Genomic DNA, 142,460 nt, shown 5'->3' with positions numbered 1-142,460 from the left:
GACATCAATAAAAGGAGATGTACATCTACACGATAACATCTAATAATTGACGAAAAAATATTTCGTGTCCCTTGAGAATTCAATAAAGGATTCCTTTGTTTTAAATGGCGAGGGAGATCGTTCAATTCCTTCGCGCCTGTAAAATAGGAAGATTTCTTGGTGACCTCTAGGTTGACTTTTGGAAGACGAATGTCATTACAGCGTCTAGTCGCAAGTCGCAAATGTGTGTACAGAAGTATTTAAATTAAAATAATTATTCAGATAAGGCGGTCCTGAGGCATTTTCTAGCTAATAAGACATTATGAGGTTCTCGTCTATTAATTAAGGGTACTAGAACTAAAATAGCATTCAGCTCTTTAGTCTTGAGACCAGAATTTGGAAAAATTAAATTTGCAGCTTTAGGCTGTAAGCTCTCGAGTACATCAGAATTAACTTTACCGCAGCCGTACCAGGCCACATCACAGTAATCAAAAACAGGTAAAATCATCATCTTGTAAAGGCGTTCAGCAGCAGCTATGGGAATAGAAATTCTCAAACGCCTAAAAACACCCAATTTCCCTGAGACCTTATTGACTACGTGCTCAATATGGTTGTTAAAACTCACGAGCTGATCAATTACAACGCAAAGATATTTGAAAGACTCGGATTTTGTCAAGGAAGAACCAGTGCAGGATAAGCTTATATTATCCTCCCTCTTAAGCCGTTGTTGTGAGCCATATATTACATATGCAGTCTTGCTCACATTCAAAAAAGCTTATTTTCTTGCATCCACGAAGAAATACGGTTGATATCATTGTTTAGACTTGCATCCAACTCAATCGCAGTTTTAGCGGTAAAAAAACAACACTGTATTGTCTGCATAAAGCAGAACTTGCGAGAAACAAATACAGGAGGGCATGTCGTTTAAGTACGATATAAAAAATAGGGGCCCCAAAATTAACCCTTGAGGGACGGTAGAAGCTATATCCAGGGGCGAGGAGAGAGCTTTGTCGACCTCTACGCACTGGGAACGCACTGTTACATATGCCATATCTCTGTAGCTTGTTTAGAAGGGTATGGTGGTCTAGCGTATCGAAGGCCTTCCTCAGTTCAATGAAGACCGCCCCAGTGAGAAGATCATTATCCATATTTCCGTGGATTTCATCCACAAAAAAGGTGACAGTGTTTCAGTGGAGAAATTCTTCTGGAAGCCAGATTGACAGGACGACAAGAGATTGTTAGCGTTTAAATAACTAAAACATTGATGATATACGACTTTCTCGGCGATTTTGGAAATTACTGGGAGGATAGAAATGGGACGATAGTTTTCCATCTCTTCTCTGTTACCGGACTCGAAGAACGGAACAACTCTTAAAGTCTTCCAGTCGTCCGGCACCACTCCAGATGAAAAGGAAAGGTCAATTATGTGAGTCAGACACTCCGAAATAATCGGCGCTCCGCCCTTAAGCAAACGTGCAGGAATGTTATCCAATCCAGCAGCTTTGTTCACTTTAAGCTTTCTCAACAAATTGTAAACAACGTTTGGTCTTACTAAACTTAGCTCGAAGATTTCGTTTGTGAAAGTAGTTTCAGTATTCTGCAAAGGTGACTGCTGTCGTTGGCAAAATATCTTGGACGATCTTTGAGATAGTTTGTCATTGATGGTTTTGACAATTGAGGTGAAGAAGTGATTAAAATTTTCAGCTATGGCACTTTTGTCTGTCTTGAGATCACCATCGACTTTGATTGGAGACATAGATTGTCTTAATTTCTTCTCATTTGGAAGCACTCTCTTCGCAGCTCTCCAGAAAGATTGCGAGTCATCAATGTTTTCGTGAATAAGGTTCCGTTTGTAATTGGCTTTAGTGGAGCGCACTTTGTTGTTTACTGCGCTTCTTGATCTTCTGAAGGCACTCCAATCTACCTCTTTATTTGTCCGTCGCGCCTTCTTAAGAGGACAGTCTCTTTGTTACATTAATGTCTTAAGTTCATGCGTAAACCAATGGTAGGTTGCAGGGTAGGTTAGGGTAGGTTGCAGTGTACGAGTCAGTGCTGGAATTCAGCAGCCCCCTGGACGACGAAGCAGCCCTCCTCAGGATAGCACTGCTTCCCCCGTGGCCTGGAGAAGGGTCTAGAAAAGGTCACCTAAACATTGTCTGCCTCACCTCTTCCCTGGCCAGCATGCCGCGGCTGGCATGGGTCCCACTCCAGCGGTAAGAAGGATCATAAGAAAAGCAAATCATTAAAGGTGATGCCCTACACCTTCGGTGCTTGGAACGTGCGCTCCCTAATAGACCGCACTGGGTCTGACCGTCCAGAGAGAAGGAACGCCCTTGTTACCCATGAACTAGTCCGTTACAACGTGCAGATTGCCGTCCTCAGTGAGACTCGTCTGGCGGAGGAAGGCCAACAGACAGAGCAGCCTGAAAGCTACAAGTTCTTTTGGATTGGAAGTGGACAAGACTATGAGTGGTAAAGTCAATTTATGTACAATACTCAGCCCATCCCCAGACTAATATTTGTATGGAACTCCGACGTCTAATTTGCGAAAAGTTTGAATACATAAATGTTTATCAAAGGTTCTGTACAAATTCAAGCTTTTCGGCCGTGATTTGAAAAGCAGTAATCGGTCCACAAAGTTCCCCCAATGTAATCTAAAGATTTTCATCTTGAACGTTCGCGATCGTTTACTCTTTTGGGCTTCTGAGAACGTCAGTGGTCAGTGTCACGTAACTGTGGCCGTGTCACCTCGCTCTCCGATTGGTAGATCAGGACAATGGATTAAAGCGAGGTGTCACTGTGGGGAGGGGGTAAGTATTGTACATAAATTGACCGTACCACTCTTGGTAGAGATAAAATTAACCTTACACCTAAGCCTCTTGCGCGGCCCTGTCCAGTCTGTGAATCAAAGGCTCTGGCAGAAAAGAACGACCATGGAAATGATGGTAGAAAACATTCTTTGTCAGCGTATTGCGCGGAGATTTTTGGAACTGAGACACTTTCCATGGTGCAATGATCTTGGATCGTAAGCTGTGGGTAAGAAAAGTGCCGAGTAGACTGATTTTCTGGGCGCAAACCGCCTCAGCGTGGACAACGGTCGAAATCGTAGTGTGCAGCCTTGACTTCGACTGATAACAGGAACAACAGTGATGGAAAAGCAAGCCCAAAACAGCAGAAATCACCAAAAATCAAAACAGACACGCCTGTGGTTACAGAGCGTCCCAACCTCACGTCTCGAGCAAAACCGAAGGATTATTTCACGAAAGCGTCATATGTTGTGTAACGCGGTGTTAAGTTACGCGATAATCTGTCGAGAATTTGAATGCGCTTGAAGGAATAGTATAGTGAATAAAATATGGTCCATTTAAAACACTAAATATTCCGAAATATGAAAATTTTACACGTTAGATTAATAAACCTTACACAATCCTTGTGTGTCCGTGTGTTTTTTGGCGATTTCCGTCGTTTAGGGCTTGCTTTGCCATCACTGTTTTTCCTGTTATCAGACAGCTAGGTACACATATTTTAACTTATTTGTGTGTCCTTTTAAGCTACAGAGTATGCCTACAATGATCAGAATACCAAATTGGATTCTTTAATTTTAATCTTCTCAACTCCGTATCCCGCTCGCGACCTGATTCAAGAAGAAGCGCCCTGCGATCGCCTTTGTTTACTTTGCCATGCAAGCGTAACGACTGATCATGTTTATGGAACGTTTTAGGACAACTCGCACTATATTTTCCAACCAATTGTTATGGTAACCTGAATACTCTGCGAAAAAGATAAACAAACGAAGTTTGAACGGTCAAAGACATACCTTATTCAGTTTTCAGAATTATGCAAATAAGCTTCGACACGTGCGTGATGAAGTACAAAGACATTGATTTGCATTGTTTTCAAGATGATAGTGGATGAAAGCCTGCGAGATACCTGCGGGTTTGAGACGATGGGTGACCTCATTATTGTATTAACTATCTTCCGATATGTTTTTCTTATCCGATTTACGCGTGCATTTTGCGAATTCTTTCTTTCAAATTGGTCAATGTTGATATGCATTAACCAATGATATGCAATGATATGCAAGGTCGAAGGGAAGAAAGTCTGCTGTGATGAGATCTAGATGATCTGATTACAGCAGTACCCAATAACGAAAGCAAACATTACAATTCGAGCACAACGCTTATTCTTTGAAAGAAATCAAGGCTATATTTTAGGGTTATAGGGCAACAAATATAAAATCGAATAATTCGATCCGTGAATTGTGCTTTGATTGATAATCGGAGCATCAGTCAGCGAATACGTCTCAGTGGATGAACCAACTCTGTACCGACGAGTCAACCGCCGTTCATCACGACGACATTCCTTCACAGAGCCTCAACTTGCGGTAATGCCCTTAATCATATATTGATTGCCTGTGTCGCGATTGCGTTTATATCACTCTTGAATGTGATTATGAAAAGCAATGGAAATTTTGCTCCTAAAGTTCATGTCTCACCAAAACTGTAGCGAAACAACAAGTCTTGCCGTCGTTTCCGTCTTTCGCTACACAACCAACCCTACTGCTATATTGAAATGCGTTCGAAGTTTCCTTACAAATGGCGGTTTTGTGCCTTACTGAACTTACTTGTTACAAGAGTTGGCACGCACGATATGAAGAATGGGAAGTAAAATCCAATACACCTCATTCTTTTGGCTCCTTGACTTCGTGTAATGGCGTAGATCATAAAAAACTGCTTACCAAAAATGGAGAATTTATCATTTCCACAAATACTTGTTTTTCCAAGTGATTTGTATGTTCAGTGGAGCGCGTAGAAAGAAATAGAATAAATTATCGTAATTACAAATTCGCCTCAACTACGCGCGGCGGGAAAAGTCGGGTCATGTGACTTGTAGTTTAAAGGAACAATTTATGCTGTAAGATTCATTCGAAGCTAGTGATCAACGGTCAACGCAAACATCAAGGGATCCGATTACTGAGAAACACAAATTGTAAGTTTATCATTTCGTTTATCATTTCGATTAAGAATATTGTAATAATAATGTATCCCTAAATTATTTAATTTCAGTTGACTACTACGTAACGATTACGATTACCATGGATGTAAAGAACCGTGTCGTCTTACATTAGTACAAATAAAATCTAACATCGTTGATCCCTGGGCTAATCTTCAAATAAGTAGCCCCTTCAATCATAGGAGCGAATCACCAAGAAACAAAGGAACAGAACAGGCGCAGGGTTCTAGGAATTCTACGCTTAATAAGGCTCGTCCAGCCGCTGTTCGGGAACTAGAGCCCGCGCTCAACTCGAGAGAGCGGCGATAATCTAGCCATCGCTCGATTGGTTAGAGGAAAGCGACTCATCTGCCGAGGAAAGCTTAGAAACACTTTTGTTTTCGTTTTTTGCTATTTTGATATTTATTAATATCAAAAAATATAACCTTCAAGAGCCACGTTCAACCGCCATTGTTATTGTTATTATCCGGGAACCCCATACTTTCTCCCACACACCGAACGGAAACGGCAGAAAAATGCCACGACAGCAGTAGCTTTTGATAATATTTTCATGGCAAAAATATTAATAGGGTATAATCACCAAGAGCACAACTAAATCGCTATGTAGGAAGGGGTATATCGACGACGTTTCCTGTCTGTTAAACAGAACCAAAGACAGAATAGGATAATTTTTAAGACGGGCAAACAACTCTGTGAAGAGGTTTTTTCTCTTGATTCTATACACGGCTGGAATATCAGACTCAGAAATTGGATTCTGGGACACAAAGGTGTTCGAAAACGATAGATTTAACAGGGATTCGACCCCTTCACCAAACGCATTACAAAGAGATGAAGACCTTCCAATACTTGAATTTTTCTTCGTGTCATTCACCAGGCGCAAAGAATAGATTTCTAAGGGAAGAGGAGCTACGCCTTCGATGATTTGTTCAATAAACAATAAAGCCATCAAGATGAAATTTTGGAGAAATATATCTTTGAATTGGTCTCAACGGGACGGAAAGGTCACCCGAAAACTTACATGGGATTAGGCTTGAGATCGATTATAAAGGTTTTCCTGTCCGACGGTCACTTAAAGAGCCAATTAAGAGGAGATTTCTTTTTTTAATTTTCTCCGTAAAGCTATGTAGAAAGGCTTCTGCAGACTCGCTGCTCGTTTTTCTTGCTAAATCTCAAAGCTGTCTTTCGCTCATTCCATGCCTTTAATTTGATCTAGTAAGTCACATAATACGGCGGCTTTTCATCGTGCAGGACGACCTTTTCTCGATGGCGCATTATCGCTACCGCGGAATAAAACGACACGTTGTCAATAGACGAAAGACACTCGAAGGAACCAGATGAGGGTTGAGCCGGTTCTCGGTCAAAACAGCGAAGATTTGGTCGAATAATGTCACAAACATGGTAGCCCTTTCTTTTCTCTAATACACAAAATTCTAAGAAAGGCCATTAATCTAACGATGCAGCCTTGATTGTTTTGATATGCTTATTTATTTTTGCTTGTCACGTAAGGATGAGCTCGTAACGTGACTAGCATAACGGACCAGTGATTAGAGTAACGAAGTTTGTCATAAGACTCGAAAAAAAAAACAACAAACAAACAAACAAACAAACAAACAAACAAGCAAACAGCCGGTACAAGAAGAGATTTTGTAAAAGGCTTCCTCGCAGTTACTTTGATCAGCGATATTTTGTAATCTAGAACCTCCCCAACTAGATCCATTTCATGTCCTTGCAATAAGGTCGAAGTTGAGAGGCGATCAATTTAAAAATATGTATTTAACTAATGAAATAAAGGAAATGAAAGATATTCCATTTTCCTTTTTCTCTTCCATGAGGTCGTTACATGGACTGAAGCGGCTGCCAGAGGCGCCTGATAATGCTGACGTCCGATCTCAATCTTAACAACACCGGTATACCTTAGCCGCCTATGCTGCTATTAAGGTATCGAATCATTCACTTCAATCGACTAACTATATAGTTAATAAGTAAGAGGACTACATGCTTGTTCAATTTTGGAAATAATTGGATGGGAAAAAATTGGAGGAGAGCCAAAACTGGACGAAGCCGTAGGCCGAGTCCAATTTGGCTGTCAGAATAATTTTTTGATAGCATGAAGGTCCTACTACATACAAGAATTCAACTCCATTCGGCCCTATTACCACTACATATCTGTTCTCGACTCGCGCGTTATTTGTACCCTTCTTAGTGAAAAGGGGCAATAAAACAATAAAGCTACTGATCAAATTACCAAAGATAGACAGAAAAATGTATGCATTTTTACACTTTCCTTAAAAATATTCAGAAAATGACAGCAAATAATTTGTAGCAATTAACAGCTCTACTTTATTCTGGATACGTATCTCCAGAAGAGACTCTTTAACTTCCCTAGAATTGCTCTTCAAATTTTCTTTCGAATGCAGATTATTATGACGACGAACAACAGAACAGCGATCACTATTCCAGCAATTTCAACGCCAGTGAAACTTGAGCCCTCTATTCACAAGAGAACAACAACAACAACGACAGAATTAATCGATGAATATGGTGATGTGGAAAATTGAAGTTTACATTCAAAGCATAGATTGGAGTTAAGTTAATAACTCATAACGGATTAAAGACTTCAAAAAAACACTTTTAATCTTTATTTAATCGTTTCTTCATTTGTTTAGCCCAAAGATTTTTCAGTCCCGGTCTTCTTTTAAATTAAGCTTCATTCTGAATAGAAATTAGGGTACATGGTGGTTCTTTTCCTGCCGCTAAGCGAGCTTTACTTGAAAAATAATCTGTAAGAGAAGGGCATGTTCTCAAATTCGCCAAAGGTTCGCACTAAGTCCTGCAATCGGCAGTACCAAATTTGTTTTTCTATTAGAAGGGGCTGTAGGTGTGTTTAGGGGATGGGGGAAGCAGGAATGGGGATTAGGAGGTGTATTAAAATGAAAGGAAATGAGGAAATAGTGGGACAGGAAAGGGAATGAGGGTGTAAACTGGTGGGAAACAGGTAACAAGCAAGTTACGGTTTACATTCGACCAGTGCATGTGAAATTCCACGAGACGTATTGGAATTGAGTTCGATGAGAACCAAATTGCCGGTTTTATCAAAAGGAAAAAAAAAGGATGAAAATTCAAAAAGTCTCCCAACGATTCAGGTCCGCGCAATGTTTCGTGTGGGACATTTCCGAAGGAATGCATTATTCAAAGTGATAAGGCATTGCAGGGAGACGCCATGTTTACGTTTCTCCAAGGGGCACAAATGTGGCGGCTGCAGGCTAACGAAACCATACTTCATCGCGCTAAGGTATAACAAGCCAATAGTCGTCTTCGTGAGGCTCATCGACATCCCTATGAGTGCTTATTCTCATACAAGGACTGTTTACAGCATTCTCGGCCGCTATTTTGATTTCTTGTAACGCAAAAGCTTAGAAATCTAACCTTGCTTTATCCAAGACGAAAAACCTTATCAAACTGAAAGTTTTAAAAAGATGGGTCTTCCGCTGCTCTAATAACAAACTAAACTAAAATCTCAAAAGGATTGATAATTCCTTACTCTTTAATTCTTATTACGTTGCGTGAAAACCAATGCAAGCAGTAGAGGTGTTGGTCGCGAAATAAGCGACTGATAAAAATCAATGCAATCCTATATGATTTTCGACACACATTTAAATTTGCTCCAAAACTGACTATGAGAAAATTAAACAAGTACACCTACTGCTTACTTGATGGTGATGAAGTTGATAGAGCCAGGATGTCTAAGGTCATAAGAAAATGACAAATTAAACACTTCTTATATTTTTTTCATATCTTATAGAGGTCTTAAGAGTCATGTTTATAGAAAGCTGTGATTGACTAAACATGAATTAATAATTAAATGAGAATTATTAAATGATTAATAATTAAACTTGAATTAAAAGTGAACTCTGGTTACATCCTTTCCTTTATAGCTTAATTTCTTTTTTTAAGTCACACCCTGTAAGATGATAATAAAATATTGTTTCGTGCGCTTCTGGAGGGAGTCCTATTTTTCCCCTTTCCTTCCCGATAAAAAAGAAGATGATTATAAACTGTTGTGAGTGTTATGTTTTAATAGCTGCTTCAAGTGGTCCGTTACTTCTTCAAATAGCCCTACTGGCATTAGGGTATCGCCGAGAGGACCACAAATGAGATCCCCAAAACACGTTTCTTCTACCTCCTACTCATTTAAATCTAACATGCCATGGGAACCAATGTTGATGGCATCAGCAACTCGTTCCATTGTTTGCGTTGCAGTCACGTTGAGACTAAATTTTTTTGATCCGCTTGGGTAAGATTTAAAACGGCACATTTTGGGGAAATCTTTCTTCGGCGGCCTTCCCCTTCCTCGCGCAAACTATCCGACTAGCTGTGATTATTAATATTTCATTTCGAAACGATTACATTTTAGATACGATACTATCTGAATTTTATCGTACTTACTTTAAAAAAAAAAAAACTATTGTCCCGATTTTAGGTGGACCGTTACGGCATTCCTGCACTGCCCACATATTCTCCCATCAGCATTCGCATCGACGCCGAAGCAAGGTAGAAAATCTTTCTTATAATCAGAAGCAGGCCGTCCGTTCTCTCTAGTCATAGTCTTGTCACACAGCGCGCACTTTTCTGCTACACGACTTATTTGTGTAGTGAAATTTACAATGAGAAATGACACCAAAATTAACATGAAAAGTATAATTTGAATTCCCGCGGCATTTTCATTACCGCGATCACACCCTCTTGTAACAGGGGTTACACGCATGCGCACGTAGAATGCCCTCCTGTACTGACCATCTATATCACGTTTATTACAAAGTGAGACAAGTGTTATTACAAAGAGCAACAGAACAAGCACCTCTCCAGAAAAAATTAATCATGAAGTAATAAATTGATCATCATATTAAAGGGAAACGACTAAAAGTTTATGGAAAAAATTTAAACCATAGAGAAATAAAAAGTGAGGCTTTTCCTCTTCATGCGGGGATGATACCTTGCCCATAAAATCGTGTATTTATTCATTACAATCACTCACTGATATTATTTCAAAACACCTTGATTCCTATTGATATCTCTCTCTACTCAGACCTTAAAAGATGGTACAGTTGTTACCGCAAAACTTCTTGTTATACCGTTTTTAGAGTGTATCGTTGTATCGTTGTATCGTATGTCTGTATTTTTCGAACTAGTTATGTGAAGTATATGAATTTGAAATATTCATTTCCTTGCGAAATTTTGCACAATTTATCATGAGCAATTTTTCATTCTTTATGTATACGTTTAGTCTGGTGGATAAATGGCTATATTCAGTTTCAGAGGCAGCTTCGTGTCAGAGCAGTTTATTTTTCTCCATTGCGAGTTTATTTCTTCTCTTTGCTTATTTTTTGTGAGTTTTCGTTCTCTTGTACAGGCGTGTCGAGAAAGGTTGACGGAAAACAGGCAAAAAACTGCACGCAACAATTCCCAAAAGATATGGTGGGCAGTTCTCAGGTCGCGGTTTCTCGACCTCAGGATTTCAAGGAAATCGGAGAAAAAGTAATTATATACGTAAAGCAATACGCCTATTTCCAATTGAGATTCCAATGTAATTCGGGATTGCATTGGTTTTGGGTCACTTCGCTCTGGGATTGGTCCATGAAACGAGGGTCACTTTCTCCTTACCAATAATATAGGGCGCTTTTCGACTAAGAAAGTGGTGCGAACTTTCTGGACCAATCACATTGCGAAGTAATGCAAAAAAAAAAAAACCAGTCCAAGATTGTATTTGACATGCTATTGAAAAAATTTCGTGCAGCTTGTCATCCGCGTTTTCCCGCGACGAAATCAGTTTGCTTCTTTCACTTTAAGTAGTCTTTGGATCTTCAAGGTATTTCCTGTCATTATTTTGGTTAGCTTTTACTACAATCATTCGAAAAGATTGTTCGTTTGTTTGTTTGCTTGTTTGTTTTTCTTCTATGAGTAAAAGCATCATATTTAACTCCAGACACGAATTCCCACCAAAAATCATCTAACATAGTCTTTCTAAAAGCAATAAAACATAATTGGAATAAAGCTCAATTTAATCACAAAGATGAAAAACTTCTGATATGTTAAAAAAAATACATTACAATGCATTCTTGTTCTCTAAGTCGACCCTTTATTGGGGTGTTGGAATTAAAACCTCTTTGAAATGCTTTGGTATCCTTTCGAGTACGTTACAATTTATTTGTCCATCAGTAATGTTAGTTCGAAATTAGGAGCATAAAAAACGAGATATGTCTAAAAAATTCATGCACTAACGAAGATGGCAAAATTTCGTCAAGATCGTCAAATCCGCCAAACTGATTTCGGCCTATCGAGTTTGACGATAATTCACTAAAAAGTCTAGTCCATGAACATTGACTCGGTTTAACGATTCTGAGGAAATTTCGCCATTTTCACATTTCTAGATATATATAATACAAGAAGTGAAAAACTGGCAGCCTCTTCAATTGGTTAGCTCAATTGGTTAGAGCGCTGGATTGTTGTGCGGGAGGTCGAGGTCGACGGTTCGAGTCCCGGCCGGAACAACACTCGAGGTCCTAAAATAACTAAGGAGAATGCGCTACCTTTCTATGATATCAAGAAATGGATAGACATTCTAGTCTTCTCGGATGAGGACGAATAAACCGTAGGTCCCGTCTCCTGCATCTATAAATTAGTTAATTTGGTTAGGCAGGGGACGTTAAAGAACCCACTCACGAGGTTACTGTGAGGTGGTCTAGCCGGTTTACTGGGAAATGTGGGGAGGGGGTATCTTCAAATACGTTTCCTTCGATTGTTTGTAAACTGCTGATGCAGTCCGGCCAAAGTCCCCCGAAAAGTGTTGTGATGCGCATTTGATCATATCCACATGTTAATTTGCGCAGTATAAATATTAAATTATTATTATTATTATTATTACTATTATTATCATTATTATTATTATTATCATTATTATCATTATTAAAAAGAAGGCAATACGTGACATTGCACCACAAAGGTACAATGAATAAATCTTATGATCTATTCATTGCACAATCATGTTTACAATGACGAAATAAATTACTGATATTTACATGTAAACCCTTGCGTACACAAAGGTGAAATTTTGAAAACGTCAGGACCTTTATTTTCTAGTGAATTCGCTACCCCACTTAAACGAATATGAAACATTTATCATTTTATAAGTAACTATAATTATAATATAAATGACAAAAGCTAGAATATGTAGCCTACCGCTAATGAAGCAATTGTGACAACATACCACGCAATACCACAAAGAAAGAGTTACGTAACCCATGATCAATACATGTTTTCATGTTTTCAATATTTGCAGCTATACAATTGATATTCAATTGGCTTTTGTCTTGAATCAATGCGCGCGAAGGAAAATTTAGTCCTCGCAACAAACAAAACTTACAAAACATTTCATATTTTCTCCACGCTATTCTTAAACTTTTCTCCCATCAGAGGGGCGAAGTAAGACGAAGAACTAACGCTCGAAATGTCAGCTTTCTCAACTCTGTACGCTTACAATTTTACAATTTCAACTTAGTTGATATAACCAAATTACTTTGTTACTCCCACAGACGCAGCACCACAGTTTCTTTAGAAACTTAGCCCATTTCTTTAATATCTATTTGGTTCGCGCCCCTATTATTGCACAGTACACGAATTAAGTACCCCCCTAAAAGTATCACGAGTACTAAAAGCAAGTAAGTTGTCCATTTGTAGGTGGTCTCACACTCTCGACCTCCTTGGTTATCTGTATAACACAAAATCGATTAGTGTAAAGTCGAGTCATCCCTACAGCAACAAAAAATAGAAACGGGGCAGGGGCTATACTTGGTTTAAAATATGCGAGAGGTTTATTGTTTCTCTTTAACATAAAGCTTTTCTACAATTTCCAGGGTGCTCATGCATTTCAAACCCTGGCACTATGGACTAAGGAGATATATTTGGTTAGTGGTTAGTGCATTTCTTCTAACACTTTGGAAGGAAGGAGGCAAAGAAGAAGGAAAACTAACTTTAAGAGCGCTTAAAGAATTATGACAATGAAAAAACAAACCTTCAAAACAAACACAAAAAACAGAAACTAAACGAAACAAACAGGATTATGCGAAACAGACACACCCACAATAAAAAACATATATACACTGACAAAAAGAATACAAACAATTTAAAAAAAAATAGCTGATAGCTAGAAACTCCTGTTGGATTTGTCATTGTTGAACCTGGAAGATCTATAAAGTAAACGCACACACACACACATAGATATAGACACACACACACATAAAAAGAGAGATCAAATTGCTGATCATAACTCAAATTGCATCGCACCATTCAATAATATGTGGTGGTTCTGAAAATATAAACATTTATATAAACATTTATTTTTCTTAATTGCAAACCGTAAAATGGCCAAGATTTTAACCGTTAGCCGTAAGAGCTATTAGGCCATTGAGACAAATGGTGGATAGATTTAAGACTTAAAGAGAATATGCTTACCCAGCATCAAATTTTAGTCGTTAAAATAAAACAAGTCAGTATAAGCCAATTCAAGGTCTGTCCTAAACTATCTTTATCTGCATGTCTTCTTTTTAAGTCAACAAACAAAGACTCTCCAGAACCCCTTATATTCCTTTTGTTTCCACTGCCCCCTCCCACTCAATAACACACCTACAGTGTATAAAAAACACTTCTTTAGGACCGCTGATAAAATATGTCTGATGGTGTTTTTCTTTTCTCTTAAGGATGTATAATTAGTATTGTTACAGTAGCAGTTTCTTCAATTCCTTCGTGGACTTTGTGTTAAATAGTCATTAAACTGTACTTTAAAAATGTCTAAACTGAAACACTCACCTTGCACATGAACTCTCATGATAAGACAGTGATTTCCATATGGATTTCCAGCACATATGATGTACAGACCACCGTTAGCTTTAGTAATGTTTGAATTAACCTTCAGCAGTATGTTAGAAGACGTAAAATTGGATCTGTTTTGTAGAACATGTTGATCATGGCTCAAAGAAACCCATGGATAGGGGTAGCCTTCTACTTGAGCTTCTAAATATAGGTCCATCCGTACATACACATAAATATCTTGTGGACTCACTAAAATCAGTTTTGGGGAACCTGAAATAAAGAGGAAATTAATTGATATTAGTAAAGAGGTTAGGGCTCCATTTTCCCTTACCTTGATAGAGAACTGAAGAAGACCAAAGGATGGTTGAAGACAGCTTTTACTTAGAACAAAGTGGTTACTGGTCACAAGACATGGCTCAAGGAAACCCATGGATAGGGGTAAGCTCTTACTTCAGCTTCTAAATAAAGTTCCATCCTTCCGTACACATAAATATTTTGCTAACTGACTAGTGTCAGTGTTGGGCACAATATTGGTGAAGAAGTTATGGCTCCATTTTCTCTTACATTGATACAGAATAAAAACAGAAGGATGCTTGGAGACAGAATTCACTGAGAGCAAAATAATTAAGATCTACACATTACCTTTGTTAATTGTAGGACGGTAAATGTAGGACTTGCTTGTTATATTTTGGAGACGTACTAGCAAGATGAAGTTTCTTTCATCATAGATGGGACGGAAGTTCTTGATGACCAAAGTTCCACTGGGATAGGCTTCAAAGTTTGGATCATCAACAGACGCCTTTTTCATAAACACTATATCAGCCAAAAAATACTCATTCCAATGCGGATGGCAGCTCTTAGCTGGGCAGGAAAACCAACCAATCTCAGTCCCATTTTCCAGTTGAATCGATGGAATGTGTAGCGAGAGTCTTTGTTGAATTTGCACAGGAATTTTTTTTAAGACCTGTTTTATCAGAGAACAGTTTTGCCACTGTTTAGCATTAAAATATTTTAGTGAGATCAATGCATGTTAAAAACATCGTACTACTTCTAGTTAGACTTCCCTAGCGAACTGCTAGATAAGAGCTCGAATATGATTGTTACAATGAACTTTTCTGTTACTCCAAAATTTATTTCAAAGAAAAAATAAATTAGCAAAATGTTGGCCAGGTAGCAGAGTTTTGGCAAAAGCTCTTCAGGGTCTTTAGATTATGTTATAGGTAACTTAGAAAGAGTTACTTGGCCGAAGCTTACATAATAAAGCAGCAAAAATCTAAAGGAATTTATTATATCAGCCATATACTAGCTGAATAATCATGACACAGCTTAGAGTTACATGTCGCATGCCACTTCAATCGATAAAAAGCTATAGCCACTGCCCACAGCAAAACCTCCAAAAACCATCTAAAATATCACTACCATCACTAAGAAAAGTTATCAGTTCAAGTCATTGAGTTGTAGAAAATTAAGAGAGAAACACAAAAATATGTTCAGAAAGTCAGTTCCTGTTTTATCTGTTTTTAACATGGCATTGCTACAAATTATAGATTAAATTATACAATAAAAAGTTATCAAGTCATTGAGTTGCAGAAAATTAAGAGTGAAATACAAAATTATGATCAGAAGGAAAGTTCTGTTTCATCTGTTTTTAACATAGCATCGCTGCAAATTATAAACAACGAAGTATCAGATGTACTAAGGGACAAGATACTTTTTACAGTAATTATTTTTTTTATCTACTACTGCATGTGATATTGTAAAGAAAAGTATTTTACTGTTTGGAGATATGGAATTTTAACCTGAGACAAATAATAGCACTGTCATCCTCTAAAATCAGTCGTGTATATTTAACCTGGTCAAAGGTTTTTTTTTGTTCTTCGTTTAGCTGCCTTTTTCGGATCTCTCCTCAAGAAAGCAAAGTGCAGTCTTTTTACATTGAAAAATGTAAACTGTAACCTTAAAGTAGTTCGCGACGTAAACTAAAAAACTTAGGGAAGTTGCCGAACCGTAACTCGGTCACTATTTTTTACTACCTCGTAATAGAATCATAAAGTTACGTTGCGCAAAATGAGAAGTTCCATATAGACTTTTAGTCTTGATTAAAAGAATAACAACAATCTGCCTGGTTTATTAAGTGTGTTTTCGAGGAAGTATTTTTTCGGTGAATTCATGGATTATGCATGAACACAGAAGAAAACTTTGAATAAATTACTTCTCGTCGTCAATAACTTGTTTACATGCCACATTCATCAACCGAAAAGGACCGCAAACATTCAAATGTTCAATCATCTACCTAACCATGAGTAACGTTATTACGAGTAGAAACATTATCAAAACACATTTAATGTAAGAAGATCATCACCTTCGCAAATAACATGCTATGCATATTCATTGCATCATCCAACAGAAAACACGTGTATCTGTTTGTTTTTCTCACGCAAGCTGTTTGAGAGTTAAATATCTTAGCTTACTAGAAATACACCGGGCAACCCAGGACCCACAAGTGAAGCTTTTACTAAAATGCCTCTATAGCGAAGTTTAGAAGTGCTAAGAGCGGGATATTTTTATTTAATGACATGCAGCGTCAACGACTTCTTTGAATATATAGCACAACATTGTTTGTTCTTTTCTCACTGATCTCTGACTCATTCTAACGAGTCAATTACGGATCCGAGCAGTGATTTCACACGCAGGAATATATCAGAAAAAAATTGCAGTTCCTTTTTAAGGTAAAAGAAACGAACTCAGAACCGTCGAGGCGGCTTTTATCGTAACCGGATGTTCATTCAAAACCGGAGGAAAGAGTTGTATATTGTATCTTTTTTTTAGCAGCGATCGAGATAATCGATCGGTACTTATTTCAGATAGTTTGATGGAAATAAGCGTATAAAAAGTGGGATAATTTTGAGAGTTCACATTTTAAAACTCGTGTGGAAAATTAATATCGTTGAATTTCTACATCTTAGTATTCAAATGCTAGTATGATAAAAAAAATATGAACGAGTTTATAATGTTCACGTTTCAATAAACTATACATTAACCAGCTAGCTCAAACTGAAGATAAAACCCTGCTGTTGCGCTCTGTACTTTCTTTCAAAGGGAAAAATGTAAACCCCGGTGCCTTCGTTAAACGTTTAAGCATGAATAAAGAAAGATTGACATACAGACCTGTCGATTTGGGAGAAGTCGTCAGTTGCAGCGGCGAGATGCAAAGAAGAAATGATCGGAGACCCATATCTTCAATTTTATGAAGGTTATTGTCGCACTCCCCGAACGGTTTCCTTTGACGTTTTCACCGGCCGACTCGCTTTATATATGTCTTGAAACACGACGTCGCTTTGACTTTTAGCCAGCAACCTCGTCCGTCGTCATTTCTAAATTTATCACGCCATTTTAAAGCAGTCAACAAGCCACTTAATGTATTCCTTGTCACTTAACAGCTGCCCTCACAACTCGTTCACTCTTTGTGAGCGCACGTTAGTTGTGAAACTCATTTGTAAGACAAAACGGACACTGAAAAGAATTCAAGTAATCCGATCCTCTCCAATTACCTATTAACATCTTAAAAGGATCGGGCAATTGCGATACGCAACCGTCAACTGACGTACGGTAAACACCTCTAGACTTTTAAGATGTATTTTTTGTTTCGCACCACGGGTTCGGGTACAACTGATTAAGAAGATTCACTAGGAAAATAGAGTCCTCGGGGTCTACCAACTTTTTTAACTAGTTTATTCAGCGCTAGCTAGTCATCTAAAAGCGAAAAATACCCGTGAAGATCACCTTTATCGGATTTAACAAAAACAGAAGCGACAAAAAGTATAGTATAGTTGCATAGTAGCGACAACATATATGTAATTTGTTCATTTCGGTGCATATTTCACAGTTATGACTTTAGCGAAAAAAGTCGCGCACGAAAGGTGGGTTGATTTAAATGAGTTCACTTCATGAAACCTCTAGGGAATACTAATTTCGCTGGATTCATTCAGATATTCAATTAAGTGTTTGATAGGATAAACAAATATACCCGGTTTTGTGTTGTACATTAAACCGCTTTGAAAACCATTGTCGAGGACGACGAAAGGCAGAAAATAGTTACCAGAATTCTTGTTAACACAATCATCTTCTATTTCCCTATTCGATTCTGTTGAACGACTAAAAACTTTGATAGTGAGCAGGTGTTGTTGGGTCAAAATGAACTGAGGCCGGACAGCTTCCTGTCTTTTCGTCCGTCATGCACGTGTGCGTAAAAGATAATGCAATTTTCAAATTAAGGAAGGTTCCAGCTCTTTAAGAGGCCGTGACTGTAAATATCGAGAATTGTTGGCCAGGCTGAAAAAAATCGAAAATTCTGACAATTTGCCTGGAAAACCCCTTTAGGTAGATATATTAAAAAAAAAAAAAAAATTTCAAAGTTTGAAATATCAAATGTGTCCGAGGAAATGGGGATAAACGAAAATTCGGGTTTTTATCTAATTATTATGCAAAAACATACAGTAAAATTGAGCAACTTTAGCGTGCTAGTACTAAAGGAGGATGTTTGGTAAGAAATCGGGGGAGTTTTTACTTCAAAGTATAACTAATTTGACTTGTATTTGTGGCATTTTAAGGAGTTTTGGTTTATTTTTAAAATTCCCATGATTTTTTAACTAAGTGCTGTCAAATGCTTGTTGCAAAGAGCGAAAAATCGACCAACTTCAAACCTTCAAAACGTGTCTTGGTATGTGTGGTATCATGCCAAACTACCTGCTGGCACAAAGTTTGGTCCTTATACTAAAATGATATGTAATAAAAAATTTGGGTACTTCAGAAACGTGCCGGGAAAACATAAAGCTTTGCGACTGAGGCCAGAGGTCACGAATTTGCATGATGCAAACCAGTATTTAATAGCGTCTAATTCTTTTTTAAGCCAATGAGTTTTTTTGTTTCATTTCTCGATACTGTCTTAACGAAAAGCAAAATGTTTCAATCGCGTGACAATTGTCACGTTGGGTCAAAGGTGAAGTTGCCGAGTAAAGCGGACACGATCCTTTTTTTCGTCAAAACTACATTCTAAAGCATCCAGTCCCATACATCTCGATTTAAATTATTTGTATAAATTCTTTTATGAGTCTTCATCGAACAACATCCCGCCGGCCTGATCCTGTTTGACTCCAGGCTGACTGCCAAGTGCGGTTCGAAGGGGACTTTTTCATTTCCGGTTTGCGCCTTTAATACAGAGACCGCGGAGCTATGGAGTTCAGTGGGCTGTAGCCCCATCAAGATAAATTTATAATTATCCTAATTTTTTATTTTTAATCTTTGTAAATAAAAAAAATTGACAAACTTTTCCTAGGACTGAAGCGCATTTCCGGTGATTTCAGAAGCTCTAGATTTCAAAATTTGCGGGGGAGAACATATCCCAGGACACCCTATCTAGCAGTCTTTCTGTACCAAGAAAGGCGTACTAAGAAACAGACAAAAGGTGACTCTCCTCGGAGGGGAGGCCCCAGGACCCTATTAGATAAGTTGGTGTCAATGAGCTTATACTACGGGGGAACTACAATAGCTCCTCCGATCCAAAATATGCTCCATGGCCCCCGTTTTATATCAACGTTCATATAAAATTCAACTTTTTGATGCAGCCTTTTGCCATTTGCCTTTTGAACTGCATTGCAAGAGCAGCATCTAACAAAGTCCTCGAGCAGAGCGATTTAAGATGTCTTTTCTCTCTGATCAGCCCCAGGTTACATTTAACTGCTCAAAAATAGACTCCTTGGCATTTGAAAAATTAAATTCTTCCTGCATAGCAACCAGATGTTGCTCAGTTACTGCTTGTGCGCAGGAAGCTGTCTGCTGTTTCTCTTTTGCCGCCATTCTGGAAAAAATGAAGCTACTTGTTGAGTCGTCAAAAACTCAGAGACACTGAAAAAGCGCTCCCCTTTCGATCCCTTTGCTCTTCGCATTTCTGTTGCAACCATTTCCGCGTCGACCTTTTTGCCGCATTCTTGTTTGATGGTAAATCTAACAGCAGATATTCTCGTTGCTTTTCGTTAAACCGGTAAGCTTTCTTAACTTGTTTTAAAGCGAAGCCTTCAGACGGTTTCACATATCCAGTGCCTCGAGGACAGGTTTCAGGAGGTAGAGGAATAGTTGGCACGGAACTTCAACCTTCCTCGAGCCTTGCGGCATATTTAACCTTCGCTTTATCAAGAAGTGTCTCCCTTTCAACCGTCTTTGTGCATGTTCCGAACGCCAGACGCTTTTCCAGAGAAGAGTGCCTTTGGAAACTACGCGTGCAGCCCTCTTTTGGACATGGAACACTTGATCATCGCCTTTCGCTTCACGGCCATAGTCTTCTTCTTCAGCGGATCCGTTGTGTAAGTTTTAGTAGGTTCTTTAAGTTTTCTCCTTGGGGCGATCTATTTAAATTCGCCTAGGGAATATTTTGGTAATGGCGTTCTGTAGAAAATAATATGAAAGATGATGAACGACAAAATCAAACACACCTAAACATTGTCCAGAGCGAGATTTGGTGCGTTTCGCACAGCAAAAATAGCGTTGGGTGCAGCTTGTGCATTGCTGCTTAAATGAAGTAAAAGTTTCTTTTTGCAGTATAGCTTTCGAAATAAAAAAAAAAAAAAACTTGAAATAAATTTTTATAAGAAAAACTGGCGCCAGGTTTGATGTTTTCAAGTGATCTTGATTTCAAGCTTTCCTTCGCAGAGTTTTTCAGTCTGAAAACTAAAGAGAGATCATGCTACATTATAGCTAGAAACTGGATAGAGAATATAACGTAAGGTTTACCATTTGTTCCTTCCAAAGAGATGCATTTGCCGGGGCCTATGTCAAATGTCTGCCAAACCCTCATTCGACCGGGATTTAGTTGTTCAGCTGACTGATGCCATTAATCTTCTGTTGCGTGGGGGAACAGTTTCGCGTTCCCAAGACTGTCTAACATCAATACATGAATCCCAGAACTTGCACCACAAGCTCCCCCAAGAAGAGAAGCAAAGCTACAGAATGACATCGTTTTCTTTTTATGCTCTGTGAAAAACCTCGCACGTATTTAACTTTAAGAAAAAGACCGTGATTACATCATAGAGAATTTCCCACTTGGTGGGATTTGGCAACCTTATACTTTTCGATTAGCTCTGAGTCATCATAACTGTCCGACTTGTTTACCATCTATGCGTGTGAAATTTTCCTGTTGCTTTATTGGCCTTAGTAATGTTAACAGAAATTTACGTCAACTTAGGACAAATCTTTTGGCAGCAGTTAATCTCTGGTATATGAAAAACTCTTTGAGTGAATAACCGACTTAATTTTGTAACACTGTTTACTAAAAAAAAAAATATCTTGATTTCTTATTTCATTTGGCAAATTTGTTGTGATGCCGTGCAACACCAGACTAATTTGAATGCGTATATAGTGAAGAGTGAAAGAACCACTAGCTCAGATATTCTTCCTATAGAGTTTATTAAAATAGGTCAACAGCAAGCATTAAATTTAATTCAAGAAAGGAAGCACTCCTCATTTGTCTTGCATTTTAAGAAATGTTCCATTTCATTGCATGTTCTGTATGCATTGCATTTATTTCCATTTTAATATTTTAATGTACCTAAAAGTACATAATCATTGTCCCATTTATAGAGTAGGGGATACCTATTTTCCTCGTGAATTGAGCTCACACTTCTATACGGAGTTGGAATGCAATCTATTTATAACTATACAGTAGATTATTTCATGATACTTGAAGATGAAAAAGCATCATGCTCGTCCACTGTAGAGCTCAGTCTAAAATTGAAGGAGATACCCTTATCCGCTAGTGATATGTGTATCCCTTCTGTTACGAAAGATTTTGGCAATTTCCAGGGTATACAGTAGATCACAATCATGTCCATCATGTCCATAGAGGGAAATTATGAAAGAATTATGGTCTCTGAAAAATTTAATATACAAACTTAATTTTATAATTTGATTTAATTTAGTTTAGTCCATTTTCATTGCATTACGTTCTGCAGTGGGGAAGGACTCGAAAGGAACATAGGAACCATTCGTGCTAATCCACCCTCCCACCTATCCCATCCCATCCCACCCCAGGGGAGGACAACCATCACACAGTAATCTCGTGTGTGGGAAAGTAACGTCTCCTAACCCAACCTGCAGGAGACGGGACCTCCATTAATTCGTCCCCATCCGAGAAGACTAGAATATCTAACCATTTCTTGATGTTATAGAAAGGTAGCAAATTCTTCTCAATTATTTTAAGACCCTAAGTGTTGGCCCGGCCGGGTCCCGAACCCTCGACCTCCCGCACAATAGTCCAGCGCTCTATCCATTGAGCTAACCAGGAGGCGACAATAACGACCCGACAATCATAATACTTCAAAACTTTTTACTCCTGTTGATATCACACTGAGGCATGTTGGGCGTAGCCTTATATCTAAAGGAATAAAGAAATTTTCAATCGATAGTCGAAAGTAATGTGGGATTGGACCGGTGTTGCTTCGCTTCACTCTAAGATTGATCCAGAAAACTCTTGTCACTCTCTCAACCAATAAGATTCAAAGCTAGAAACGATCGTTACCTGGTCACACGCATTTCCCACGTTTTCCCGCGCTTTGGTCGCGTTGCCTTTTTTTAATCTTCAGTACTCTTTGTCTCTTCTAGATATTTCCTTCTTCTGATGACCAACGCGATTAATTCAGTTTTGATTTTCCAATACTCAACGAAAAATAATTTTTATGCGGTGACTGCTTTTGTTCTGAGTTATTGAATAACAACTTCTTTCAAACGCTGACACGAACTTTCAGCAAAAGGCGTCCATGAAAGTCTTATCAAAAGCCATCAAAATAGCCACGAATTAGTACTACAAAAATATTGTTTTAATCATAAAAATAAAAAAGCTCTAATAATTTAAAAAATATATTACATTATACTGCTGTTCTCTCAAGTCAAACCCTTCTTGGGGTATGGAATAAAAAATATTTTAAATACTATACATGGTATAAATACTATCGTGCTATTTCCAGTTGAGGTGATTTGTTTAACAGTAGTTTTTAACACAAATAGAAGGGTAAAACTAGCTGCTCCAAAGTGCAATAAATAATTCATCAATGATGGATTGAAAATGATATGAACTTCGATTTCGTTGTCCAGTTTCTTTTCATGTTTACAATGGCAGTAAAAATTTATACTACATGAATGAACCCTTTCTTTATATACAAGGTAATTTTTATAAACGTCAACCCTTATGTTCATTTTGTCAGTATTTACAGGAATAAATACAATCGCTTTTCATACGGCTTTTCTTTTGTTATTGACTGCGAATAAAGGCTTTTAAATCATGTCATCTTTTCTACGCGTTTTTCTTGCTTCAACGTTTTATACATCTTTGTTTTTGCTTTTGTTTTTGTTTTATTTTGTTTTAAATAATAAAAATTAAAAAAAGGGACTGCAGTAGTATTAAGCTTAATAAATTTATACTAACACCGAAGCATTTTCTCGGCTCGAACGCCTAGAGCCATTGCGGAACCCTAAATAGATTAAACACCCTGTAGCAAGAACCAGAAGGGGCAACAATGCGAAAGTGATCACTTTGTAAGAATCCTGTTCTTGATATTCTTGCCTCTCTAAAATAAATAAAGAAAAGCAACATATTCAAAATGAATGATCTTAATAGCGAAATAGACCTTTATTTATGTAATCACTTTCACCAGTGTGGTGAGGGTCGCCCAACAGAGCGAGGCTCCAAATTAAGTGCGCCCAATATCCCACCCAACCCACCTCAGGAAAGAAAATCCATCACACAGTAATCTCGTGTGTGGGAAATTAACGTCTCCTACCCCAGCCCTGCAGGAGACGGGACCTCCATTTATTCGTCCCTATCCGAGAAGACTAGAATATCTAACCATTTCTTGATGTTATAGAAAGTTAGCAAATTCTTCTCAATTACTTTAAGACCCTAAGTGTTGGTCCGGCCAGGGCTCGAACCCTCGACCTCCCGCACTTTGATTGAGTTTAACATTAACAAGAAGTCTATCGCTTTTCTTTATCCAAAAAATTCTCTACAATTTCCCAGAGTGCTCTCACATTTCAAAGTGTGGCACTAACTAAAGTGAATAGAATTAGTCTTGTTTTCTCTTCGTCGTAATTCGAAAAGTGCTCTTGAAGTTATAACTCTGGTATTCATTTTGTTTTGCCAAGGTGATAAAATATATATACAAAATAACTAAAAAACAGAAACCACAAGAAGGAAAACAAAGTGAATCAAAACCGTCATAAAGATAAAACAAATCAAGTTGAACGAAACAAATCAAAACTATGGGAAAAGAGACACGCCGATAATAAAAGCAAATACAACAACAACTAAAATCACTCTCGAAAAACATAAATAACAAAGAACTAAAAAAATTGATCACAAAATTCTCTAAATACCTTTTAGAGTTGACATCGTTGAAGAAGGAAAATCTATGTATTAAACGCACACACAAAAAGAGAGAGAGATCAAATTAATAAGGATAACTTGATTTGTAACGCAATGTTCAATGACTGCGTTCGACGTTTTGCGGTACTAAGATGCTCTAAAAGCACTGCACGTTAACCGTGCCATTAACAACTGATCAGTAACAATCTTGAATAAATTGCAACAAAAAACTCAGGAGAGCTGAGCACATGAGGTGTACATGTTCTACTCCTAAGTAACAATAACTAAAACTCACGATTTTACCACAAAAAAGAAAGAAATTATCAAGATTTCTGTTAGCGTTTTGAGCTAGTGTTTAATTTGTCTTTTTTGTTTTTGTCTTGTCAGTTCTTGAGGAGGTTTTTTTTGTGCTTTTTTTTAAATTTAACTAAAGTAAGTTAAAGAAGTATCAACTCGCCGTCTTGTATATTTGTTGTCTATTGCCATTTAAATTATGGTATCCTTCGTATGGAATTATAACTCACCGATGACATTCACTTGCACCTCATATCTATCACTTCCCAGTAAATTTGTAGCTGTACAATTGTATCCTCCTTCGTCATCTTTGGTGACATTTCTCCGCACCAAACTTGTGGCTTCGTCATTTGTTTGATTTAGAAGCACCTTCCTGTCACGAATTCGAAACCAGATCACCTGCGGTGGAGGAAAACCAGTTGCTTCGCAGTCTAAGTGTAGAGTCATTCCGTTGACTACCGAGAACAGTTGTGGACGTTTTACTCTAATTGTGGGCCTCTCTGAAAAAAGAAATGGTTTTGGAAACCTAAATTAATACTAATTTAATTTTCGTTTTTTGTTTTTACTTATCTGTTTTATTCATTTTTCTTCTATGTGTAATTGCGATTGAAGGGGGGAGAAAGGGAGTTAGAGGTCAAAGAATAATTTTCCACGATACTGAAACCTCATGTTTCATAACCAAAATCTTTCCCCCTCCCCACCCCCCCCTCCTTCCTTCACTCCTTTCCAAACGTTCCTGGATCCACCCATACCGTGATTGTTTTAAAACGGAGACAGTATCTATCTTAGCTTTGTTTTCATAACGATGGATGGTTTTATTAAGCAAACAAAATCGTACCTCGGGCTATTTGAATAACAGTGGTGTTTTCTCGCACTCCGTGGTGACGAACTTTTCCTATGCACCAGACCACCATTCCGTCATGCTTTGATGACATCTTTGTTACACTCAATGTTCCATTTAAGCTAAGTTTATACTGTTTAGGGTAATAATTGTAAACGCTTCTGCTTTCTATTCGAGAGATGAGATAACTGTCCCTATCATTTCTGCATTGTGCCATCATCGGGCACAGATACAGACCAAGGTCTGATAGGGGCAGACCATCTGTGTTTATCAAGCAATTGATCTGTACGTCCCTTGCATCGTTTTCAACAACGATCTGGTTCTCTACATCACTGTTATCAAATCCTGTCGAAGGAATGTAAAGATCATGGAAAGAAGGAAGTTAGCAATTGTAATTTTAACTAGCTCTCTTGCGATATCTATGGGGGAGGTAATTTTTTAATTTCACAAGGGATCTTGCTTGTGTCACAATAAAACTTACCTGATCCCCCATTGGTCAATTTTCTATGGCTAAGGCCCTCCACAGACTAGGGATTTAGTTGTCGACAACTATTTGTGATCGACAACTAAAAAACGTAGTCTGTGGCGCAAGTTGTCGACAACTAAGCAGCAAATTATTAGTTGTCGACAACTAAGCAGTTTCCCATTTCGAAAAGAAAAACATTGTCGACGGCCTCATTTTTTAGCGGTTTTTTAGTGTGTGAAAACTCTTGTTTTAGTTGTCGACTACTTTTAATCTCCGCGCTATTATGTCAGCGGCTTTTCCAGCCGGCTCGGTAAAGAAAACATTCTTTTTGATCTTTCTTCTCCACATCCTGTTCTTGGAGTGAAAAGGACACTAACGATGTCATTATTGCGGCACCTAGTGTCCATGAACAAGTTCTGGTGCAGGATATTTTATCCAAAACGATTGAACGGCAAATTTGGCGCAAAGTTCGTTCGGGGGAATTTTGGCCAACGTGCCGTAGAAACTGGAATGACAGCAATTTTATCACCAATTTGCGAGTAGACAGGGGTACGTTTCTTCTTATTATTGAGAGACTGACCCCTTATATTCACCGAGAAACGATAAGAATGAGACATTCCATTGATGTCGATGAAAGAGTTGCTATGGCGTTATGGCGATACGGAGAATACACAATAAGCTCTTAGTGCCCAACCTCCCCGCGTATCGGTTGCTAAATCAGTATTATAGCGCCAGTGTGTACAATCCCTTTATCGGACTTATTTATATCAGTTGTCGATAACTTTTAGTGGCCGATCACAAATGGTAATCGACAACTAAATCCCTAGTCTGTGGAGGACCTAAACCCTCTAAAATGTTAGAGAATCGACTATAGCTGAGAATCGCCTCTGGAATTTATTTGATTAGAAAGCAAGTGTTATATTTGCATTTTGAAGTAATCAGGAAAAAAAACTCTTTCATGAAGTATAAATTGAGAATACTAAAAGACTATTATTTTATGTCTTGGCAAATGTTATATTTGCTTTTAATAGTGAAAGCGAAACCCCGTTCATGAAGAATATTTGAGAGAGCCATAAGAAAATGACAGCAAATAATTCGTAACAATTAATAGCTCTACTCTATCGTAAATACGTATCTCCAGAAGAGACTCTTTAACTGCGCTATAATTGCTATACAAATTTTCTTTCCAATGCAGATTATTATGACGACGAACAAACAGAACAGCGATCACTATTCCAGCAATTTCAACGCCAGTGAAACTTGAGCCCTCTATTAACAAAGGAACAACAACAACAACGAGAGAATTAATCGATGAATATGGTGATGTGGAAAATTGAAGTTTACATTTAAAGCATAGATTGGAGGTAAGTTAATAACTCATAACGGATTAAAGACTTCAATAAATCACTTTTAATCTTTTATTTAATCGTTTCTTCATTCGTTCAGCCCAAAGATTTTTCAGTTCCGGTCTTCTTTTAAACTAAGCTTCATTCTGAATAGAAATTAGGGTACATGGTGGTTCTTTTCCTGCCGCTAAGCGAGCTTTACTTGAAAAATAATCTGTAAGAGAAGGGCATGTTCTCAAATTCACCAAAGGTTCGCACTAAGTCCTGCTATCGGCAGAACCAAATTTTTTTTTCTATTAGAGGGGGCTGTAGGTGTGTTTAGGGGATGGGGGAAGCGGGAATGGGGGTTACGAGGTGTATTAAAATGGAAGGAAATGAGGAAATAGTGGGACAGGAAAGGGAATGAGGGTGTAAACTGGTGGGAAACAGGTAACAAGCAAGTTACGGTTTACATTCGACCAGTGCATGTGAAATTCCACGAGACGTATTGGAATTGAGTTCGATGAGAACCAAATTGCCGGTTTTATAAAAAGGAAAAAAAAAGGATGAAAATTCAAAAAGTCTCCCAACGATTCAGGTCCGCGCAATGTTTCGTGTGGGACATTTCCGAAGGAATGCATTATTCAAAGTGATAAGGCATTGCAGGGAGACGCCATGTTTACGTTTCTCCAAGGGGCACAAATGTGGCGGCTGCAGGCTAACGAAACCATACTTCATCGCGCTAAGGTATAACAAGCCTATAGTCGTCTTCGTGAGGCTCATCGACATCCCTATGAGTGCTTATTCTCATACAAGGACTGTTTACAGCATTCTCGGCCGCTATTTTGATTTCTTGTAACGCAAAAGCTTAGAAATCTAACCTTGCTTTATCCAAGACGAAAAACCTTATCAAACTGAAAGTTTTAAAAAGATGGGTCTTCCGCTGCTCTAATAACAAACTAAACTAAAATCTCAAAAGGATTGATAATTCCTTACTCTTTAATTCTTATTACGTTGCGTGAAAACCAATGCAAGCAGTAGAGGTGTTGGTCGCGAAATAAGCGACTGATAAAAATCAATGCAATCCTATATGATTTTCGACACACATTTAAATTTGCTCCAAAACTGACTATGAGAAAATTAAACAAGTACACCTACTGCTTACTTGATGGTGATGAAGTTGATGGAGCCAGGATGTTTAAGGTCGTAAGAAAATGACAAATTAAACACTTCTTATATTTTTTTCATATCTTATAGAGGTCTCAAGAGTCATGTTTATTGAATGCTGTGATTGACTAAACATGAGTTCATAATTAAATGAGAATTATTAAATGATTAATAATTAAACTTGAATTAAAAGTGAACTCTGGTTACATCCTTTCCTTTATAGCTTAATTTCTTTTTTCAAGTCACACCCTGTAAGATGATAATAAAATATTGTTTCGTGCGCTTCTGGAGGCAGTGTTATTTTCTCCTTCCCTTCCTGATAAAATAGAAGATGATTATAGACTGTTGTGAGTCTCTTATTATAATAGCTGCTTCAAGTGGTCCGTTACTTCTTCAAATAGCCCTACTGGCATTAGGATATCGCGGAGGGGAACACAAATGAGATCCCCAAAACACGATTCTTCTACCTCTTACTCATTTAAATCTAACATGCCACGGGAACCAATGTTGATGGCATCAGCAACTCGTTCCATTGTTTGCGTTGCAGTCACGTTGAGACTGAATTTCTTTGATCCCCTTGGGTAAGATTTAAAACGGCATATTTTGGGGAAATCTTTCTTCGGCGGCCTTCCCCTTCCTCGCGCAAACTATCCGACTAGCTGTGATTATTAATGTTTCATTTCGAAACGATTACATTTTAAATACGATACTATCTGAATTTTATCGTACTTACTTAAAAAAAAACTATTGTCCCGATTTTAGGTGGACCGTTACGGCATTCCTGCACTGCCCACATATTCTCCCATCAGCATTCGCATCGACGCCGAAGCAAGGTAGAAAATCTTTCTTATAATCAGAAGCAGGCCGTCTGTCCTCTCTAGTCATAGTCTTGTCACACAGCGCGCACTTTTCTGCTACACGACTTACTTGTGTAGTGAAATTTACAATGAGAAATGACACCAAAATTAACATGAAAAGTATAATTTGAATTTCCCGCGGCATTTTCATTACCGCGATCACACCTTCTTGTAACAGGGGTTCCACGCATGCGCACGTAGAATGCCCTCCTGTACTGACCATCTATATCACGTTTATTACAAAGTGAGACAAGTGTTATTACAAAGAGCAACAGAACAAGCACCTCTCCAGAAAAAAGTTAATTATGAAGTAATAAATTGATTATCACATTAAAGGGAAACGATTAAAAGTTTGTGACAAAAATTTAAATAAAGGAATAAAAAGTGAGGCTTTTCATCTTCATGCGGGGATGATACCTTGCCTATAAATTCGTGTATTTATTCGTTACAATCACTCACTGATATTATTTTAAAACACCTTGATTCCTATTGATATCGCTCTCTACCAAGACCGTAAAAGATGGTACATTTGTTACCGCAAAACTTCTTGTTATACTGTTTTTAGAGTGTATCGTATGTCTGTATTTTTCGAACTGGTTATGTGAAGTATATGAATTTGAAATATTCATTTCCTTGCGAAATTTTGCGCTATTTTTTAATTTGTTATGTATATGTTTAGTCTGGTGGATAAATGGCTATGTTTAGTTTGAGAAGCAGCTTCGTGTCAGAGCAGTTTATTTTTCTCCATTGTGAGTTTATTTGTTCTCTTTGCTTATTTGTTGTGAGTTTTCCTTCTCTTGTACAGGAGTGTCTAGAAAGGTTGACGGAAAACAGGCAAAAACTTGCACGCAAAAATTCCCAAAAGATATGGTAGGCAGTTCTCAGGTCGCGGTTTCTCGACCTCAGGATTTCAGGGAAATCGGGGAAAAAGTAATTATATACGTAAAGCAATACGTCAATTTCCAACTGAGATTCCAATGTAATTCGGGATTGCATTGGTGTTGGGTCACTTCGCTCTGTGATTGGTCCATGAAACGAGGGTCACTCTCTCCTGACCAATAATATAGAGCTCTTTTCGACTGAGAAAGTGCTACAAACTTTCTGGACCAATCGCATTGCGCAGTAATGCAAAAAAAAAAAAAAGAAGTCCAAGTCTGTATTTGACATGTTATTGAAAAAATTTTTTTTGCAGCTTGTCATCCGCGTTTTCCCGCGACTAAATCAGTCTACTTCTTTCACTTTAAGTATTCTTTTGATCTTCTAGGTATTTCCTGTCGTTATTTTGGTTAGCTTTTACTACAATCATTCGAAAAGATTGTTCGTTTGCTTGTTTGTTTGTTTGTTTGTGTGTTTGTTTTTCTTCTATAAGTAGAAGCATCATATTTAACTCCAGACACGAATTCCCACCAAAAATCATCAAACATAGTCTTTCTAAAAGCAATAAAACATAATTGGAATAAAGTTCAATTTAATCATAAAGATTAAAAACTTCTGATATGTTAAAAAAATACATTACAATGCCTTCTTGTTCTCTAAGTCGATCCTTAATTGGGGTGTTGGAATTAAAACCTCTTTTAAATGCTTTGGTATACTTTCGAGTTCGTGACAATTTATTTGTCCATCAGTAATGTTAATTCGAAATTAGGAGCATAAAAAACGAGATATGTCTAAAAATTCATGCACTAACGAAGATGGCAAAATTTCGTCAAGATCGTCAAATCCGCGAAATTGAATTCGTCCTATCGAGTTTGACTAAAATTCACTAAAAAGTCTAACTAGTCTATGAAAATTGACTCGGTTTAACGATTCTGAGGAAATTTCGCCATTTCCACATTTCTAGACATATGTAATACAAGAAGTGAAATAGTTACAGCCTCTTTAATTGTAAATTGAAGGCAATACGTGACATTGCACAACAAAGGTAGAATGAATAATTAATATAGTCTGTTTGCAATGACGAAATAAATTCCTGATATTTACATGTAAACCCTTGCGTACACAAAGGTGACATTTTGAAAACGTCAGAACCTTTATTTTCTAGTGTATTCCCTACCCCACTCAAACGAATATAAAACATTTATCATTTAATAAGTAACTATAATTAGGCTAAGAATATAAATGACAAAAGCTATAATATATAGCCTACCGCTAATGAAGCAATTGTGACAACATACCATGCAACACCACAAAGAAATAGTTACGTAACCCATGATAAATACATGTTTTCATGTTTTCAATATTTGCAGGTATAGAATTGATATTCAATTGGCTTTTGTCTGTGCGCGAAGGAAAATTTAGTGCTCACAACAAACAAAACTTACAAAACATTTCATATTTTCTCCACGCTATTCTTAAACTATTCTCCCATCAGAGGGGCGAAGTAATACGAAGAGCTGACGTTCGAAATGTGAGCTTTCTCAACTCTGTACGTAACAACTTACAATTTCAACTAAGTTGATATAATCAAATTACTTTGTTACTCCCACAGACGCTGCACCACAGTTTCTTTAGAAACTTACCCCCTTTCTTAAATATCTATTTGGTTTGCGCCCCTATTATTGCACAGTACACGAACTAAGCCCCCCCCTAAAAGTATCACGAGTACTAGTACTAAAAGCGAGTAAGTTGTCCATTTGTAGGTGGTCTCGCACTCTCGACCTCCTTGATTATCTGTATAACACAAAATCGATTAGTGTAAAGTCGAGTCATCCCTACAGCAACGAAAACTAGAAACAGGGCAGGGGCTATACTTGGTTTAAAATATGCGAGAGTTTTATTGTTTCTCTTTAACATAAAGCTTTTCTACAATTTCCATGGTGCTCATGCATTTCAAACTCTGGCACTATGGACTAAGGAGATATACTTGGTTAGTGGTTAGTGCATTTCTCCTAACACGTTGGGAGGAAGGAGGCAAAGATGAAGGAAAACTAGCTTTAAGAGCGCTTAAAGAATTATGACGATGAAAAAACAAACCTTCAAAACAAACACAAAAAACAGAAACTAAACGAAACAAAACAGGATTATGCGAAACAGACACACCCACAATAAAAAAACATATATACACTAACAAAAAGAATACAAACAATTGAAAAAAAAATTGCTGATAGCTAGAAACTCCTGTTGGATTTGTCAGTGTTGAACCTGGAAGATGTATAAAGTAAACGCACACACACATACACTCATACATATAGACACACATAAAAAGAGAGATCAAATTGCTGATCATAACTCAAATTGCATCGCACCATTCAATAATATGTGGTGGTTCTGAAAATATAAACATTTTTTTTTCTTAATTGCAAACCGTAAAATGGCCAAAATTTTAACCGTTAGCCGTAAGAGCTATTAGGCCATTGAGACACTCCCAAAACTTCTTCACGATTTCCGGGAGCGTTTATGCACTTAATACAGTGGCAATATCAACTTGAGTTAATAGAGTTGGTTTGTATGATTCTTTAAGCACTTTGGGAGGAAGTAGGTAACTAGAATTACGACAAAAATTATGTTTTCAGAAGCACTTTACAAATTACGTTCAAGAAAAACAAAGAGCAAAAAAAAAACAAAAAACAAAAAAAGAAACAAATCAGAAGTATCAAAGCAAAGTGAATCAAAATGGAATGTAAGCTAAACAAGACTCCTACTCAGACAAATAAAAAAGAAATAGTTAAAATTTTGTGAGTACCTGTCGGAGGTGACGATGTTGAATATGAAAGATCTATAAAGAAAATGAACGCACACATAAAAGAGAGATTCAATCACTGATTATAACTTGATTTGTATTGCAGCGTTCTGTGGCCCTAACGTGTCACAAAAACACCTCATGCTAACTACGGTACTTTTTAACAGTCTCGTAGAATAGATTGCAATAAAGAGGAGGAAGAGGATAGAGGGAGCTGGGAGGAAAGACAAGAGAGAATGAGGAGTGTAAGGGATAGGAATGAGAGAGAGAAGAGGGGGGAGAAAGAAGAACAAGTAGAGGGAGAGTGGAGGGAAGAGAGGAATGGAATAGATGAGGACGAGTTGGAAAGAAGAGATGGAGAAAGGAGATGGTAGGAGGATTGTTTGATAGGATGGTGTGAGAGGATGGCGTGAGAGGAGGGAAGAAAGAAGGGAAGAGATAAAGAGAAGGGGAAGAAAGGAGGGGGAAGGAGGGGCGAGAGAAGGGAAAGGAAGAGGGGAGAGAGAAGAAGAGGAGAGATAGGTGGGGGTGAGAGGAGAGAGAGAGATTGAGAAAAGGAAGAGGAGGATACAGGAGGGGAGACAGAAGGAGGAAAGGGGGGAGTGGAGATAGGAGAGGGACTACGTAGGGAAATTATGCGGAGGAGAGAGGAAAGATAGCGACTAAGAGGAGAAAAGAGGGGAATAAAAAGAGAGGAAAAAGAAGAGGTGAGGAGAGTGGAAGGGTCAAGAGGATCCACCACTAACAGATGAGACATATACAGACTGCACATTCTCATTAATTCAGGCAGTTACACATTTGGTAACTCAAGCAAAAGCTTTTAAATGGCAAGGACTTAGAAAGCCGTTTGAAATTTTGCTATCAGAGGTAACGAATGATGGATGGATTTAAGACTTAAAGAGAGGATGCTTACCTAGCATCCAATTTTAGTAGTTAGTGTAAGCAAAGTAAAAGGTCTGTCCTCAACTTTCTTTATTTGTTTTCTTTTTTAGGTCAACAAATTGAATCTTTAAAACACCTTATGTTCCTTTAGTTTCCACTGCCCCCTCCACTGCCCCCTCCCGCTCAATAACACACTCACAGGATACATGATTAGTCATGAAGAAAGCTGAGTACCTTTATTCTCTGACTGACCACCAATATGATACACAGTGAACAATAAATTGGCCATATATGTGTAGGTTGATTTTTAAACTCACGCTTTTCATACTTGAAGGGAAAAGAGTAGGGAAGAGAGAGGTGTAAATGCGGTAGGAAAAGATACGACCTCTGTCAGAATTTCTTTGTTGAATCTAATTCATTTCTTAGCTTTCAGACGGGCAAAAGTTACACCATTCATTCCAGACTTTCTTGTGATTCTAAAAATGTGATTTACTTCGCTTCTTGCAAGAAATGTCTCCTGCGATACATGGGATCAACTAGCTATTACCGAATTTAGAATTAGGTTTCGAAATCAAAAATCTGATATGCTCCCAAACAAAACAGCTTGTGAAGTAGCAATACACTTTACCAGAACCCCACACACCCTAGGTGATTTTTCGTTCCATTGCATTGATCAGGTACAGTCCCCAGGCGGACGAGATGCGGTCTATCTTTCCCGCTCGGGATTGCCCGCATTGATCGTCCGCATAAAAAAAATAGAATAAGAACTACGTTCGTAAATTTTGAACAATTTCGGCGACGGAAAATAAAAAATCGTCAGAGAATAGTCATTACAGAAAAAACCGAAACGACTCTCGTGCGTTTGTTGTGCGACAAACACAGTTAGCTTTCTTTCCCAGCTCTCGAAGGAAACAAGTCATTCTTAATTCTTGATAAAGCGAAATCTTTCTGCAATATAATAAATCCTTTATTGACCAAGCTTGTTCGGTCGAGATGGCTGGATGTTAGCCTGGTTTTTTTTTTCGCATTTTTATGGACCTCGACTTCGTCTCAGTTCATAACAATGCAAAAAAAAAAATTCGGCCAATATCCATCCATCTTGACCTCGCGCTTGATTGATGACGCATATATATAGGCTGGATTTTCAACTTATTCCCTTAATGAACTGATCACCAGTCATACTGAGCTAAGGCTAAATCTTTAAGAACTCACCTAAAACAATTACTTCCACAGTATGGGAGTCAAGTCCGAACGGGTTTTTAGCACGGCAGGTGTATTTTCCACTATCTTCCAATGTGACGTTTTGTTGGATATAGGTTCCCACGGTACTGGTCTGGTTTAAGAGGAGTCCATCTCCACAAGTCCAGGTCATTTGAGGCGTGGGCCAACCATCTGCCACACATACCAAAGACAGGTTCGTTCCTTTGGGCACGTAGACTTTCTCCGGTGTTTTAATTTCCATTCGTGGCGCTTCTAGAAATTCAAAGGACAAAGGAAGTTGTCAATAATCATGAAAATAATAAAGAATAACGAAACGATAATGTCAATGATAGTGACAATGATAATGATATAGTGATAATAATATAATGGAAGCGAATTCCGGCTGATTCGTTAAGTTTTAGCCGAGATCTCTCAGTTATTCTCGTTTTCAATCAAACACGCGGCAGTTCCTGCAGCCCGGATATCACTAAGGAAATGTCCAAAAACATAGAGTACAGTGCACTAACATGTGGTACAACCTCTAACGTCTGTTTTCCTGAAAATGGAAATCTACATGCACAATACTGAGTCAGTGAATGCTCGTACCTCGTATTTTCAAATAAGTTTTTTGCAAACTCTTCCCAATACCGTGGAAGTGAGCCCAGCACAGAATAACCATACCATCGTATTCTGGTGACATCCTAACAATTGTTAGCGTTCCAGTTAGGTCGATTTTAAACAATTGTGGAAAGTCAACCCAGACGCTTGTTTTATTAATCCCAGCAAAGGGGTGTACTTTTCCTTCGCTTGACAAGCATAATTCTAGGTCTTCACAGACGAACCATGCCAAATCATGGAAACCAGGTAAACTTGGAGGGGGATGGTATGGTATCTTCAGATTTTCTTGCGACGGTTTCGCTACAATATCGATCTTAGACACAAATAAACCTATGGAATAGTAGGAAAGTGCGTTAATGGCTATGATAGTAATGGATACTACAAGAAAATACCCAATGGCATTTTGGAATCTTGGCAAAGGACACCAACACTTAAAAAGGGTCAGAAACTGTAGGCAAAGCAAAACTCCACTTCTGATGCCTACGTATAGGGTACCTGCAGTCTAATTCAAAACTTCACGGTCATGAGTTTGAAAACATCATCATTTTATGACCTTTATGCTATGCGTAACTACATGTAAGTTACATCTTATATTACATTCACAGCCATTTGAAAAGCTAAGAAAACTTTAATGACATTTTGGAATTTCACGGCAAGAGGTATAACTTTGCTAAACTTCGAAGACAGCATGTGGGACGTGATAATTAGTTGCTAACGGTTTCCAAAAAGGTGTGCATCTACAGTTGGGAATTACACTGAATTCGTGAATTTTATAGATAATGATAACATTGATAAATTAATGTAAAATAAAAAAAGAGAAAAAATAACAGAAAAAAAGAAAACAACAAATTATTGACTTGGATATACTAAATGCAACTTTCCGACATGTAATAGAATTATGATCCTCAAGAAGACTTAGAAGGAAATAAAGAGTAGTAGATTCATGTTACCTCTACTAACAGGGACTTAATTGTTTACAATTATGTAATAATTTTTCATAAATAATTTTATAATTTACCTCAGTGTCAGTACAGGTCACATGAATTATAAAGCATTTATGCCTCTTGCTCGCTTGCCAATAACCTATTGACATACGCTGTGCATTGCCAGGGGTGAGCTCGGTTTGCTGGGAGAATTAAACGGACAACCTTTATTTGCCGTAATCTCGCCACTCAGTTGAGTGGCCGTTTCAAATTACAGTAAAACCGGAAATAAAACTTAGTCCCAGCAAAGGTGAGGGCAAACACCCATCGAATGACAACTCAACGCACCTATGAGAATGCTCGAATAAAATGGGCGGGTTAATAGGGTGGGAAAAGTTTCCCCTGCGCCGAAACTTAACTAAAAGAAGCCCGAAATCACATGTTCGGATGTTTAAGTATCTGCCATTGTAATTCCCGGATGTAACCTATCCGGGGTAATGATAAAACGCGGCGCAGTTGCATAAATTAATTGATTCCCTTTGGTAATAAATCTCATAAAATTCTTGTACTGGGTGATGAAACCCGCGGAAGATGCCACAAAATATCATTTATCATAATTAAGTTAGGATTTAACACGCACTGTCATTGGTTGAAAGAGCGTGCTCCATCAGAATGAAGTGCACGGAGCTAAGCTAAAGCCGTCACGCCATCTGCCAATTTGTACAATGTCCGGCCATTTCTCTGGTCCCTCTCTGACTAGCTTTTCTTATTTAATTGAAAGTGAGCCGGCAAGTAGCAACAGAAGCCGGCCAAGCAAGGGTTTATCCATGAGCCAAGCGCCGTAATAGACGTCATTCTAACGAGAGTAGAGACGACAATACTCAAACAGAAAACGAAATGAACATGCAGTCGAGTTTTGAAGGTTTTCACGCTCAATTAGATTGTTAGCTTACCTACGGTAACAAAAATCAAACACAGGTGAAACTCGTATAGTATATTCAGTTCGTTGTTCAGTGACAAAACAAAATAAAACAGGTATGATAAGAAATATAACCAAGTGCTATAACTGCTTAAATTCATACAAATAATAACGATATCAGAGCGAGGTCCATCGCAGTTAGCTCATGAGGATGTCCGGTCATCGTAGCGCTTGCGCGTGCAGTGAAGCAAGCCTCATGAATTGCATAGTCCGCCCTTCGGGTGAACAAATGAGAGCTTGCTTTGATATCCTTTCCGATGCGTTGAGTGGAGGGCCCCATTAGTCACAGCAGCCGAGTTTTACGAAGCTGTCATCTCGAGCAATCTTCATGTTCCAGTGAATTTGGCTGTCATTCATAAAACACACGCCTTGAGCAGTTTGTTTTCTAATTGTTATGTGAAAAAAATTTGTGCGTTGTTATGAGCCATAATTCGAAAAAACGTCAGGTAAATACGTAAAATTCGACCTGCCGAGTTATTTCAGTTTGTTAACTTTGATAATTTGACATCTGTGACAGCTTCAGCCTTGTTCAACAAGACGAATAAACATTTAAACCACACATGCTGCGTTATTATTTGTTCATAAGATCTGTAGTTGCGCAACGTTCTCGTTGCCGTCTAATTTCTTTAAAGTCCCTATCATAATTACTATTATTATTACTATTATTATTATTGTTATCATTATTATTATTATTATTATTGTTATTATTATTATTATTATTTGCTGACATCAGAATACAACTGGTGATTTCGCAGTTTCAGGACGAAAAATGACGAAACCAATATCTTAGTCGTTGAGATGATAATAATAATAATAAAATTATTTCTTATAGTGTCATTTACAACAAAAAGGTCAGAGCGCGGTCACAGTGTCTAATGTAAATGAGATATATTCGTCGCTCGCTGTGCGAGTGTACATGTTACCAAACATTTAATAACTCTTTTAAATTCGACCACCTGAAAACATGTGGATAACGATATGATTTGTAAGTTTTTAAATTTTATCGCGAAAGTATACTTTTTTCGTCATGGCACGAGTGTGAAAAGGAAAACCTTTTTTTCGAAAAGAAAAATCTTGTCCGTGCATTTTGATATTTTTCTTTTCAGTAATTCGGTGGAGTTAGCCAATTGTTGGGGTAATTCAAAAACAAAATTTTTTGAATAATTTATAATGTTTATGAAATCTGCTCAAAGATTGACAAAATTTGTTCCTGCAGTGTAAATAACTGATTGCCTGCCGTGAGGAATTTGCGCCAAATAATTGTTCGAAGCAGTGAAAGGCAAACATCATACAAACCGAATTTTAAGAATTCGGAGACAAGAAATGATTAATAATGGTAATTGAACTGAGTGGAGTGCAATTTGGGCTGAAATCATACGCGTGATTTCAAAATCGAACGAGCGCGCAGCGCTCGTTCGATTTGAAATAACAAGTATGATTTCAGACCAAAATTGCACGACACGAGGTTCAATTACCACTTTATTACATCCATTTTGAAATCGCCCAAATACAGAACTTGGTCAATTCAAATATTCTATTGATGCAGTACTGAGCCGGTTTTTAAATAAAAAGCGGAACCGGAAACGCATTTACATCTTATTTTGAAAACAAAACAGAAAGAATTTGACGTCATGTGTCAAAAATTCAGTCAAGCGTATCAAAAGAAAGACAAGTTTCATTCAAGAAATTCAAGAAGTCCTCAATAACTCAGAAAAATAGTGAAGCGTTAAAGTTCAATCCTCGTCGTCTGACTCAATGATGTAAACCCTTCGTTTCTTCTGTGGTTGGGGTGGAGAATTCTGGCTGTCTCTGGAGAAGAAATTGGCCTTCCCCTCAGCTTTGTATATGTGTTAAGTTTGTTGAGAAAATGATTAACGTAAAGTAAAGTATTCTACACTTGACCGGTGACATCGCACGCGTTACAAAGAAAAGCGCCAAACAGCGTTAAAACGACCGTTGGCAACAAAGCGGCTACGGAAAAAAGGTAAGGAGACTTCACATGTTTTGTTCCTCGCTTTTATTATCCTTTGAAATCTTTCTGTATAATTTGTCCTTTTTTTAACGGCCCACACGTACGCTTGAAATGCGATCTTAATATGTTAGTTATTGCCGTTAATGAACTTGATACCGAAAGTCAAACACTTGGGCCGCCAAAGGCGTGCCAAGCTCACGTCTCGAGCAAAAGCGGAGGATTATTTCATGAAAGTGTCACGCGTTGTGTGACGCGGTGTTAAGTTACACGATAAACCGTCGAGAATTTGAATGCGTTACATTGGAACCCCGATACAACGATCCTCGATAAAACGATATTTCCAGTGCAACGATAAATACGCTATGTCCCAGCAAAAGCTACAGTAAAATCTATGGGACAGCATCCCGTCTCGATATAACGATAACTCGATACAGCGATCTAATTCCACTGCTCCCTTGGCATATCGTTAGATCGGGGTTCCACTGAATAAGGAATAGTACGGGGAACAAAGTATGGTCGATTTAAAACACTAAATATTCATAAATATGAATATTTTACACTTTAGATAAATAAACCTTACTCATTCCTCATGTGTGGCGTTGTGTTTTGTGGCGATATCCGTCGTTTTGGGCTTGCTTTGCCGTCACTGTTTTGTCCTGTTACAGCACAGGCGTCCCAGGCTCACGTCTCGAGGAAAAGCGAAGGATTATTTCATGAAAGCGTCACGCCTTGTGTGACGGAGTGTTAAGTTACGCGAGTAACCGTTGAGAATTTAAATGCGTTATAGGGAATAGTGTGCTGGTGGCAGTATTCGCCACAGGGTGTGTGGGATGCGTCTAATGCAGTAGTGTAGTTGTAGCTAGCATTGCACACCCCGCTTTCTACCGTCAGCTGCTGCCGCTGGCTAGTTCCGCCTAGGGGCAAAAAGGGAGCCAAGTGCGCAAGTCTCCCCTGCCAGTACTTAGCCTCTCCACCACCAAGACTTTTGCAGTGCCTCCTCGTAGAAACACACGGTAACTGGGCGTCTCGCGACTCCAGGCAGAATCTGTAGGGGATCTCGGAGCAGTGTGGGCCCTAGAGACATGGTGTCCAGACCCACCGGCGTGTAAACACGCCCTGGCGCCATGTCAGCCACTGCCCCAACTATGGGCAAATAGCAGTCGGATAGTAGACGACTACCGCATGCAAAGACCAGGTCCGGCAGACAGCACGAACGAAACCACTCAACTGGCTCAACGGGCAAGAAGGCACTCCTAGCACGGCGTTTGTGGAGCGCTAATAGGGCAGAGTGAAGACAGTAAGCACTACTTCTGGCCATCCACTGCATCCCTTCCACCACCGGCCATCTCGACTTTGTCGTGCTACAGGACCAAGATGGTCAGGGACGAGAGAGTGAGGCCGACGATCTGCGTAACTCCCCCTCACTTTAATCCATTTCACGCGCAAGTCATGACTTCATTTTCCAGCACTTCCCTTCTCCCCGTTCCCCCTTTTCATAATCCACTCCTCTCAAGTCCGGCGATGGACGAGTGGTGATGCGACAGGTGTGGACACACTTGCAGCCGTTACCACAACTCTACACTTAGGCGGTTCAGGCCTCAGTGGTCGCTTTCCAGTAATAATAATAATAATAATAATAATAATAATAATAATAATAATAATAATAATATATATGCCAAGAAGTAGAGGAGGGCGGGAATTGCGCTATGTTGAAATGGAGTACAAAGCCGCAAAAATCAAGGGTGCAGTCAGACTCCATGGCAATGAAAATCGTGCACTGGGAATGGTACGGGAGTTTGAAGAGCAAGCGGCGAGGATGGGGGCGTAGGTCAATTTTTAAAGAAGCGGCTAAGTGCGCGGAGGAGTTGGGGCTGGAGTTGGATTTGGAACATGCGCAAGGGATCAAGAAAGAGGTGCGGAGGTGCCAAATTGAGAAGTTAGAGGATGAGATCAGAAACCAACGGTGGCAAGAGTGTTTCTAGTGGTTCACAGAGTGGAAGAACTGCCCATCACACACAGTTGCTGGACTCGTCGAGCTATACGAGCAGTTATTGCCAACGCGAGTATACACGAGTCAGGAGACCCACACCAGCGGAGAAGGCGAGGTGAGGTGCAGATTATGCAGCAAGGCTCCAGAGAGTGTGGCACATATCTTGTCAGGATGCAGTGCACTGGCCCAGAGCAAGTATCTCTCTAGACACGACGCAGCACTGAAGGTACTGTTTTACCAACTGTTGTATGATGAGGGATTTATAGACGAGATACCACCCTGGTACTCACCCGACAAGCCGAAGCCCGTGTATGAGTCAGAGAATGTTAAAGCTTATTGGGATGTCCCTATATATGCTGATCAACAAGAGGTCAGATGCAATAGGGTGGATGCACGCATTGTAAATCATATGTGCAAGAGAGTTGTGACGCTGGAAATGAGCTGCCCGTGGGTAAACAATCGGATAAGAAGGGATGAAGAGAAGACACTGAAGTACGGACCCCTTCGCTGGGAACTAAGGCAGCAGTTCCCAGGCTACGAGGTGAAGCAATATAACATCATTATGGATGCCCTCGGGGGGTGGTCACAGGAGCTGGATGTCATGATGCGCGAGCTGGTGGGAGGCAGAAGCACAGACGTACTGCGAAAGATGCAGAGGGCAGTGCTCTCGGGCACGCTGAATATTGCCCGGACTTTCAAGGTGGCAGTTTAACTTTCTGTTAGAAGGAGGACCGTAGACACAACGGAAAAGCTTTTTAGGATTAGTTACTGTACATTTAATTTTTTACTCCATGGCTCACAGGTTACGGTTTTCGCCCTGTGCTGCCTGATTAGAATGTAGCATTCAGTTGATTTCACTGCGACATAATGATAATATGGTTCGAATGCTTTGTTGTATATACCAAGAAGTAGAGGAGGGCGGGGATTGCGCTCTGTTGAAATGGAGTGCAAAGCCACAAAAATCAAGGGTGCAGTCAGACTCCATGGTAATGAAGATCGTGCACTGGGAATGGTACGGGAGTTTGAAGAGCAAGCGGCGAGGATGGGGCGTAGGTCAACTTTTAAAGAAGCGGCTAAGTGCGTGAAGGAGTTGGGGCTGGAGTTAGATTTGGAACATGCGCAAGGAATCAAGAAAGAGGTGCAGAGGTTCCAAATTGAGAAGTTAGAGGATGAGATCAGAAACCAACGGTGACAAGGGCTTCTAGTGACCAATAGGCTGGAGGATGAGAGTTTGAGTGCCGATGGGTGTTTCTGGTGGTTCACAGAGTGGAAGAACTGCCAATCACACACAATTGCTGGACTCGTCGAGCTATACGAGCAGCTATTGCCAACGCAAGTATACACGAGTCAGAAGACCCACACAAGCGGAGAAGGCGAGATGAGGTGCAGATTATGCGGCAAGGCTCCAGAGAGTGTGGCACATATCTTGTCAGGATGCAGTGCACTGGCCCAGAGCAAGTATCTCTTTAGACACGACGCAGCACTGAAGGTACTGTTTTACCAACTGTTGTATGATGAGGGATTTATAGACGAGATACCACCCTGGTACTCACCCAACAAGCCGAAGCCCGTGTATGAGTCAGAGAATGTTAAAGCTTATTGGGATGTCCCTATATATGCTGATCAACAAGAGGTCAGATGCAATAGGGTGGATGCACGCATTGTAAATCATATGTGCAAGAGAGTTGTGACGCTGGAAATGAGCTGCCCGTGGGTAAACAATCGGATAAGAAGGGATGAAGTGAAGACACTGAAGTGCGGACCCCTTCGCTGGGAACTAAGGCAGCAGTTCCCAGGCTACGAGGTGAAGCAATATAACATCATTATGGATGCCCTCGGGGGGTGGTCACAGGAGCTGGATGTCATGATGCGCGAGCTGGTGGGAGGCAGAAGCACAGACGTACTGCGAAAGATGCTGAGGGCAGTGCTCTCGGGCACGCTGAATATTGCCCGGACTTTCAAGGTGGCAGTTTAACTTTCTGTTAGAAGGAGGACCGTAGACACAACGGAAAAGCTTTTTAGGATTAGTTACTGTACATTTAATTTTTTACTCCATGGCTCACAGGTTACGGTTTTCGCCCTGTGCTGCCTGATTAGAATGTAGCATTCAGTTGATTTCTCTGAGACATAATGATAATAATAATATTTATACAGGATAACTCCTTCAGTGTATTAAGCACTGGTATCAATGGGGGTCCTGTTATTAAAATACTTAGTTAAAAAAATACAAAAGGTCTCAAAGGTAAAATGCACTGAGAAGAACTGTCGCATGGCCGACATCAATAAAAGGAGATGTACATCTACACGATAACATCTAATAATTGACGAAAAAATATTTCGTGTCCCTTGAGAATTCAATAAAGGATTCCTTTGTTTTAAATGGCGAGGGAGATCGTTCAATTCCTTCGCGCCTGTAAAATAGGAAGATTTCTTGGTGACCTCTAGGTTGACTTTGGAAAGATGAATGTCATTACAGCGTCTAGTCGCAAATGTGTGTACAGAAGTATTTAAATTAAAATAATTATTCAGATAAGGCGGTCCTGAGGAATTTTCTAGCTAACAAGACAATATGAGGTTGTCGTCTATTAATTAAGGGTACTAGAACCAATGTAACATTCAGCTCTTTAGTCTTGAGACCAGAATTTGGAAAAATTAAATTTGCAGCTTTATGCTGTAAGCTCTCGAGTACATCAGAATTAACTTTACCACAGCCGTACCAGGCCACATCACAGTAATCAAAAACAGGTATAATCATCATCTTGGAAAGGCGTTCAGCAGCAGCCATGGGAATAGAAATTCTCAAACGCCTAAAAACACCCAATTTCCCTGAGACCTTATTGACTACGTGCTCAATATGGTTGTTAAAACTCACGAGCTGATCAATTACAACGCAAAGATATTTGAAAGACTCGGATTTTGTCAAGGAAGAACCAGTGCAGGGTAAGCTTATATTATCCTCCCGCTTAGGCCGTTGTTGTAAGCCATATATTACATATGCAGTCTTGCTCACATTCAAAAAAGCTTATTTTCTTGCATCGACGAAGAAATACGGTTGATATCATTGTTTAGACTTGCATCCAACTCAATAGCAGTTTTAGCGGTAAAAAAACAACACTGCATTGTCTGCATAAAGCAGAACCTGCGAGAAACAGATACAGGAGGGCATTTCGTTTAAGTACGATATAAGAAGCAGGGGCCCCAAAATTAAACCTTGAGGGACACCAGAAGCTATATCCAGGGGCGAGGAAAGAGCTTTGTCGACCTCTACGCACTGGGAACGCACTGTTACATATGCCATATCTCTGTAGCTTGTTTAGAAGGGTATGGTGGTCTAGCGTATCGAAGGCCTTCCTCAGGTCAATGAAGACCGCCCTGGTGAGAAGATCATTATCCATATTTCCACGGATTTCATCCACAAAAAAGGTGACAGCTGTTTCAGCGGAGAAATTCTTCCTGAAGCCAGATTGACAAGACGACAAGAGATTGTTAGCGTTTAAATAACTAAACAATTGATGATATACGGCTTTCTCGGCGATTTTGGAAATTACTGGGAGGATAGAAATGGGACGATAGTTATCCATTTCTTCTCTGTTACCGGACTCGAATAACGGAACAACTCTTGAAGTCTTCCAGTCGTCCGGCACCACTCCAGATGAAAAGGAAAGGTCAATTATGTGAGTCAGACACTCCGAAATAATCGGCGCTCCGTCCTTAAGCAAACGTGCAGGAATGTTATCCAATCCAGTAGCTTTGTTCACTTTAAGCTTTCTCAACAAATTGTAAACAACGTTTGGTCTTACTAAACTTAGCTCGAAGATTTCGTTTGTGAAAGTAGTTTCAGTATTCTGCAAAGGTGACTGCTGTCGTTGGCAAAATATCTTGGACGATCTTTGAGATAATTTGTCATTGATGGTTTTGACAATTGAGGTGAAGAAGTGATTAAAACTCTCAGCTATGGCACTTTTACCTGTCTTGAGATTACCATCGACTTTGATTGGAGACATAGATTGTCTTAATTTCTTCTCATTTAGAAGCACTCTCTTCGAAGCTCTCCAGAAAGATTTTGAGTCATCAATGTTTTCGTGAATTAGGTTCCGATTGTAATTGGCTTTAACGGAGTGCACTTGGTTGTTTACTGCGCTTCTTGATCTTCTGAAGGCACTCCAATCTACCTCTTTATTTTTCCGTCGCGCCTTCTCAAGAAGGCAATCTCTTTGTTACATTAATGTCTTAAGTTCATGCGTAAACCAATGGTAGGTTGCCGGGTAGGTTAGGGTAGGTTGCAGTGTACGAGTCAGTGCTGGAATTCGGCAGCCCTCTGGACGACGAAGCAGCCCCCCTCAGGATAGCACTGCTTCCCCCGTGGCCTGTGGAAGGGTCTAGAAAAGGTGATCTAAACATTGTCTGCCTCACCTCTTCCCTGGCCAGCATGCCGCGGCTGGCAGGGGTCCCACTCCAGCGGTAAGAAGAGTAATAAGAAAAGCAAATCATTAAAGGTGATGCCCTACACCTTCGGTGCTTGGAACGTGCGCACCCTAATAGACCGCACTGGGTCTGACCGTCCAGAGAGAAGGACCGCCCTTGTTACCCATGAGCTAGTCCGTTACAACGTGCAGATTGCCGCCCTCAGTGAGACTCGTCTGGCGCAGGAAGGCCAACAGACAGAGCAGCCTGAAAGCTACAAGTTCTTTTGGATTGGAAATGGACAAGACTATGAGTGGTAAAGTCAATTTAGGTACAATACTCAGCCATCCCCAGACTAATATTTGTATGGAACTCCGACGTCTAACTTGCGAAAAGTTTGAATACATAAATGTTTATCAAAGGTTCTGTACAAATTCAAGCTTTTCGGCCGTGATTTGAAAAGCAGTAATCGGTCCACAAAGTTCCCCCAATGTAATCTAAAGATTTTCATCTTGAACCTTCGCGATCGTTTACTCTTTTAGGCTTCTGAGAACGTCAGTTGTTAGTGTCACGTAACTGTGTCCGTGTCACCTTGCTCTCCGATTGGTAGATCAGGACAATGGATTAAAGCGAGGTGTCACTGTGGGGAGGGGGTAAGTATTGTACATAAATTGACCGTACCACTCTTGGTCGAGATAAAATTAACCTTACACCCTAGCCTCTTGCGCGGCCTTGTCCAGTCTGTGAGTCAAAGGCCCTGGTAGAAAAGAACGGCCATGGAAATGATGGTAGAAAACATTCTTTGTCAGTGTATTGCGCGGAGATTTTTCGAATTGAGACACTTTCCATGGTGCAATGATCTTGGATGGTAAGCTTTGGGTAAGAAAAATGCCGAATAGACTGATTTTCTGGGCGCAAACCGCCTCCGCGTGGACAACGGTCGAAATCGTAGTGTGCAGCCTTGACTTCGACTGATAGCAGGAACAACAGTGATGGAAAAGCAAGCCCAAAACAGCAGAAATCACCAAAAATCACAACAGACACGCCTGTGGTTACAGAGCGTCCCAACCTCACATCTCGAGCAAAACCCAAGGATTATTTCACGAAAGCGTCATATGTTGTGTGACTGTTAAGTTACGCGATAATCTGTCGAGAGTTTGAATGCGCTGAAGGAATAGTATGGGGAATAAAATATGGTCCATTTAAAACACTAAATATTCCGAAATATGAAAATTTTACACGTTAGATTGATAAACCTTACACATTCCTTGTGTGTCCGTGTGTTTTTTGGCGATTTCCGTCGTTTAGGGCTTGCTCTGCCATCACTGTTTTTCCTGTTATCAGACAGCTACGTACACATATTTTAACTTATTTGTGTGTCCTTTTAAGCTGCGGAGTATGCCTACAATGATCAGAGTACCAAATTGGATTCTTTAATTTTGATCTTCTCAACTCCGTATCCCGCTCGTGACCTGATTCAAGAAGAAGCGCCCTGCGATCGCCCTTGTTTACTTTGCCATGCAAGCGTAACGACTGGTTAGCTCAATTGGGAGAGCGCCGGACTGCTGTGCGGGAGGTCGAGAGTTCAATACCGGCCGGACCAACACTCAGGGTCTTAAAACTAACTGAGAAGAATATGCTTCCTTTCTTTAACATCAAGAAATGGTTAGATATTCTAGTCTTCTCGGATAGGGACGAATAAATGGAGGTCCCGTCTCCTGCAAGGTTAGGGGCAGGAGACGTTAATTTCCCACGCACGAGATTACTGTGTGATGGATGTCCTCCCCTGGGGTGGGTTGGGTGGGTAACAGGACCCCCGTTGATACCACTGAAGGGGCTATCCTGTATAAATATAGATGTCTGTATAAATATAGATGTCTGTCTGTCTGATCATGTTTATGGAACGTTTTAGGACAACTTGCACTATATTTTCCAACCAATTGTTATGGTAACCTGAATACTCTGCGAAAAAGATAAACAAACGAAGTTTGAACGGTCAAAGACTTACCTTAGTCAGTTTTCAGAATTATGCAAATAAGCTTTGACACGTGCGTGATGAAGTACAAAGACATTGATTTGCATTGTTTTGCAAGTACAAAGACATTAATTTGCATGATAGTGGATGAAAGCTAGCGAGATGCCTGCGGGTTTGAGACGATCGTTGACCTCATTATTGTATAAACTATCTTCCGATATGTTTTTCTTATCCGGTTTACGCGTGCATTTTGCTAATTCTTTCTTTCGAAGTGGTCAATGTTGATATGCATTAACCAATGATATGCAATGATATGCAAGGTCGAAGGGAAGAATGTCTGCTGTGATGAGATCTAGATGATCTGATTACAGCAGTACCCAATAACGAAAGCAAACATTACAATTCGAGCACAACACTTATTCTTTGAAAGAAATCAAGGCTATATTTTAGGGTTATAGGGCAACAAATATAAAATCGAATAATTTGATCCGTGAATTGTGCTTTGATTGATAATCGGAGCAACAGTCAGCGAATACGTCTCAGTGGATGAACCAACTCACGGTACCGACGAGTCAACCGCCGTTCATCACGACGACATTCCTTCACAGAGCCTCAACTTGCGGTAATGCCCTTAATCATATATTGATTGCCTGTGTCGCGATTGCGTTTATATCACTCTTGAATGTGATTATGAAAAGCAATGGAAATTTTGCTCCTAAAGTTCATGTCTCACCAAAACTGTAGCGAAATAACAAGTCTTGCCGTCGTTTCCGTCTTTCGCTACACAACCAACCCTACTGCTATATTGAAATGCGTTCGAAGTTTCCTTACAAATGGCGGTTTTGTGCCTTACTTACTTGTTTCAAGAGTTGGCACGCACGATATGAAGAATGGGAAGTAAAATCCAATACACCTCATTCTTTTGGCTCCTTGACTTCGTGTAATGGCGTAGATCATAAAAAACTGCTTACCAAAAATGGAGAATTTATCATTTCCACAAATACTTGTTTTTTTAAGTGATTTGTATGTTCAGTGGAGCGCGTAGAAAGAAATAGAATAAATTATCGTAATTACAAATTCGCTTCGACTACGCGCGGTGGGAAAAGTCGGGTCATGTGACTTGTAGTTTAAAGGAACAATTTATGCTGTAAGATTCATTCGAAGCTAGTGATCAACGGTCAACGCAAACATCAAGGGATCCGATTACTGAGAAACACAAATTGTAAGTTTATCATTTCGTTTATCATTTCGATTAAGAATATTGTAATAATAATGTATCCCTAAATTATTTAATTTCAGTTGACTACTACGTAACGATTACGATTACCATGGATGTAAAGAACCGTGTCTTACATTAGTACAAATAAAATCTAACATCGTTGATCCCTGGGCTAATCTTCAAATAAGTAGCCCCTTCAATCATAGGAGCGAATCACCAAGAAACAAAGGAACAGAACAGGCGCAGGGTTCTAGGAATTCTACGCTTAATAAGGCTCGTCCAGCCGCTGTTCGGGAACTAGAACCCGCGCTCAACTCGAGAGAGCAGCGATAATCTAGCCATCGCTCGATTGGTTAGAGGAAAGCGACTCATCTGCCGAGGAAAGCTTAGAAACACTTTTGTTTTCGTTTTTTGCTATTTTGATATTTATTAATATCAAAAAATATAACCTTCAAGAGCCACGTTCAACCGCCATTGTTATTGTTATTATCCGGGAACCCCATACTTTCTCCCACACACCGAACGGAAACGGCAGAAAAATGCCACGACAGCAGTAGCTTTTGATAATATTTTCATGGCAAAAATATTAATAGGGTATAATCACCAAGAGCACAACTAAATCGCTATGTAGGAAGGGGTATATCGACGACGTTTCCTGTCTGTTAAACAGAACCAAAGACAGAATAGGATAATTTTTAAGACGGGCAAGCAACTCTGTCAAGAGGTTTTTTCTCTTGATTCTCTACACGGCTGGAATATCAGACTCAGAAATTGGATTCTGGGACACAAAGGTGTTCGAAAACGATAGATTTAACAGGGATTCGACCCCTTCACCAAACGCATTACAAAGAGATGAAGACCTTCGAATACTTGAATTTTTCTTCGTGTCATTCACCAGGCGCAAAGAATAGATTTCTAAGGGAAGAGGAGCTACGCCTTCGATGATTTGTTCAATAAACAATAAAGCCATCAAGATGAAATTTTGGAGAAATATATCTTTGAATTGGTCTCAACGGGACGGAAAGGTCACCCGAAAACTTACATGGGATTAGGCTTGAGATCGATTATAAAGGTTTTCCTGTCCGACGGTCACTTAAGAGCCAATTAAGAGGAGATTTCTTTTTTTAATTTTCTCCGTAAAGCTATGTAGAAAGGCTTCTGCAGACTCGCTGCTCGTTTTTCTTGCTAAATCTCAAAGCTGTCTTTCGCTCATTCCATGCCTTTAATTTGATCTAGTAAGTCACATAATACGGCGGCTTTTCATCGTGCAGGACGACCTTTTCTCGATGGCGCATTATCGCTACCGCGGAATAAAACGACACGTTGTCAATAGACGAAAGACACTCGAAGGAACCAGATGAGGGTTGAGCCGGTTCTCGGTCAAAACAGCGAAGATTTGGTCGAATAATGTCACAAACATGGTAGCCCTTTCTTTTCTCTAATACACAAAATTCTAAGAAAGGCCATTAATCTAACGATGCAGCCTTGATTGTTTTGATATGCTTATTTATTTTTGCTTGTCACGTAAGGATGAGCTCGTAACGTGACTAGCATAACGGACCAGTGATTAGAGTAACGAAGTTTGTCATAAGACTCGAAAAAAACAACAACAAACAAACAAACAAACAAACAAGCAAACAGCCGGTACAAGAAGAGATTTTGTAAAAGGCTTCCTCGCAGTTACTTTGATCAGCGATATTTTGAAATCTAGAACCTCCCCAACTAGATCCATTTCATGTCCTTGCAATAAGGTCGAAGTTGAGAGGCGATCAATTTAAAAATATGTATTTAACTAATGAAATAAAGGAAATGAAAGATATTCCATTTTCCTTTTTCTCTTCCATGAGGTCGTTACATGGACTGAAGCGGCTGCCAGAGGCGCCTGATAATGCTGACGTCCGATCTCAATCTTAACAACACCGGTATACCTTAGCCGCCTATGCTGCTATTAAGGTATCGAATCATTCACTTCAATCGACTAACTATATAGTTAATAAGTAAGAGGACTACATGCTTGTTCAATTTTGGAAATAATTGGATGGGAAAAAATTGGAGGAGAGCCAAAACTGGACGAAGCCGTAGGCCGAGTCCAATTTGGCTGTCAGAATAATTTTTTGATAGCATGAAGGTCCTACTACATACAAGAATTCAACTCCATTCGGCCCTATTACCATTACATATCTGTTCTCGACTCGCGCGTTATTTGTACCCTTCTTAGTGAAAAGGGGCAATAAAACAATAAAGCTACTGATCAAATTACCAAAGATAGACAGAAAAATGTATGCATTTTTACACTTTCCTTAAAAATATTCAGAAAATGACAGCAAATAATTTGTAGCAATTAACAGCTCTACTTTATTCTGGATACGTATCTCCAGAAGAGACTCTTTAACTTCCCTAGAATTGCTCTACAAATTTTCTTTCGAATGCAGATTATTATGACGACGAACAACAGAACAGCGATCACTATTCCAGCAATTTCAACGCCAGTGAAACTTGAGCCCTCTGATTCACAAGAGAACAACAACAACAACGACAGAATTAATCGATGAATATGGTGATGTGGAAAATTGAAGTTTACATTCAAAGCATAGATTGGAGTTAAGTTAATAACTCATAACGGATTAAAGACTTCAAAAAAACACTTTTAATCTTTATTTAATCGTTTCTTCATTTGTTTAGCCCAAAGATTTTTCAGTCCCGGTCTTCTTTTAAATTAAGCTTCATTCTGAATAGAAATTAGGGTACATGGTGGTTCTTTTCCTGCCGCTAAGCGAGCTTTACTTGAAAAATAATCTGTAAGAGAAGGGCATGTTCTCAAATTCGCCAAAGGTTCGCACTAAGTCCTGCAATCGGCAGTACCAAATTTGTTTTTCTATTAGAAGGGGCTGTAGGTGTGTTTAGGGGATGGGGGAAGCAGGAATGGGGATTAGGAGGTGTATTAAAATGAAAGGAAATGAGGAAATAGTGGGACAGGAAAGGGAATGAGGATGAAAAAAGGATGAAAACTCAAAAAGTCTCGCAACGATTCAGGTCTGCGCAATGTTTCTTGAGGGACATTTCCGAAGGAATGCATTATTCAAACTGATAAGGCATTGCAGGGAGACGCCATGTTTACGTTTCTCCAAGGAGCACAAATATGGCGGCTGCAAGCTAACGAAACCATACGTCATCGCGGTAAGGTATAACAAGCCTATAGTCGTCTTCATAAGGCTCATAGACATCCATATGAGTGCTTGTTCTCATACAAGGACTGTTTACAGCATTCTCGGCCGCCATTTTGATATCTTGTAACGCAAAAGCTTAGAAATTCAACCTTGCTTTATCCAAGACGAAAAACCTTATCAAACTGAAAGTTTTAAAAAGATGGGTCTTCCGCTGTTCTAATAACAAACTAAACTAAAATCTCCAAAGGATTGATAGTTCCTTACTCTTTAATTCTTATTACGTTGCGTGAAAACCAATGCAAGCAGTAGAGGTCTTGGTCGCGAAATAAACGACTGATAAAAATCAATGGAATCCTATATGATTTTCGACACACATTTAAATTTGCTCCAAAACTGACTATGGGAAAATTAAACAAGTACACCTACTGCTTACTTGATGGTGATGAAGTTGATAGAGCCAGGATGTCTAAGGTCATAAGAAAATGACAAATTAAACACTTCTTATATTTTTTTCATATCTTATAGAGGTCTTAAGAGTCATGTTTATAGAATGCTGTGATTGACTAAACATGAATTAATAATTAAATGAGAATTATTAAATGATTAATAATTAAACTTGAGTTAAAAGTGAACTCTGGTTACATCCTTTCCTTTATAGCTTAATTTCTTTTTTTAAGTCACACCCTGTAAGATGATAATAAAATATTGTTTCGTGCGCTTCTGGAGGGAGTCCTATTTTTCCCCTTTCCTTCCCGATAAAAAAGAAGATGATTATAAACTGTTGTGAGTGTTATGTTTTAATAGCTGCTTCAAGTGGTCCGTTACTTCTTCAAATAGCCCTACTGGCATTAGGGTATCGCCGAGAGGACCACAAATGAGATCCCCAAAACACGTTTCTTCTACCTCCTACTCATTTAAATCTAACATGCCATGGGAACCAATGTTGATGGCATCAGCAACTCGTTCCATTGTTTGCGTTGCAGTCACGTTGAGACTAAATTTTTTTGATCCGCTTGGGTAAGATTTAAAACGGCACATTTTGGGGAAATCTTTCTTCGGCGGCCTTCCCCTTCCTCGCGCAAACTATCCGACTAGCTGTGATTATTAATATTTCATTTCGAAACGATTACATTTTAAATACGATACTATCTGAATTTTATCGTACTTACTTTAAAAAAAAAAAAAACTATTGTCCCGATTTTAGGTGGACCGTTACGGCATTCCTGCACTGCCCACATATTCTCCCATCAGCATTCGCATCGACGCCGAAGCAAGGTAGAAAATCTTTCTTATAATCAGAAGCAGGCCGTCCGTTCTCTCTAGTCATAGTCTTGTCACACAGCGCGCACTTTTCTGCTACACGACTTATTTGTGTAGTGAAATTTACAATGAGAAATGACACCAAAATTAACATGAAAAGTATAATTTGAATTTCCCGCGGCATTTTCATTACCGCGATCACACCCTCTTGTAACAGGGGCTACACGCATGCGCACGTAGAATGCCCTCCTGTACTGACCATCTATATCACGTTTATTACAAAGTGAGACAAGTGTTATTACAAAGAGCAACAGAACAAGCACCTCTCCAGAAAAAATTAATCATGAAGTAATAAATTGATCATCATATTAAAGGGAAACGACTAAAAGTTTATGGAAAAAATTTAAACCATAGAGAAATAAAAAGTGAGGCTTTTCCTCTTCATGCGGGGATGATACCTTGCCCATAAAATCGTGTATTTATTCATTACAATCACTCACTGATATCATTTCAAAACACCTTGATTCCTATTGATATCTCTCTCTACTCAGACCTTAAAAGATGGTACAGTTGTTACCGCAAAACTTCTTGTTATACCGTTTTTAGAGTGTATCGTTGTATCGTTGTATCGTATGTCTGTATTTTTCGAACTAGTTATGTGAAGTATATGAATTTGAAATATTCATTTCCTTGCGAAATTTTGCACAATTTATCATGAGCAATTTTTCATTCTTTATGTATACGTTTAGTCTGGTGGATAAATGGCTATATTCAGTTTCAGAGGCAGCTTCGTGTCAGAGCAGTTTATTTTTCTCCATTGCGAGTTTATTTCTTCTCTTTGCTTATTTTTTGTGAGTTTTCGTTCTCTTGTACAGGCGTGTCGAGAAAGGTTGACGGAAAACAGGCAAAAAACTGCACGCAACAATTCCCAAAAGATATGGTGGGCAGTTCTCAGGTCGCGGTTTCTCGACCTCAGGATTTCAAGGAAATCGGAGAAAAAGTAATTATATACGTAAAGCAATACGCCTATTTCCAATTGAGATTCCAATGTAATTCGGGATTGCATTGGTTCTGGGTCACTTCGCTCTGGGATTGGTCCATGAAACGAGGGTCACTTTCTCCTTACCAATAATATAGGGCGCTTTTCGACTAAGAAAGTGGTGCGAACTTTCTGGACCAATCACATTGCGAAGTAATGCAAAAAAAAAAAAACCAGTCCAAGATTGTATTTGACATGCTATTGAAAAAATTTCGTGCAGCTTGTCATCCGCGTTTTCCCGCGACGAAATCAGTTTGCTTCTTTCACTTTAAGTAGTCTTTGGATCTTCAAGGTATTTCCTGTCATTATTTTGGTTAGCTTTTACTACAATCATTCGAAAAGATTGTTCGTTTGTTTGTTTGCTTGTTTGTTTTTCTTCTATGAGTAAAAGCATCATATTTAACTCCAGACACGAATTCCCACCAAAAATCATCTAACATAGTCTTTCTAAAAGCAATAAAACATAATTGGAATAAAGCTCAATTTAATCACAAAGATGAAAAACTTCTGATATGTTAAAAAAATACATTACAATGCATTCTTGTTCTCTAAGTCGACCCTTTATTGGGGTGTTGGAATTAAAACCTCTTTGAAATGCTTTGGTATCCTTTCGAGTACGTTACAATTTATTTGTCCATCAGTAATGTTAGTTCGAAATTAGGAGCATAAAAAACGAGATATGTCTAAAAAATTCATGCACTAACGAAGATGGCAAAATTTCGTCAAGATCGTCAAATCCGCCAAACTGATTTCGGCCTATCGAGTTTGACGATAATTCACTAAAAAGTCTAGTCCATGAACATTGACTCGGTTTAACGATTCTGAGGAAATTTCGCCATTTTCACATTTCTAGATATATATAATACAAGAAGTGAAAAACTGGCAGCCTCTTCAATTGGTTAGCTCAATTGGTTAGAGCGCTGGATTGTTGTGCGGGAGGTCGAGGTCGACGGTTCGAGTCCCGGCCGGAACAACACTCGAGGTCCTAAAATAACTAAGGAGAATGCGCTACCTTTCTATGATATCAAGAAATGGATAGACATTCTAGTCTTCTCGGATGAGGACGAATAAACCGTAGGTCCCGTCTCCTGCATCTATAAATTAGTTAATTTGGTTAGGCAGGGGACGTTAAAGAACCCACTCACGAGGTTACTGTGAGGTGGTCTAGCCGGTTTACTGGGAAATGTGGGGAGGGGGTATCTTCAAATACGTTTCCTTCGATTGTTTGTAAACTGCTGATGCAGTCCGGCCAAAGTCCCCCGAAAAGTGTTGTGATGCGCATTTGATCATATCCACATGTTAATTTGCGCAGTATAAATATTAAATTATTATTATTATTATTATTATTATTACTATTATTATCATTATTATTATTATTATCATTATTAAAAAGAAGGCAATACGTGACATTGCACCACAAAGGTACAATGAATAAATCTTATGATCTATTCATTGCACAATCATGTTTACAATGACGAAATAAATTACTGATATTTACATGTAAACCCTTGCGTACACAAAGGTGAAATTTTGAAAACGTCAGGACCTTTATTTTCTAGTGAATTCGCTACCCCACTTAAACGAATATGAAACATTTATCATTTTATAAGTAACTATAATTATAATATAAATGACAAAAGCTAGAATATGTAGCCTACCGCTAATGAAGCAATTGTGACAACATACCACGCAATACCACAAAGAAAGAGTTACGTAACCCATGATCAATACATGTTTTCATGTTTTCAATATTTGCAGCTATACAATTGATATTCAATTGGCTTTTGTCTTGAATCAATGCGCGCGAAGGAAAATTTAGTCCTCGCAACAAACAAAACTTACAAAACATTTCATATTTTCTCCACGCTATTCTTAAACTTTTCTCCCATCAGAGGGGCGAAGTAAGACGAAGAACTAACGCTCGAAATGTCAGCTTTCTCAACTCTGTACGCTTACAATTTTACAATTTCAACTTAGTTGATATAACCAAATTACTTTGTTACTCCCACAGACGCAGCACCACAGTTTCTTTAGAAACTTAGCCCATTTCTTCAATATCTATTTGGTTCGCGCCCCTATTATTGCACAGTACACGAATTAAGTACCCCCCTAAAAGTATCACGAGTACTAAAAGCAAGTAAGTTGTCCATTTGTAGGTGGTCTCACACTCTCGACCTCCTTGGTTATCTGTATAACACAAAATCGATTAGTGTAAAGTCGAGTCATCCCTACAGCAACAAAAAATAGAAACGGGGCAGGGGCTATACTTGGTTTAAAATATGCGAGAGGTTTATTGTTTCTCTTTAACATAAAGCTTTTCTACAATTTCCAGGGTGCTCATGCATTTCAAACCCTGGCACTATGGACTAAGGAGATATATTTGGTTAGTGGTTAGTGCATTTCTTCTAACACTTTGGAAGGAAGGAGGCAAAGAAGAAGGAAAACTAACTTTAAGAGCGCTTAAAGAATTATGACAATGAAAAAACAAACCTTCAAAACAAACACAAAAAACAGAAACTAAACGAAACAAACAGGATTATGCGAAACAGACACACCCACAATAAAAAACATATATACACTGACAAAAAGAATACAAACAATTTAAAAAAAAATAGCTGATAGCTAGAAACTCCTGTTGGATTTGTCATTGTTGAACCTGGAAGATCTATAAAGTAAACGCACACACACACACATAGATATAGACACACACACACATAAAAAGAGAGATCAAATTGCTGATCATAACTCAAATTGCATCGCACCATTCAATAATATGTGGTGGTTCTGAAAATATAAACATTTATTTTTCTTAATTGCAAACCGTAAAATGGCCAAGATTTTAACCGTTAGCCGTAAGAGCTATTAGGCCATTGAGACAAATGGTGGATAGATTTAAGACTTAAAGAGAATATGCTTACCCAGCATCAAATTTTAGTCGTTAAAATAAAACAAGTCAGTATAAGCCAATTCAAGGTCTGTCCTAAACTATCTTTATCTGCATGTCTTCTTTTTAAGTCAACAAACAAAGACTCTCCAGAACCCCTTATATTCCTTTTGTTTCCACTGCCCCCTCCCACTCAATAACACACCTACAGTGTATAAAAAACACTTCTTTAGGACCGCTGATAAAATATGTCTGATGGTGTTTTTCTTTTCTCTTAAGGATGTATAATTAGTATTGTTACAGTAGCAGTTTCTTCAATTCCTTCGTGGACTTTGTGTTAAATAGTCATTAAACTGTACTTTAAAAATGTCTAAACTGAAACACTCACCTTGCACATGAACTCTCATGATAAGACAGTGATTTCTATATGGATTTCCAGCACATATGATGTACAGACCACCGTTAGCTTTAGTAATGTTTGAATTAACCTTCAGCAGTATGTTAGAAGACGTAAAATTGGATCTGTTTTGTAGAACATGTTGATCATGGCTCAAAGAAACCCATGGATAGGGGTAGCCTTCTACTTGAGCTTCTAAATATAGGTCCATCCGTACATACACATAAATATCTTGTGGACTCACTAAAATCAGTTTTGGGGAACCTGAAATAAAGAGGAAATTAATTGATATTAGTAAAGAGGTTAGGGCTCCATTTTCCCTTACCTTGATAGAGAACTGAAGAAGACCAAAGGATGGTTGAAGACAGCTTTTACTTAGAACAAAGTGGTTACTGGTCACAAGACATGGCTCAAGGAAACCCATGGATAGGGGTAAGCTCTTACTTCAGCTTCTAAATAAAGTTCCATCCTTCCGTACACATAAATATTTTGCTAACTGACTAGTGTCAGTGTTGGGCACAATATTGGTGAAGAAGTTATGGCTCCATTTTCTCTTACATTGATACAGAATAAAAACAGAAGGATGCTTGGAGACAGAATTCACTGAGAGCAAAATAATTAAGATCTACACATTACCTTTGTTAATTGTAGGACGGTAAATGTAGGACTTGCTTGTTATATTTTGGAGACGTACTAGCAAGATGAAGTTTCTTTCATCATAGATGGGACGGAAGTTCTTGATGACCAAAGTTCCACTGGGATAGGCTTCAAAGTTTGGATCATCAACAGACGCCTTTTTCATAAACACTATATCAGCCAAAAAATACTCATTCCAATGCGGATGGCAGCTCTTAGCTGGGCAGGAAAACCAACCAATCTCAGTCCCATTTTCCAGTTGAATCGATGGAATGTGTAGCGAGAGTCTGTTGAATTTGCACAGGAATTTTTTTTAAGACCTGTTTTATCAGAGAACAGTTTTGCCACTGTTTAGCATTAAAATATTTTAGTGAGATCAATGCATGTTAAAAACATCGTACTACTTCTAGTTAGACTTCCCTAGCGAATTGCTAGATAAGAGCTCGAATATGATTGTTACAATGAACTTTTCTGTTACTCCAAAATTTATTTCAAAGAAAAAATAAATTAGCAAAATGTTGGCCAGGTAGCAGAGTTTTGGCAAAAGCTCTTCAGGGTCTTTAGATTATGTTATAGGTAACTTAGAAAGAGTTACTTGGCCGAAGCTTACATAATAAAGCAGCAAAAATCTAAAGGAATTTATTATATCAGCCATATACTAGCTGAATAATCATGACACAGCTTAGAGTTACATGTCGCATGCCACTTCAATCGATAAAAAGCTATAGCCACTGCCCACAGCAAAACCTCCAAAAACCATCTAAAATATCACTACCATCACTAAGAAAAGTTATCAGTTCAAGTCATTGAGTTGTAGAAAATTAAGAGAGAAACACAAAAATATGTTCAGAAAGTCAGTTCCTGTTTTATCTGTTTTTAACATGGCATTGCTACAAATTATAAATTAAATTATACAATAAAAAGTTATCAAGTCATTGAGTTGCAGAAAATTAAGAGTGAAATACAAAATTATGATCAGAAGGAAAGTTCTGTTTCATCTGTTTTTAACATAGCATCGCTGCAAATTATAAACAACGAAGTATCAGATGTACTAAGGGACAAGATACTTTTTACAGTAATTATTTTTTTTATCTACTACTGCATGTGATATTGTAAAGAAAAGTATTTTACTGTTTGGAGATATGGAATTTTAACCTGAGACAAATAATAGCACTGTCATCCTCTAAAATCAGTCGTGTATATTTAACCTGGTCAAAGGTTTTTTTTTTGTTCTTCGTTTAGCTGCCTTTTTCGGATCTCTCCTCAAGAAAGCAAAGTGCAGTCTTTTTACATTGAAAAATGTAAACTGTAACCTTAAAGTAGTTCGCGACGTAAACTAAAAAACTTAGTGAAGTTGCCGAACCGTAACTCGGTCACTATTTTTTACTACCTCGTAATAGAATCATAAAGTTACGTTGCGCAAAATGCGAAGTTCCATATAGACTTTTAGTCTTGATTAAAAGAATAACAACAATCTGCCTGGTTTATTAAGTGTGTTTTCGAGGAAGTATTTTTTCGGTGAATTCATGGATTATGCATGAACACAGAAGAAAACTTTGAATAAATTACTTCTCGTCGTCAATAACTTGTTTACATGCCACATTCATCAACCGAAAAGGACCGCAAACATTCAAATGTTCAATCATCTGCCTAACCATGAGTAACGTTATTACGAGTAGAAACATTATCAAAACACATTTAATGTAAGAAGATCATCACCTTCGCAAATAACATGCTATGCATATTCATTGCATCATCCAACAGAAAACACGTGTATCTGTTTGTTTTTCTCACGCAAGCTGTTTGAGAGTTAAATATCTTAGCTTACTAGAAATACACCGGGCAACCCAGGACCCACAAGTGAAGCTTTTACTAAAATGCCTCTATAGCGAAGTTTAGAAGTGCTAAGAGCGGGATATTTTTATTTAATGACATGCAGCGTCAACGACTATATATATATAGCACAACATTGTTTGTTCTTTTCTCACTGATCTCTGACTCATTCTAACGAGTCAATTACGGATCCGAGCAGTGATTTCACACGCAGGAATATATCAGAAAAAAATTGCAGTTCCTTTTTAAGGTAAAAGAAACGAACTCAGAACCGTCGAGGCGGCTTTTATCGTAACCGGATGTTCATTCAAAACACAGGCAGCCCAAGCTCACTACGAGAAAAGCGGACGTGACTCTTACCGTGTTGCGTAACGTTTTATATTTAGAAAGGTTTGTATGGGATGTTATCGGTTTGCCTTAAAAGAGAGAAAAAAATGTCTTGTTTTGAAATATAATGGGCTCACTTTATTGCCTTGTTGTTTTCTTTGTTGATTCCGAACGTCTCAGGCCATTTTGAAGCGTTTTCGGCGAGTTAGCGCTATGTTGGTGTTCAACAGTTGAACACCAACATAGCGCTAACTCGCCGAAAACGCTTCAAAATGGCCTGAGACGTTCGGAATCAACAAAGAAAACAACAAGGCAATAAAGTGAGCCCATTATATTTCAAAACAAGACATTTTTTTCTCTCTTTTAAGGCAAACCGATAACATCCCATACAAACCTTTCTAAATATAAAACGTTACGCAACACGGTAAGAGTCACGTCCGCTTTTCTCGTAGTGAGCTTGGGCTGCCTGTGTTCAAAACCGGAGGAAAGAGTTGTATATTGTATCTTTTTTTTAGCAGCGATCGAGATAATCGATCGGTACTTATTTCAGATAGTTTGATGGAAATAAGCGTATAAAAAGTGGGATAATTTTGAGAGTTCACATTTTAAAACTCGTGTGGAAAATTAATATCGTTGAATTTCTACATCTTAGTATTCAAATGCTAGTATGATAAAAAAAATATGAACGAGTTTATAATGTTCACGTTTCAATAAACTATACATTAACCAGCTAGCTCAAACTGAAGATAAAACCCTGCTGTTGCGCTCTGTACTTTCTTTCAAAGGGAAAAATGTAAACCCCGGTGCCTTCGTTAAACGTTTAAGCATGAATAAAGAAAGATTGACATACAGACCTGTCGATTTGGGAGAAGTCGTCAGTTGCAGCGGCGAGATGCAAAGAAGAAATGATCGGAGACCCATATCTTCAATTTTATGAAGGTTATTGTCGCACTCCCCGAACGGTTTCCTTTGACGTTTTCACCGGCCGACTCGCTTTATATATGTCTTGAAACACGACGTCGCTTTGACTTTTAGCCGGCAACCTCGTCCGTCGTCATTTCTAAATTTATCGCGCCATTTTAAAGCAGTCAACAAGCCACTTAATGTATTCCTTGTCACATAACAGCTGCCCTCACAACTCGTTCACTCTTTGTGAGCGCACGTTAGTTGTGAAACTCATTTGTAAGACAAAACGGACACTGAAAAGAATTCAAGTAATCCAATCCTCTCCAATTACCTATTAACATTTAAAAGGATCGGGCAATTGCGATACGCAACCGTCAACTGACGTACGGTAAACACCTCTAGACTTTTAAGATTTATTTTTTGTTTCGCACCACGGGTTCGGGTACAACTGATTAAGAAGATTCACCAGGAAAATAGAGTCCACGGGGTCTACCAACTTTTTGAACTAGTTTATTCAGCGCTAGCTAGTCATCTAAAAGCGAAAAATACCCGTGAAGATCACCTTTATCGAATATATAACAAAAACAGAAGCGACAAAAAGTATAGTATAGTTGTATAGTAGCGACAACATATATGTAATTTGTTCATTTCGGTGCATATTTCACAGTTATGACTTTAGCGAAAAAAGTCGCGCACGAAAGGTGGGTTGATTTAAATGAGTTCACTTCATGAAACCTGTAGGGAATACTAATTTCGCTGGATTCATTCAGCTTAGATATTCAATTAAGTGTTTGATAGGATAAACAAATATACACGGTTTTGTGTTGTACATGAAACCGCTTTGAAAACCATTGTCGAGGACGACGAAAGGCAGAAAATAGTTACCAGAATTCTTGTTAACACAATCATCTTCTATTTCCCTATTCGATTCTGTTGAACGGCTAAAAACTTTGATAGTGAGCAGGTGTTGTTGGGTCAAAATGAACCGAGGGGACAGCTTCCTGTCTTTTCGTCCGTCATGCACGTGTGCGTAAAAGATAATGCAATTTTCAAATTAAGGAAGGTTCCAGCTCTTTAAGAGGCCGTGACTGTAAATATCGAGAATTGTTGGCCAGGCTGAAAAAAATCGAAAATTCTGACAATTTGCCTGGAAAACCCCTTTAGGTAGATATATTAAAAAAAAAAAAAAAAAAATTTCAAAGTTTGAAATATCAAATGTGTCCGAGGAAATGGGGATAAACGAAAATTCGGGTTTTTATCTAATTATTATGCAAAAACATACAGTAAAATTGAGCAACTTTAGCGTGCTAGTACTAAAGGAGGATGTTTGGTAAGAAATCGGGGGAGTTTTTACTTCAAAGCATAACTAATTTGACTTGTATTTGTGGCATTTTAAGGAGTTTTGGTTTATTTTTAAAATTCCCATGATTTTTTAACTAAGTGCTGTCAAATGCTTGTTGCAAAGAGCGAAAAATCGACCAACTTCAAACCTTCAAAACGTGTCTTGGTATGTGTGGTATCATGCCAAACTACCTGCTGGCACAAAGTTTGGTCCTTACACTAAAATGATATGTAATAAAAAATTTGGGTACTTCAGAAACGTGCCGGGAAAACATAAAGCTTTGCGATTGAGGCCAGAGGTCACGAATTTGCATGATGCAAACCAGTATTTAATCGCGTCTAATTCTTTTTTAAGCCAATGAGTTTTTTTGTTTCATTTCTCGATACTGTCTTAACGAAAAGCAAAATGTTTCAATCGCGTGACAATTGTCACGTTGGGTCAAAGGTGAAGTTGCCGAGTAAAGCGGACACGATCCTTTTTTTCGTCAAAACTACATTCTAAAGCATCCAGTCCCATACATCTCGATTTAAATTATTTGTATAAATTCTTTTATGAGTCTTCATCGAACAACATCCCGCCGGCCTGATCCTGTTTGACTCCAGGCTGACTGCCAAGTGCGGTTCGAAGGGGACTTTTTCATTTCCGGTTTGCGCCTTTAATACGGAGACCGCGGAGCTATGGAGTTCAGTAGGCTGTAGCCCCATCAAGATAAATTTATAATTATCCTAATTTTTTATTTTTAATCTTTGTAATTAAAAAAAAATTGACAAACTTTCCTAGGACTGAAGCGCATTTCCGGTGATTTCAGAAGCTCTAGATTTCAAAATTTGCGGGGGAGAACATATCCCAGGACACCCTATCTAGCAGTCTTTCTGTACCAAGAAAGGCGTACTAAGAAACAGACAAAAGGTGACTCTCCTCGGAGGGGAGGCCCCAGGACCCTCTTAGATAAGTTGGTGTCAATAAGCTTATACTACGGGGGAACTACAATAGCTCCTCCGATCCAAAATATGCTCCATAGCCCCCGTTTTATATCAACGTTCATATAAAATTCAACTTTTTGATGCAGCCTTTTGCCATTTGCCCTTTGAACTGCATTGCAAGAGCAGCATCTAACAAAGTCCTCGAGCAGAGCGATTTAAGATGTCTTTTTTCTCTGATCAGCCCCAGGTTACATTTAACTGCTCAAAACTAGACTCCTTGGCATTTGAAAAATTAAATTCTTCCTGCATAGCAACCAGATGTTGCTCAGTTACTGCTTGTGCGCAGGAAGCTGTCTGCTGTTTCACTTTTGCCGCCATTCTGGAAAAAATGAAGCTACTTGTCGAGTCGTCAAAAACTCAGAGACACTGAAAAAGCGCTCCCATTTCGATCCCTTTGCTCTTCTCATTTCTGTTGCAACCATTTCCGCGTCGACCTTTTTGCCGCATTCTTGTTTGATGGTAAATCTAACAGCAGATATTCTCGTTGCTTTTCGTTAAACCGGTAAGCTTTCTTAACTTGTTTTAAAGCGAAGCCTTCAGACGGTTTCACATATCCAGTGCCACGAGGACAGGTTTCAGGAGGTAGAGGAATAGTTGGCACGGAACTTCAACCTTCCTCGAGCCTTGCGGCATATTTAACCTTCGCTTTATCAAGAAGTGTCTCCCTTTCAACTGTCTTTGTGCATGTTCCGAACGCCAGACGCTTTTCCAGAGAAGAGTGCCTTTGGAAACTACGCGTGCAGCCCTCTTTTGGACATGGAACACTTGATCATCGCCTTTCGCTTCACGGCCATAGTCTTCTTCTTCAGCGGATCCGTTGTGTAAGTTTTAGTAGGTTCTTTAAGTTGTCTCCTTGGGGCGATCTATTTAAATTCGCCTAGGGAATATTTTGGTAATGGCGTTCTGTAGAAAATAATATGAAAGATGATGAACGACAAAATCAAACACACCTAAACATTGTCCAGAGCGAGATTTGGTGCGTTTCGCACAGCAAAAATAGCGTTGGGTGCAGCTTGTGCATTGCTGCTTAAATGAAGTATAAGTTTCTTTTTCCAGTATAGCGTTCGAAATAAAAAAAATAAAAAAAACTTGAAATAAATTTTTATAAGAAAAACTGGCGCCAGGTTTGATCTTTTCAAGTGATCTTGATTTCAAGCTTTCCTTCGCTGAGTTTTTCAGTCTGAAAACTAAAGAGAGATCATGCTACATTATAGCTAGAAACTGGATAGAGAATATAACGTAAGGTTTACCATTTGTTCCTTCCAAAGAGATGCATTTGCCGGGGCCTATGTCAAATGTCTGCCAAACCCTCATTCGACCGGGATTTAGTTGTTCAGCTGACTGATGCCATTAATCTTCTGTTGCGTGGGGGAACAGTTTCGCGTTCCCAAGACTGTCTAACATCACTACATGAATCCCAGAACTTGCACCACAAGCTCCCCCAAGAAGAGAAGCAAAGCTACAGAATGACATCGTTTTCTTTTTATGCTCTGTGAAAAACCTCGCACGTATTTAACTTTAAGAAAAAGACCGTGATTACATCATAGAGAATTTCCCACTTGGTGGGATTTGGCAACCTTATACTTTTCGATTAGCTCTGAGTCATCATAACTGTCCGACTTGTTTACCATCTGTGCGTGTGAAATTTTCCTGTTGCTTTATTGGCCGTAGTAATGTTAACAGAAATTTACGTCAACTTAGGACAAATCTTTTGGCAGTAGTTAATCTCTGGTATATGAAAAACTCTTTGAGTGAATAACCGACTTAATTTTGTAACACTGTTTACTAAAAAAAAAATATCTTGATTTCTTATTTCATTTGGCAAATTTGTTGTGATGCCGTGCAACACCAGACTAATTTGAATGCGTATATAGTGAAGAGTGAAAGAACCACTAGCTCAGATATTCTTCCTATAGAGTTTATTAAAATAGGTCAACAGCAAGCATTAAATTTAATTCAAGAAAGGAAGCACTCCTCATTTGTCTTGCATTTTAAGAAATGTTCCATTTCATTGCATGTTCTGTATGCATTGCATTTATTTCCATTTTAATATTTTAATGTACCTAAAAGTACATAATCATTGTCCCATTTATAGAGTAGGGGATACCTATTTTCCTCGTCAATTGAGCTCACACTTCTATACGGAGTTGGAATGCAATCTATTTATAACTATACAGTAGATTATTTCATGATACTTGAAGATGAAAAAGCATCATGCTCGTCCACTGTAGAGCTCAGTCTAAAATTGAAGGAGATACCCTTATCCGCTAGTGATATGTGTATCCCTTCTGTTACGAAAGATTTTGGCAATTCCCAGGGTATACAGTAGATCACAATCATGTCCATCATGTCCATAGAGGGAAATTATGAAAGAATTATGGTCTCTGAAAAATTTAATATACAAACTTAATTTTATAATTTGATTTAATTTAGTTTAGGCCATTTTCACTGCATTACGTTCTGCAGTGGGGAAGGACTCGAAAGGAACATAGGAACCATTCGTGCTAATCCACCCTCCCACCTATCCCATCCCATCCCACCCCAGGGGAGGACATCCATCACACAGTAATCTCGTGTGCGGGAAAGTAACGTCTCCTAACCCAACCTGCAGGAGACGGGACCTCCATTAATTCGTCCCCATCCGAGAAGACTAGAATATCTAACCATTTCTTGATGTTATAGAAAGGTAGCAAATTCTTCTCAATTATTTTAAGACCCTAAGTGTTGGCCCGGCCGGGTCTCGAACCCTCGACCTCCCGCACAACAGTCCAGCGCTCTATCCATTGAGCTAACCAGGAGGCGACAATAAGGACACGACAATCATAATACTTCAAAACTTTTTACTCCTGTTGATATCATACTGAGGCATGTTGGGCGTAGCCTTATATCTAAAGGAATAAAGAAATTTTCAATCGATAGTCGAAAGTAATGTGGGATTGGACCGGTGTTGCTTCGCTTCACTCTAAGATTGATCCAGAAAACTCTTGTCACTCTCTCAACCAATAAGATTCAAAGCTAGAAACGATCGTTACCTGGTCACACGCATTTCCCACGTTTTCCCGCGCTTTGGTCGCGTTGCCTTTTTTTAATCTTCAGTACTCTTTGTCTCTTCTAGATATTTCCTTCTTCTGATGACCAACGCGATTAATTCAGTTTTGATTTTCCAACACTCAACGAAAAATAATTTTTATGCGGTGACTGGTTTTGTTCTGAGTTATTGAATAACAACTTCTTTAAAACGCTGACACGAACTTTCAGCAAAAGGCGTCCATGAAAGTCTTATCAAAAGCCATCAAAATAGCCACGAATTAGTACTACAAAAATATTGTTTTAATCATAAAAATAAAAAAGCTCTAATATTTTAAAAAATATATTACATTATACTGCTGTTCTCTCAAGTCAAACCCTTCTTGGGGTATGGAATAAAAAATATTTTAAATACTATACATGGTATAAATACTATCGTGCTATTTCCAGTTGAGGTGATTTGTTTAACAGTAGTTTTTAACACAAACAGAAGGGTAAAACTAGCTGCTCCAAAGTGCAATAAATAATTCATCAATGATGGATTGAAAATGATATGAACTTCGATTTCGTTGTCCAGTTTCTTTTCATGTTTACAATGGCAGTAAAAATATATACTACATGAATGAACCCTTTCTTTATATACAAGGTAATTTTTATAAACGTCAACCCTTATGTTCATTTTGTCAGTATTTACAGGAATAAATACAATTGCTTTTCATACGGCTTTTCTTTTGTTATTGACTGCGAATAAAGGCTTTTAAATCATGTTATATTTTCTATGCGTTTTTCTTGCTTCAACGTTCTATACATCTTTGTTTTTGCTTTTGTTTTTGTTTTATTTTGTTTTAAATAATAAAAATTAAAAAAAGGGACTGCAGTAGTATTAAGCTTAATAAATTTATACTAACACCGAAGCATTTTCTCGGCTCGAACGCCTAGAGCCATTGCGGAACCCTAAATAGATTAAACACCCTGTAGCAAGAACCAGAAGGGGCAACAATGCGAAAGTGATCACTTTGTAAGAATCCTGTTCTTGATATTCTTGCCTCTCTAAAATAAATAAAGAAAAGCAACATATTCAAAATGAATGATCTTAATAGCGAAATAGACCTTTATTTATGTAATCACTTTCACCAGTGTGGTGAGGGTCGCCCAACAGAGCGAGGCTCCAAATTAAGTGCGCCCAATATCCCACCCAACCCACCTCAGGAAAGAAAACCCATCACACAGTAATCTCGTGTGTGGGAAATTAACGTCTCCTACCCCAGCCCTGCAGGAGACGGGACCTCCATTTATTCGTCCCTATCCGAGAAGACTAGAATATCTAACCATTTCTTGATGTTATAGAAAGTTAGCAAATTCTTCTCAATTACTTTAAGACCCTAAGTGTTGGTCCGGCCAGGGCTCGAACCCTCGACCTCCCGCACTTTGATTGAGTTTAACATTAACAAGAAGTCTATCGCTTTTCTTTATCCAAAAAATTCTCTACAATTTCCCAGAGTGCTCTCACATTTCAAAGTGTGGCACTAACTAAAGGGAATAGAATTAGTCTTGTTTTCTCTTCGTCGTAATTCGAAAAGTGCTCTTGAAGTTATAACTCTGGTATTCATTTTGTTTTGCCAAGGTGATAAAATATATATACAAAATAACTAAAAAACAGAAACCACAAGAAGGAAAACAAAGTGAATCAAAACCGTCATAAAGATAAAACAAATCAAGTTGAACGAAACAAATCAAAACTATGGGAAAAGAGACACGCCGATAATAAAAGCAAATACAACAACAACTAAAATCACTCTCGAAAAACATAAATAACAAAGAACTAAAAAAATTGATCACAAAATTCTCTAAATACCTTTTAGAGTTGACATCGTTGAAGAAGGAAAATCTATGTATTAAACGCACACACAAAAAGAGAGAGAGATCAAATTAATAAGGATAACTTGATTTGTAACGCAATATTCAATGACTGCGTTCGGCGTTTTGCGGTACTAAGATGCTCTAAAAGCACTGCACATTAACCGTGCCATTAACAACTGATCAGTAACAATCTTGAATAAATTGCAACAAAAAACTCATGAGAGCTGAGCACATGAGGTGTACATGTTCTACTCCTAAGTAACAATAACTAAAACTCACGATTTTACCACAAAAAAGAAAGAAATTATCAAGATTTCTGTTAGCGTTTTGAGCTAGTGTTTAATTTGTCTCTTTTGTTTTTGTCTTGTCAATTCTTGAGGAGGTTTTTTTGTGTTTTTTTTTTAATTTAACTAAAGTAAGTTAAAGAAGTATCAACTCGCCGTCTTGTATATTTGTTGTCTATTGCCATTTAAATTATGGTATCCTTCGTATGGAATTATAACTCACCGATGACATTTACTTGCACCTCATATCTATCACTTCCCAGTAAATTTGTAGCTGTACAATTGTATCCTCCTTCGTCATCTTTGGTGACATTTCTCCGCACCAAACTTGTGGCTTCGTCATTTGTTCGATTTAGAAGCACTTTCCTGTCACGAGTTCGAAACCAGATCACCTGCGGTGTAGGAAAACCATTTGCTTCGCAGTCTAAGTGTAGAGTCATTCCTTTGACTACCGAGAACAGTTGTGGACTTTTTATTCTAATTGTGGGCCTCTCTGAAAAAAGAAATGGTTTTGGAAACCTAAATGAATACTTATTTAATTTTTGTTTTTTTTTTTTACTTATCTGTGTTTTGATCATTTTTCTTCTATGTGTAATTGCGATTGAAGGGTGGAGAAAGGGAGTTAGAGGTCAAAGAATAATTTTCCACGATACTGAAACCTTATGTTTCGTAACCAAAATCTTTCCCCTTCCCCACCACCCACTCCTTCCTTCACTCCTTTCCAAACGTTCCTGGGTCCACCCATACCGTGGTTGTTTTAAAACGGAAACGGTATCCATCTTAACTTTGTTTTCATAATGATGGATTGTTTTATTAAGCAAACAGAATCGTACCTCGGGCTATTTGAATGACAGTGGTGTTTTCTCGCACTCCGTGGTGACGAACTTTTCCTATGCACCAGACCACCATTCCGTCATGCTTTGATGACATCTTTGTTACAGTCAATGTTCCATTTAAGCTAAGTTTATACTGTTTAGGGTAATAATTGTAAACGCTTCTGCTTTCTATCCGAGAGATGATGTAACTGTCCCTATCATTTCTGCATTGTGCCATCGTCGGGCACAGATACAGACCAAGGTCTGACAGGGGCAGACCATCTGTGTTTATCAAGCAATGGATCTGTACGTCCCTTGCATCGTTTTCAACAACGATCTGGTTCTCTGCATCATCGTTATCAATTCCTGTCGAAGGAATGCAGAGATCATAAAAACAACAACAACAACAACAATTTATCACGTATAGAGTGCTATTTACAATGACAGATCAACAGCGCTTTACAATCAATCCTAACCCGCGCATCCCACCCCAGGGGGGGACATCCATTACACAGTAATCTCGTGCGTGGGAAATTAACGTCTCCTACCCCTAACCCTGTAGGAGACGGGACCTCCATTTATTCGTCCCTATCCGAGAAGACTAGAATATCTAACCATTTCTTGATGTTATAGAAAGGTAGCATATTCTTCTCAATTATTTTAAGACCCTGAGTGTTGGTCCGGCCGGGGCTCGAACCCTCGACCTCCCGCACAACAGTCCAGCGCTCTATCCATTGAGCTAACCGGGAGGCGGTTAGAAGGAGGCGGTTAGAAAGAAGGAAGTTAGCAATCATGATTATAATTTTAACTAGCTCTCTTGTGATTGCTATGGGGGAGGTAATTTTTGAATTGCTCAAGGGATTTTGCTTGTGTCACAATAAAACTTACCTGACCCCCGCATAGGTCAATTTTCTATGGCTGAACCCTCTAAAATGTTAGAGAATCGACTATAGCTGAGAATCGCTTCTGGAAATTATTTGATTAGAAAGCAAATGTTATACTTGCATTTTTAAGTATTGAGGAAAAAACCCCTTTCATGAAGTATAATTTGAGAGTACTAAAAGACTATTATTTAAAGTCTTGGCAAATGTTATATTTGCTTTTGATAGTAAAAGGAAAACCCCGTTCATGAAAAATATTTGAGAGTGCCATAACTCTATTATTTTGAGTCTTGGCTCCTAGATGGAGTACAGTTTAACTGGCTAATCAAATAACAAAAGTTGACGCGGTGCTATCGTATTCGGTAAAAGAATATTTAATTAAATTTCGTTTTCGAACTGAATGCCATCCACTGGAATTAACAAAAAAAAATTGTTCGATAACCTTCGTTTTGGACTGAATTTGTTGATTTCTTTATAAAACTCTTCAAAGCATTTCTAGACTGAAATGTTAAAATGATGGGAGATGGTAAGAGTGGGTTTGCGTAACGAAATACGATTAATATGAAATGCAGATCTCGATAATTCCGCGGGCCATTTCAGTGATTTCCTAAGTCAATTAATGAACATAGTTATTCAGAAACTGATTTTCTTGAGTCCAAGCAGAACTATACGTTTCTTAATCATGTCCATTCTTTTGAAACAATTTTGACGAACGCAAATTTTGTTGTTAATTCAGTTTCCTTCCAGCGCGACGTGACTTTTTGGATCGCAAGGTCAGGTCAGGTTTGTTTACAAAAATACATACTAAGTTATATAGTTTTCACAAACAGTTACACCGCCAAAGTGTAACAAGTAAGCGAGAGATGACCCTATCTAAATTTCGTGTGTGTGTGTGTGTGTGTGTGTGTGTGTGTGTGTGTGTGTGTGTGTGTGTGTGTGTGCGTGTGCCAAGTTCTACAACTTGCAGTGAAATTTCATGGGCAACGGAAACCTCTATTTTCAGCCCCTATATCCGGCGTCAACCGCACGCTTATAATATAAATTATTCAAAAGTACAGAGGTGCAACTTATAGTCATTTGCCTTACTGACCTTCTGAGCCGTAATTTTCTCCTAGATGAGCGACAATCAGAAAGATGTACCCCCAAAACTTCTGAATATCCATGTCTACGTCTCTCAATGTCGTGTTGTCGAATGAAGATTATGCCTTGTTGTTGTCATAAAACTTTCTGTCTGAAACGTGACGACTAAACTTTCGCTACCAATATCACTTGTAACGAAGGGGTAAACCCCAAGTCGTACAGTTTCATTTTCAAAACACAGTCGAACCCACGGTGAACAGAAAAGAGGCATTACAAAACTTAAAACAAGAGCAAAAAAGTAAAAAGTACAGATAAAAAAATTAACAAAAAAAAAAAAAAAAAAAGACCCCAATTTTATGCCACTTAGTTAATTTTCTAAAACTTGCTAAAAAATTCTGCTGACATTTGATATCGGGACTCGGAGATTAACATAGATTGCATTTTACTCGAAAAGTCATTCTCACATTTAAATGAGTGGATCCGCTCTGAGTAACCGTTCCATACAGGAGAAGAAAAATTCAAACAGGCCGTTGGGACCCAGTCAAGGGTTGCCAAAACCGCTTGTTAGGGGTAAAAATTATAATATTTTAGGGGGAAATTTTCGGGATTCTTAAAACCGACCGCTAAATACAGGATGAAAGCTTGTTATTGCACCGCATATTACAGGTTTATATAGAAGGTTTATATACAACTTGGTTCCCTTAATACCACCATAGCTGCTGAAGATTTTTCAATAACGAAATTCATTAACAAGAGTGTACTCTGAATTACACGGACAGGTGTCACTTAGAGAAGGAACTAGAAATTGGGTGATGTCATTATTACATGGCTAGAAATAGCCAGAAACAGCTACAAACTGACGGAAATATTTGTTTAAAACCTTGGTCTTGACTTTGCACCTTTCATTCTATTTTGTGATCGCTTTTCATGTCACTGGGATTGTGAGATATCTCAATAAACGTAATAAGACTGAGATTTAATGTTGACAATTTTATGTGTCCTCTTGATACACGAGGAGCTAAATTATCTGCTTGCTGGAACAAACTGGCTAAATTTTAAGAAATTATTTTTAGAAATCACGAAATGCTGCAAATGCTCTTACTGATAAACTATCGCTTTGACAAAGGAAATTACGTTTACATGATTATTGGGTCATTCAATTTAAGCTTCCCGCAATATGATTCGCCACGTTAGGGGTTTTCATCAAAAAGTAGGTCATTTCGATATAATGATAAATCTACTACACACATAAAACATTTTAATTTCTGTACAGGCTAGGAAAGGTAATTGCGGCCAAAATCTATCATTATGCTTAGCTAACCCAATATCGCTTCTCCGTTTTCGTTTCGATTATAGTTTTGGCGATATCATCGTGATATCATTAGTCAGAGTCCTGCAGAAGCCGAACGCAGTGGCCAAAAGCTTAAACGGCTGAACATTTTCATTGCGTAACTTAGCCTTTTTTCACTGAGTAAATCATTACTAACAGATATACATTGGACGTTTTCTACAATCAGTACTTGCAAGGACCCAGTCACGATTATTTAAAGTAACATCTGACTAGTATCTTATTTGCTACGCTTCCGGATGCTAGTAAATGAAGAGAAATTTGCTGACTCGGCGAATTACAATATTTCAGGGGGAAAAACTCGGGATTCTGAAAAACCGACCGTAATGACAGGTTAAAAGCTCAATACGGCACCGTACAATACAGGTTTAGAGTAAACACTTTTTCTGCAACTTGGTTCTCTTAAGATCCCCATAAATCCTTAAGATTTTCAATAACGAATTTCATTTTATCGGGTGTCATATTAGGTTTGTTTGTTTGTTTTTTTATTTTTCGGGTGTCATATTACGCTTTGCAATCACAAACAGAGTCAAGTTCTTTAAGGCTGAAATGATGCCAAAACGCTTCTTACTTTCATACGGTTTGTGAGAGATCTCATCAAAGATGCTAAGAATTCAGAGTTTACAAATCTAATTGCCTTTTTGATAAAGAAAAAACTAAGCTATCCGCTCGCTACAACAAAATTCATGGCTAAATTCGAAGGGAAATATATTCTGAGAAATCACGAAAGACCGCGAATGAACAAGAAATGCTTTTAATGAATAATCGCCTTGACAAAGGAATTCCCATCATTAATTTGGGTCATTTTATTAAGCTTACCACGGCGTGCTCCTCCATTTCGATCTGATGATCAATCTGGGATACGCATGATATTATTTTTTCGCCTTGAGTTTTACGCTGTAATGGTTTATAAAATAAACTACTCACACCAATAGAAAAGAAGGATTTTGTAGTGTTAAAGTACTGTCGCTGTTTTCAAAATAAACTTCGTAGTAAAACAAAACATTTAAGAAACAAATTAAATGAATATATTTAACATGACCTGATAGGTAAGAGTTTCACTTGGAGCAAACAATCCTAACAGCGCGTGGCAGTACAAAAGAGAGTGGAAAAACATGTTTTCAATTCAAAGACGAAGGTCCCTTCTTACCCGCTCTCTCTCTATCTGTTGTGCGGACAGTGAGGCCAAGATAGTTCACCTCATATCTAAATTTATCACACTTTCCGCCCACAGCCAATCACTGCACAGTTTGTCAGCGAACGTCTCTTGTTTTCAAAACGAATGTCATGCGAAAGAATAACTCTACTCAACTAAAGTAATTCTTAAAACATTTTCTGCTCAGGCTAAGAAAGATAATTGCAGCTTCAATCTATCGATATGCTTAACGAACGCAATATCGCTTTAACTTCATTTTTGTTTGGATCATAGTTTTGGTGATATCATTCTGATATCATTGTGATATGATATGTCAGAATCATGCAAAAGCCGAAACAGTGGCCAAAAGCACAAACGGCTGAACATTTTTATTGCGTAACTTAGCGTTTTTTCACTGAATAAATCACCATTAATGGATGTTTATTGAAAATTTTCTATAATCAATACTTGCAATGACCCAGTCCTGATTATTCAAAGTAGCGTCTGGCTAACATCTTATATCCTATGCCTCCGATCTCTAATCAAAGAAGATAAATCTGCTGACTCGGCAAATTACAATATTTTACGGGGAAAATTTCGGGATTCTGAAAATCCGACCTCTTATTACAAAGTGAAAGCTCAATACGGCATCGCACACTACAAGTTTAGAGTACACTTCTCTTTTTTTTTTTTTTTCATACAAATTGGTTCTCTTAATAGCCCCATAAATCTTCAAGATTTTTTTACGAAATTCAGTAATAGGCGAGTACTCTGAGCTCAGTACACGCACAGGTGTCATTTAAGAGAACGATCTCGAAATTGGATGATGTCATCATATGCCAGGCTAAAAATAGCCAGAAACAGCTGCGAACTGATGGAAAATGTTTGCTAAAATATCCGGTTTTTACGAGCTCTAATAAACACAGTTCACACTTGTTTTATGCAATTGGTCATTCCTGTATTACTCCCGCTACATTTATATATTTAAGCTGCCACATCCAAAGAGCGTTCAGTTTTTTTTCTCTAGAATTGTCCACCTTTAATGTCAGACTTGATAAGTATCAAAGTTACTTTGCCAGTAAAGCCAGCACATTTTCGAAAACAACATTGATTTTACACGTTTTATTCTACCTGGTGTCATAGGTCAATCACCTTGCAATCACAAACAAACGCGTCTTATTTCCATACGGTTTGTGAGTATCTCATTAGAGGTGCCAAGAATTTAGAGTTTACAAATCTAAGTTTCCTCTCGTTGCAGAAAAAACCTCAGTCATACATGAGCTCGCTGAAACAGAATTCATGGTTAGATTCGAAGGGAAATATATTTTGAGAGGTCACGAAAGACCGCGAATGTTCTAGAAGTGCTTTGAATGAATAATCTCTTTGAAAAAGGAAATTATATCAGCATATGAAAACAGTTCATTTGTTATACTATAATTAAAAAAAACACATTTAAGTTTCGAGGTGATAAGATGACTTGTCATTAAGAAATTACGACCAGAATGAAAGCAGCAGTTTTATCTCTGGCAGTTGGCATCGTGCCATTCGCAACAGTTCCAAAGCGGAAAATCAGACGAATTAATTTCAAAAATGAGCCATCAAGAGGTTTTAACCTCATGGAGCCCAGTGGATTGCTTAACTGTCTTATGCGGCGCTGTAGAATTGTTTGATATCAAGAACAAGTACAATTTAATCTACGTAGTTGAAGTAAAACTAGTTGCATTGAAAGGACAGAAATAAAAATATATCCTCGCTGTAAAGACGACATTCAAGTTTATTATTTGCCGTAAGTTATACGACTCAGATATACTCTTCTCGATAAAAGAATTCAGATGATTCGGTTACGAGGCGTGAAATATACGTTTTTGTATAGCCGAGAGTTTAGGCTTTGGCGGTTTATACTGAAGCACTCACACATCTTAAAAAATCTTTTGTTGTTAGCCATAGCCTAAGGATGTAAATATATATGTTTAAGTATGTATATTTTCTTAACACAAGATTCTCCTAAGTGAAACGTTTTTATTGGATTTGTATATTTTTATTATTAAGATTTTCAAACTATTTTAACTATGAATTTTGTTTCTTGTATATTATACACGTAATTCAGTCTTCGGACTGCGAAGTGTTTCTTTTTAATAAACGATTTATCTATCTAACTATCTATCACCAATAAAAAGAGAAGTATGTTGTAGTGTTAAAGTACTCTCGCTGTTTTCAAAATAAAGTTCGTAATGACAAACATTTAAGAAACAAAATTAATATATTTAACACTGACCTGACAAGCTTAGAGTTTCACCTGGAGCAAACAGTTGCAACAGCGCGTGGCAATACAAGAGGGAACGGAAAAACATGACTTCAATTCAAAGACTCCGAAGTTTCCTTCCGATCCGCTCTTTTTATATCTTTTGTAGGGACAGTGACGTCAGGATAGCTCAACTCATGTCTAATTTTATCACCCTTTTCACTGTCACCCTAGCATTGTACAATTAGTCTGGAAACTTCTCTTGTGTTCAAAACGAATGTAATGCGAAATAATTCTCTATTTAACTTTGCAAATGCGCCGCACTACACGGTAATAGTAATTTCTTAGTTCATCTGGCAGAAGTATGACAATCCAAATGTTACGTGAGGAACAAACATCTGCTGCAAAAAAACATGATTGGAATGTGCACAGTATGCATATGTTGTAGTTGCTTCAAAAATTTGGGAAAGTCCCGGCATCGCACCTGTATTGTCTCGACTACGCAGGTGAATTATCACTCGACTATTTTCTCTCTTTGTGGCGGAATTTTACAATGATAGAAAGAAAAAAATTAAAGTAATTCAATAAAAAACGGAGAAGAATTATAGACTTTGATTCACAAAATACTTTAAAGTTGTACAGATCATTGCGTCATCAAAATACTTTAAAGTTGTACAGATCGTTGCGTCATCTGCTTTGGCAGATGACGCAACTCTGTGTCGCCCAAAACAGCTTTGTCTAGACTCTTATCGATTATCGAAATATCTGTTTTGCTGGATTCATTTCACTAGGAAAACACATATTAAGTGACTCACGCAGTGACCCCACAAGCGAAGGCTTCTATTGAAGTGTCTCAATATCGAGGGTATTTTTCACCTAAGAGCGGAATTTTCTAATTTAATGATAAGCACCGTCAAAGAGTGATTTAAACAGCAAAATTCAACTTTTATCTTTTCGCACTAATCCCTTATGATTCATCCTTTTTTCATTGATCTCATTTCAAGCTAGAGTACATCAGAAAAATTTGCACTACGTTTTCAGATGGTCATAGAAGAAGTCTCAGGACGGTCAAGGCGGTGTTTATCTTCATAACCGGATGCTTCTTTTTATTTGTTTTGGTTTTCGGTTTTTTTAATATCTCTTTAAGAGAAGAGTATCATTTGGCAGCGATCGACCTAAATGTGTTTTTTACCCATTCCGGTGCCTATTTCTCTGTTAGCGTGGCGGGAATACGCTTATTGGAAGTGGGATGATGTAAAGAACTGACTTGGTTCTGTCCTGGTGTACCGGTTCACAAGGGAATTACCATTGTTCTTTCTTTGTTTAGGAGTTATCGGTTAGCTATTGTGTATTGTTTGGTCTTTTGTATTGGCTCTTGTAACGGTGGCCAATTTACAATTTCAACTCACTTGATATACCAAATTACCTTCTTACTCCCACCGACGCAGCACCACAGTTTTTTTAGAAACTTACCCTCTTTAATGAGAATTCTTTTTAGGTTTGCCGACTTTGTTATGCGTGACGCGTGATCTAGGGAAAAATATGTAACGTATGTATTTGAGAGAGATTTGGGTTTTATCCAATGAGTACATGAGGCTATTTTGTCGGAGCGAAGTTCTTCTTCAAAGCTTAATTAGTCCTTTGTCCTTCGAAAGGGATTTTGGACTTTCGTTTTCGGTGTATGGCTTTGAAACTGAAATTTTTGATTAATGGGAATATTTAAGAAAATATGAAATGTGAAATTTTCGATTTCAATGCAATATACCAAAAACGACTTGTTATTGTTTTTTCAAAATTCCTTGCCAAAACGAAAAACGAAAGACAAAAATTCCAATCCACTTTTAAGAGCCTTAGAAAAAGAAAAACGGACAAACGACTCGTGGGGCGCTTTCCAAACCATACGAAAACGAAAACGAAAAACGCAAAAAGAAAATAATAATCCGTTTTTTTAAGAGCTACTGAGAAAGAAAAACGAAGAGCACAGAATGTATTCGAATGCCGTTTCCTTCCCGGCGGAGAAAAAATGAAAGACGAAAATAAAAGGCCAATTTCGTTTTTTTACGGCGCAAAGAAAAACGAGAATCGAAAAAAAAAAAAATTGATGTACGTTTTCTTACACAATTGATACTGGATACTCAAGGAGTTTACTGAATGTTTGTCTTTCACCGTCTGTAGAGTTATCAACCTCTCCTTGAAGGAGCAGTCTCTCCTAGAGATCTGGAAATATGCGAACGTTTCTCCTCTACCCAGGGTGAAACTAGTTGAAGACCTTAAGAAGCAGCTCAGACCTATCTCCCTTACTCCCTGTCTATCGAAACTGGCCGAGGAATGCTTAGTTCCCGATTACTTAAAGCCTGCAGTTCTGGAAGTGCTAGACCCTAATCAATATGGAGCCGTTCCCAAGTCCTCATCCACCCAGGCGCTGACACACATGCTGCATAACTGGTCCATGGAAACCGATGGTAACGGTGCCACTGTTAGAACTATTCTCTTCGATTATCAGAAAGCATTCGACCTCATTGATCATAGAATACTCTTAGAGAAATTTTGCAGGTTAAATTTGCTTATTAGAATTATTAATTGGATCATAGACTTCCTTTCTAATCGTTTCCAGAGAATCAAACTATCTGAGGGCTGTTATTCAGAGTGGGGTTCAGTGCCCTCTGGGGTCCCTCAGGGAACTAAGTTAGGCCCATGGCTGTTTCTCGTACTTATAAATGACTTAGTTGTTGACAATTTTGCTGATGTATGGAAATATGTTGACGATACGACGGCATCAGAAATCGTTACCAAGGTAAACGTTAGTTATGCCCAGGATATCGTTGATAAGGTCGTGGAGTGGTGTAGTCTGAATAGAGTCAAACTCAATCACGAAAAATGTAAGGAGCTCAGAATTTCTTTTGCAAAAAATCAACCCCAGTTTGTGCCTATCATTGTCGATGGTAAGAGCTAGAGGTAGTGAATAATACAAAACTGTTTGGCCTGACCATATCGAACAACCTCAAATGGAACGAACACATTAACTAAGTAATCAAGGAAGCGTCAAAGCGGCTGTATTTAATTTTTAGTGCAGTTAAAAAGGTCAAAAGTCCCTAGGCTCGATACGTTCATCTTTTATACTGCCTGTATCCACTCTGTTCTTACGTACGCGGCACCTGCCTTTTTTTATGCTTTGCCTAAATATTTAAAGGATGAGTTAGTGCGCGTCGAGAAACGGGCTATGTCTCATAATTTTCCCTGACCTGTCCTACCAGGATTCCACCGAACTGTTAAACATTGTCCCCATTTTAGATTTCATCACGAGGCTATGTAATGATACTTTCAACACTATTGTAAAAGACCCCCGACACCGTTTGAATAGATTAATTCATTTTAGTGAGCCATCAAGGTATGCCCTAAGGAGTTATAGGCGCCTCATTGTACCCAAATGTAAAACAGATCGCTTTAGGAATACTTTTATAATTAGATCATGTATCGAAAACATTAATATGTAGGGTTAGAATTTTAATTTATTAACTTGTAAATACGCAATTCAGCCTTTAGGCTGCGATGTATATTTGGCCATTAAAACTTTCTATCTAAACTATCGGTTGGCACTAAGGTACACGGATCGCTAACGCTCGAAACGTCAGCTTCGATAGTCTTTAAGGTGGCCAAATTCAGTTATCAACTCAGTGGATAAATCGTAACCCAAAGTACCTTGTTATCCCCACCGGCGCAGAATCACAGTTTCTTTACAAAACCTGCCCCCTAAATTTTACAGAAAGACGAGCATGATTCTTAAATTCATGAGGTTCATCTTTCTCCGGACCATGCATGACCCATGAATTTTTCTTTAATTTAATGAAAACCTTAAAACTCTTAATTCTGAAACTTTTTTCGCAAGTTAAGAGATTTGTTAGTATTATTTTTATACATGTATACTTGACGAGTGAAGTCTTCTAAAAATTGTGCGAGAAACCTGCGGGATCAGGATTCTCCCTTTGGTACCCTCGATCGAGTAACTCGACTTTCTTAATGACTGTGTAACACTTTCAACACCAAACATTTCAATTTCTGTTCATACCTCTTGCGGCTTCTGCTCAGGGTTTTGTCAAAGACTTTTCCTTCAGTCCAGACTCCTTGCTGGTGCTTATTCCTCGATAGAGGTTTTTTTTTTTTTCCCGGGCACTCCAACATGACTCAGGTTCTACCAGTTATTTACACCTAGGTTTCCATGTTCAAGAGACTGACAATTTTAGAGGGAGCTTGTGAAGAAGTGGTCACACAATGATTACTCCTGTATCGCAACCAAATTTCAGTAAAACTTAAACCTCGCCTTCTTTTTTATTTCATTTTATTGTCTGAATCACAGATTGAAAGGGAAGGCCGAAGCGTTACTGAGAAAATATAAACGACTCAGTCTCGTTCATTAATTGCCTCTGATATTAGTGTCCAGTATTCATTGGATAGTGTTTGATGTACAGGCGAAGAAAATAGTTTTTTGATTTTAGACTAAATTTTCAGATATAAATAGCGCTCTCTCAGTGTGAGGATCATGCATCAAACGAAAGTAATGTTTGTCATGATATTCATCATAATTCATCCGCGATATGCCGCGTGACCACCTTTCCTCACACATTACACGACGCCCGTCATTGGTTTTTCTTTGGGTTCAGTTTGTAATTCTTTGATTTGTAACCCTAATTTTGTTTCTACTTCCAGATGAAAGAGATTAAATCAAATCCGTGAATCCCATCGGGATATTTTGATGGAGGACCATGAAATTGTGTTTATCACGCTCATGACAGAAGTAAATAACATCTTTCTTTTATTCAACAACCAAGACCGAGCTTTGTACTAGTTTTTACCTCACACGACGCTTAGTGTATTCCTGATCATACCAGCAAGTTGGTCAGGAGAATTTTCAAATAGGGACCTAGCTAGTAATGACCCTGCTTACGATAAAGCTTCCGGAAGCCGGGTGGTAGAACATCAGGCACTTTCCAAAACTTCGAGGTCCGATTTCCGCGTCCCTCGGTACCGGTTTAATAATTACATGCGTGTTTGTATTTTTACAGATTTTACCTACAGAACCATTTGCCTCTTAAATATTCAATGTCCCATGAGGAAATTTTTATTTGTTACCCTAGCTCTATTGATTATGTCTGTAGCAGCGGGATCTCCCATTCCCCGAATGGACGTGGACGATGAGTTATCGCCAGACTTTGCCCTGTGAGAAAGGGAGATACTCCCCTGAATACTTCTCAGGAATAATTATTTTTTTCGACGATGGACTTGGCGGCCGCTGTTTCTTAACTCCGCGATAAGGCCTTGTAGCAAGCTGGGTTACCAGTTTGTTTGCAAAGCTAGTGTGGTATATTACATAGCGGATCTCACAATTTTTATGAAATTTAGTTTCATCACCTGAGTTTGTAAAGCAAATCGGCTATCGTAAAGGGTTCCAAAGCTGACGTGTCGAGCTTGAGCCCTTTCGTCAGAAGGAATGGATAAATTGTGAGTTGCGTGTGTGTTTAAACGCAGAAAGCGGAGCTACGCTATTGGTGGGAACATGATAACGAGAAAAACAAGAATAAATTAGTAGAATAAAAGCGTTCGCTGATATCTTTGGTTTTAAGAGTGCCGATTTGAGACATAAAATTTTGCTTAAGAGTTCTATGGCTTTCCGAAATCCTTAATTGTAAGGAAAGGCCGTAGACTACGTTTCGAATTTCTCTAGAAATGTACACCTTTTATCAATATAATGGCTTTTATAAATATACCTCTCCTTTTGAAGAACTAACGAAAGAATATAACGGAGATTTAATTTTTCCATTAGAAACTATCGATGATGGAATGGATCTCTTGATGAGGAGAATGATAATGAGATATTCATTGACACAGAGTGTGACCAGCATTGTTCAAGTTTTTGCTATGACAACTGCGCTGGATATTGTCGAGACACATTTTTTGTAAGTTGAAATTATCGTTATTGTTATCGTCATCGTTATCCTCCGTGTGATTTTCATTCTTGTTATCATAGAACTACTGCTATTATTTTCGCTGTGCAAAGAAGGTCCTCATTATGAAACTCTGAAAACTGTGAGCATTTTGATTTGATTCTGACTGTTCAACTATGTATTGACCAGTCACAATAAAGATCACGACAAGCCGCAGTTGCTTTTGGTGGTCTGGTTCTCTGATGCCTTAAACTTTAGGTTCTTTGGTTGAAATACGATTTCATTTCATAGGAACTTCTGGTGTTCATGGTTTTCTGAGATTTTACTGGAAATTTGCATCCTGTTTGAGTGCGTGATTTACAGTTAAGGTACTTCTTAATTTTTTTAATCGACGATAGGCAACTGAAGAAGCACTAGGTCTAAAGAGTTGCTTGCTTGTTTCGTCAGTACACGCGTTGCCAAGATTGACTGGAGATGCTTTTAAAAAAACTATTTCACTCTGTCACTTAGAAAAATGAAAGAGTTATTCAACTGGGCACCCTTTTTATTTCTATTCAACTGATATAGATCTCACTAGTCATTAAAGTGCTTTTTGATCCACTCAACAGATTATATCTAATTTCCTTTCGCATGATATTGTTCAGATTTCTTCGCTGCATGGTCTATTGCACAACTTTGGTTTACTCTGAAACTGGCTCAAACTTAAACCATCCGTACTCAAAGTTTGCAACAAAGTCACCGATACACCAGGGCACATTTGGTGGACTGGGACAAACGCAGGCGAATGGTCGTGGACTCCAATCCTGAAATGCCGGTCCGGTGTAACTCCCAATCGGTCTGTAGGCCAGGCAGAGATTCTGCCCTTGCCAATCATCATAGGTGAACCCGTCATTCTTGACCTTCAGCTTAAAGAACGTGTGTAACATGAGCTCACTCGGCATCTGTTGTGTCAGGTATTCGAAGTTGAACTTCTTGTTGGGATAGTTAGAGTTGCAAGGTAACACTTTAAAGCCGGTGGAAAGATCACTATTTCCAGGCTCAATCAGGAAGAGACATTTGCTGCTGTCATCTTTGGGACGGAGGGTGTTGTCACTATTAAGTTTCCAAAGCTGATTATGATTATCGGTACAAGCGCGGGCATATGGTGTGGTTTCTGATCCTAAGTTGGTCAAACACCTGCATTTCAACAAGAATTGAAAGGTCGATTTTTTTAATAGGTGTTTAGGCACTATTTTTATTAAAAAGGAGATATGTTTGCGAAGAAGAATACATCAAGATTCGTTTGTTTCAAATCGCTGATTGAGAAATGTTTAATCGAAGGAATGCTAGGTAGAGTTATCAATTCGCTTAACGTGGTATCAATCCTGACAAAACCATATCGTCTCGCTGTACATGATTTTAAATGGTTCATCAAATGAATTAAAAGGGTAAATTAAGCCTGGTGGAACTTTGAAAAGATTCTATTGATTTTCAATAAAGCTTCTTTCTGGAAAGCGAATTACTACACCCCGTTTGTTTCCGATGAAACCTGTCTAGGATAAACCGGGTATTTTACCGCTAGCTCATCTAGTTAACAAAATAGCAAATAATTGATCCACAAAGCATGATCCAAACAAAAGTACTCTTTTCTCACATACCTTTCGTATTTATCCTCCTCCCTCTCGCCCAAGTTATTGTAGGTGACATTACTGTAAGTGTGTGACCACCGTATTCTTCCATACGCTGGGGTACCTAAGAGCGCCGAATTTATCGATCAAAAGCAATTTACGTTGGGAAATATGTAGACAGGTTGATGTCCAACTGTCCCTTGTTAGGAAAAGCTGACCTCGATCGATCTGTCACGATATTTCATTGGAAACAAATGAGATTGAGCCGGATGCTCTTGACTTAGGGGGGGGGGGGGAGGAAACTTTTGAAATTGTGGTCAACTTGAATCAGGTCGTTCAGCAATTAGACAACCGTGTGCAGACAAATTGTGTGCAGTTTTTCCTGACTAGCTAATAGGGGATCATTAAGGTGAGCTATACACCTGGGCCTCTCTTAAAGGAATCTTTGGGGATACCCCAACTAAAATATAGAGGTTTAAACCATTCAAAAATTATGAAGAGAATAGATATATATACTTCTGAAGCCAGTGCAAAAATAAATAATATCATGCTAAGGTATAGAAAAGGGTTACAAATATTATCAATTCTGATAACTTTTTGAAGACTTCAGGTTTTGATGCTTTTAAAAATCTCTTGAGACTAAATCAGAGAAAGTTTATCTAAATTCAGGCAGATATCAAACAAAAGGCTACCCCGTTTACCTGCCGTCTCGTCATAACGACAATATATCAAAATAAGTAGATATAATGACAGAGGTGGTATGTGAGGGGCTAAAGTTTGCTTAGGAATGGTATAACAAGGTGGGTAGGGGCTACCTAGCTTGGGAAAATCTCAAGTAGATATCCTTTCTCCATCAAACTTACTCACCTTGATGGTCGATCATTCTCGTAAAAGCTCGAGCTATGGCAGGATCTTCGCATTGAGCCACATTTCTCATCTTGTTATCGACACTATTTAACTCTACAGTTTGCCTGTACTCGTTGTCTTCATACTTTTTATAGATGTGGCTCTTCCAAACGGCATAACCGTTCGCCTCAAGCAATCGAATCCTTGCGATAAAATTCATGAGATCGGTCAAAGTGCCAGTTCCTTGTTCTCCGCTCTTCCAGGCGTAACCCTCGAACAGGTCATACGTGTTCAGAATGGGGTCACAGATGTTTTCAAGGAGAAGAATTAGAGCTCCCTTTAATGCAACGAAGTGGTCTTCAACCTATATGCGAAAGGAATATTCAAATCAAGTACTTTTCTATAAAATGTTGCAACTTCAGCCTTGGCAAGATCAGGACGATTTATCAAAAACACTGATAGTGGTCTGGCGGTTTGAAACTATCGGATTGTATTGCATTTTCTCGTAGACGCACCCTATTTACTCTTTTTTTGAGAGAAAGTAATGCGGGATTCTGAGACAAGTGTTGAATCGAAATGGCTGGCATAAACTTGCGATTCGCATAGGAAGCAGTGCAAAATAGCTCAGCGGGGTAAAATGCGTTTTCCTTAACATATTTTTAAAGGATAAGTGAGAACATAGGATAGCCTTAAAAGCATACTAGTAGTTTGATAGTCTGGCAGATACTGAAATACAAAAAATACACCGAATATCCTAAAGAACCTTTAACCAGGAGGTAAGAATTTGTGACAACATGACTCAAGTTCTTTTAAGGTTAATGATAAGGCCAATGCAAATCTCATGAGTCGGACGAAGGTTTTTAAACGTAACAAAATCAATACAACCAGTTTTTACGATTTTTATGGTAGCCTTCAATAAAAGGCAACACAGAGCAACTTATCTCAAAGCTACTCTTCGAGCAAACTCACATCATCAAACCATTTTTGTCTTCTTTGTTGCATCAAGTCTTGGTTAGGATTTTGCTTATATGTCTTGGTTGCTTCCAAGTATTCCTTTTGCAAGTTGTCGATAATTCTTAAGGTTCCAATCTGATTGGCGACGACAGTTAGGATCTGAGTGTATTCAGATCCAGCGAGGAGATCCTGGAATCCCACTGAAGAATAAAACAGATTTACCTTTAAGTTCGAAATTGGACGTAAAATAAATACACGAACAGGTGGAGTACTGAGGGGATCGAAATTTGGTTGTCCTTGCTGTCAATCATCGGTTTGCTTTTATTATCAAATTGCGCCTCTCTTCCCAGAATTTAAAAACGGCTGCTTTTAACAAATCCGAAAAATTCCTGTAGGAAGTGAAAGGGGCGGGGTCGGTCTTTAAAAATTGTCAACATCCTCGCCCTGGAGCCGTTTACAAACCATTATGTTCCTGGTATTATATAAAATTAAGAAAATAATTTGAAGTGAAATATAAATGTAAAAAATGTAGAGGTAGTCAGAAATTAAAGGGAACACAATGAGGGGTTAAACACTTCATTCGTTTTTCACAACACGCATCCCGTTCAAGCAAATAGAGAGGCTGAAGTCAAAGCTGTAGATTGATAGCAAAAACCCTCCTGTTCATGGTCCATAGAGATCTGTTACTTCCGTATATTCAGTTTGACATTTGCTATTGGCCTTAGACGTCGACCTACTTAATCTCTCTGATGAGAAATTGAAGAACAAACCCAGCAGAAACCATAACTTCTTACCATTTAGTGAGATAACCAGTACAGGGATCGGGTGCGAAGTTACAACTATAACCTGTGAATCTTACCTGTGGCTATTTGGTTATGTAAGCTAAGTTGTCAACTAATGTCAATTAACGTTTCGAGGCTAACGCTCGAAACGTCAGCTTTTTAACCGTCACGGTGGCAAATTTGAAATTTCAACTTAGTTGATATAACCAAATTACATGATTAGCCCCACCGACGCAGCACCAGTTTCTTTAGAAACTTTCAGCTTTTATTCACTTACCTGTGGCTAGCTCACTAACCGCATCTCTGAGACCAAGTTTTAGAAAAGCATGACACTCAAGAGACTACCAAATCATAACTTATGAGATTCCAAAACTCTCATCACTGACATCATCTCCTACATGCCCAAAAACATCTTTTTTCTAGCTATCTCCTTAAACTCACCGTTAACTTGATCAGCAAGGCCTTCAATTTGCTGTTTGATCTTGTTAAGGTGTTCCACGGTGATCTGACTTCCTCCTTGTGATCCTCCAGTTCCCATGAAGCGGTTAATGTTGTCGAACCATCCAACGACATTATTGCATCTTCCCATGAAGTCTGCAATGTTGTTAAAAACAGTGAACGCAGCCATGATCACTCCAAAGACTCTCTTATGTCCAACCTTAAAAATAAGAGGAAATAAATGCTTATACTGCACGGCCATTTACATTTTTTTTCTGTGAATGAATTGTGAAGAATAGAAGTACGTTGTTTACTTGCATAAAATGAATAACCGTGCTTTCACCTGTTTTGTTTGCAGTGGTTATTTTTTTCAACAATATATTTGTAGCAGTCTTTAAATTACCGTTCAATGATTTTTGCGTAATCCCTGAAATACACAGGTTTGCATTGCGGACCCAGTTGTCCGACTTAACAATAACCAATTAAACCAAAATAATTTAATTGACACGCTTAGTAGATACTAACACGATTTTTGTTTTTTTAACTCAAAGGCCTTTTTTTCTGAATAAAGGCCATGCCAGGGAAGTAAAGTAACGCGTACTGAAAATATCACCTGATGTATTGTAAAATTTGTCCGTTTCTCTGGCAAATGATGGCGATGACGTTTCCCTAGACTCTGGTGAGATTCAGATATTTAACGAGAAGGCCCAACAAAAGAAGGAGCAAGGAAAGACTTTTCATCTTCTTCGAGGATCAGGCTGACTGACTTGGCTTTTATCAATCGGCAGTCTCTGAGTTTTAAGTCACATCACTTCCCCTACTCTATTTTCATTGTAAATCATCAATAATTAATGCAGGGAGAAAATCACGTAATGTCTTACAGGTTGGTATATCAATTAAGTAATGACTTACAGGTTGGTATATCAATTATCCTATTGACGTAATGACGTAATGACTTACAGGTTGGTATATCAATTAAGTAATTTTATCTGGTATTATTCTCGATCTCAGATCAGCCGCCCCCTTCCCGTATTTTGGAATAATTTCTGCTCGTATATTAGGACCTAGTAATTTTTCACTGTTCTTTTTGGTGGAGATGTAAATATATGCCCTATGGGTAATAATGAACTCCATTCGCGAGCAATAACGCCATAGACGGACTTGCCTAGATGATTGAAGGATTGACAACCATATCGAAAATAAATCATTGTTCAATTTGGTATTTGACAGGGTGACGAACGTAAGCCGGCTGTAACAAAGATTTTTTTTTATTTTCCCAACCATAAATGCATGATAAATGTCCTCCATTTTGATGAAAAAGTTAAAATACTATTTAAAAAAAAAACAAACAAACAAAAAAAAATAATATATTGGTGTCATCTTTATGTCAGCGATAAATGGGAGCATCGGTGATGCGATAATTATAGTAAAGTACAGATAAACGTCATTATTTTTTTAATATAGAACATTTATTCTTCTCGATGACTTTTACCTGTACGTGAATATCAGGACCTGTGCTGATGATCATAAGAAAAAGTCGTACATATATCATTCGAAAGGAAAAGTGTAATGGAAAGTAAGGTGCTTATATGTTGGAATGATCAGATACTTTTTCACCGGTACCAATAATACATAATTAGACTTAAAGTCATCTTTAGCAATAGATCATTTTCATAATTTTAAAGTCATCTTTAGCAATAGATTCATAATCTCTTGTCCTTAAGCATCGTCTGTCTAGATCAATGTTTTGAATGAAATTTTGAGTGAATTTTGCAATTTTTTGTTTCATAGTTAAAAATTTCGAACTGTCAGATGAAATATATTGTTGACATGGTACAACCTTTTTACATAGTTGCTGTGCCATGACAGGTAAGGTAATCTACGAACCTGTAAAAAACTGGTGTTTACCGGTGGTTTCTCTCCCTCTTCCAAAAATCGATTTCGTCACTTTTTCCTAAACATTTCACACAATTTAAACCATGTTTCCCAACCAAAATGACGCATAACTTTTACCTTTCTCTTGCCTCTCTACCATAACGGTTTGTAAAACTTCCTGTGGGTAAGAGTGGTTAGTGAAGTAACATCATGGAAGGTGGTGTTCGTTAGAATTTTGAAACTGTAGTATCTCATTCCAAGTGGACCTTCTCTTCTCTAATTCACGTTCGATCGCAAATATTTCCTTATTGGATTGTTGCGTGCTCGTATTTGACAGGAAATAAACCTTTGTTGTTGGCACTTTTGCAGGTTATCATTTTGTGTGACAATTTCTTTGTACCAAGCGTAAACGCCATCGAAAAAAATCTTGCAATTTCAATTCAAAAAGACAGAACACTGGCATGAACGATTTACTTTGCAAGAGTAGTCGGTCAGGTATTTTACACCGGGTAATTAAAAGCAGCAGGAAATTCTTTTGATTACCTTTTCATGAGCAGAGTTAACAATAGAGCTTAAGTTCCCAAGGACAACATGGTTTCGGTGAGGCCATGCTTTGTATAGACGAGAATCAGATTTTAAAATAAGTGCACCAACCAACATTGCTAGCACATAGAGAGACCTCATTCTTCTTCAACCGGCGATTGACAATTGATTGTTGGCTAAAGAGTTACTTAACATAAATAAATATCATCTTTTGTTCTACAAAAGGGTGTATAAATCAACTCGCAATCATTGAGGTTGAAGCGTACCTCAGATAACACCTCTTGTAGACAAGCGTTTCTTTCTTGCAAAATTGAAGTTGAGTGTATGTTGTAAAACCTTCTGAATCTTACAATAAACTATTTATCTTTACAAAACTCTAAAGCACCTTTGGACTCGACAACGTAACTGCATTTTATTACATAGGGCAAACTTGCGAATAAACAAAATTGCGAAAAGATACTCACAGGTACATCTAAACTGTATGTGTAACTTAATAAATTGTCTGAAATGATCTATTTCCAAATTTTTGTAATGCAGGCTTAATTTGAGGACTTTCATTCGTAGTCTTTCGTATACGAACAATTTGCTTTCAAAAAAATTTTTCGTTCTTTTGGCTACAAGCAGATCTCAAAGAAAATACCGAGTAACCAAAACAAAACAAAAAAACCGATGGACTGCATGCGCAACCGATGAATGTCGATGAGCTAGTAAGTCGGCTGTTCTGTCCAAGTCTTCAAGAATCCTGTTGTTTTTGTACGAGACGTTTCCAACATCCATTTTTTCGATTTATTGCAGGTATATGTAAGCCATCTCGAGAACACGCCTTCGGAAATTGTTCCCTTCTTGCTAAAAATAATCTCAATTTTGGTGGTTTTTTAGGCAGAGAAGATCGAGCGCTCTACACCGGTGGAAGAAAAACAGCAATCTGACTTGCCAGGTTATGTTAATTTCCCAGGCAAAAGCGTATATTTAGAGAGAACCTACGAAGAGAGGACCTCCGAAAAAAGAAAAAAAAAAATGAGCAAAGACATGGGGCGCCAAGGTTAGTGAAAGTCTGCGATGCTTTTTTGTTTTTTTATTTTCTGGCAACGACGATGAGAATATTTATCATTTTTGCCTCGTGTTTTAGTAGAATTTTCAATGTCTTCTCACAGCTAAAAATGGTATTAGTTAGATTAAGCACCGCGAAAACGGCGAACGCTGAACGTCGGCTAGCCATTTGTCATTTGCCGTTCCGTCCGCGATGTTCGGCTGTTTAAGCTTCCCGACGACAAGGCAGAACAAATGTTCCCGGTCGCCATTCACTGCGACTAGAAATAATGGATACAAAGAAGTAATGCATTTTCCGCTTGAATTTGAACTCTATTAGCTTTACAAGCAGTTCATATATAAGTAAGATGATAAACGAAGTTTAGCTATAAAAACAAGTGATCAAAATGTAGAAATAGTCGGTAAAAATGGGTTGCAAATACTCACGTTTTCGCGTTCCCTACGAACGGGAAAAATGTCCTCCTCGAGTAGAAACGACGGCCGGCAAACGGCAAACGCGGGAAATGTCAGGTCACGTGACCCTCTCTGCCGTTTGCGGGAAAATAATACGTGGTGCTTAATCTCTCTCATGATTTAATTACTACGGAATAAAAAAAAAGAAAAAAAAAAAAAAAACAGGTATTCCAAATCGACAAAGAAAGTTATTAAGCATAAATACATTTACAAACAACACATATATTCCGTAAAGACCTTGCTAAATGCTGTCTTTCACAATTAAAATAGTAATCTGACACTGTTTCTTACGTCGTAACTATATCAATCACTGAAGTTCATTGTTTCAATCTTATTTTGCTCAGCTTTGATTGAATGCAACTCCACGGCTGTGAATAGTACATCTTCGAATCCAGTTCTCACGACAGCATATAGGTGACGCATGCTCAATCGAACTCATTCCCTGAAGAAGACTTGTATATAGTATGCAGTCGAAACATCGTAAGACAAACAACTATAGTTCTCTTTTCAAGTGTTATTTACCACGATTACTAACCACAAACTGTTTTGCGATATAAGGTGTTACAATCCTACTCCTTTGGTGATGCAAACCACCTTTTTCGTTATGTTTGGTGATAAAAAGTGTATTGCATTTCTGTTGTAAAATGTGTGCCTGTTCTAATTTATTAAATCTTCCCTATTAGATCCTTAACCGGAATTAAATCGATTGGTAATTTGTAAAATTATTACGATCAATGCTTGATACTCTTTTTACTTTTTATCACAAGGGGAAAATATTCCTTGCAATCTAGAATATGAAAAAAAAGGACAAGAAATAGTGTAAAATCGTGCGTAATGCATATTTACATGTAGATATAGCTTTTTTTCTTTTGGATCTCATGGTTACATTAAATTGTTTTAAGAGGCACACGAAGAAAACAGAGTTCAGTGCAATTCTTTTTGCACCATCTATTTCAAGGAAAGAGGTTACAGATTGGAAAAGGCTTCTATGAAATTGTTACATTATTAAAAAAACTGCACTGTTCTATATCAATTTATATGCTGAGACATGGCTTATATTAGTTACTTTCTAGGAAACGTAAATGATCATGAATAACCACGCTTATGCTGGGTCATAGCTCTTATTCAAGCAAAGGGGCGTTTTAAACTTTAAAAAGTTGGAAGTCTTGTTTTACTAATAACAAACTACGGCTGAATCTTGGCTGTGACTGCAGTAGCCAAATCCTTCCTGGGTGAATGGACAATCAAATAGTGAGCTCTCTGATCCTTGGCAGTTGATGCGATCTCTCCATATGGGACCCGATCCTTGACCGTATGTTGCACTAACGTTAACATAGGAAGCTCCGGTGAAGTTAAGCTGCCGACACGCCACGTTTGCATCATTCATATCCCATGAAACATCGCAAATTGTTCCCCAGAGCCCGTTATGGAACACTTCAACACGACCGTACCTCGCCCCACCATTCACCAAACGAATTGGAAGAGAATCATATGAACATGTTACACTAGCATCTTGACTATGAGTACAGTTTTCATGTGTACCCCATCCTCCGTGTCCACAGCCGGAGATCAAAGACTCATTTCCAAAGCAAGCTACGTCATTCATCCATATTGGACCGATTCCTAGGCCATGACTGGCACCACTAAAGGCTTGGGAAGCCCGGTCGAAGCCAATTTGCTTGCACGACACCAGGGCATCGTCGATGTCCCATCCATTGTCACAAACTGTGCCCCACTGATTATCAAAAAAGACTTCTATCCTTCCACTGGATGCGTTGTGACCGGCTATACGCAGTGCACCATCTGTTAAAGCTAAGAGAGAAAAGAGGTCTCGATATGTAAACTAATTTATGATTATGAATTTATTAACACATCCATAAACTCTCCGATTGGTTAGGGGGAAGTGCTTAATGTTTTTTTGATCCTTCAGTGAGCTGCTTTGTAGAAGGTTGCAAAAGTTTTTTTTCGTTTTCGTGAAGTTCGTTTGGTTTCTCAAGCTGTCGGTTGCTGTATTCTAGTAAAGCTTTCTCGTTGGCTGGGGAAAAGATGTGATTTAGACAAAAATGGTGCAGATTGTAAATAAATCGCATAAATAGAACCATTCATATTACAAGGATCACCAGTTACTTCCAAATGGAATGATGTACGTAAAGTAGTAAATCAGCTTTAATCAGTTCTGCGTCGATGATCCATTGAGTTTATTACTTGCTCGTTGATAAACCAAAGCAGTTCCTTAGCTCAGAAACTTAACGGTTAGAATTTTTGAAGCTTTTCCAAAACTTAAGTTTTTTAACCCTGGCAGAAGATAAACCGGATCAACTCGCCCACAGCGGAGTTAGAGATTGGACAAAAGGATTAATGAACGGGTGTTAGTGTAGATATTCTCACGATTTCGTGAGAATTTTTCTACCACATATGTAAAACAAGGTCATTTTTCGAAGGTCAATTTTCGAGGTCCTCTCATCAGGTCATTTTTTTCCAAGGTCAATCAGATAATGTAGATTTCGTTCGGAATTAAGATAATTTCGGAATAAAAACATTATTCTGGAGAACGGAGATGATCCGCCGAAAACGAGTTTCCTAATTCAATGGTTTGTGAAATGCTTTGATAATTAATACTTGTATTCTTGAGACATACTAAGGAAATTAATCGTACCTGAGGTTTTGGTTTTAGGGCAATTAATCGAGAAGGGAAACATTTTTTACCTTTGGAAATAGTCTGAAGAGCTATGTATGCTCATTTTATTCTTATTTACGAAGCAATGGCTGAATTAAAAGGCGTCATACCTCGGAAACGTGCACGAAATCCAGTTCTAATTACTGAATGATCGGTTTTAAACCGTAGGAAAAGTTTTTTGGACGAACTTGTAACCGGGGAAGGAGTGGATGATCCATTAATTCGATCAATCAAAGGAGCGGAGAGTGATCCACCGTCGTAAATTTCCACATAATCGTGCTTTGCTTCCAGATCGAAATGAATAAAGACAAGTTCTATTCGTGTATTTGAAGATAGCTTCCAGTGGCAGTCCATATCATCATGGTAGGAAGATCCAATCTGATTCGACTCGATGATAACATCCCCATTAAGGAGTGGCCAAACTGTTGAGTTCTCACAGGAACGATTAACTGCCACTGTGACTGCCGTAGGAATAAAAAATGAACAGCGGTCAAATTGAGTTTATTACATTTGCGGTGTACAAACCAAAATCTTCTACGTCGTACTGTTTCTTTGATCAATGATTATGATTGCAATTTTATTACAAAAGGTATATTTAAGAGGCCTTTTGGCCAGCCATTGATTTGGTTAATGAGCTCATCTCTTATAGTTTTTGTGCTTCATCCATTATTTGGCCCCAAGTCGAGCTGGAGTTCGGAAAAGGAAAAGTGTAGAATCCGTAACGATGCAAGGGACGCGCTTAGAAGTGCCAGCCATTCCCCTAACCTTGATTCAACCTAACTCACCTATTTCACATCGGGATCCTTCAAAACCTGCTGGACAAATGCACTTGAAGCCATCAACATGGTCAGAACAGGTTCCATTATTACTGCAAGGATGTTTCGCGCAGCCATCAATGTCTATTTGAACTAAGAAAAGGTGATATGATTAAAAAAAAGGGCTGTAAAATGTTGAACTAGGGAGTCCGATCTAAGTTCCAGTGCACACTGTGGAATTTACCAGCTTAAATAATTCTTTGAATTTGCCTGGCGTAGTTCTGAGATTATTCCTTATTCCCTTACAATTTCACTCTTGAGAGAAGACATCCTCTGTTATATCAAGTGGCTTTTACACAGTTAGGAATGCTATGCAAAGTGAGTATTATTCTTAACAAATTTAGGCAAGCACCATTGCTTTCGAAACTAACAGTTCTGCTAAGAAAAAAATTGTCTCCTTCGGTCAAGGCTTGCTTGTTGTTTTTGTGCTGTTTTGTTTTAATATGAGTTAATCTTTTACCCTAGGACGCACATGCATACTCATACCCCCAACGTAGTACGAGATGGCGGCATGAATTATTAGTGTTCACCACAAGTCAGTAACTTAGAAAATTGCTATTTCTTATTAATGAAAGATGCCAGGAAAAAAAAAAAAAACAACTGCATTTCTTATATGTAAACCGGCACCTTTTGTGCTCATTGATTGTAAAGCGTTGTTGAATCTCATGGGATACCACAAGGACTCTGAAGGCGGGTTTCATTAGACCAAAATGTCTAGAAATTTGGGTTCAAATTCAAAAGGAGCAGAAACTGCTGGTCAAGCTGTCGAGGTTGTCCATTTTTCTGGAAACTTGGAAATTCACTTAAGATAATTACTTCATCATTGTCTTCGAGCATATCTTCGAGTAAATAGCAATCATCGAATAGCTCAAAAGCTAAAAAAAGTGACCCTAGATTCTCCATTTCAAATCTTGAGAGGAATTGCGCCCGCGTGGGAATGGAACATGAAATTAAAAAATACGACACGCGAAAATTTAGGAAATTCAATGCGAAAATTTTGATAAAGTGGAACGCGCCCTTAGTAATTTTGAAAGACACATGCGAGTGGCCGTTATTTTTTCGAAGCGTTGCGCTTTTGTAAATTTGGCTACCCTAAATTTTTAAATTGGCAGTTCGCATTTTCGCGTGTGTTCAAAATAAATTCAGCGATCGAATATCACTCATTATCAGGGCGTTGTGATGCACTATTAGATGCCAGAAAGTCAAAAGAAAACTTTGGAAGAGGGAAATGAATAATGCATACCTGTTTCGCAGTTACTTCCCGTGTACTTTTCCGTGCAGACACACACGTAACTGTCCCTCTCGTAATTTGAACGGCAGCTGCCGTTGTTTTGACATGGCTTGTTTAAGCACGGAGACTGAAGAACAAAAATAGGGAAAGCGGAGGAGTTCTTTAGGGCGATGTGTGCGTGCTACCTTGACACACGTTAAGATTTAAGATAGAACAGTTATTTACCAAAGGTTAGGTTAGTAGTGGTGAATATTTACCGAGCCGCAAGGCGGCTTGGTAAATATTTACACTTTTATCATCACTGAGGTGAATAATTGATTTATCACACACCACACAATACCCGAAAAAAAATTTATTTCTCCCAATAAACCAAAAAATGATTGGAACTTTGACTCACGACATCGATTTTATCTCATGGAGTGCTCAGAGGAGAAGACTACAAATTACTTCCGAACTGGCCAATCAGCGCGCGCGAAAAGTGCTATCCACCTGTGTGGTATATTTCAACTGTGCATGCTCTTTCGATAAATTCCCTTTCGGTCAAGAACATTTATCTGTCAGTCACTACAGCTTAGGTTTTTCAAAACTTATGAAATTGATTGTGAGACTCAGTTGCTTCATCGCGTTGGTCACGAAGGTAATTCTCATGGAGTAGCCTGTGATAATTAAAGTAGCCTGGAAATATCGTCTTGAAATAGTCAATTTATTCATAACTGATCCGTTTAAAACCAGGGAATTTTGCTCTTCTTCGTCAGCCCTATTATATTTGCTTTTTTTACGAGATGCAATCATCGCTGCAAGATACGTGCACTGACATATTCTGGCATACGATTTATACGAAAACAGCAGTAATTCAAAAGGAAGCTTAAGAGTTATACCAAAACGACGATTCTTTATAGTACTCAGATCCTACTTGCCTCAGTTAAGTAAGAAAGAAAATGGAGAACAAAAAAGCAAAACAACAACAGAACAAAAGACCCAGAGAAAGATAACCACCAGTGCATTTTGGTAATATGAGAATCTTGGTGCTAAAACCCGATAACATGTTGCAAAAACTTGAAACGCTGACGTCGACGTTTTGCTTCCAGAAGTTCCTTTAAACGCTTGCCGGGGTTTTCTTAATCAAGGCGATTACAGTACTGAGAAAATCCGACATAGCCCTCCTACACTGGGCATGATCTTTAGGAAAACATCCTCGATTCTCTTAAAATGAATAAGAGATAAAAATTCTTACCCAGATGCTGAAATGATGAAAAAGATGATTGGCAACCAGCTTGTCCGAGTTGTTGAAGATGTCCGAGGGAAGCAGTTCACATAGGATTTTACTATTCATTTCGATAACGGCAGCCAGGTTGAAAGAAAGGCACGAGGGTGTGCTAATACAAGCAAGTCCACAATCCACACTGCTGTGAACATAGTCTACTCCAAGTGCTGTTATGTTCAGGTAGGACAGTATGTGCCCTTGAAATCTGGCAAAAGTGACACCTGTGTGAGCATTTCTCTCTATGCCTTTACCAAGTGCGTCAATAGTCTGGTTGACCTGTTTTGTGATGATCGACAAAAAGGTAAAAAGGTAGAGCAATATTAACAATTAACAATTGCTTCATGCGTCTGCAGGCTTTAGGAGGATGTAAGAGATTTGACTGATTTGGAGAGCTCAAAAGATGCGTAAGAGTGCTCTCAAACTTTCCCAAGTGCCTCATATCTGGATGGACGAACATTCGAGCCATGAAAAAGTTGCTTTATGGTATGTTTGGTGAGAAATTTTCTCTGCTTCTCTTTAATAGGAAAACAAACGCCGCCAGTAAGTGTGTAAAATTGTTTAATGGAGCACCTTCACACCGTTGAAAGTAATATTGTCTAAAACTAGGATAAGGAATCGACCTCGATCGCAATTCAGCTAAGGAGGATGCGTAAAAGAAAAACAGAAAAGTTTTTACCTTTCGTTGTTATTGGAAAGAAAGTTAAGAAGGCCACAACGCTTATGACGTTGAGAGCGACACTAAGATCCATTGCGATGCGCTCTTGGAGAACTTTCATTCAAACAAGCATGCCCACGATAACAACTTATGCCTCGTGTTTAAGTTTTTCACATTTTCCATTGCAGGTGGCGCTCACGTATTCTGTAACACCAAAATGTTTTTTCTTTGGACAGTCCCATATCACTAACTTAATTAAACACAAACTGGACGTTTTTATTCAGTTGCACTCGCTGGGAAATTAACAGCAGTAAATCAATTATCTTTAGCATGTCAACCTTGTATCAAGAGACAAATTCAAATTGGGTGGGAGCCATATAATTATCTAAACTCTTCTTGAATGACAGCTTTGGTGTAGAACGTTGCGACTACAAATTAAACCTAATTATACCTTGTACAAACCAAAAGTCAACAAGAACTTACTCACGATGAACATGAAAATTCTATGCACTGTTTGCGAGCCAGCCAAACCAAATTAAATTAAATATGTAAATTAAAACTTCTTGTTATGAGAATGTCAAAGGGGTGATAGCTTTTACGGCTAACTTTTAAATTTCTTTTTCTTTCTCAGTAAAATTCACCGCGTAAGTAAAAAAAAAAGTAAATGGAAAAAATTGGACATTAGCGCGCCGCGGGGAGCTCTAATTCTGACCCATGCGCCACGTGAGCTCCAGACACGGGTCTTTTCGGGCGTCTTACTCATGGAGTTCCCCCAGCGCAAAAGCCAAAATAAGAGCTCCCCGTGGCGCGCTAACGTCAAAGTTCTTTTTTTTTATTTGTTCGACTCGTACGGCAGATTTCGGCAGACGGAAAGGAGACAAGGAGACTGCTCGTAGTCTAAAAGCATTTTAGCCCACACACATTTATTCACCTTCAAATTTAATATGTAAATCAGTTAAAACTCTGGCTCCGAGGATCTTGATGGCGTGCAAGCTTTTCCGTCTAATGTTCAAAATCTTGGCCATTTCACGGCTAACAGATAATTTCCTTTCTTTACAATTGCAAGGAAAAAGTTACAGTCGACTTCTTTTTCATGACTTACGGTTAAAATTTGTCAGTTTTTTTATGTCTAATGGCTAAAAATGTTTTCATCGCGTTATAGTAAAAAGTTAATCCCATGAAGAACCTCTCCAACTGATATCTCTAAAATACGTTAAATTATATTTAATTCTCGCAAGTTGCAAAGATGATATAAAGCCGAGCTGGGATTTTTCCATTCTGAAACGTGCTCATTGTTGCTAATGTTGAGAATATAAATATGTTTATGTTATGCAAAACTGGAAGGCGAAAACAGTAAGTACGTTTTATTATATGACAGCAGGTGTCATTTTTCGTCCCATTTTCAATTAATATTACTCAGGTTTAATTATCTTAGACCATCTCTTTATCCCCGTCGTAATTCGTCTCTGTTTAAATAATGATACTTTATCGTAAAGGAAGTTATTGTCCATCTCGATGGGTAACAATGTAAATAACTTCTAAACTTAAAGGCAACATTTAGCTTTCAATAAAGACCTTAAAAGGTATCAATTTCAAAACAAGACAAATGACAAATTTGCGATGTAAGGAGTAAACAAACTAAACACAGCTACGAAAAACAGGTGTATTTAGCTAAAACTATCTAGAATTGGAATCAGTCTTCCCTTTTCGACATGTCAGAGGTCTTTCCCCAGTTTTACATGGAAGGGTTACTTGTAATTTGAAGTCCTGACCTCGTACTACAGATCGAAGGCTTAACCAGCAAAATGGACCCAGTCGACCTGATGACCAATGTCTAAAATGTGAATAATTAAAACAAATCTGAGCTGCTTCACACTAAGTTTTGTTTTAAGACTTGTCTAAGTTCATTTTTAGCTTGAATTAACTGAAGGCTGGGTGTTCGCTATTTTCACACCGACATCAGCAGATGCAAATGAAAATTTTGGTGGAACAACAAGAAGAATTTCTGACTGCTACGTATGTAGGTTTTGAAAAATTGTGCCCGTGAGTTACACAAAGTTTTTACAATTTGTGCAAGACCAAAACATTGCAAAACTTGCTTCGTGTTTCCGACCATAGCTTGAAATGCTGAAATACTCTCGGGAGCTTTCGCTGAGCATTTTAGCGGATATTGAATGTGTTGATTATTCACGAATTTTTAACTGCTGGGTATCTAGGTTTTTGAAGAACCATGCCCGTGAGTCAAGGTTCTTATAGTATTCCGAAGCCAAGAGAATTCATCTACAACAAAAGCGAAACACTATTTAGAATCACTTCGCATTTCTAAACAAATATTGAATACTCTCACAGGGTTCACACTTCAATTTCTGTAGAAATTATTCTCTAAGAGTTGACACTGGGATCAGAGTACGAATTTTTTTCTAAGTGTCGAAACATCGAGATTTTATAGTATGCCTAAGGTCGAAAATTTCCTCAACTACAAAGCCAAAATCATAACTAAAATCGCTTGACATTTCTAAACAAAGATCTACAATTAAAAGAAGGATTGGATGAGTTTTTCCGTGAAAATTCTAGAATAATTTCAGACTGCCGGGTATGGAGTATTTTGAAAACACTTCGCTGTTGACGGGTAGCTAGACACTAGCAAAAGGTTAATGTGTGTATGAACTGGAGTAGTACAGGCCAGAATTTTGAATTCCCAGTTTGAAATTTATTCCTTTGCCCATTAGAAATTAATTCCCTCTTTAGTTTGCCTTCAGCATTACAGGTGTGAAATTTATCCCTCTGCCCATTAAATTGCTATTAAGTTTGCATTCAGCATTCCCTGAATATTGAATGATTGTGGGATAACTTCAAATTGAATTGTAAGTACATCCCTCCCTCAAAACTTTTCGACTGCACCCACCCCTCCCTGAGTACTAAAGGTGTGCCTCCCTGCTTATAAAATCGTCCAAAAAATCGTCCAAAAAATCGTCCAAAAAATCGTCCAAAAAATCGTCCAAAAAATCGTCCAAACAATAGTCCAAAAATCGTTGTGAGTTAGCGCTATGTTGGTGTTCCCAGTTGAACACCAACATAGCGGGGGACTCACCGAAAACACTTTAAATTGGCCTGAGACGCTAGGAATCAACAAAGAAAACAACAAGGCAATAAGGTAAGTCCATTTTATATCAAAACAAGACATTTTTTTCTCTCTTTTAAGGCAAACCGATAACATACTATACAAACCTTTATAGATATAAAACGTTGCGCAACACGGTAAGAGTCACGTCCGCTTTTCTAGCAGTGAGTTTGGGCTGCCTGGGAGTCAACATGGTTTTAAAGAAAGCTTCCTTCGGGAAGATGCCGGCAAATATGGCAGTATAGCGATCTTGAGTGATCAGTTTTGTCCTGCTCACCTCTCATGCAGTTTTGAAGCTCTTATTTACTTGACATCTTAGTTTAGAGTCTTCTGCCGTTTTTATTCTCATGAAATCATTTCTTTGTGTTTTCTCCCTTTGCAGGTGGCACTGACGTGTTCTGTTACCCGATCATCATATTTCTTTGGATTGTCCCAAATCACCACAAAATTAACAGCCGCGTAAATTATTTATCTTTAGCATGTCAACCACCGTATCAAGGTACCAACTTGTGTGGGAGCCTCTCTAAACACTCCTTAAATGTATAACAGCTTTAATACAAAACGTTACGACTACAAATTAGATCTAGTTATACCTCGTACAAAGCGAAGGCAAAAAAAAAACTTACTCACGATGAAAACAAAAATTCGATGCAATGTTTCAGAGCCACCCAAACTAAAATTTTCAACCCAGATACATTCATTCACCTTTAATTTAGATATGTAACTTCTTGTTATGAAAATGTCAAAGGGGTGATAGCTTTTACGGCTAACGTTCAAAATTTTTTTCGGTGAATTTCACCGCGTGATTAAAAAAAAATCAATAATAAAAAAATTGACATGAGCGCTGGAGAGCTCTAATTCTGATGTATGCGCCAAGTGAGATCCAGACACTGGCCTTTTCGAGCGCCTGATTCATTCAGCTCCACCAGCGTAAAAGCCAAAATAAGAGCTCCCCGCCGCACGCTAACTTCAATTTTTTTCCATCTAATTTTTTGACCCGTGCGGCAGATTTCGCCGAAAACGAGAGACTGATAGTAGTCTAAAAAATTTTTAGCCCGCATACACTTATTCGCCTTCAAATTTCATATGTAAATCAGTTAAAGCTCTGGCTATGAAGATCTCGATGCGGTTCTAGCTTTTCCGTCTAACGTTCTAAATTTTGGCCATTCAGACGGCTAAGAGATAATTTCTTTTCTTTACAGTCGAAAGGTAGAAACTTACAGTCAACATGATTTTCATGACCCTCTCTAACTGATATCTCTAAAATGCGTTAATTTATTTTCAAATCTTGCAATTTGCAAAGATGATATAAAGACGAGCTGAGATTTCGTGATGCTGAGACGTGCTCATCGTTACTCAGGTTGAGAACATAAATATGCTTATGTTATGTAAAACTGGAAGGCGAAAACAGGTAGTGTGTTTCTTTATATGTGAACAGGTGTCGTTTTTCGTTCCATTTTCAAGTAATATTACTTAAGTCTAAATATCTAAGACTATTTCTTTATCCCAATCGTTCTCCGCCTTTGTTAAAAAATGCTATATCGCAGAGGAAGTTATTGTCCATCTCTGTAGATAACAATGTAAATAACTTCTAAAGGCAACATTTAGTTTTCAATAAAGATTTCAAACGGTATCAATTTGAAAACAAGAAAAATAACAATTTCGCGATATAAGGAGTAAACAAACTAAACACAGCTGCGAAAAACAGGTGTATTTAGCTAATACTACCTATGATTAGAATCAGTCTTCCTTTTCTGACATGTCAGAGATCTCTCCCCAGTCTTACATGGACGAGTTACTTGTAATTTGAAATGCTGATCTCTTACTACAGATCGAACGCGCAACTAGCAAAATGGACCCAGTCGACCTGGCCACCAATGAAGCAAGTGTATAGAATTCAAGATGGCGCCGTTAGAGACAATGAAAGCGAGAAACAAATAACCAAATCATAGAAACGCGGCAGAAAGTTAGTGAAGTATATTAAGAGAGAGAGAAAACTACAATGATTGGATTTACCAGTTGCAAATTCATATATTAATCGGAAGAAAGCAGGTTAATAGTTCTTTTTCTTAACTTAAACCTTTGACAGAGTATGCACAATTATAAGTACCAACTATGCATGTACTTAATTCAAAATCTTAACCAAAGAATATTGCATGCTTCCCTACTTAAATCATGCGGATATCGGAACTTTTTATGGATATGATATATTTTCGAGCAAGAATCGTATACGCCCGGCCAATCGCGCATGATTTTCAATGAAGCATTTAGTGACTAATCACTAATCTGTATCTATTTCGGAAATAGAATAGCTATTCAAAAGCCAAGTATGCAAAGATTTCAATAGAAAACTTGTTCAGCTAGTGTTTTAAAGGGTAGTTCATTCATCAGCATCATTATTATTTGGAGGGAAAAGTTATCGTAACGCTTGATCGTTAATGTTAGGTAATAGCTCTTATTTACCCAAAATGGCATTAAAACGTGCACAAGTTCGAGGTTCAGTTTAACTTATACCACCAGAACACGCCTGAGTCTTCCTGGCGACCTCAATGGCGCCTTTCGAGCCGCTCATAAGGACACTCGAGCAGTGATCTATCCGATCCTTGGAAATATATATCATGATCTTGAAGAGAGGCCTAATTCGCTAATTCGGGGTCGTTGCTGCACTACCATTTAACGAGGAGGCTACAAAGATGATAACTATGACGAAACCGTGAATGTAAAACGAAACTGAACATTAACAATGTCAGGTATCTGCACTTAATGTTTAGTGTGGATTTTATGGTTTGAAAGAATTTTTTTTCAGGAGGCAAAATACGAACGCAGGAGTTAAATAAATGTAATTCAAGGCACCATCTATTGCCAAGAAACAAGTCATAGCTTGGAAAGAGGTAGTCTAAAATGTGTATAATAAAAAAAATCTGAACTGCTTCACACTAAGTTTTGTGTTGAGACTTGTCTAAGTTACTTTCTAGCGTAAATTTACTGAACGCTGGGTGCTCATGTCAGGTTCCGAGTTCATATTCAAGCAAAGGAGCGTTAAAACTTAAACAAAATCAAGTTTCGTGTTTATCAGTAGCAAAGCACGCCTGAGTCTTCGCCGTGATTGCAGTGGTTAAATCCTTCCTGGGTGAAGGGACACTGAAGTAATGAGCTCTCTGATCCCACGCAGTTTATGTGATCTTTCCATATGAGACCCGATCCTTGACCGTCTGCTGCACTGACGCTGACAGAGGAAGCTCCAGTGAAGCCAAGCTGCCGACATGTCACGTTTGCATCATTCATATCCCATGTATCATCGCAAATTGTTCCCCAGACCCCTCCGTCAAACACTTCAACACGACCGTACCTCGCCCCACCATTTACCAAACGAATTGGAAGAGAGTCATATGAACACGTTACACTGGCATCTTGACTATGAGTACAGTTTTCATGGTTACCCCATCCACTGTGTCCACAACTGGATATCGACGACTCATTTCCAAAGCAAGCCAAGTCATTTATCCATATTGGACCGGTTCCTTGGCCATGACTGGCACCGCTAAAGACTTGGGAAACACTGTCGAAGCCAAGTTGCTTGCAAGCCACCAGGCCAGCATCGATATTCCACCCATTGTCACAAATTGTGCCCCACTGATTATTAAAAAAGACCTCCATCCTTCCCGTGAATGGATCATTACCAGTACCAGCTATACGCAATGCACCATCTGCTAAAGCTTTGTACAAAAGAAAAACTCAGTATCAAATGATTTATGATTTGATTGATCTATCAACCAATTCTTCGATTGCTCGATCTTGGATTTCGTTGAAACTATTCTGGGACTGCGTTGGATTGCATCCAAGTATCTGCCTTCCAAGTATTTTGGAACAGATTAAAAGAGAAAGTCTTCAATAGGTCGAGGACGTTATTATGAGGAAGTGCTGAAGGCTGTAGGGGAGAATTCTTTTTCATTTTTATGGACACTATCATTAGCGTTCCATACTTACCTTTCTTCCACAAAATTCTCACACTAAGATGTCAAAAGTCTTTAAGTAATAAACTTTTAGGTTTTTGGACAATTGATCGGAATGGAAATTCATTTGTTTACGTTTGGAAATAGTTTGACATGCTACCTCTGCTCATTTCCTTAAGATTTATGAAACATGCAACAGAAAAGCATCATACCTCGGACACGTGCACGAAATCCAAAAAAAGTGCTCGAAACATCGGTTGTAAACTGAAGGAAAAGTTTGCTGGACGAACTTGTCTCTGGGGAAGGAATAGATGCTCCACTAAATCGACCAATCAGAGGAGCAGAGGATGATTCACCGTCATAAACTTGCACAACATCGTGCCCAGATTCCATTTCGAAAACAAGAAAGGAGAGTTCTATTCTCGCATTCGAAGATATACTCCAACGGCAGTCCATATTGTTATCGTACTTTGTCCCTATCTGATTCGTCTCTATGACAACATCCCCATTAGGGAATTGCCAGACAGGTGATTTGTCGCAGGAGCGACTGACTTCCACTTTGGGAACTGCCATACAAATACGAATTCAAATAGAAGTTAGTACATAATCATTGCATTAGCAGTGTACAAAACAAAATATATTATCTCTTTAATCCATGATTACGCTTTCGATTGAGTTGCAAAAGATATCTTTTGGCAACCTTTATGCTGTCATTGATTTCTTTGAATGAGCTCATGTGGCATAGTTTTATGCTTGTTTTAAGAAATATCAGTAGATTAAACCATCAACTGGGCTTACCTATTTCACATTGGAGCCCACCAAAACCTTTTGGACAAGTGCACCTGAAGCCACCAACATGGTCAGAGCAGGTCCCATTGTTACGGCAAGGACGGTTCGCGCAATCATCGATATCTATTCGAACCAAGAAAGGCGATATTGATTAAAATAGCTGTACAATGTTAACTTGGTGGGTCTGATCTAAGTTATAGTGCACATTAGGGATTCCACTGGCTAGGAAATTTATTGCGTCTACCATATCTTTTTAAATAATTCCCCAGCATTCCATGGTGATAATTTTTGTTCATTATTTTTGTGACCATAAAGGGAACATCATCTGTTTGATCAAATGACTTTTAAAGGGTCAGAAAGGTCTATGCAAATTGGGGATTATTCAAAATAAATAAAATGCAAGTGGTGTTGTTTTCTAAAACTACAGTTTCTTTGATAAAAGAAAGTTGTCGTGTCAGGGCTTGCTTCTTTGTTTATTTCATCTTTTTAATTCTTTTCTGTTTTTCATCTTCTGAAGTTATAAAACAAAGTCACTTAATATAGTTACCCTCTAGAAAAAAAGCTAGTTTTCTTTTCCGCCGTGGGACAATTAATTCTTAGCTCGAATGCGTACTCTCCAAACAATATTGAAGATCATCACTCATAATAAATAGCTATGGACACTTGAGCAGGATTAAGAAATATACTTTTTATTCGCTCGACGAACTTGTATTATCTTATGTTTAATACGTGCACCTGTTTGGGTTTCAAGTCTTTTGCGCGAGGCAGGCCGTCTTTCTGTATCGCGAAAAATGTTACGTTTTTCAAAATATTTTGTTTTCCAAGTAGTCCTAAGTCTCCGGTTTTAACTTCCCTGGAAAACTATTATTTTTCTTTAAATATTTCACTGGCCGTTATTTTTTGGGGCGTTTCAATTATGTTAACCCTATTTTCCCGCATTTTGTATCCGTTCGGCAGCTCGGACTTTTGCTTTTGTACAAATTGAATTCAGTAATCGAATATCATTTAGAGTTCTGGTGTAATCTGAGGGCGATACGATGTAGCATCAGATGGCAGTTAGTTCTAGGAAAAAATTCGAAAGATGGAAATGAATAATGAATGCAAACCGTTGCCCACCTGTTTCGCAGTTACTTCCTGTGTATCCCTCCGCGCAAACACACACATAACTATTCCTCTGGTAATTTGAACGGCAGGTGCCTTTGTTTTGACATGGCTTGTTTAGGCATGGAGACTAAAGACATAAAAGAAGAAAAGCAGAGGAGCTCTAGATGGTGATGTGCGTGCGCCACCTTAACACAGGATAAGATTCAGAATAGTTAACAGTTATTTACCAAAGTTGAGATGACTAATGATGGATATTTACCGAGACGTAAAACGGCGTAATAAATATTCACAATTTCATTAACACCGAGGTGAATAATTGATACATTATTTACCACGAAATAACCAAAAAAAATAGTGTTTTTTTTCTCAGTACACCGAAAAACTGGTCGGAAATTCAACTCTTGAAGCGTGATTTAGTCTCTTAGTCCGCTGAAAGGAAGATACTGGCAAATTACTTCCGAGCGTCGTTGGGCGCGCGCGAAAAGCGCAATTCATCTGAGGGGTACGTGACCTACTAAAACTGACCTGTCAGTTGATTAAAGTTTAAGCTCTTCAAAATTCATGATATTGTTAGTGAAATTCAGCCGCCTCTTAGACACTGATCACGAGTGTAAAACAGCGTAAAAGATTATCGCTGCTTTTTATGAAGTAGCATATACGATGAAGAAAAATAGCCTAAGGAATGTACAATAGTCAAGCTGTTCATGAGTGATCCGTTTGAACACCAATGAGGAGTTTTTCTCTTTTTCATCACCTTTATTGTATATTTGCATTTTATACAAGATGCAACCGTAAGTGCAAGATGCTTAGACCCATATTCTGACATGAGATAGGAAAACACCAAAACAAAGGCTCTTGACTGGTGGTAAAGAGTTGTCTTAACAGGACGATTTCGTATTTACTCAGATCCTACTTGCCTCAGTTAAGTCAGAAAAACAAAGGCTCTGTAATTTGAAAAGCGAATTGAGAGTTATCTAGAAAACAGGATGATTCCCTATTTACTCATATCCTACTTGCCTCATATAAGTCAGAAAAAAGAAAGACACAAAAAGAAACAAAACAAAACAAAACAAAAGACCTACTGAATGGTAACCACCACTTTTGTTAGCCAGCTAAATGTTTGGTATTACGAGAATATATCTTGGTGCTTAAACCCGGCGATAACATGTTGCACAAACTTTAAACGCTGAAGTCGACGTTTTATTCATATTCCCTTTGAAAGCGAGCCGGGGTTTGCTTCATCAAGGCAATTACTGTGAAAAATCGACTCAGAACTCCGAAACCGATCTTTAGAAAAAAGATCTCTTAAAAAAAAGAAAACAGAAGAAAAAAACCAAGGAAAAAATTCTTACCCAGATGCTGAAATGATGAAAGAGGCTATTGGCAACCAGCTTGTCCGAATTGTTGAAGATGTCCGAGCGAAGCAGTTCACATAGGATTTTCCTGTTCAAATCGATGTTGGCAGCCAGGTTGAAAGAAAAGCACGAGGGTGTGTTTATACAAGCAAGTCCACATTCTCTACTGCTGTGGACATAGTCTGTCACAAGTGCTGTTATATTCAGGTAGGAAAGTTTGTGCGCTTTAAACCTGGCAAAAGCGACACCAGTGTGAGCATTTCTCTCTATGCCTTTACCAAGTGCGCCAATAGTCTTTGGTTGACCTGTTTTGTGATGATCGACAAAAAAAAGTGCAAAATAATCAAGAGCAATCTTAACAATTAACAATTGCTACACCTGACAGCAGGCGTTCATTGAGCTCGAAAGATGCGTAAGAGATTCGTAAGATGAATACAAATGGAACTCTAGCTTCTTACGTGCTCTCCAAATATTCCCAAGTGTTTCATACCGCTAGGTGAAAGAACAGTTGAACCCTGAAACAGTTGTTTAATAGCATTACTGGAGACAAATGTTTCCTGCTTCTCTTTAATGGGAAGACAAACGCCATCAGTGTGCAAAATTGGTTGATGGGGCACCTTCACGCCATTGAAAATAAAGTAGGACAAAGAATCGACCTTGAAACACAATTGAGAGAAAAACTGAAAACTCTATACCTTTCGTCGTCACTGGAAAGAAAATCAAGAAAGCCAGAATGCTAGTGATATTCAGAATGACAAGATCCATTGCGATGCGCTCTCGGAGAACTTTCACTGATTCAAACAAGAATGTCCACGACGATAATATTAAGCCTCACGTTTACGCCAAATTACTATGAATACATCAATTTAATTAGTACAAAGACGACAAAAACTGACATATTTATATCCTTCTCTTCATTAATTATTTACCGAGCTTGTGGGAGGAGTCATCGGTCATGATCAGAACCACATCAGAGTCCTGAACATCGTCTAAAAATTGCTTGCCAAGGGAAGTTGACTCATTATTAGTGCAAGCATTTTTCGCAGCGATCTTGTGATCATTTTGTCATTTCCACCTCTCTAACAGTTTCGAATAGGCATTTTCATTTGTTATCTTAGTTTGGACCCCTTTACCGTTTTTCTTTTTACGATTAGTGGGCAGAAAGAGGTCTATTCCTATATTATTTTTCCGTATTTTTCCCCATTACAGGTGGCACTCACGTATTCTGTTACTCGATTATCTTTTTTCTCTGGGCTGTCCCGTATCCCTAAACTGATAAAACATAAACTGGATGCGTGGGGGATAACGGGTATATTTAGCTAAAATCATCTGAAATTAGAGTCAGTCTTCCCTTTCTAACGTGACAAAAATCTCTCCCCAGTCTTACACAAATCCTTGACCAACCTGGAAAGGGTACTTTTAATCTTAAATGCTGACCTCTAATTCACAGATCGAAGGCTCAGCTAGCAAAATGGACCCAGTCAACCTGGTAACGACAGAGCTGAATAACGTATACACATGCGCTAAGTTTTGCCCCCGGAAACACGAATTTTGAGTCGTTGGCATGGTTGATTTCCTACCCTGTTGCTTCGAGGCGTAGTTTTCCTTGCCGCTATACTTTTACAGAGCAACCTCCAAAAACTTGGTACACCCCATAAAAATTTTAAAAATTAATTTCTCCTTAAACCCTCTGGAAAAGGGAAGATGCCTTCGACTAAAACAGAGTTCCTCGGTTTTAAAAGTCAGCCCTTGTTATTTTCCGCTAATTTCGCTACATTTTAGACCAAAGACACTTGAGCCCGCGTTTTGACCGCGTACCCTCTGACGTAATATTTCATTATTCAGCTCTGTCGCTGGTAACTTACGAAACCACGTGAGTCGATTTCAAAATGGCGCTGTCTGAGACGGTGAGGGCTAGAAAAGTGTTTGTTCATCCCGTAGTGTTATTTTCGATTGTGGATGGTTTTGAAAGACGTTCAGAAGACGCCAAAAGAGTCATAGGAACACTTCTTGGAACTGTTGACAAGACTTCTGTCGAAATTCGAAGCTCTTTTGGCGTTCCACACAATGAATCCGAAGACGAGGTAAGCTAGCTTTTAGACAACTTAAGTGCCTCGTTATTTTTTTTTTATTTCTCGGTCTATCCCCGGTTCACTCTTTGTATGGATAGATAAAATTCAATGTACCTATCGTTAAGATTCATTTCATGTTAAATCCGATCAGAATTTAGCTTATCACGTATGGATATAAATCAAACTTCAGTCCTATATTACTGTAACTATACAATCATGTATGTTATCAGCGAATTTCCTTTTAGTTTTCAGTTGAAATCGTCTTCAATTTGAGTAATTCAAGGATATTTATTAAATGTTAAAGAGAAACAATAAATTGAGTATATCTATCCGAATCAATTTTTAAGTTCAGATGTTATTTAAAACACATGGTGAAGATTCAAGGAAAATACAGTGGTTACGCTAAGTAACTACTGTATTTTCATACATTATCCAGCAAACAGATAATGAGAATACTCAAACTTATCAGGTAGAAGTTGTCACCTTGATTGTACACCAAATTCTCGTAACCTACTTACAAGGAAATGTGTAGCAGCCAGAGGGGAGAATTTACAATTAGATCTTGGGAGTTAAGGTTACTTCCTACCTTCACAGGTGTCCTTCGGGAAAAAATTTGTACGCGCGCTAGTTTGAAGAAAACCCTAACAAACTATACATGTTTCAAAACAGAGCTTAGTAAATGCAGTTTACGTTGAAAATATGCTTTAGGCGATTTTTTCATTTAGGAAGTGTCAGGAGCCGTAAGGTGTGAAACACCCAAGGGTCCTTCTATTGAATTTATCGGGTATTGGATCCTACAGCACAAGAAAAATGGCTGCAAAGTCTCATTCACAAGGCATCAATCAACAAAACTGCGTCAGGCTTTTCCGATATTCTGATTGGTTGTCTAGGTATTCGCATATAAATGAATAAAGGCTGATAGTTTCGAAAGAAACTGTTTGGGGCTGCATCGGTGGGAGTAACGAAATAATTACGACGAAGGGCTAACACTTGAAATGTCAGCTTTTGTAATCATTACGGTGGCCAATTTACCATTTCAACTTTGTTGATATATCCAAATTAATTTGCATCTAAAGTCAGAGTAGCGAAAGATATGCGAAGCGTGTTGCGTAAATGGAGACCACGTAAAAAATGTTTCAAATATGAAAATTTCCTGACACGTTTTTGTTTGTCATCATTCCAGGAATGTTTTGGCGAAATTTCACGAAAATCGGTCAAATCTACCCTATAAAAATTTGCTCAAAGTGGATGTATTCCTCTCAAAATCAAATGCGAGATTTTAGTTCCTAAAGGTTTGTAAACAACTAGCGCCACACCAGGAGATTATCTCGCCTCCTGAAACTGCGAACCAATGGGAAGACGAGACCTCCTGGCGTCAACGACAATGAATCAAGATTTTCCCGGGAAAAGTATCGCGTAGCAGTCACGTTTTTTTATCTTGCTCAGTTGCTCGTTTAGTAATGGACAAAGTCAGCAAAGGAAAAACCCACGGAAGAAAGGGTAAATCTGTTGCATTCTTCTTTTTCTCCATCGGTTTTGCCGATCTTCAGCAGATGCCGAGCTTGTCGAAGGCTCCTGGCCAAACCAAGAGCCTTTGTAGCTTTCAGCAAAGACTGTTTTTTTTTTTTTTTCTTTTTGGCAAAATGCTGCCATTTCTCTCTTGTTTGAGCCTGTTATTTTTTCTTTTTCTTTACCCAAGGACTCTTCTCTAATTTTGAGTTGTTTTTTGATCCATGAGAAAAGACTTTCCACGAGCATATAACTTCCACGTGTAAATTTTGTCAAGTGCGCCATGTAAATAAAATATGCAAACAACATGAAATTGCCACAAACATTCCCGGGGGATTCACCCATTTACGAGATTATGACACCTTCCTGATTTATTAACTTTTATTTGAAAATACATTTTTCTACATAAGTCAGACGCTTTTTGAAATTTTTTTTTTCTTTTCTGTAAACGTTAGTTAAAATGTCTAACCTCAATCTAGTCCAAAAAAAAAAAATTTTTTTTGGCCTCTGAAGGTAGAAAGTAACCTTAAAGGGTTAGCTAGTGTCTAGATACTCGGCAGCTGGGAAGTGTTTTCAAAATACTCCATACCTGGCAATCTGAAATTATTCTAGAATTTCCACGGAAAAATTTTGCACTACTTTGACGAAGCAATTGTGGAGGCCTGAAGTTTGAAATCGCTTGCTATTTTCACACCGACATCAGCAGATTCAAATGGAAATTTTGGTGGAACACCAAGAGGAATTTCTGACTGCCAGGTATGTAGTTTTTGAAAAATTGTGCCTGTGAGTCACACAAAGCTTGTACAATTTGTGCAAGACCAAAACGTTGCAAAACTTGCTTCGTGTTTCCAACCATAGCTTGAAATGTTGAAATACTCTTGGGAGCTTTAGCTGAGCATTTTAGCGGATATTGAATGTGGTGATTATTCACGAATTTTTGACTGCTGGGTATGTAGGTTTTTGAAGAACCATGCCCGTGAGTCAAGGTTCCTATAGTATGCCGAAGCCAAGAGAATTCGTCTACAACAAAAGCGAAACATTAATTAGAATCACTTCGCATTTCTAAACAAATACTGAATACTCTCACAGGGTTCACACTTCACTTTCTGTAGAAATTATTCTCTAACAGTCGGCACCGGGATCAGAGTACGAATTTTTTTCTAAGTGTCGAAACATCAAGATTTTATAGTATGCCCAAGCTCGATAATTTCCTCAACTACAAAGCCAAAATTATAACTGAGATCGCTTGACATTTCCAAACAGAGATCTACAGTTAAAAGAAGGATTGGATTAGTTTTTCCGTGAAAATTCCAGAATAATTTCAGACAAGGGGGTATGGAGTATTTTGAAAAGACTTCGCGGCTGCCGGGTATCTAGACACTAGCAAAAGGTTAATGTGTGTAAGAACTGGAGTAGTACAAGCCAGAATTTTGAATTCCCAGTGTGAAATTTATCCCTTTGCCCGTTAGAAATTAATTCCCTCTTTAGTTTGCCTTCAGCATTACAGGTGTGAAATTTATCCCTCTGCCCATTAAATTGCTATTAAGTTTGAATTCAGCATTCCCTGAATATTGAATGATTGTCGGATAACTTCAAATTGAATTCTAAGTACATGCATCTGCTGTAAAAAAATTGATAAAAGAAAAAAATTATAGTAAATCCAATAAATAGAGTGTATAATGCTACCTTCCCTTTATTTTGTAGCCTCCAGTTCCTTACAGCAACTTTTAATGTTATGTAATCAACTGTCACTCTTGAAGGCCAATATGCCCCACAAAAGTCATCTTATTTCCCTCAAATAGCCACCAACAAGAATCAATTGCAAATCCTTACCTGTTAATGAGCATCAACGGCTTCCAAATTCAGCTGTGTCAGCTCGAGAGATGCATTTTCATCCTTTCTGGCCTGATTTTCTTTGCCCTTAGTTGTATGATGAACAGTCCTACCAAGGAATTCAAATATTGGTATGTCTGGCTTTTATCCAAGGAAAGCAGTAATACTCCTTGCCTTTTCAGCAAGATGGGTCCCTCAGCTCAAATACAGACTTAAGATCCCTAGTCAAAAGGTGAAGCGAATCTCTGAATCTCTGATCCGTTTCCTTTGTTTTATTTCAGGTTGCAATTGAACTTGAGTATGCTAAAAGTATGTTTGATTTGCACAAGAAATCACACCCCAATGATGAAATAGTAGGCTGGTGAGTACATGTGGCACTTGTGATATCCCGTAGGGCTTTGATTTACATGTAGCCTCACAGATGGCATAATTCTCCAGCTTTTGTGTAGAATTCCTCAGCCAAATTTTGGTGGTTTGAGGTAACAGTTTATTTCCTGTCACATTTACTGACAATTTTTCTCAATTATTTTCCAATGTAAATCTGATCTGTACTTTTGGAAACTGATACCCCATTTACACCAGAAAACTTGTTTAGTTAAACCAGGTTTAACTGAATGAAAATCAGAAACTGAGAAGCGAGAAACTCAATTTTCCTCAAGATTTAAGCAATTGCTAAATTATATTTTCAGTGCTACATTTAAAGTCAAGATGAAATAAACAATTTTTAATATAAGAGAAAAATCGATTTTTCTCTTACATTTAAAGTCAACCTAATATTGGTTTAAAGGTCGGCACACACGAGGGGACCAGTCCCTGCGACTAGTCCCAGCGACCAGTTTCATGCGACTAGTCCCTTCGTGTGAACTACACATTTCTGTGGTCGCAGGGACCAAAATTTGGTCCCTGCGACTGGTCGCACGAATTCAAACTTGTTTGAATTCGTGCGATCAGTCGCAGGGACTTGTCGCATGAAACAAATGTTTGTCCCCTCGTGTGAACTGTTTGTGCGACCAGTCCCTGCGACTAAACGGTAAATAAGCCAATCACGGGTCAGTATGATGCGTGACTTCCGGTATTTGTAAACATTGCAGTCTTTATGAATTTTCCCTGAATTCTAGATTTCTACAACTGAAGACTAAAAAACTATTTCTAGTTTTGTAAACATATACAGATGTCTTGGAGCCGTTTTGATGGAATTTTTACCCTATTTGACTCTGTGTCTGTTAAAAATAAATAAATAAATAAAAAAACGGAATGTAAAAACATGAATAATTCGACTGAATAAGTGTAGTTCATTTGCGTTGACGTTTAATAGTGTGACAATGAAAAGTTGCCAAATTTTCATTGTTTTCGTGTAACGCCCCAGACTAAGAAACATCTTTTGCCTCTTAATTTTCCTATGTTCTTGTGCAATTGAGTGCCCTAGTGTGAACACCTTAAGGGACTAGTCCCTGCTACCGGTCCCCTCGTGTAAACCCTTCAAAGACTTGATGCCGGGACTAGTCGCACGGACTAGTCGCAGGGACTAGTCCCCTCATGTGTGCCGACCTTAAGCAGTTTCTATGAAGAAAAAAAATTCAACCATGTTTAACAAAACAGCTTTAGAGCGTGTTGAGGCTTTGGTGTGAATGGGATTCATGTATTAGTACATACTGTATAGTGAAGTGAGACAAAGAAGAAAAAATAAAACTCAACTTTGTTAAAAAAAAAAAACAGCTTTAAAGTGTGTTGAGGCTTTGGTGTGAATGGGGTACATGTATTGATACATACTATATAGTAAAGTGAAACACATTTTTATTGGTCCAAATGTATCCTTTGCTGTATGGAAGACATCATCCAAATGATATTATGTTAACATTAAGAACACAGTGGATCTATAGTGTAAGGGAACAACAGTACATGTCAAAATAATGATAACACTTTTTGTTATGTTTTTTCTTTTCATACCTTAATTAAATAAAAGTTACAGATAGCTAATGCTATTATGAATAGGCCAGTTTTCAAATTCTAATAGGGTAAAATAAAGAGAATCCTTAGTTAGAGTACATCACAGTAATTTTTTCTAGTTACATTATAAAATCATGATTATAATTGTAAATATTATTTTTGAAAGAAGGAGAGTGGCTATAAATGAGAGATTTACATGTAGATATAGAGAGGGCTACAGTATTATAGCTAATAGAGTTTGCCTCAGGAAAGATTTAACATACAGCTGTATGTCAATTGAAAATGCAAAAGGCACCAATAGAAGCTGACCATCTTGCTGTACAAAATTACTGGTGATATGTAATTATTCAACCTTATCACCTTGCAAAGAATTTAGCATTAAAGGCTGTTGAAATGTCACCAAACCTCAAGCCATACTTCACTCTACAATCAGTAGGGACACTAAAGGGCAAGACCAAGACCAATAAACTAACTTTCTTTAATAAGCATAGACACAATAGATAACAAGATCTTCTGCAATGCCCCATTTAAAATTTGTCGTTTGGATTGTCTTCAGGTATGCTACAGGCTCAGATGTCACAGAGCATTCTTTGCTTATTCATGAATACTATTCACGAGAGGCAAACATTCCAGTGCATGTTACGGTGGACACCACTTTGAAAGGTTCTCGCATGGGAATAAGAGCTTATCAGAGGTAAATACCACCCACGCCAGGTCTGTCAAGTTTGGTATCTCATTGTCTTGGGAAATTGCTTCTGGTGACTCTACATGTAGATGTGTCAAGACTTGTGCAGAGTGTGAAATTGATCTCGGAAAACAGGCTAGAAATACTATGTATTATTACCCAAATGTGCTTTGTAGAGGACAAATAATGTCTGAGACGAGTACAAATATCACGTGGTAATTGTACTCCAGAGATATGCACGAAATTCGCATGTTCAAAATAGACATACTTTTAGGTTGGGATGGTACATTTTTTTTTCTTTTTATTCTCTATGATGAGCAATGAATTATTTGGCAAAATACTCTCTTGCTATTCTTATATTCCTGTTTAGTTTTTTTTTTTTTTGTGCCTCCTCCCTAACCTTGGATAATTATTATTATTAAAAACTGGATCATTGGATAATGCAGTTCAAGACTTTTTATTGGCTTAGCCATTATGGTATATCAGCCAATATACCATAATCTACAAATAATTATGGTAAGCGTACGCATCAGCTTAAAATCAAAAGGGAGCTAAAAAATCCAGTTTCTTCTTACAAAATAATAATTTCTTGGGGGCGTTTTTAATAAAACAATTATTCCACTCGCACTTGTTGGATATGAGATGATTATAGCCAACTCGGCGCTACGTGCCTCGTTGGCTATCTCTCATCTCATATCTAACGCGCGCTCGTGGAATAATTGTTAAATGTACAAATGGTTTGTTGTACCTGCACTTAATACTTAAAGTGCAGTGTTGGTGCTTTTTAGGATAACTTTCATCAGTTAAACTTTCTGGCTAGACCAGTATTTATTTTTAAAGAGAATAAATATGGAGCTTGCTCTGTGCACAGGCATGTAACTCATGCAGATTTTAGAGTGGCTTGTCAGAGATTATTGTGATCCATTATGCTTACAATCTCAAATGAGTTTACATTTACAATGATACAAAACTTTCAAAGTAAAACTTGTGTTCTAAAATCATGAAGTGCAATTGCATTCATACAATTTCCTACATTACTTTCACTTTTATCTTGTGGATGACAACGGTGAAAACATCACAAAGATAATACTTTTTAGCCAAAAACTTTGAGGAGGAACACACAGCAATGCTCCTGGTGAAACTGCTTTACTGTCTAGGTTTGCCTATACTATAGTTATATAGTTTGGATATATCAACAAAGTTGAAATGGTAAATTGGCCACCATTACGGTGGCCAATTTACCATTTCAACTCTGTTGATATATCCAAATTATTTCGTTACTCCCACCGACGCAGCCCCAAACAGTTTCTTTCGAAACTATCAGCCTTTATACAGTTATATGGCTTCATTTAATTTATCACTGGTCTGGCCACCCTGATCAGACTTACTGTATTTAAACCCAGACACTAACATTTCAGTTTTGTATGTGCCCATAGTTATTTGATCAAAATAATTATGTTTTTGTGCAGTTGTAAGATGGGTGTTCCTGGAAAGACAGAAGGCACTATTTTCTCTCCAATCCCATGTGAAGTTATACTTACTGGGCCTGAGAGAGTGGGAGGTAAGAATTCACAACTTCATTTTCAGTAGTTGTTATGCATTCTGCTGTTATAATTCCAAACAATAATTAATGATGTATGCATGAAAAAGTTTGAACAAGAAGTAAACTTAAAAGATTTTAGGAAGTGACATGAATTGTTTACATGTATTACCAGGGTTGTATAACAAATATAGGTGTAATTTTCTAAAGAAACAGTGGTGCTGCATTGATGGGGGGGGGGGGGGGGAGGGGGAGGGGGTGTAAAAAGATAATTAATTTTGTTTTAAAGCCTTGGCCCTTTGTCAAGTTTTGCCCTGACCAAGGGCTAATGCTCAAAACATCAGCTTTCCAACTCTTTGCAGTGGCCAATTTACATTATTTTACCAACTCAATTGATAAATCCCAATTTCTTAGAAAACTACATTGGCCAGCGCTTAATACTTAATTCACTTTCAACAGTCATGTTATGTTCTGTACTGGTTTCCAGAGTGTGGAATCATTGACAGCCAATTATGCAATGTGTACTGTAGCTGCATTGTAAATGTATTCCATGATCATCATCATAATTGTTTACACTGTAGCAGTGATGATGATGACACTGATAATTATTTGATGATGATGATGGTTAAGGATTGTTAAAGAATTTAATTGAATCTGCCCCTTGTAATTAATTTTGTAGTTAACTGGCTGCAGAGAACAAAACATGCAGCCAAACAGAGCATTAGTCCACTAACAGACATGCAACATGTGAACAGGTTTGTGGAAGACTCAGTAATCCTAAGTGTATGTCTTCAATATTTTAGCCTGTATCACAGACTTAGGCCCGGTCTCAGTACTCGAGAAAACCTTCCCTCTCAGACAACTTTATGGGGCGTTTATATGAAATGCGACATTTGCAACGCACAGGCTCTGGTTATAGCGTGTACAGGCACTTTTCTGTCCGAGTTGTCTTGTCTCGGGTGGGCGAGACAAGGTGTTTACATGAGAGAAAAATTAATTGTTCCATCTTCCAGGGTTACCCTACCTGCCGTGGTGGTACAATTCACCAGTTGAGGTGAGACAACTTGCCCCCGGAATTGTCGTACCTACCTGAGACGAGTTCACAACCTTTACCAAACCTCATAGATACTGTACTTGCACATGAAGCTTAAGGTTTATGTTTTATATAGAGGGGTTTGAGCAACTGCGAGAGTAGGGTGCTTCACTTTCCTTTCATCACCCCCCTGTGCGCCAGAATTGAGAGAAAACAGAAAGAAAGAACTGCAGTGAACTGTATTTTATTACATCCCTTCTTATTTTCAGTAATTTCTTTCCAATTAATTCAACCTTTTCAGAGTGACATTGTACTGTGTCCCGCTCTACTGAATGCTCTCTGAAGTATGTGCTTATCACTTTGGTTTATCATGGTGTAGTTTTTTGCCTTTGGATTATCTATCTTCTGTGTTCTTCTAGTGCCAGTGAAAGGCTTTTAGAAATGCTTGGTACTGTGGTGGCTTATGTGGACGATGTTTTGGTGAGTGTTTTGGGGCTTTGCTTTTGTACTTTGACGATGTTAGCGAGGCCTTACAAACATTTCCGCTTTATCAACTCCAAGCAAAACCACCACAAGTCTTAAAGAAAATGGCAGGAAAATTCATTTTATTTTTACATCTAGTCATTCTTAATGAGTCCCACAACATACTTTTCTGCCAATCAGAGTCCTGATGAAAAGATCTCAATACTAATTCCATGCCACGCCTCATAGGGACTTTACCCTCACAAATTTACATTGAGAGAGTTATTGCAAACCCCCCCCCCCCCCCACTTCCCCTTTGGATTCTAGTTGTGGCCTATGACAAACAAAGACCACACTCAGGAAGACTTCGAATAATTATGTTATGCTATCGAAATCTGGGTCCTGGGTAGCGTTGTAGCCATAAGACCGTTGTGCTTTTTCAGCAACGTCACTCAGAACGGTAACTTACACGTTCGCTTCTTTTTTATTTTTTTTTTTAAGGCTGGAAAAGTCGCGGGTAATAACAGTGTTGGCAGAGAGCTGATGGATCTTGTTACTTCAGTTCCTCGAATGTCAAAGGAAGACTTTGAATCTATCCTGAACAGTAACATGCAGGTAACTACATGAGTACTTTACATTAACTGTAATGTTGTGGCCGAATTGATGTAAATGGTCTTCTTATAGCTTTTTCTCAACCGTATGAGTGACTAACATTTAATTTCTCCTTACGATATCACCCCTGAATCACACATTAAGGTCAGGAGAATAAAGGAAATGATCACCAACTAAAGAAGCTCTTGATTGTTAAACAAGTTCTCCTTGTCAGCACCTTAGGAAATGTATCGAGAACAGTATGAAGAATATGCATACTGATGTTAGGGTGGAAAGAGTTAAGTTGTGCTGAATTTCATGTAAGCTTGCAATCTGAATGTGCATCATCCATGAAACGGTAGCGTTTGATGCACATTTTCCTCCCGTAGCTTTCTTGCAATCTTGTTCCATTCTAAATTTCAAGGCGCTATTCAGTTCCCCAACTAACCAACACCAACATTAGCCCCTCTATATACTCTTTGCTTGTATATTTCCTTCTGAGTCCTACTCGTGACACGAGAATGTTTGGACAGTGAACCCGCCAGTCTGTGAGGTTTTAAAGATGTACAATCAACATTTGACCTATTCGTTTGCAGCTCCCTATTTTATTCAATGTTGACACACTATTTTTCATTCTTATTTCAGGATTTGCTAATGATTGTGTACCTCTCAGGCCTTTGCAAGGCTCAGATCTCGCTTGGAGAGAAACTGGCCACTGTATTATAGTATTTTAGATTTAGGTGTGCAATAAATTACAGAATTAGCCCTCCTGCTGCGGTTTTTTATTTTGGGACTCCTGGTTATGCTTCACAAGTTCAAGCGAGTTTACAAGTTTTCATAGTTTCCCATACTAAGGGAAATCGACCGTATTTACTTTGAAGCCATGACAGGGCTATTGTGTAGCCTGCAGAGCACGCGTAATTTTGGCAAGCGATTTCTCAGTATTTGAAGCTGCCATCTTTGATTTTTTAGGTCAGCGGAAGGCTGGGGAGAGTAAATAGTTTATACAAAGGGGGGGGGGTGAGCATCAGTCAAAAGGAAAGAGAGGGCAGAGGGCGAGCCCTTTCCTTTTTGGGCTCCAGACGTGGTAGAAAATCTCAATTCAAAGCACAAGTTCCGTACTATTACACAACATCAACCGAGCATATGGTTTTGCTCTCTTGTGAATCCAAGTGTACATTGCGGTAGATAAACGTGCAGTTACACACTCCAAAAAGATGTCACGCGCTCTACTTTATATTTACTGTAGCCTTCCCGCTATGATAATTTTAAAGTGCTGCACCCTAGCGCCCGAATATTCTTCAATTGGGTATATCTATGGCCCTAAACTTAACAAAGAGGCAAGAGGAAGATGACCTCAAAATTTGCTCGTTAATAGCTGCAACCCTTAAGTTAGACTAGCATTTAATTTTTCCCCACACCATCACTCCTGAATTACACATAAAGGTCACGAGAATAAAGGAAATGATCCCTTGCTGAAGAAACTCCTGATTGTTAACAAATTCTCCTTGTCAGCACCGTAGGAAATGTATAGAGAACAGTATGGAGAATATACATACTGGTGTTAAGGGTAATGACAGATTAATTTTGATCCCTTACTGTGTTTATATCAACTTCAATATAGGGCTGTGTTGAATTTCGATTTTCGCGACACTGAAAAATTTACTTCCACATAATATGTAAGTCATTGCCTCCGCTTCCTTGTGATTTAACTCTAGGTTGGGCTAGAAAACGTTTTCTTCATCCATGTCGGCGATGACTAAAGAGATCAGATGAAAAGAATAGATTACTGGGAGCTTCTAATTATATCCATTAATTTATTTTTCTTTTTGAAAAAATCTCCCTGTGTACGTGCAGATAGTTCTGCAGACAGCACTGACTGAAGTGATGATGAACCTTTTCCGCCTCCAAAAATGCTTGAATTCTTCTTCGTTAAGAAGATAATATATAGATTTAGCCAAGCCTAAAAGCGGAGCTCCCAAGTTCGTAATATTAATGATAACATAAAAGATGTGCATTTGCCGAGACTCGCCTGAGACGCCCCTCCCTTCGTTTTGATAGTCTCCACTACCCTACCCGTGCAATCTGAAGGCACGTACGTACGCTAGGTCAGTCACATGACAACCAAACGAAAATAGGTTGACCATATTCCATGGGTATGGGAAGCGCGCGTGGGAGCGCGCGTGGGAGCGCGCGTGGGAGCCCCACTATCAATTTCGTATGGGCAGGTTATTATTTTCACCCTGGAGGGAGGAAGGATAGGAAGGGAGGGGGGTGTGAGGATTTCCTTTGTGTCAAGATGAAAATTACCTGATCCCCTCGCGTGATTCCCCTTTCGTTCCCAGAAAACCATATGAGCCCCTCCCCCAATTCTCCCCCCGACTCCCTAACTCAAGAAAATTATCAGATTTAAGTTAAAATAATTATTGTTCCCTAGAATTAAGTTAATAGCTCTATTATTCGTGCATTGCTAAAATGACTTAATCACGGTTTCCGCAATGTCAATTTCCGATATTCGACCCCCTTTCCCCGCTGCACATCAGACAGTTTTGTCAACCAGACAACAAAAGCGAAAAGCAGAGCTGCTGTTTTCGGAGAACCCTTAACCTGAGAGCTATCGGAGACGATTTCCTTTCCTTGACCTTTCCTTTTAGGGACAATTCCATGCAGGCACATTGTTTCTATTTACATTAAACTTCAACACAATACTTTTCCTTTTATGTCTGCAGATTCTCTTGTGAGTTGCATTAGTTTCCTCCATTTTACTTTTAGCACCTTTTTTTGCCCTAATTTCCTCTATCGTAAAGTATCTTTTCGCGTAAAATATAATTTCGAGTATAAATTTTTCTTTAATTCCAGGAAAAAAATCGCTTCAAATATCTGTAACACGTACGTACTACCATCACAAATTGACAATGTAGGTGGTTGCATCATAGACTGATGCTGCAGGTATCATTCAAAAATACCAAACTTAGTGATCATCTAGGAGGCAAAGTTGAGTGTTGGAAGACAAAATCTGAAAAGAGCAATTGCAAGTTTCCACATTTAATATTTTCAAAAGGGAACCGTGTAATGAACCAAGGTATAACCCTTTTCCTTTTTTTTGATTAATTTTTTTTTTTTTTCAGGTGAAAATTGATTAGCTCAACTGGTTCCCCGTCTAATACTCCGATCCACAAATAGGTAATCTCCTTCGCAGACGGTTGTTTGGGCTCGTCACGCAACGCTCACCACCAACCTGTGGGAGAGGGACCGTTGCGTGACGATCTAAAACAACAGCTGCGAAGGAGACTACCGAAAAGGTTTCGTTTGAATTAAATGAAGCTGATATTCATTTTAATGTTTTCATTTTTAGTACTAAGCATTGTTTAACTGTTGACACCCGAACTAATTAAAGTTTGTTAGCAAGCTCGTTCAAATTAATTACAACTAATTTTCTTTTTATGTCTTTGGAGACGAAGGGACTGTTGGAGAAACCACATAAATGCAAGGTAAGTAATTTTAAATGAGAAATTAATTTTTATTGTTTCCTCGAAAAATTTACCCTACATTTATCTTTTTTTAAAACAACTATTGGAACGCACACCTACCCTGAGACAGCGTTTCCTAAATTTGCAATTGGCAATCTTTCCTTACACTTAGGTAGCTCGGGAAGCCGTAAAACTCTTGAACAAAAGCTCATCTTTGAAACCGGCAGTTTAACTGACAGGAGGCCCAGACAAGCGACGAGTCTGGTTGTTTATTCATGTTTCCATGACACAAGGGCGTAGTTGGGACGGGAGTAAAAGTGAAAGTGAAGTGACGTGTCTGGTTACAATGATAAGGTTGAGATCGGACGTCAGCATTATCAGGCGCCTCTGGCAGTCGCTTCATCCCATGTAACGATCTCACCTTCCTGCCCATCCCACCCCAGGGGGAGGATATCCATCACACAGGAATCTCGTGCGTGGAAAATTAACGTCTCCTACCCCTAACCCTGCAGGAGACGGGCCCTACGGTTTATTCGTCCTTATCCGAGAAGACTAGAATATCTATCCATTTCTTGATATTATTGAAAGGTAGCAAATTCTCCTCAGACCATGAGTATTGGTCCGGCCAGCGCTCGAACCCTCGACCTCCCGCACAACACAATCCGGTGCTCTAACTAATTGAGCTAACCGGGAGGCGGGGGGTCCTTAGCCATGACCCGCCTTTAACAACCTCTAATATTCAGGTGGCGAAAACTGGTGAATACCCTTTGCTTGACACAGTATGGACCCTTCTCTCCAACCCCCTTTCAAAAATCCTAGATACACCCCTGTAAGAGGAAAGTGTGATGAAGTAAAAGCTTTCGAGTTAGCCACTACCACAATAAAATTAATTGAACACGTAGTAGTAATAATAATAATACTAATAAATGCTTTATTTAAACTGAAAAAAACCGATCAGCGAAATCAACATAGAAAACGCTGGTATAAACTGGTGATCAGTGCATATAAATACTATTAAAAAATTACAATTTACTATAGATACAAGTTAAGATTAAATAGAAAATCACCCCCCCCCCAAAAAAAAAAAAAACTTATATGCTACATTTGTGTTGTGCCTTATCTGATTCTAATAGAAGTTTAAAAGTTTTAATTTTAAAAATTCTCAGCGTTTCGCAAGCACGCAGTTCTTTGGGGAGGTCATTCCATTCCTTTGCAGCGGCTTACTCAAATGTTGACTGGCCCATAGCTGTTTTGTATCTTGGGAGATGGAGTTCCTTACTATCTCTGTGGGCTTTACGACGAAGTTCTGATCTCAATACAAAATACCCTTGAAGTTTGCTGGGACAGTGACAATCATTTACAATTTTATATACTAGTTGGAGACGAAGATAGCGGCGCCTACTGGATAATGTTAACAGGCCAAGCCTCTCCCTCATTGACTGTGTGCACGTTAAGGGATTTACTCTTAAATTATTCGCATCGCTTTGTTCTGCAACCTTTCCAAAAAATCGGAGTTCTTCTAGTATTTATAAGCTTAAATCTAACTTAACTTAAAAATTAATTTAACCTTAGAACTTTATTGGTCCACAGTAAAGATACTTGCAGCCTATTCGATGGTTTAATATGTAATACGAGCACAAATTTTGCGAGTTGAACGCGTTGCGAAGTATTTTCCGAGCCAGTAAGAACGAGGAAAAATAGGGCAAGCAATAAGCAAATTGTTCGCTCGTGTTATATGTCAAACCATCAAATAAGGGATTTATTATTCAGCTACAGTATTATTTTATTTTCTAGTAGCCCATTTGACTTATAGTTTTGGAAACTAGAGTCTTGTTTCAGCGTCGTACAGATCCCATAAAGAACGCGCGAAAATAGAAAAGTTTCAAAAGAAAACATTCAAGTGTTCTTGATGACCAAAAACAAATTCTTTTGGGCTCCTAAGCTTGATGCTTGTTGCCAAAAAATGTCTATGAAACTGTGGCATAATTTGCGTGTTCCATTACCCTAATATGATACATAATATCGTACATTAAAGCTCATTTGTGCGATGGCTGCAATAAATGGTAGCACAGGACCTGCAACAGTGGAGTATCACGAGAAACTTACAGGGACGCCTTCATTTCGCATGAGACCATTGCCACAACCTTCGACAGCCTAAACCAGAAGCCAAGACGGAGCCTTTACAGCTCAGTTGCATCGAGGTAAACTGGCAACGAAACGTCTGACTTCAGGTACGAATCGACTGGTTGCGAAAGATCCTTGCGTACGACAGGATTGGGAAGTAGCTCCAGCGATCCATCCTCGTCCTTTTGTTCATCGGAACTATTCTTGCTGAGCAGGTCAAGCTTCTTGTTCTTCTGAACCAGGCAAAAAATGACTGCAAAAGCAATCACGAGTACCCCAAACAAAAGCACGATAAGCACGATTACCACGATTAAGAGCTTATTGCAGTCTATCGGAGACTCCACGTCTTCCTTTCCTAAGGATGAACAGATCGTTTTTTCATACTGTTCAGTAACTGAGTGAAATATTACATAAAGTATACATGCACTTTATGACCCTGTGGAACACAGAAAACGTCAAACACGTCTATAATTTCCTCGCACTGACTGTAAAAAAGAAACCGGGAAAAAGAAAAAAAAAAAGAAAAAAAAGGTGACGAGATAAGAGATAGCTTGCGGTGCATGAATTATGAACAGATGTTTATGGGAGGTTAAACATAGAATACAGAAATACTCATCCTCATTCAGAGCATCAGATACATATGAATATAACGATTACCAAAGCAGCATTATTTCAAATAGCTGTCGCAAAATTTATTAATTTTGTTGTTGATAAGATAAGGAAGAAAAAGAAATTGAGTTGTTCTTATTATAAAAAGAATCCCACTCGCCTTGCCATCGGCGAACAAATGATACAAATTGCTCTTTCAAGCTCTAAATAAAATATCAGCTTTATCCATGACTGGGCATTTCCAGGAACCAGTTAATCATATTCATAGTATTTAAGAGTGGTGACAAAATTCAAATAATTAGAGCTTCCCATTGCCAGGCAATTGTTTGATGGTGCAAACCAGGTTTTCTGATTCTTCCTTGATAGAACTGAAAACATTGAGTCTGTCCTAAAGTCACATGTATGAATACTCACCAATAACAATTACTCGCACAGTGTGATTATCATATCCTAAAGAATTCTTGGCTCGACAGGTATATGATCCATTGTCTTCCATAGTAGCAGTTTGCCTCTCAAAGTTTGCATAGGTACTTGTTTCGTTCTTCAGGAGTTTATTATCACGTGTCCATGTCACTTGGGGTAAAGGATAACCAACAGCATAACACTCCAAAACCAGTTTCATATCTTTCACTACATAGACAGTTAGCAGACTTTTGGAAATTATTTTTGGTGGTTCTAAGATAGTAGATATCAAAAAGAAAAATCACAAGATGGTAAGATACATTATCACTGTGATACCATAACAATGAAATTGAAAATAATAATCATAATGATAATAACAATATTGATATTGATAAATTTTTTCATGTATATTATCAGGGCTGAAATCATACACGTGATTTCAAAATCGAAAGAGCACGTGGCGCGAGTTCGATTTGAAAACACAAGTATGATTTCAGACCAAAATTGCATGACATGAGGTTCAATTACTACTTTTATTATTACATCCATTTTGAAACCGCCCAAATACAGGACTTGGTCAATTCAAATATTTTTATTGATACAGTATTGAGCCGGTTTTTAAATAAAAAGCGAAACCGGAAACGCTTTTACATCTTATTTTGTATGCAAAACAGAAAGACTTTGACATCATGTGTCAAAAACTCAATCAAGCGTAAAATGATGCGATTTAGAGCAAAAAATGGTGGAATTTGTGAATAAATCGCACCAATTAGAGCCAATCAAATTACAGAGACTGCCAGTGATTTCAAAATGGATGTAATAAAGATGATAATAGCAAGGATAATAATGAAGATGATATCATTGAATTTTGAGTTGATCTGGCCATATCAAGGGTGAGTTCATACCTTTAGAAATTTCCAAGAGTGTAATGAAGTTTGTCAATCCAAGAAGAGGGATTTACTACCAATTTTGTAAAGGAGAGTTTTCTCCTCATATTAAGGTGATACTTTGAGGATAGTCAATGCTCCAGTGACATTAAATACAAATTAAAATTTTTCCTCATTATCTACCACCACAGTGCTGATGTTGACAATGTGCACAATGTGGTGTTCATCCAACCCAGACGTGCATTCTTCTAAGTCGTTAAAATATCAACTGAGTTCTCGTTTTTGTTTGTTTTGTTTTCCTCAAGACACATCAACTAGCATACAAACAAACAAACAATAGCACCATCCTTAACAAGTTAGCAACTCACTGAAAAAAGATTATATATGGATATGAAGGAGAAAGGCATGAATCATAATAAAGTAACAGAAGTATCCTTACCTAAGGGAGGTGATGACAAACAACTCTCAGCATCTAAAAAAGGTAAATATGATAGTGTTACAACAAATTGCTGACCTGCATCAATAACTTCCTCTTACTGACTGACTGTAAAAAGAAACCAAAAAAAAAAAAAGATCACATGACAATCTAAAGGGTAAGGAGCTTAGTGCATGAATTATAAACAGATGTTTATGAGAGGTTAAACATAGAATGCAGAAATACTCATCCTCATTCAGAGCATCAGCTACATATGAATGTAATGATTATCAAAGCACATTACTTCAAATAGCTGTCACAAGATTTAACTTTGTTGTTGATAAGATAAGGAAGAAAAAGAAACTGAGTTGTTCTTATTATAAAAAGAATCCCATTCGCCTTGCCATCGCCTAACAAATGATACAAATTGCTCTTTCAAGCTCTAAATAAAATATCAGCTTTATCCATGACTGGGCATTTCCAGGAACCAGTTAATCATATTCATAGTATTTAAGAGTGGTAACAAAATTTGAATAATTACAGCTTCCCATTGCCAGGCAATTGTTTGATGGTACAAGCCACGTTTTCTGATTCTTCCTTGATAGAACTGAAAACATTGAGTCTGTCCTAAAGTCACATGTATGAATACTCACCAATAACAATTACTTGCATGGTGTGATTATCATATCCTAAAGAATTCTCGGCTCGACAGGTATATGATCCATTGTCTTCCATAGTAGCAGTTTGCCTCTCAAAGTTTGCATAGGTACTTGTTTTGTTCTTCAGGAGTTTATTATCACACATCCATGTCACTTGGGGTAAAGGATAACCAACAGCATAACACTCCAAAACCAGTTTCATACCTTTCACTACATAGACAATTTGTGGACTTCTGGAAATTATTTTTGGTGGTTCTAAGATAACAGATAACAAAAAGAAAAATCACAAGATAGTAAGATACATTATCACTGTGATACCATAACAATAATGATAATGTATGATGCACGATCCTTCACAGTAGATAGCGCTATTTATGCAATAGCGAAAATCAGACCTGAAAAAATCAGGCCTGTAAGGGATTCGAACCACTGACCTCTGCGATACTAGTGCAGCGCTCTACCAATTGAGCTAATAAGCCAACCGGGAGCAGGCCATTAAGTTGATTCGTAATAAACCCGTGATGATAAATCAGATACAATGAATATATAAAGTTCATATATTTTGAACTGTGGTATTAAATACGTATGGTGCACGATCCTTCGCAGTAGATAGCGCTATTTATGCAATAGCAAAAATCAGACCTGAAAAAAATCAGGCCTGTACGGGATTCGAACCACTGACCGTCAGTGGTTCGAATCCCATACTGACCGTCAGTCAGGTTCAAATCCCGTACTGACCGTCAGTGGTTCGAATCCCATACAGGCCTGATTTTTTTTTTTTTCAGGTGTGATTTTCGCTATTGCTAAATAGCACTATCTACTGCGAAGGATCGTGCATCATACATATTTAATACCGCAGTTCAAAATATATGAACTTCATATATTCACAGTATCTAATAATGATAACAATAATAATAGCAAGGATGATAATGAGAATGGTATTATTGAATTATGAGTTGATCTGGCCATATCTAGGGTGAGTTCATACCTTTAGAAATTTCCAAGAGTGTGCTGAATTCCTCTGATCCAATAAGAGGATTTTTTATTATGCAAAGTAGCGTTTTATTGTCATATTCAGGTGTTACTTTAAGGATAGTCAATGCTCCAGTGACATTTAATGCAAATTTTTCCGGATCAACTACCACCACAGTGCTGCTGTTGAAGATATGCGCAATTAGGTATTTATCCAGGTTGGACTTGCATTCTTCTGTGGTGGGACACTGGAACCAGCCCAGATGAAGAAAAGTCAAATTTGGTGTGACTTGACATAGCACTACGAGGTCTTTCTGATCCAAATTGGCCAGAGTACGGTGAGCAGATGATCCTATTAAACACATGGAAGTTATATTACTTTCTAAGATATCAATGGATGTAACAAAAAAAAATCTATGACATCTTGGCACCTTTGCAAAGAGTACAAATCTAAAAGGGGAACTCCACCTATGATGGCAACCATCAGGAGTTGCCTGCATTCCAAGACGAGATTTTCTGGTCGGTTCCATTTCACTGTTTAACCCTTCATGCATTTGAAAGTAATTGGCATCGTGTTTCTCATTTGTGACCATGTATAAAGCCGAGAAATTCAGAAATTCTTTTACAAGGGGAAAAAGTACTGGAACTGAAGTGCAAGGCTGAAATAACTCGTCTCTTCGTCAACCGTTGCAATGGCTACTTTTGAGATATACGGCTGAAAAGTCCCTGGTATCCCAATTTTAATATACTCTTTCAGCTTGTGCTAACAAAATTTTTCAAATGTGAACTGTTTACGTGTTTACTGAAATTAAAGGTGATCAGGCGATCAAGCAGGATCAAGTCATGCAAAGGGCCTATTCTAACTTTCTATTCTGAAAGAAACTTTTATACTCGGTTATCTAGGAACATACCTTCGGATCTGTGTATTTGGAACGATAAAAAGATGGAAAGCACGATAAAACTCAAACGAATGTACACAGTGTACATAAACCTAACTGAATTACGTTTACCAGGTACCGCCATCTTGGATTGCGTACGTACCAAATCGAGGCTGGACAAAGAGAGTGTGTGACAGAGATGAAAAGGTAGATACGTCATGTGTGGGGGAATTGCCTTATTTCACTATGACGTCACATGATATTTTGCGCAGTGCACTGTGGGGGAAGCTGGGGGATAAAATGTCTATCATGGCGGAATTTTAAGTCCATTTCGATGAAAAAGACGTCAAGGGAGCTCGATAGAAGAACTCAAAAGATGGCTTTTATGCAGAGGCTTCAGCTCAGCCAAGTCAGAATCAAAGAAAAGTTTATGAAGAAGGTAATTATTCGTTTTAATGACCGAGTAAAGTTGTAGTGCTTTGACATTCGTAAATTCGTATTTCTGCTTAGTCTCTTTCTCCGTTCTTTATTGAAGGGTGAAAGATTTAATCGACTGTGGCATGTCAAGATTTTTTATGGATCCCGATGACGACATTTTTAAAAAAAGTCGCGGAAAGAATTGCAGAAAAGACTAAGGAAGTAACTCTTCCTATGTTATAGTTTTTTAATTTTTTTATTTGTTTAATTATAGACTAGTGAGCAGCACTTCTGCGAACAGTGGTTGTAAAACTTCTTGAATTTTCCTACGCGTTTCGTCTAACTGTCGTAGACTTCTTCAGGGAGTTTTACAAGTATGACTAAACGGCTGTATTTATAAGCCAAAGTTACAGGGGCCGATGACCGTAAAGGCTTGGCCAGACTTACGAACAGGAACAGGCGAAGTTGTGAAAAATTTGTGAAAAATTTATGAAAAATTTAACACGTGTAAGGCAAGGTGAGAAAAATATTTTGGGGCCACGGTTTTAGCTAAGACTAAAGAGGGCGTAAGAGGATGTTCTTTGTGTCACGATGAAAATTACCTGATCCCCTTCATTGGCAGTTGCTTGGCGGTCAATTTTATATAGTTCCCCTTTGGTGACGACAGATTCCCCCTTCGTTCTCCCGAAAACCGTGTGAACCCCCCAAATCACCCCTTTTCTCCCCAAAGACATCCCTAACTCAAGAAAATTAACACTCTTAAGAGATTTAAGGAGGTATTCTATCCTAGCATTGGCGCTATTCCCATGTCGCTAAAATGACCTCTTTGTTTTCGCGATGTCAATAGCTTTTTTTCCTTTTTCCTAACCATTTTCACTGCTTTACCGCAGTAGGGCAGGACTAGAGCGGAACATATACGAACCATGTGAGTAGTCCACCCCATAAATCCCACCCATCCCACCCCAGGGGAGGACATCCATCACACACTAATCTCGTGCGTGGGAAATTAACGTCTCATACCCCCAACCCTGCAGGAGACGGGACCTCCATTTATTCGTCCCTATCCGAGAAGACTACAATATCTAACCATTTCTTGATGTTATAGAAAGGTAGCAATTATTTCAAGACCTTGAGTGTTGGTCCTACCGGGGCTCGAACCCTCGACCTCCCGCACAACAGTCCAGCGCACTATATATCCATTGGATAACGTGCGCTGCACATCTTTCCCCTTTTTCCTGCTGCACATCAGACAGCCTGGAGTATGTCAACCAGACAACAAAAGCGAATCTGCTGGTATCGGAGAACCCTGAACCAGAGGGCTATCAGAGACGATTTCCTTTCCTTGACCTTTTCTATTAGGGACGATTCCACGTAGGCACATTGTTTCTATCAGTACATTAAATTTCAACACAATACCGTTTTCCTTTTATGTCTGCAAATTCTCTTGTGAGTTACGTTAATTCCCTCCATTGAACTTATTAGCAGCTTTTTTTTGCCCCAATATCCTCTATCTTAAAGTATATTTTCGCGTAAATGCAATTTCGAGTATAATTATTTTTCTTTAATTCCGGGCAAGAAATCGCTTCAAATATCTTCAATACGTATCATCACAAATTAACAATATAGGCAGGTTCATCATAGACGGATGTTGCATGTATCATTCTAAAATACCAAACTTACTGATCACTTAGGAGGCAAAGTTGAATGCTGGAAGACAGTGTCTGCAAAAGAGCAAGTTTTCACATTTAATTTTTTGGAAAGGGAACCACTGTACCAAAGTGTAGCCCTTTTTTTTTTCTTTTTAGATTTATACATTTTTTTCAGGTGAAAATCCATCTTATCATCTTACCCATCTACTACTCTGATCCACTAATTAGCAATTATTTGATTCAGCTGAGCATGATAGCGATAGTTATCAAGGCCAAAGTTTGTGTTACCTGCCAGAGCCGAATGCTGAGGCCTCTAGAGAGATGTAGCACCGCGTTTACATGAAACGGCAAACGGTAGCTTGTCCTTTCACGTTTCACGTAAAATAGCGTGAACCTTGCTGCTTTACCTTCGCGTGAGCTCGCGTCATGGTGGATTTGAAGGAACTCTTTTTTCCGGCAGTCAACTTCTACTCTGTGAGAGAAAAAGTGAAGAAAATCTTACCGACACGAAAAACCCGACAGAGGTTACTTTTACGTAGAAGCGGCAAAATGCAATGGGCAAACACGAAAAAAAAAAAAAAAACGGCGGGAAAAACAAGGTCTCGTGGTCACTCTTGCCGTTCAAGTTTCACGTAAACACAGTGCTAAATTAAATCTCCCTAATAACACCTCTGACCGACGCCATTTTAACCTGCGAGTAGACTCTTCTGTTCGAGTTTCACCTTATATATAGGGTATAGCCGCCTGTTGCACCGTACCATCGACAGCTGCTAAAGGAGAACAATTCTAAAAACCCCGAATAACGTTTTTATAAATGCACATAACTGCTTTGGCTAATATTGACAATGTTCGAAAGAGAATTTTCTTTCAGCAACCGGTATCACTGTGGTTCACTCAGCCAATACGCAACATCGGTCAGTAAGAGATTGCCTCCATCAGTGAGGGTATCAGCTGCTAGAAATAAATGTATTACAGTCAAACTAAGTGAAGCGTACCCCTCAAGATTACATTAATGAATTGATCATTTGGATATTGAACCCGCCAGTCGTTTCAAGAATGCAATAATGAATTTATTATTTGATTATTTAACCCGCTAGCTGTTTCACGAGTGCAATAATGAACTGATTGTTTGAATATTGAACCCGATAGCCGTATCCGTTTTGAAAAGGCGCGGATCATTGTTCAAATTAGAAGTCCATTTCTGAAGTCCAATAAGATTTTTCTATTTGACGAGGAATCCTGAAAATGAACAAACTGCACTGTAAAAATCCATCGCAAATATTAACGAATTAAAAAAAGTCTTGCGATGGCTTCGCCCGTAATCTATTTTTTTCTACCAGGAATACACACAGGAATTTCTATAAGTTCGTTAAGATGTAAATAGGCGAAAAAAGCTCTCGATAACATTCCATATACAACATTTACAAGAAGTTCTACACAACACTCGAACTCTCCTTTCCGCCATGTCGATCTGACGCCATGTTGAAATGGTTCCGATACATCATCACGTGTTCGCATAATCCAATCAGAAATGGACTTCTGATTTGAACAATGATCCGCGCCTTTTCAAAACGAATACGGCTATCGGGTTCAATATTCAAATAATCAATCCATTATTGCATTCTTGAAACGGTTAGCGGGTTCCATGTTCAAATATTCATTTCGTTATTGAGCTCCTGAAACGATTCGCGGGTTCAATATTCAAATAATCAAATAATCAAATCATTAATGTAATCCTGAGGGGTACGCTTCACTTAGTTTGACTGTAAGAGAATAAATGACTTACCGGTGACCAGTTTTGAGTTAAGTTATTAACTGCAGCACACACGTTCATAATTACCGTTTAAACTTGGCGATTAAGCGCTGCAGCGTTTATCGTTTTCCTTTGCGACAAAGGTGCAAAGCTTCTTTGCGGATGGCACTTAAGTTAAGATGGCATTCATTTAAATCCCCTTTTCTTCTTTCCTATAAAGTACGGGGCACATGTTATAACACGCAGTACTGAATTAGGCTCTTACAATGAAAAGTTAGTTATAAGGGACTAGTGACTAGTAGGCCTAGAAATATGCTACCACCGTATTACATTGTAGAACAGGGAAAAATTACGGACGGAAGGCGAAGCAAAAAAATCAGATAGCCGCACGAAAAGATCCCAACTTTGGTTTTTATCCCATCTTTTCAGGCTTGACTTTTAAAGCAATGGACTTTCTAGGCCCCAACAGGACGGGGGACAAGTTTGGTTCTGCCATCTTTATGTTATGCTGTCTGACTCGTTCGTTGAACTCGATTAGGACAGTGTACGCTTGTTATCTTAAGTTCGGTGCCTTTTGTTATGTTTAGTCTCTCATTTATATTACTTGTATTTATATTTATATTACTGTATTTCGTCAGGAGCCCACCCGCTCCTCATTTCGTCCTATAAGACTGTGGTATCGTTGTCATTAAAACGCATGTACATCGTGGAGTTTTCTTCAAAGAGTGAAAGTGAATTTCAGTGCCCTTATTTTACTTACAGATTGTTTGCTCGCGCATGCGAAGACACAGCGATAATTGTGCATACTTACGGATCTCTCTGTTTGCAGCAGACTTCCAGGTATACTTTAATTGAAGTCGTTTATCATTTTGTGACAAGCGTGGGTCTCGCAAGAGAAAACCAACTCTAAACAGGACTTCCGCCCCAATGCAAAGGTCTCAAGGTGTGTTTGATTCTGTATGGTTGACTTACGTATGCACATCTCCGTCCCAAACTAATGACAAAAATAAATTACATCTTCGATTCCCTTCCATCTTTCGTGTTGTAATTGAAAATCACTCATTAGCACTATTACTTTTCTAGTTCGATTTCTTTTTAATTATTCAAAACCTTTGAAAAGCCAGTATCATTGTTGCAAAATGGCAAGAAAAAAAAAATCATCAATTGAGAAATTTTAACTAACCAAGGAAACATTAACTTTGCCACGCTTCCATTGACATTATCAATACTTGATTTGTGGCAAGCTAACCTGCTGTAGTTCATGTCAGCTGACGTTGTAAAAGAGCCCTTTGCTCTGATATGCCGGTTTTAAATGCAGAATGTTCGGGATGTCACTGATTTTAGGCAATGCATTTTAGGTGGCTGGTCTTTCTGAGCACGTTAAATGAAGCACACTTTGGTCTTCGCAAGCAGATATCCAAACACTCCCTGTTTGAATATATCATCAAAGTTGAAATGGCAAATTTGCCACCGTTGCGGTTATAAAAGCTGACGTTTCGAGCGTTAGCCCTTCGTCGGAGCGAATAGAGGAATTGTGGGTTGTGTGTGCTTTTAAAGGCAGAAAATGGAGCTACGTGATTGGTGAGAACATGGCAACGAGAAAAACACGAATAAACTAGTGGAATGAAAAGCGTTCGTTGATACCTGTGGGATTTAGACTGCTGGTTTGAAAGATGAGCCTTTGTTCAAGAGTTTTGCGGCTTTCCGTGCTACCTAAGTGTGAGGAAAGACCGCAGATTACCATATGAGGCTTAGAATGATTGGGTAAATTAAAATGTCTAGCGACTGGTTTCGATGTGTCCTTGTCATTCCTCTCCACGTCGCGAAGGTGTTCTCGTAATCGGTCACCTAGTCTTCTGCCTGTTTCGCCGATGTAAATCTTTTTGCAATAAGCGCAAGTTATGCAATAGATTACATTCGTGGAGGTGCACGTGAAGTGATCGGTGATCTTAATGGATCGTTTGGGTCCCGATATTTTCTCAGTGTTGTGAATGAAAGGACACGTTATTGCATCGTGCACGAACGCATTTAAATGTGCCTGGTTGGTCATTAGTCTGAAAAGAGCTTCTGACCAAAAAATTGCCTATGTTTTTGTTGCGTTTCAATGAAATGAGCGGAGGCTGCGAAAAGATAGTGCTTGTCCATGGATCGTTTTGAAATAATTAAAACTCCCTGTTTGAGACAACCACATTACTTAAAAACCTAATTTCGTCCATTTTGGGAAATTTTCCTGCAATCTGGCTTGTTCGCAAGATGTCCCCAAAGTTTTTAGGAGAACTTTTACACAACTCCCCGTGCATAGTCATAACCAAAACGACAAAACTGAAAAAGAAACTTGTTCCAAAATTAAGTTTCATCATTTCGCCTTCATTTTGAATTCAAATTCAAATTTTTCTACCAAGGAAGAAGTCCCTTAAGTGGTTGCCACACCTTTGAGAAAATAATTATAACCATGGTGAAATATAAACATAATGGAATTAGTTCATTTATCATAGTTTTAGTTTGTGATTTAGTGCTTATTTCATATGTCAATTTATTCGAAGCTCAAACTCATTAATAATTCATCAAGTTACAAACCAATCACGATACGCCAATTTGGCCTCATGTGTGCGTTTAGAAACCCCGATGAAACACTGGACAGAGGCTTTTCCCCTATACTTTGATTAAGTATCAAACCCTAGAGCTTGATAAAATGTCAAACCCAATGACGGTCCTAAAGGACTTGTGACACTGCTAAAATATTTGACAACAAAGGCCAATAATTTCTGAAAAACAATAGCAATTCCGCGTACGATGCCAAAATCAGTCAGAATTTTTTACTGTTCTTGGCTAATGGTGCACGATTGAGAAGCAATTTCAAAAACTCTTGCTTCGTGTTTCATCGGAGTTTTCAAACACTCGAAAACAATAAAATCACTCGGCCTACGGCCCCGTGCTTTCATCAGTTTTCTCGTGTTTGGAAATCCCGATGAAACACTCGCACTCGTTTTTGAAATATTACATCTAGATCGGCATCTAGACCGGTCTAGAAAAAAAAAGGTACAAAGAATATAAAAAATTGGCATATAAGACACAGCCATATAATAAACATCTTATTAACCGAGCTAGGTCGGTCTGCACGGGAGAATCTTGACCTCGGTCGCTGGTACAGACCTCACTGCGTTCGGTCTGTACTGGCGACCTCGCTCAAGATTCTCCCGTAAAGACTTCCCGCTCGGTTAATAAGAACTAAGTGTGCTAGCTGTTAAAAATGCACAATAGGCCATTTTACAGTTGTGTACTTAGTTGCCAAGCCTTTGATTTGGAATGAGGCTGGATGTGACCTTGTTTTAATAGAGACCTGTATCTACTTAGCATGATAACAAAGTGATTTACATTTGAAAGGCAGCCAGGTTTGTATCATAACAAAGTCAACCCTAGCCTCACTCCCATTAAAAGGCTTGGCAACCAAGCACACAACTGTAAAATGGACTATTGAATTACATATCAGATTTCCAGATACATTTGAGAATCACAATCAATTGAGGTTAACTGTATTTCAGCCTGCTGTTTCTATGCAAGTAGAAAGATGATCCTCGCTGTTACGTAAGTGCAATAAAACAAATTGCAGAGGAGAATCCTTAAAAAAAGTTAGACGACGACTTCTGAATCGAACCTACTGTTGCTGTTGTTGTTGCTTTGGAAACACGTGATCCGGACTACACGAACGGTGTCGGACACAGATGACGCTCGTACCTCATTTTACAAAACAAAATGTAGGACGAAGAAAACCTCACATGAATATTTTTTTTACTGTTGCATTAGTGCTATTTGCCGTCACACTTAGTTATTTTTCGTTGGAGAGCATATGTTTTTGTCCGTGTTTTTTCTCAGCACCACTTGGCGTATATATTTACTTAAAATATAAACACTGCTCTTCTTCTTTAACTGCAACCCTGGTTTTCTTCCAAAAAAAGCTGTCAAATTAAGTGGCAGTAAAATCATGATTTAAAAAGAAAAGACGAAGAAAAATTAGGGAGGAAAAAAAAGTACTAAGACGAATGAAAAACAGAATTCCCCAAGTTGTAATAATATTGATTTGAGATATTTCACAATTATTAGTTTCTGTCGTTGAGATGCGCTTATCAAACTAAACGGTGTCGAACTTTGTTGATATATCCAAGTTAAAGGGTGTCAGTTCCGTTATGGAATTAGGTTTATGGACATATCTCTTGGTCAAATTTTAATCAGGAAAAATACTATTAATTCCATCTGCTTTACCAATTTACCATGAATTCAATTAAGATCTTTCTAAAAGACTGTCACTTTTCCCAAGAAGCTAGTTGAAAGGTTCATCTCAATCAATTTAATGGCTTTGGTTTCGCATTTTATAGGTTAGTTCTCTTCGATGAGAAAACATGATTCACTGAATGCATTTGAAAAATTTGACTGCTGTCAAGGAAAACAGCAAACATTTTACTTGAAATTTCCCACTAGCATCCTTTGCAATTTTTCTGATAATTCATGATATTTTATTTTTGACAGGTCACCCCCAGAGGCAAATTCGTTGCATGACACGTTTTTCTTTGCCAAGTTTTTGGACAAGGACATTTGTCAACCAGAAAAATTGACACCTTTTTTTTTTTTTTTTATTTACACTGCCATCAGAGATTGAGAAGAAAAAGCATATTAAGGAAAATTCAAATTTCCGCTTTGCAAAAGACTCGTTTTAAACGCCATGCTTTTAAACCCAAAATTCCAGTTCACATGATATTCTATCATTGTCCCAAGAGACTTGACCTATTTTGGAAACAATAAATCAGTGGTGATTTCTAGCAAGTTCAATACGAAAAAAAACCAACCTTTTGAAGTTCATGTGAGCCCACATTAAAATGCTTCCATCTGATCTTTGGATCCATCAGCTTGCGGTCAGCGATATTTTTGTAAATTTTGCAACTCCACCTCCTCTTGTGCTTTTTAAACACGCCAAAAGACGCACACTTTACGGTCCGTAAACAGATATCGAGGCATTCCATCATTGAATAAACGGACTGCTTAGATAGCATTAATTTCTTGTCACTAGAAAAATTTCTGGGAAGCTGACGAGTCAGTCAGAGGTTTTCAAAGTTTTCTACAGAGCTTGGACATGATTTACCACTTGTGATTGCAAACACAACAAGAAACCACAAGCAAAAGATTGTTCGCAAATTCAGGCTCGTCATTTTAGTGAAATGAGTGTTCCGGATACAATCTAGGTTGGTATGGAATTGGCAGATCTCAGGTTTGATCTTGACAGGACCAAAATACAATTGCTGACATAAAGCAACTTGCCTCATTGCGATTTGTCTGTTTGTTCGATCTCAAGACAAATTATAATTCACTAAATTTATGCCAACCAGGCGAACAATTGGTGCGCGTCCGTACAACTGCATTTCATTTCGAGTTAAACACGTCAATGCAAATTTCCACATTCAATTTAGAGTAGTTATGATTAACCTTCTCTATTAATGATAGTATGGAAAATGTTTCAGCATAAAGTTCAGTTGACCAGGTAGCTTTCTAGATTTTTTTTCATTTCGGTTCATATGTAGATTAACTAGACCTAGTTCATCGCCAAGGCTGCTATGGAAATATTTTAGTCACTGTTAAGTCGTAATTTAAATATCGAGTTTGGAGAGAATTCTATATGAGGTTAGAAAGAGGTAAAGATTGTAAACAACATTCTAAGTTAAGGGCCAAAGATTATACTGCACGTTCACAGCTGTGGCGGGTATGGAAAGGGTTAGTTCTGTTGTTGTCTGGAACAGTGAGGGATCAATATGTATGTATACCACTTCCCCAAGCACTGTAAATAAACATAGTGTGTTACTGCCAAAAGGCGAGTCCTTTCGTGGCCGCTTACAGCAATGATTACAAACGCTCCATCAGAGGGAGAGGTTTGAACTAATGAAGAACCAACAAAAAATACAAGCTTACAAAATGCAGAAATATAAAACTGAAAGGCGACTAAAGCGTATCGGCGCTGTAGGCCGCGAAAAGGCAACTCTAAACCGGATGTTCTCTTAAGACAAGATGTTGTCTCCATGATATCAACGATGAAACTAAAAAGTTAGAATATTAACAACATGTAAATTATACCGAACGCGGGAAAGAAAGACAAAACGTATTCCCGAAGGAACGCTAATGAAGTGAAATAAAATGCAGAGAATGCTAAATTCTACTTAGTGTTTTAAAACATCCGATTGGAAGGAGGTAGACTAACTGGCTATACAATGCGCAGCAAAGGAATTGAACTTGGGACAACCGAGAATAATTTCAGTGACCATCAGGTTGAGGACTTTAACCCGTTATCATCAGATCACAAGACCAGTGGCCCGAGTAGCGACTCGGCCAGACTGCCTCCATGATCTGATCACTGTTATAAAACAAAGGCATCAACAGAAACTGCAACAAAATTGGAAGAGCTTTGCATCAAAACGTGCTATAGCAAGTGATTATGTTAGCCAAGACCCGAAGATGAAGGATGACATGAATGATATGATATGGATACTATACTGTCTTTTTTATCGAACTAGAGAGTCATAAGGAGAAGCAAATCACACAGAAATAAAAATGAAGGAAATTAAAACAAAAAATTGAGAAAATTGCTAACCTGTTGAAGCTCTTGGGCACTCATGTTAAAACTAGTGAATCCTTCAGAATGACGCCTGGCTATTTTGTTTGAAAAAAATTGCTTCTTTGTTTATTAAACAGATCCAAACAGTCCGTGCGCGCGTGCCGCGCTTATGCTTTGCTGGTTTCAAAGCATAAGAAGCACACTTAGAAGTTCGTAAACAGATGTCAAGGTATTCCACCGTTTTACGCACGATTTAGTAAGTCATTCTCGTCCCTGAATGAACACGTCCCACCTTCTGACGATGTTTCAGTATATTCTGGCGGTTGGATAGAGCACTGTGAGGCGCCTCACAGCAAAAGGAACTTTCCGATACAAGAAAAATTAAACAGAATGCAAATTTAAGGCCTGATGTCGCCATTCTTTTTTTGCCAGAAGAAAAAAATTCAAAATGGAAATATAAAGTTAACGTTTCAATTACTTACTGATTAAATACTTACTCATTTCTAACTAAAGTGCTTAAATCCTGGTCTACCTGACAATTACTTCCTTTACTCTCACCTTTTATACTTGCTATTTTATTTTTGATTTAAAAAAAAGTGAAACATTTTTTGTTTTCTTTTCACAGAACCTTCAACTTGCGGTCCAGACATTTACACTAGCTACGTTTTATGAAAAGAATGGAGAAGTTTAAATTTGAACGTGGTGTCTTTGAAAAGTTATAGGCCTTGCCTATAATGCTTTTTGGACGTTTAATATAAATTGATGTTACTCATCAAATTTCACATTTGAAAATCCTGACTACTTTATCACCAATAGGTTATAATCTTAGATCACTGTTCTGAAATAAAGCCCGTCAGAGTGGAACTAAGTCTCTAGATTCTATCTTGATAAATCATTTGCTCTTTTCCACTTCCATCTTTGCTTGAAAAATCAAGTGTTGCTGATCCAGTGGGCTTGATAGAGACATACAGATATTCTTCATTTAGCACGTGGAAGTCGAAGATAATAAAATCTGAAAGTGAAAGCAGTAACCTGAATTTAGTATCCCCAAAATAACGTTCTAAAATTGCCTTAGTCTAGGCAGGTAGTTATTTTTAGCATATACTGAAACGGTCGAAAGCCTTGAAGGATCGAGCGCTCTTATTGTCTCCTAAAACTCCGATAACCTTTGCTTTTCACCTCAGAGGGATTTGCACTCAAAAATATTGTAATAGTTGCAGAATCAATAAATGAGTTAAAATCATCTTTTTGTGCAATAGCATCGTACTGTTTTAGTACTATACACTAAAACAGCCTCTCCCCCCTCCCCTCCCTCTCCTGATGTCGGAGGCTAGTGGTGGATATTTACACAACCACTTGCGGCTCGATAAATATCCACCTGACTAACAACCACACTTTGGTGAACAGTTGTTAATTATCCCGACTGCATTTGTCGTTTAAACCAACGGTCACAAAACAACATCTGGAAAGACTCCAGAATAAATGCACGAACTCTTTCAATTACTTTATCAAAGTTGTTTATCATCAATGAAGGCATGACTATTAAAAAAAGGGTCTTCCTTTGCTGCATGCAGATCTCCTTTTAACAAAGTCCCTTTTTCCCCAGTGATTGGTGAATTCATAGTAACTAATGTTTATTTCATGCAGATAGTGCAAATTGGCATAGAGCCATTGGTTGCCGCTAACATCCTGATATGGCGTTAAAAAACTTTACCAAACGAGGAACCTTTTGAACCATTTGCTTACAGTGCCACTTCAAGTGATGACAGTATGACATATTTTCACCCTTTTAGGCGAGTCAAAGCAACATCCGGACGTCAATTAGGTTTTTTAGACATAGTAAAAATTTCCATAAATTCGCTCAATATTTCTGGAAAATTCTTTTAAAAAACTTCGGTCGGTTATCATCAAGTCTATGAGCGTTGACACTAACAATCATGAAAAGTCTAACTTGATTAATTAAGAATGAATTTTAGTGAACTTTTCACTTAAATTTGAATTGGCT

General features: G+C 38.3%; 12 protein-coding genes and 2 long non-coding RNA genes across 17 annotated transcripts in view; 4 read left to right on the top strand and 10 right to left on the bottom strand.

Annotated features, from left to right (window-relative positions):
- LOC148726525 (uncharacterized) overlaps positions 1-4,738 on the bottom strand; it is a 24,986-nt gene extending 20,248 nt beyond the window's left edge. The window contains exon 1 of the mRNA XM_088726905.1: positions 4,604-4,738. Coding sequence (XP_088583031.1) covers positions 4,604-4,703 — 100 coding nt within the window. The 5' untranslated portion in view covers positions 4,704-4,738. The remainder of the gene's footprint in view (positions 1-4,603) is intronic.
- A 107-nt stretch (positions 4,739-4,845) lies between these two features.
- Positions 4,846-7,633, top strand: LOC148726524 (uncharacterized). The gene is made up of 3 exons (XR_015989338.1): positions 4,846-4,968; positions 6,825-6,930; positions 7,410-7,633. It is a non-coding gene; the product is annotated as an uncharacterized LOC148726524 (long non-coding RNA).
- A 3,400-nt stretch (positions 7,634-11,033) lies between these two features.
- Positions 11,034-14,665, bottom strand: LOC148726523 (uncharacterized). Its single transcript, XM_088728931.1, has 3 exons — positions 14,500-14,665; positions 13,855-14,127; positions 11,034-12,757 (listed from the first exon to the last, which is right to left on the bottom strand). Exons 1-3 carry the CDS (start codon positions 14,663-14,665, stop codon positions 12,609-12,611), a joined length of 588 nt encoding a protein of 195 aa, XP_088585057.1. The 3' UTR covers positions 11,034-12,608.
- Positions 14,666-22,706: 8,041 nt separating this feature from the next.
- Positions 22,707-25,893, bottom strand: LOC148726522 (neural cell adhesion molecule 2-like). The gene is made up of 5 exons (XM_088726331.1): positions 25,882-25,893; positions 25,398-25,770; positions 24,790-25,059; positions 24,277-24,309; positions 22,707-23,471 (listed from the first exon to the last, which is right to left on the bottom strand). Exons 1-5 carry the CDS (start codon positions 25,891-25,893, stop codon positions 23,320-23,322), a joined length of 840 nt encoding a protein of 279 aa, XP_088582457.1. The 3' UTR covers positions 22,707-23,319.
- A 4,773-nt stretch (positions 25,894-30,666) lies between these two features.
- Positions 30,667-48,865, bottom strand: LOC148726520 (neural cell adhesion molecule L1-like protein). Its single transcript, XM_088728963.1, has 5 exons — positions 48,695-48,865; positions 35,583-35,924; positions 34,989-35,249; positions 32,898-32,930; positions 30,667-31,885 (listed from the first exon to the last, which is right to left on the bottom strand). Exons 1-5 carry the CDS (start codon positions 48,792-48,794, stop codon positions 31,743-31,745), a joined length of 879 nt encoding a protein of 292 aa, XP_088585089.1. The 5' UTR covers positions 48,795-48,865; the 3' UTR covers positions 30,667-31,742.
- Positions 41,183-42,314, top strand: LOC148726521 (uncharacterized). Its single transcript, XM_088728575.1, has 2 exons — positions 41,183-41,210; positions 41,461-42,314. Exons 1-2 carry the CDS (start codon positions 41,183-41,185, stop codon positions 42,168-42,170), a joined length of 738 nt encoding a protein of 245 aa, XP_088584701.1. The 3' UTR covers positions 42,171-42,314.
- A 58-nt stretch (positions 48,866-48,923) lies between the features above and the next one.
- LOC148726519 (uncharacterized) lies at positions 48,924-51,713 on the top strand. Its single transcript, XR_015990138.1, has 3 exons — positions 48,924-49,059; positions 50,904-51,009; positions 51,489-51,713. It is a non-coding gene; the product is annotated as an uncharacterized LOC148726519 (long non-coding RNA).
- A 4,332-nt stretch (positions 51,714-56,045) lies between these two features.
- Positions 56,046-58,605, bottom strand: LOC111325537 (uncharacterized). The gene is made up of 3 exons (XM_088728928.1): positions 58,440-58,605; positions 57,795-58,067; positions 56,046-56,709 (listed from the first exon to the last, which is right to left on the bottom strand). Exons 1-3 carry the CDS (start codon positions 58,603-58,605, stop codon positions 56,561-56,563), a joined length of 588 nt encoding a protein of 195 aa, XP_088585054.1. The 3' UTR covers positions 56,046-56,560.
- An 8,533-nt stretch (positions 58,606-67,138) lies between these two features.
- LOC148726518 (neural cell adhesion molecule 2-like) lies at positions 67,139-76,674 on the bottom strand. Of its 2 annotated transcripts, none has more exons than XM_088728970.1 (5): positions 76,536-76,674; positions 69,835-70,182; positions 69,225-69,494; positions 68,713-68,745; positions 67,139-67,907 (listed from the first exon to the last, which is right to left on the bottom strand). In XM_088728970.1, exons 1-5 carry the CDS (start codon positions 76,609-76,611, stop codon positions 67,756-67,758), a joined length of 879 nt encoding a protein of 292 aa, XP_088585096.1. In that variant the 5' UTR covers positions 76,612-76,674; the 3' UTR covers positions 67,139-67,755. The 2 variants fall into 2 exon arrangements, with proteins under 2 accessions (XP_088585096.1, XP_088585097.1); XM_088728971.1 differs by lacking the exon at positions 76,536-76,674 and adding an exon at positions 71,788-72,499.
- Positions 76,675-82,956: 6,282 nt separating this feature from the next.
- Positions 82,957-89,244, bottom strand: LOC111325507 (uncharacterized). The gene is made up of 6 exons (XM_088728696.1): positions 87,682-89,244; positions 87,072-87,288; positions 85,864-86,048; positions 84,916-85,258; positions 84,079-84,172; positions 82,957-83,617 (listed from the first exon to the last, which is right to left on the bottom strand). The coding sequence occupies exons 2-6, from the start codon at positions 87,256-87,258 to the stop codon at positions 83,122-83,124; spliced, it is 1,305 nt and encodes a 434-aa protein (XP_088584822.1). The 5' UTR covers positions 87,259-87,288; positions 87,682-89,244; the 3' UTR covers positions 82,957-83,121.
- Positions 89,245-91,191: 1,947 nt separating this feature from the next.
- LOC111325506 (scavenger receptor cysteine-rich domain-containing protein DMBT1) lies at positions 91,192-109,676 on the bottom strand. The gene is made up of 12 exons (XM_088726330.1): positions 108,649-109,676; positions 107,951-108,258; positions 106,611-106,725; positions 105,504-105,617; positions 104,918-105,271; positions 103,833-104,468; positions 103,575-103,648; positions 96,947-97,252; positions 95,725-95,839; positions 94,452-94,565; positions 93,777-94,127; positions 91,192-92,801 (listed from the first exon to the last, which is right to left on the bottom strand). The coding sequence occupies exons 1-12, from the start codon at positions 108,716-108,718 to the stop codon at positions 92,164-92,166; spliced, it is 3,195 nt and encodes a 1,064-aa protein (XP_088582456.1). The 5' UTR covers positions 108,719-109,676; the 3' UTR covers positions 91,192-92,163.
- Positions 109,677-109,809: 133 nt separating this feature from the next.
- On the top strand, positions 109,810-120,394 carry LOC111325505 (eukaryotic translation initiation factor 3 subunit F). Its single transcript, XM_088726903.1, has 8 exons — positions 109,810-110,037; positions 113,649-113,728; positions 115,871-116,008; positions 117,469-117,560; positions 118,219-118,294; positions 118,992-119,052; positions 119,536-119,649; positions 120,271-120,394. Exons 1-8 carry the CDS (start codon positions 109,843-109,845, stop codon positions 120,349-120,351), a joined length of 837 nt encoding a protein of 278 aa, XP_088583029.1. The 5' UTR covers positions 109,810-109,842; the 3' UTR covers positions 120,352-120,394.
- A 3,609-nt stretch (positions 120,395-124,003) lies between these two features.
- Positions 124,004-130,212, bottom strand: LOC111325485 (contactin-5). Of its 2 annotated transcripts, XM_088728864.1 has the most exons (6): positions 130,075-130,212; positions 129,180-129,515; positions 128,186-128,446; positions 127,557-127,589; positions 126,243-126,503; positions 124,004-125,574 (listed from the first exon to the last, which is right to left on the bottom strand). In XM_088728864.1, exons 1-6 carry the CDS (start codon positions 130,184-130,186, stop codon positions 125,276-125,278), a joined length of 1,302 nt encoding a protein of 433 aa, XP_088584990.1. In that variant the 5' UTR covers positions 130,187-130,212; the 3' UTR covers positions 124,004-125,275. The 2 variants fall into 2 exon arrangements, with proteins under 2 accessions (XP_088584990.1, XP_088584991.1); XM_088728865.1 differs by lacking the exon at positions 126,243-126,503.
- A 10,634-nt stretch (positions 130,213-140,846) lies between these two features.
- LOC111325540 (uncharacterized) overlaps positions 140,847-142,460 on the bottom strand; it is a 6,707-nt gene continuing 5,093 nt past the window's right edge. For both annotated transcript variants that reach the window (XR_002694344.2, XM_022929367.2), the window contains exon 2: positions 140,847-141,467. Coding sequence is in view for 1 of the 2 variants with exons in the window: in XM_022929367.2 (XP_022785102.2) it covers positions 141,438-141,467 (30 nt within the window). In the remaining variant the exon portion in view is untranslated. The remainder of the gene's footprint in view (positions 141,468-142,460) is intronic.

This window comes from Stylophora pistillata, chromosome 7, assembly GCF_964205215.1.
Source record: "Stylophora pistillata chromosome 7, jaStyPist1.2, whole genome shotgun sequence".
Taxonomy (NCBI): Eukaryota; Metazoa; Cnidaria; class Anthozoa; order Scleractinia; family Pocilloporidae; genus Stylophora; species Stylophora pistillata.
This window is presented reverse-complemented; position numbering and strand designations above follow the sequence as displayed.

Excerpts from the sequence above, each read along its gene's own strand:
- LOC111325537 (XM_088728928.1), bottom strand. The coding sequence starts at position 58,605 with ATGAAAAAGGCGTCTGTTGATGATCCAAACTTTGAAGCCTATCCCAGT. Across the intron at positions 58,068-58,439 it reads CCGTCCTACAATTAACAAAG|GTTCCCCAAAACTGATTTTA; the intron begins GTAATGTGTAGA and ends TCTTTATTTCAG. Across the intron at positions 56,710-57,794 it reads CATGAGAGTTCATGTGCAAG|ATAACCAAGGAGGTCGAGAG; the intron begins GTGAGTGTTTCA and ends TGTGTTATACAG.
- LOC111325485 (XM_088728864.1), bottom strand. The coding sequence starts at position 130,186 with ATGGCGGTACCTGGTAAACGTAATTCAGTTAGGTTTATGTACACTGTG. Across the intron at positions 129,516-130,074 it reads CCAAATACACAGATCCGAAG|GATCATCTGCTCACCGTACT; the intron begins GTATGTTCCTAG and ends TGTGTTTAATAG. Across the intron at positions 126,504-127,556 it reads TTTGTCATCACCTCCCTTAG|AACCACCAAAAATAATTTCC; the intron begins GTAAGGATACTT and ends CTACTATCTTAG.
- LOC111325507 (XM_088728696.1), bottom strand. The coding sequence starts at position 87,258 with ATGGCTGCGTTCACTGTTTTTAACAACATTGCAGACTTCATGGGAAGA. Across the intron at positions 86,049-87,071 it reads CCTTGCTGATCAAGTTAACG|TGGGATTCCAGGATCTCCTC; the intron begins GTGAGTTTAAGG and ends TTTATTCTTCAG. Across the intron at positions 84,173-84,915 it reads GAGAATGATCGACCATCAAG|GTACCCCAGCGTATGGAAGA; the intron begins GTGAGTAAGTTT and ends CGGCGCTCTTAG.
- LOC148726520 (XM_088728963.1), bottom strand. The coding sequence starts at position 48,794 with ATGATCTACGCCATTACACGAAGTCAAGGAGCCAAAAGAATGAGGTGT. Across the intron at positions 35,250-35,582 it reads AACTTATTTGAAAATACGAG|AAGCGCCACGAATGGAAATT; the intron begins GTACGAGCATTC and ends TTGAATTTCTAG. Across the intron at positions 31,886-32,897 it reads AACATCGTCACCTCCGACAG|ATAATCAAGGAGGTCGAGAG; the intron begins GTACTCACAAAA and ends TGTGTTATACAG.
- LOC148726518 (XM_088728970.1), bottom strand. The coding sequence starts at position 76,611 with ATGTTTTTCCGTTCCCTCTTGTATTGCCACGCGCTGTTGCAACTGTTT. Across the intron at positions 70,183-76,535 it reads TGAAACTCTAAGCTTGTCAG|GAATTGATAACGATGATGCA; the intron begins GTCAGTGTTAAA and ends TTCCTTCGACAG. Across the intron at positions 69,495-69,834 it reads TGTCATTCAAATAGCCCGAG|AGAGGCCCACAATTAGAATA; the intron begins GTACGATTCTGT and ends TTCTTTTTTCAG.
- LOC111325506 (XM_088726330.1), bottom strand. The coding sequence starts at position 108,718 with ATGGATCTTGTCATTCTGAATATCACTAGCATTCTGGCTTTCTTGATT. Across the intron at positions 94,128-94,451 it reads AGGATCCCGATGTGAAATAG|TCACAGTGGCAGTTAATCGT; the intron begins GTGAGTTAGGTT and ends TTCCTACGGCAG. Across the intron at positions 92,802-93,776 it reads ATTTCGTGCACGTTTCCGAG|CTTTAACAGATGGTGCACTG; the intron begins GTATGACGCCTT and ends TTTCTCTCTTAG.
- LOC148726521 (XM_088728575.1), top strand. The coding sequence starts at position 41,183 with ATGGAGTACAAAGCCGCAAAAATCAAGG. Across the intron at positions 41,211-41,460 it reads CAAAGCCGCAAAAATCAAGG|AGTGGAAGAACTGCCCATCA; the intron begins GTGCAGTCAGAC and ends AGTGGTTCACAG.
- LOC148726523 (XM_088728931.1), bottom strand. The coding sequence starts at position 14,665 with ATGAAAAAGGCGTCTGTTGATGATCCAAACTTTGAAGCCTATCCCAGT. Across the intron at positions 14,128-14,499 it reads CCGTCCTACAATTAACAAAG|GTTCCCCAAAACTGATTTTA; the intron begins GTAATGTGTAGA and ends TCTTTATTTCAG. Across the intron at positions 12,758-13,854 it reads CATGAGAGTTCATGTGCAAG|ATAACCAAGGAGGTCGAGAG; the intron begins GTGAGTGTTTCA and ends TGTGTTATACAG.
- LOC148726522 (XM_088726331.1), bottom strand. Across the intron at positions 24,310-24,789 it reads GGTGCAAGTGAATGTCATCG|ATTTTCCTTCTTCAACGATG; the intron begins GTGAGTTATAAT and ends TTTAATACATAG. Across the intron at positions 23,472-24,276 it reads AACGATGTCAACTCTAAAAG|AGAGGCAAGAATATCAAGAA; the intron begins GTATTTAGAGAA and ends TATTTATTTTAG.
- LOC111325505 (XM_088726903.1), top strand. The coding sequence starts at position 109,843 with ATGGCGCTGTCTGAGACGGTGAGGGCTAGAAAAGTGTTTGTTCATCCC. Across the intron at positions 110,038-113,648 it reads ACAATGAATCCGAAGACGAG|GTTGCAATTGAACTTGAGTA; the intron begins GTAAGCTAGCTT and ends GTTTTATTTCAG. Across the intron at positions 119,053-119,535 it reads CTTATGTGGACGATGTTTTG|GCTGGAAAAGTCGCGGGTAA; the intron begins GTGAGTGTTTTG and ends TTTTTTTTTAAG.